Below are 144,179 nucleotides of genomic sequence, written 5' to 3' on the forward strand. Positions count from 1 at the left end.
AGAGGCAGGGGTATCCTGTTTTACTCAACATGCGCCCATTTGGAATTTGCCTGGGACACCAGAATGTATGATAGAACAGGGCCACTGACAAGTGCCGGTATCAGCAGAGTCAGTTGTTTCAAGATGGGGAAATAGCTTCTTGGGAAGCCTTGGTAAGGGAAAAATTATCCTGGAATGAATGTTACTAGTAGAGTAAATGGGTGCAAGGAAAGAAAATGGTGGAATTTACAGACGGTTTTCCAAGTAAACTGGAAGACAAGCTTCAGGACACCTCACCTAGAAAGAAAAAAGTAACTTTTTGGTATGGGATGATAATTGAAATATCAGATGGAAGCTTCAAGCTTCGAGAGGAACTCTGGAGAAAGGAGAAAGGACTTGCCATTGCTGGTTACTCAACATGAGCCCATTTGGAATTTGCCTGGGACACCAGAATGTATGATAGAACAGGGCCACTGACAAGTGCCGGTATCAGCAGAGTCAGTTGTTTCAAGATGGGGAAATAGCTTCCTGGGAAGCCTTGGTAAGGGGAAAATTATCCTGGAATGAATGTTACTAGTAGAGTAAATGGGTGCAAGGAAAGAAAATGGTGGAATTTACAGACGGTTTTCAAAGTAAACTGGAAGACAAGCTTCAGGACACCTCACCTAGAAAGAAAAAAGTCACTTTTTGGTATGGGATGATAATTGACATATCAGATGGAAGCTTCAAGCTTCGAGAGGAACTCTGGAGAAAGGAGAAAGGACTTGCCATTGCTGGATTTGGAGAGCAAGTGGCAAGTATCAATGCATTTTCTACTCTACACAGATTTTATTGAACTCCACTTAAGCTGTTGAAGATAGGGAACTGCCCACCAAAGAGTTGCCATAAATGTGGTTTAGAAGCAGCTGACAATGTACATATATTAGTGTCCCAGGCTACAGGTCTTCTGGCAGAAAAGTGAGTAAAGCAATACCTGAGATAATACATCAAGAAGTCAAGGTAAGTCTTTTGCTTGTGTTTTTTGGAGTCCTGAGGAAAGAGACTTAACAGCAACTCGGTCTAAAAATAAATTTTTATTACAGTTCTATTAGAATTTGTTGGCTACAGGAGAAAGTTGAAAAAAGTGGATTTCACCAATATCGCCAAATTATGTAGACTGGTTAGATTCCATGATAGAAGTTTATGGTATGGAGCAGAAATGTTTGACTAAAAAGAAAGCAAAAATGTTGCAGATGATGGAACAATGGGGAGATGCAGGCTGTATACTACTTTGTCAAATGATTACATCACATCTCAGTAATGTGTGAATGGCTCTATCGAAGGTAGAGGTGGTGAAGTGTGGCCCACTCTCTAAATTGTCGGGTGGACTCAGAATAACCAAACTCTATTTTGAGCATGACATGAACGTAAAGGAGTATTTCACCAAGGTGATAAGAGTACAAAATAAAAATGGGACAAACAAAAAAAATAGACTGCCATGGTTGTGTACTGAAGACTAGAAAATTAATGTACTGGACAACTGATCACAAAGGAATTATAGATTTTGTATACTTGATAGGGCATGTATTTAATGTGACAGGGGAAGGTTGCAGTGTGAATTTGTTCCTGACAAGTCAGATTGGTCCAATTGGGCATCTAAAATATAAATAGAACAGCTGTGCAACTAATGTTGGGAAGAAAATCAAAATTTCATTCCAAGTTAATTGAGGGGATATATATGTTGGAAGAACAAATTCTTTGCATTGGTGGGGCTAAGCAGGAGAAAGCAGAAGGCTATCTGAGAGAAAGTGAATTACTAGTTTGGGGGAGTTGTGAGATATCACCAAGTAATAATGTCACTATTTTGTTATCAGGTCCAATTAGGTTACTTTTATTTAAGCCTTAGCTCAGTCCTGAGTAGCTGTGACACAGAGTAGTGAGGCTTTACACAAAGAAAAATAAATCTAAAACATTTATCTGTCCCAAAACAGTAAATTTATTGACAACAAAACAAAATAAAATTCACACTCTAACTTGCACAATAGTATATGTTTTACTGAGCAGATAGACAACAAAATATCAAAAACCAGATTAGGGGAACCAGATATATGATTTACAGCAGTTTACTAGTGGCAAAAATTGCAAAGTTCCAACTGCAGGCATCTAGTCTACCTATGGTCAAAGCCAGAAGTTAAGACCAACTGCTATGAAATGCACGCCAACTACATGGACCAGGTTCATTTCAGTGAAAAGTCCACCATCTTATTTTGGGCCTCATTACGAGTTTGGTTGGTGGTACTCCACCATGGCTGGGGCAGCAGTCCAACCACCATTGGCTCGGTGGTCGAACCTCCATATTGAAATGCTAGTGGTCCCATAGAGGAAAGGCCGCTATGGTCCCACCGCCACTGCCACTGCCAGGCAGCGCAGACTGCTGTAGTGATCACACCGAAAGACCAAGGCCCGTATTTATACTTTTTTTAGCGCCGCATTTGCGCCGCTTTTTGACGCAAAACGGCGCAAACCTACAAAATACAATGGTATTTTGCAAGTTTGCGCCGTTTTTGCGTCAAAAAACGACGCAAATTCGGCGCAAAAAAAGTATAAATACGGGCTCAAGTGTTTCTGAAAGACACATTATGATGTTGCACACCGCAAAAGTGACCGTGCCTGTCCAACCACCTCGTCCCAGCAGGCGGAAACGGAGAGCATAAAGGAAGCAACTCACCTGTAGGCAACGTTACAAGTCTTGTACCACCGTGGAGCCCATCAGACACGTCCTGCCGCTGCAGATGCTTATTGATGGAGCCCAAAATCCACAGCACAGTGGATGCAACCGATGATAAGATCACGCACCTGCCTGTGTCATTAAGCTCAACAACAGATTGGTGCACCATCATCCACATGATATGGGGCTCACACTACCGGCACCAAGTACACTTGTCATTGTGTCCACAGTTGGAGTCATTCACAAAGAATGACACATTCACAGCTATCAAACGTCCCCTTTGGCAGGTCATTGATACTGCACTGCCACATTCCACAAGAACACATGTCTGCCTATCTCAGGCACAGGGACAGCGAAGTGTACAAAACATCGGATCACGCAACTGCAACATCACATCTACCAATTCTGACACCCTCATATTCCACACATGCCTTGGACTGTCATCAGATGTATGAATGTGACATCGAACACAAATACCCCTTCTATGAAACAGCCCAGTAATGGACCCACACTTCACCCACATCACAACACAATGGAAGGTAAATAGGATGTACAATAGTTTGTGAAACATATATCTAAAGCTCAAAATGCAAACAATACCTGCACAATAAGGATGGTGACGTCCGGAGCACTCATGGAAGGATGCTGCCCTGTGACACATTTCATTTTTCACGTGCCCACAAAGCACAATTTGCACAGGAACTGGCCCTTCATGTATCTCAGGGACAAACAATATTTGCGCCAAGTGACATGTCTATCTGCCAAGTGTGTAAGTGCAAGTCAAGAAAGCACATTAACCCAGCAACAGAATGGGCCATACATCTAAATGAAGTAGCTGCAAGGTACACAAATCAAAATGGACACATGATCAGTCAAATACAAAGGAAGCTAAAAAAATTAAACACTCTTCATGTGTGGGCAAACAAAACTCTAGCTCCCACACTGTCCATATCAGGGACAAATCTAGCACCATAATGCTGACATTGACCAACACAAGAAAAAAAATACTTACCCCAGCAAACATAACACAATGCAATCACACCCAAATTATATTAACATGCACATATCCATACAGGGAACCTTTACTCTTGTCTTGGGTGACACCAGCTCTCCCCACAAAGTCTGATATTGCAAACAACAGCGAATGGATCAGAAATCATGGCTGTCGATCCATTAGGGAAAATTGATAGGGTCATCTGAAGGGGTTAGGGATTTGGAGGTTGAGGGCGTGGTGGGCTTGCCTGTGGGTGTAGCTGCCTTGGGTGTGTGAGGTATGCTTGTGTCTGTCTGTGTGGGCATTTGTGTGTCTGGGGGCTCGGAGGTGGAGGTGCTGGGTAATGTGGGATTGCTGGATGTGTGTGTGTCTGTTGGGGTGGTGTCTGTGGGTATGGTAGATGTTGTAGGTGTGTCTGTGTGTGCTGGGGTGGTGTCTCACGGTATGGTGGATGTGGTGGATGTGCCCGTGTGTGTTGGGGTAGTGTCTGCAGGTATTGGTTGATGTGGTGAATGTGTCTGTGTGTGTTGTGCTGGTGTCTGTGGGTATGGTGGATCTGGTGTGTGGGTAGGTGGGAGTGTCTGTTGAAATGGTGGTTTATATGGTGTCTGTGGGTGAATATTGAGTGCCTGTGTGTTGGTATGTCTTGTGGTATTTGTAATGATGTGTGCTTCCTTTGTGTGTTGAGGTGGGTGAGTGCGGATGTGTCTTTGTGCTTGAGACATGTAGGGGAATAGGGAATTTGGATTGGGAAGAAGGAGGTGGTGGGGAGAGGTTTGTGGGGGGCTGAATGGCTGCCATCAGGAAGGAGGCCAGTGCCTAAAAAGATTTCTGTAGGCCAGACATGTCACTATGGATGCCTTCCAGGAAGTTGGCTTGCCGACCCCTGGATGGCATTCACAATGGCAGTCTGCCCCACAGAGATACTCCTTAGGAGGTCTATAGACTCCTCAGTTAGGGCAGCAGGGGTAACAGGGGCTGGGGGTGAGTTGCCTAGGGCAAAGGAGATGCCCACCCTCTTGGGTGAGCAGGCATGGCCAACTAGGTGGGGAGCAACAGGGAGGGTGGCAATAAAACTGAGGATGACAGACAAGGGTGGTACAGGAGAAGGTTGTGATGGGTCTGCCACTACTAGGGAGTGGCCATTGGAGGTAGAATCCAAATATGACAAGGTTGAGCCTGTATCCTCTGTGGCACTCCCCTCACCCTCATGCCCACTGGGCCCCCCTGTGTCAGCAGTGTCATGACTGGAGGTACCATGGCCAGATGCTTTCCACTTGGTTGTAGCCTGTATCTTTTGCTCACCTGGGATGATGCTGCATATACAAAGGGGGAAAGGGTCATAGTATGTTCCTGATCACACTTGAACAGCTGTGATTAGCAAACTTTGCCATGTCTGCAAGTGGGCCATAGCACAAAACTTCATCAAAGTGCCTCCTATATGTACCATACCATATGCATGAATGCCAGATGCACTGTCAACAGTTGACCACAGGAAAATCAGGATCTCAGACAAATCCAATTGCTTGGGTGAAGTGGTGCAATCACAGTAACAATTGAACAAGTAAGAGACCACATCATCTTCAATGTTTGGCCTCATGTAGCACACCTCAGTCACCTGTTATCATACAATAGTAGGCCAATGCCAAGTTCATTCCCACAGATCCCACAGAAGGTCATGCAGACAGCTATTTGTCTCACAATAAAGCAACAATAAGAAAAGAAGCTTTAAAACCCTGCCACGTTGCTGGCATCAGTACAGTATCCTGAAAGAAGGTGACATGGAAATACCCATGTCACACTGGTAACATATTAATGTACACTTCACCATATGTAAGTAGTCCTAATGGGATCATGGAGGTAGTACTAATGTTGCTCACATATACTACATATTTGGCGTGGAAATGTACACCGTAGATAAAATGTGCAAATTGTCAGGGAGATATCTCACTAAAATCCTCAACACAATGAATCAGCTAGCCCCAGGGAAATCACATCTACTGTATGGCACCACTTACAATGACATACTCTGATTAGCCATTAGTTGTATGTTGGAGAGGTCCAGGGATTTGCAAGTCTTGTAGAAGATCCTCAACATGTTGCCCGAAGGGAAGCTACATCACTGTCTCCATTTTAGTCCTGCAAACTCAGATGTCTGAGGATTAATGATTGTACCCAAACACATGTGATTCCAACATAACTGTAAGTCACTCCATAACACATGCTGAAAGTCAGGTAACAAATCTTTCCCATTTTGCATGTGCAGTGCACTTAGCCATCTGATGCCACATCAATGGCGTGGAAATACACATTGTATATACAACCTCTAGTCCTACCTGTCATGTCCCTCATTGCTACTGCAGATGTACATGCCAAATGACATGCAATGACTGGTGAGGGTATGCTGAGCCACCAGTCAATGGTGACATACTCCTGTCTGTGACACCACTGTGGCCCCATTTCATATGTCCAATTCTAAGCACAGGTTGGCATGCACATATAAATATATGAGAGAATATGGAAATCACCCAGTGAAAACAGGTACACCATGCATGAAACAACAGTGTACACATTTTGTCAAAAGATAAAGGGACACAGGCCAACAAGTTGGCACAAGGAATGTTGGCAACAGTAATGGGTAATAAATTGTGTAAATGGAAATTCCCTACTTACCAAGGGAAGGTTTTGATCTGCACCCAAAGAACAATGTACGCTCTTTCACATGTATGATGGCCACCTTCACATGACAGACAAAAGTTAGCCACCAGCACTTATCACACACTGAAGACAAGTGGCCTCTGGGTGACAGATGGCAATTTATTCATATAAGCAGACACATGGCTGAGGACAGAGATCCATCACTTCTTTTTCTTTGTACTGTAACACTGAAGAGTAGTGGTCTGTTGAGCAGAGTTTAGACGCACTACAACAGAAAAACATCACTTGATTGATCAATGTACACAGCAATGTGTTGTCCCTGTAGAGCAATGTTTTGTGGATTGTACTCAGTTGTATCCTAGGTCCATGGGCTAATAGGCAAGGCACTTCAGTATGCACCAAATTACATATCTACACAGACAGTAACTCAGCTTGTGTGTCACAGAAGACCTATCCCCAATTATCAGGGGGAGATGTCAGAACCTAACACATCAACCTGACTTTGTGACAGGCAGGAATATGTCCTGTACTCACCTTGTGGCTGCTGTGTTCCCCTCAAACACCCATCAAAGTTTGGGTACACCACCTCCATAATGCAAGCCATAGTGGGGTCATATTGTGATGTGCTCCCAACCCACATTGGGAGGACAGCCCCAGCTGGATCCTCTGCGATCTTCCGGGCCCAGCGTCTCAGGTCCTCCAACCTCTATCGGGCGTGGGTGCTCTGCCAGCTATGAGCCATTGCCATACCTTCCAGTCAATGGCTTTCCAAATCTCCTTTTTCTGATGGCTGTTTACCTGAATGGATGCAAGAGACAAATCAAGCAATTACAAAGACAGGTGTTTGCCCAAATGGTTGTGTCACACACATGTTAGAAATATCAAGCACAAAATGGCAATTTGTGTACACACCACAAGTGTAAATCACAAATGCCAATAATTACAGGGATATAACTACACATCTATAGATTTGTCTGCAGACTAACCCACTACCCTGCTCATGCACAATGAATAAGCAGGCCTACTAGCATCAGGTAGCCCATGCTTCAGCAACATTTACTGTGATGTGGGCCACAATGAAACACTACACACCAATGTGGCTTCTGAAAGGTAAACTCCCTAGGTCTGACTGGACAAACACATTTACACTCTGCAAGATTTTCCCAATGCATACAGTCCCAACAGGCAACTACCAGAGTATAGACTTCACCCTTACACTTGAATGACAATGAAAAGGCTAGCAACGAGCCTTCCCTTCGCGTGTGTGGACATGTGGCCTACCAAATGCAGACTCATGCCACTTCAGAGAGGGTTTCTATGGAATGTACCTGTACCACAGAACACATCTTGAACATATGTTTCCAACCTACAGAGATGGCATCCAACATAGAAAGGTATGTATTGTACAATTTCTGCTATGTAACTAAACTACTAAGACCCTCATTATGACATGGGCGGTAAATCCCGCTTACCGCCACAATGATGGCTGCCAACTTACCACGGCGGCGGCTGATATCCGTTCACCATATTATGACACACACACACCAATCCAACAGAATACAGCTACATACACAAATCCGCCAGTCCAAAGGTCAGTGCTAAAGTTTCAGTATCAAAACCCACACCGTTATGCGAACAGAACAATGCCCACCACATTATGACCCACGAATCACCACAGCGGACATTCAACGGCGATAAACCATTGGTGGTACATACCGCAGCGCTCACAATGGACTTCCACAGACAAAATAACTCCACATTGCCCAATTCAAACAACACACACCTGACACCCACACCCACACCCACACCACACCCACACTCCCTCACCAATATAAAACGCACATACATATTACCCACAACCCTTTACGATTACAAATCATTGCCACCAGAGAGAACCAAGACCACTGAGACAACTAGAGCCACACACCACTCAAACCCATACACCACTCACAGACTCCACATCACACCCCCCCAACACATTACCCAACACACCTTCACCGACAAACCTCACATAACACCCATGACACCACAAAGACGCCCCCGTTTCACAGAGGAGGAGCTAATGGCCATGGTGGAGGAAATTGTCAGGGTAGAGCCACAGCTATTTGGAGCACAGGTGCAGCAAATATTTATAACTAGGAAGACTGACCTATGGCAGTAAATCGTGGACAGGGTCAATGCCATGGGACAGCACCCAACAACAAGGGATGACATCAGGAAGAGGTGGAACGACCTACGGAGGAAGGTACATTCTATAGCAGCAAGACACCAGCTCGCTATACAGAGGACTGTTGGTGGACCCCCACCTCTTCCCTCACAACTCACAGCATGGGAGGAGCAAGTCTTGGCAATACTGCATCCTGAGGGCCTGGCTGGAGTCGGAGGAGGACTGGATTCTGGTAAGTCAGCTCTCTACTATTATCACCTCCTACCTGCATGCCATCACATTCCCTCACCCTCACTCCCATCACTCCACTTCATCCCACACACTCCACCATCACATCTCAGTAATCCCAATGCCAAGCCCTGCATGCTGTACCAATGTATGGACACCCCTCACAGCCCTGCATGGACACCCATGACTAAAGCATGCTCAACATAGAGAACTAACAATCCCACCATACACTAACAATCAAAAGTGAAAGCTGGCAGGGCAAAACCAACCATAGAGGGGAAGCCAGGGATGTACAATATGTCATAGACATCAACCATTACACATCATTTACATCCCCACAGGGGCCCCAGCCAATGTCACCGGAGAGGAGGTGCCAGCACTATCCAGTCCCCCAACTGAAGATGCCCACAGCGATGACAGTAACTCTGGACTTCAGGATCTGGATGACCTAACTGGCGCATCAGGGACCACTGAACAGCCGGTTACCCAAGCCAAGTCACTGACCAACACAGAGCCTCCCCTTCAGGAAACACCACCACAGCACCCACCCAGTGTACCCACACCTCTGCCCCAGGACACGTCAATCAGCAGTGTGTCCACCTGTACAGGGACCCCAGGTCACACCTCGCACACAAGACAATCAGGGACCTGGGGTCGGTGACAGTGGGCACATGGTTTAGGGGACAGAGGCACAGGCCAACAGAGAAACTAGAAGGAGTGCTGGGTGCCAGGGGGAGAACAGGCCCAGGGAACTGACTCTCCAGGAGGGCCAGATCCTGGACAATGTGCAGGAGAACAGGTGGCTGCAGGAGGGACAGTACCAGGGGATCAGGGAGGACTTTCAGGCCATCAACAACACCCTGATCTCCTTAGCAGGGGAGCTGGCAGACATGGCCAACATTATGAGGGAGGCAGTCTCACACCAGTGGGCCACTGCCACTAGCCAGTCATCTGAACAGACATCCACTTCTGCTGCGGCTAGTGGCCAGGAGGCCCCGCCACAGGACTCACAGACCCCAAGCACCCCTTACCCTGCAGATGGTGAACCACCCGCAAACATTCCCTGCGATCCAGACAGAAGCCAGAGACACTTGCTAAGACCCCGACAGTAAATGAGACTCTCCCCATTGTCCCCCTTGTGTCCCACTCAGTCACCCTGTCCACCTTGAACTGCCATTGCTCCCCTTCCTATGTCCCCTTGGACAATGCACCTGTGCTACAGACTGGAACTATACCCTAGACTTTCCTCAATCATCACCCCATCCCATTGCACTTTCCCCCTGTATGTTAGCACTTCAATAAACACCTTTTGACAAAAATCAATTTCAAGTATGTCATGTATATCAAATGTGTATTGTTTGAAACAGGTACAGCCATTGCAAATTAACTGTACATAGAATGAGCATAGATTTAATGACCTGTAGCTGGCTGTTGTGATCACACCAGGAGTATTTGTCATATCACCAACATCTGCAAAATGAATATCCAAAGGGAACAGTAAGTGGCCATTGAATTGGGAGTTACCAGCATGCCAATGCCACACAGAATACAACCAAAGTCATTGAAATGTAAAGTTACAATGTCTTACCTGTGTGTCATTTGAAGTACTGACGGATCACAGATGTTCTGTTGTACTCATCCTCATCCTCTGCTTCCTCATCCTCACTGTCCACAGGGTCCACTGCTGCCACAGGGGAAATTCCAGTCTTCTCCTCCTGCAGAAAAGGGACATGTCGTCTGAGGGCCAGGTTGTGCAACATGCAGCATGCCACCACTATCTGGCGGACCTTCTTGGGTGAGTAACACAGGGATCCACCTGTTAGATGGAGGCACTGAAACCTAGCCTTCAGGAGGCCAAAGGTTCTCTCAATTATCCTTCTGGTTCGCCCATGTGCCTCATTATAATGTTCTTCTGCCCTTGTCCTGGCATTCCTCACAGGGGTCAGCAGGCCTGATAGGTTTGGGTAACCAGAGCCATCTGCAATTATTGAGGGACAACATTTAGCCACACACTATCCTATATGGCCCACACCATACCCATACACCAACATATACTGGGTGGGAACCAGGGCTCACCTATAAGCCATACCTGTGCCTCTGTAGTTGGGCCATCACATTTGGGATGCTGCTATTCCTCAGGACAACGGCATCATGCACCAACACAGGATACTTAGCATTGACGTGGGAGATGTACTGTTCCGCCAAGCACACCATCTGCACATTCATGGAGTGGAAACTCTTACGATTCCTAAACACCTGTTCATTCTGGCGAGGGGGGACAAATGCAATATGTGTTCCATCAATCACCCCAATAATATTGGGGATATGTCCCATTGCATAAAACACGGTTTTCACAGTGGCCAAATCTTTAACCTGGGAGACTGCAATGTAGCTGCACATGTGTTTTATCAGAGCAGACAATACTCTTGTCAGCACTATTGAAAACATTGGCTGTGACATTCCTGCTGCCAAGCCCACTGTCACTTGGAAAGAACAAGTTGACAGGAAATAGAGTACTGATAGCACTTGCACAAGAGGGGGGATCCCAGTGGGGTGACAGATAGCAGATATCAGGTCAGGCTCCAATTGGGCACACAGCTCTGTGATTGTGGCCCTGTCCAGTTTATAGCTGAGTATTATGTGCCTGTCCTCCAGTATAGCCAAGTCCACCAGGGTATGTCTCCATCTCCTATTCATCCGCAGCAGTAGAGTGAGTGAGGAGCCTTTCACAAACTGAACACAACAGTAATTTGCATTCTGTGAACATGTAATGGGTCAGTGTGATTCGTCCAGTATGTGCCTATTTCTCCTGTGATACAGCATTATTCCATTGAGCTCACCCCCATGAAATGGTGTCCGCCTGTCCTGTGTGGAGGGACAGGTGGAAGTGAGGAAATTCTGCTGAAGTTGTGCGCCGTGGCGGGAGGTGGTCGGGAACCGCTGTGCAACTCCTCATTGGTTAATATTGGGCCCTATGAGTTACAGTGACCAATGGTGATCTACGCAGGCAGTGACAGTATGCACCGCTGCCGATGTGATCGCCATTTTCTATCATATTCCTCACTTGTTACCTGACCTTCCATAAGAGAGGGCCTACACTGCATGTACTGCTGTGACCTGCGCCTGGAACCTACCATGGCCCGTGAGACAGGGGAAAGGGCCCCAGCCTTCACTTCAGAGGAGTTGGAGCGACTGGTGGATGGGGTTATTCCCCAGTACGGACAGCTGTATGGGCCTCCATGCCAACAGGTGAGTACACTGTGGGCGTGATGCATGTGGCATGGATGCATGGAGATGTGTGTGAAGGCATTGTGTAAGGGGGGATTATCTGTTGGCAGTGTACATGTTGTGAGCTCGGCTATGTATGTGCCAATGGTGATGGAAAGGAATATGGTGGGCCATGTGTGTGACAGGCTGGACTGTTTGTCTAATGGTGTTCTCCTGTCTGTATTGCCTCTGAAGGTCAGAGCCCTTCAAAAGAAGGGTACATGGCGTGTCATCGCCAAGGAGGTGCAGACCCTGGGGGTCTATGGCAAGCGGAGCACACACTGACACAAACGGTGGAGGACCTGAGACACTGGGCACGGAAGACCGTGGAGGCCCAGCTGGGGATGGCCTGCCAACAAGGAAGGGGTGCCCGTTGACCCCTGACCCCTCTGATGGCCAGGATACTGGCAGTGGCCTAGCCAGAGCTGGATATGCACTTGGGGGCAACACAGCAGCCACAAGGGAGTGAGTACAGTGGCTGTCATTACGGCTTACGCCTGGTGGGGTGCGATCCGGATGATGGGTGTGTATCCTTGGGTGCCCCTAGGCCAGGCCAGACATAGCAGCTTAGGTCCTCTGTTGGTTAGGAAAATGATGGCTACCTAGTTTGTTAGCATCCACTACTGGGCAGGGTTGCATGAGTCCCAGGTGTGCTGCGATTGGCTGTGTGTGCTCCTCCTCATCCCATGGTGGCTAGCAATATCACTGGTAGTGCAATGCATAGTGCGTAGGCCTGTTCCCTGTGTGTGTAAGGGTTCTGTGTACACCAACGGTGGTGTTGGTGCAGTCATTGACCCAGTGTATCCTTTGTCTCTTTCCCCACTTTCTTGTTTTGTCATCCTGTCCTTATGTGCATTAGCATCATCTGGCGGAGCAGATGCACCGGTGGCAGAGGGAGCTGCATCCCACAAATCCTAGGAGGCAGAGTCCTCTGACGCTGAGCGCACCAGTGGGATGGAGGATGAGGGAACCACCACGGCGGAGACTGGAGGGGACAAGACAGACTCTGATACCTCCTCTGATGTGAGCTCCCTTGTGGTGATGGACAACTCTGTTAACACCCCAGCTCCAGGTACAGACACCACCCCATACCAGCACCGCCCTCCCAGCAGCCCCTCAGCGAGTTGTCCGTGTCCGCTCACCCAGGAGGGATGGCATCTCCTTCACCCCAGGCACCTCAGGCCCTGCCCCAGTGAGCCCTGCTGCCCTGAGCGAGGAGGCTGTTGACCTCCCGAGATCCACCTCTGTAGGGCAGTCAACCATTGTGAATGCCATCCAGGGGCTGGCAGCCCACATGCAACAATCTAATGCATTCCTGGGGGCATTCACACTGGATTGGCGGCCCAACAGAGATCGATTCAGGCTCTGGCCTCCTCTCTGATGGCAGCCATTGTCCCTCTTTCTACCGTCCCCCCTCCAACTTTCACTTCCCAGTCCCATTCTACTCAGCTCCAACCCATCCCAAGCACACAGCCAGATGAATTTTGCACACAGGACAACACCCAAGAGTGTCACAGGCAAACACAAGCACCTCACTTCATCCCACAGGCACTCACACAAACACCATCCAGTTGCAGAAACAACAACATCCACTATTTCCACTGTCTCCCCCTCTTCCTCCTCTTCCACCTCCCTCCCAGTTACATCCATACTCACACCTGCATGCACTACATCATCATCCACTACCTGCATCATCATCACACCAAGCAGAACACACACCTCCCTAGCAGACACCTCCACAACATCCATGCACATGTCTCCTGTATCCTCTCGCACCGTGCCTGTCCACCCCTCCTAAGGTATACAAACACAATCACTCAGACACCCAACAGCTATCCACCTCACAACAGCATACAGCCCATGAAACTGCACCCAAATCCAGCAGGACAAACACCTCCAACAACCATTCCCTCATCCTCCACTTCCATTACTTCTCCCTCTCCCCGCCCCAATTTCCCTAAAAAGCTTTTCCTTTTCACCATTGACCTCTTCCCTACCCCTCCCCAATGTCCTGCACGTCTGGTCAGGGTATCAAGAAACCAGCCAAGCACCTCAGCCACACAGTCCACGGGCGCACTTCCATCCACACCTATCCGTGGTAGAAAGGATTCCAGGCCACAAATCCTGAAGGGGAAGGAGCCTGCACCAGCCAGCAGAAAGGGGAAGGAGCCTACACCAGCCAGCAGAAAGGAGAAGGAGCCTGCAACAGCCAGCAGAAAGGGGGGGAAGGAGCCTGTATCAGCAAGCAAGAAGGGGAAAGGGCCTACACCAGCAGCTGTCACAGAGCCCCCAACACCAACCGTGGTTGTGCAGCCATCAGTGAGTGCAGGGGCTGCACAGGAGCCTCCCACTCTCTCCTCCATCACCACAGTGCAGCCATTGCCAGGGGCAGGGGCTGAGCAGTAGTCTCCCACTACCTCCTCCACCACCACAGTGCAGGCATGGCAGGGTGCGGGGGCTGAACACGAGCCTCCAACTACCTCCACCACCACCACAGTGCAGGCATTGCAGGGTGCAGGGGCTGAGCAGGATCCTCCCACTACTACCATCACCACAGTGCAGCCGTTACCACCAGCTGACGCAATGTAAACCAGCCTCCTTGGGCTGCTGTGCGGCTGCCTTGAGAAAAGGTGGCCTTGCACTCCCCAGGAAAAAGCACAGGGCATGTTGCCCCCTCCAGAACCAGTGGGCAAGTCACCTACTTGAGAGACTGTGACCTTGCACTCCCTAGGACCAAGCACAGGGCATGTTGCCCCCTCCAGAACCAGTGGGGATGACACCCACCTGAGTGACTGTGGCCTTGCACTCCCTAGGACCAAGCACAGGGCATGTTGCCCCCTCCAGAACCAGTGGGGATGACACCCACCTGAGAGACTGTGGCCTTGCACTCCCTGGGACCAAGCACAGGGCATGTTGTCCCCTTCAGAACCAGTGGTCTTCTTTCCGCATTTGGCTAAGCTGATCCCCCCTCCCCCTGAGGTGCCTGCCTATTTGCCAACTGATGACCCTGCAGTGTTCTCTCCATATTGATGCAGGTAACAAGTGGGGCCTTGGACTTTGCCCTGGGACCATCTGGCCCACATGAACTGAGGACATATCTTTTGAATTGGCAAAATTAATATTTATACTGTGTTGATCTTGTTACAATCACTTCAGTCAATTCCTCTTGTCCTTGCATTATTCAGCTGATTTGTGGGGATTAACTTGTTTTCTTGGGCAGCTGGTTGTGTGTATGGTGTGTGTTTCTGGGGTGTGTATGGTGCGTGTGTGTGTCCCTCTTGTTTTCCTCCCTCCCTCCCATGTGTGCTAGGCGGCTGTACTCACCGTAGTCGTCTTCGCCGGCCCTGGTTTTCGTGGTGGAGCAGGACGTAGAATATCATCAGGAAAACTTGCAGTTCTGGTTCCATGGTGGCGTGGTTTTCCCTGTGTCTCCAATGGTGAGTCCTTTCACTTCAGTGCAGTGTTTCCTGCAGGCTTTTGATGTCGTTGGTACCACCCCTAAAAAGGTGGCGGATTGTCTTGTCATAGTATGGTCGGCAGAACTTTGACTTCCGCCTTGCTGCAGGTGGCTACTGCTGTGGTGCCTGTTGTTTCGGTGTGGTACATTGGCTGTCTTTCGAAGATCTTTCTGCCATGGTCATAACTTGGCAGTAGTTGCCACCAGCCTGTTGGCGGTATTACCTCCACTTTATCACCGACCGCCAGGGTCATAATGAGGGCCTAAGTCTCATGTCATGGCCTCCCAGGAATCTACAAACTGTCTGCACTGTGGGTCTGTCATTTATGCAATAAACCAGTACATGACAAATATGACTTCTGTGAAGGTGACAGCAGAGCTGTGGGAGCAAGGGGCCTGTCATGAGTCAGACGCATATTGACAATGATGCAAAATGCATGTATGGACTAGTTCTGGTATTTACCTCAGTGCCCATTCCTAATCTAGTCAATGGACTGTGGCACTCATGGCACGTTTTGTCATAAGAGGCTCACATTGGCCACCTAACGGGATCTGCAAGTCTACAGAGAGTAGACACATTGGGGGTCATTCTGACCTCGGTGGTAAAAGGCCCTTACCGCCGGTCAGAAGACCGCCATAACACCGCCGCGGCCGCGGTTAACCGCCACGGTCATTCTGACCCACAACGGCCAAACCTCCAAAATTCCGTCCTCCACTGCAGGCCGCCACATCAGCGGGCAGCGATAAACTGGAGATGACCAAACCTCCACCGTCACGGCAACAGAAATACGCCCATGCCATTACGACCCACGAATCCACACGGCGGTCATTCAAACGCGGTATTCCATTGGCGCTACACACCGCCGCGGTCAGAATACACACACATCACCAAAACACAGCCACATTGGACAATTTGAAATACACACACCTGATACACATACACACACCACTCCCACACAATCAACCAACTATAAAACACACACCCACATCACCCACAAACCCCTGCGACCATAATTACTGAGAGAAGGAGAGAGAGACACATCAGACAATCCAAAGCAAGACACACTGAGGCACACTACACCATCACACACACCACATAGTAGCACAAAGCACCACTCACCAACATACTTACCATCACATACACCACCCCACACCTCACCCACACCACCCCATGGCACCCCAAAGGCACCCACGCTTTTCGGACCAAGAACTCCGGGTCATGGTGGAGGAAATCCTAAGAGTGGAACCCCAGCTCTTCGGCTCGCAGGTGCAGCACACCAGTATAGCTAGGAAGGCGGAGCTATGGCAGCGGATCGTGGACAGGGTCAACGAGGTGGGACAGCATCCCAGGAATAGGGAGGACATACGCAAAAGATGGAACGACCTACGGGGGAAGGTCCGATCAATGGTCTCCAGGCACAACATCGCGGTCCAGAAGACTGGCGGCGGACCCCCACCCACCCCTCCCGAATTCACATCGTGGGAGCAAGACGTCTTGAACATCCTGCATCCTCAGGGCCTCGCAGGAGTAGCCGGAGGAATGGACTCTGGTAAGTCCAATCTCAACTACTATATCCCCCCCACCCCACCAGCATGCCAACCCACACCCCCACCCTCACCCCCAACCCCCCAGCACACATCCTCCCTGACAATGTCTCACCAGCACAACCCACCCATCCCAACACCAACTCCTGCATGCCAACACAAATCATGGGCACCCATCACCTAAGCATGACCACTGCACTAACCACCCCCCCCCCTAACTACCCTCACAACACCTCCCTCAAGGGAATGCCTGCACTGGGGGACAAGGGCACCCATAACATGCACGCTATTGCACACACAGAAACAATAACCAAACTCTCTTACCCCATGCAGGACCCGAACGACAACACACCAGCCAGGAGGGTCCAGAAGTGTCCATCCCACCACCGGAACAGGCCCACACTGAGGATAGCAGCTCTGTCGACAGTGAACCTGATGACCAGCCCGGACCATCGGGGACCTCTGGGCAGTCGGTTCCCCTCAGGCAGCCACAGGCCACACCAGACCCGACCCCCTCTGCCAACACCAGCACAGCTCCCACCCAGCGGGCCCATGCCTCTGTCTCTAGGACAGCTCAATCAGCGGTGTGTCTGCCACTACAGGGCACCCAGGCTAACCCAACACCCCAACACCAACAGGGACCTGGGGGCAGTGGTAGCGGGCACACCGTCCAGGGGACAGAGGCCGGGGGAAACCGGGCAGCTCGGAGGGCTGCTGTGCGACAGGGGGGGGAGGAGAGGCCCAGGGAACCCACTCTCCAAGAGGCCCTCACCACCATCATGGGGGCATACCACCACTCCCAAGAAACGATGGCGACGGTACTGGCCAGGTTCACTGAGATCCAGGCACAGCAGGAGGAACGCTACATGGGGCTCAGGGAGGAGCTGAGAATCATCGGGACCGCAATGGGGACCATCGTCCTGGCCCTCAACAGGATAGAGGACGCGTTGCGGGACCATGGTGCACCACACAGGGCCCCTGTCACTAGCCCGGACCAGGAACAGCCTACCACCTCCGCCGGCGCTAGTGGACAGGAGGTCCCAACACCTCGACAGCCCCCCAGAACCCCACCTCCTGCTGAAGAACAACCACCCCGTAAGAGGAGCCTGAGACCAAAAAAAAAGACAGAGTAGGATGTCAAGACCCCGCCAGCAGGACATACCCCCTCAAGTCTTCCCACTGTCCCACATTGCCACCCTGTCCAACCATGAACTGCCTATGCTCTATCCTTCCACAGGCAAAAGGACAATGCACCTGTGAGACTGAGAACTGGACTCTGCCATGGATATTCCTCCACCCCCACCCATCACCCTTAGAATCACATGTACCGATATCTAGCACTGTAAATAAATCACATTTTGCACACAAATCTGTTTTGAGTCATGCTGTATTATTAACAAATGTATTACATATTACTGTTCAATTTCTGTTCTGTCAATTAGTCATGACAACATACCAATGTCAATACGCTGTATTTCATGGGCGAACCAAGCAGAAGTCAGGTACTGAGTCAGACAGCACTGAGAAGGGAAGGGAAAGGCAAAAATTAATGAAAAACATCTGTGGGGAACTACAGAAAGTACAGATGCAGGAGGCTATAAGCAATTGTGAAATGGCGTGGGTGATTCTTACCTCTGTGTTACTGGAAATACTGTTGTATCACTCTGTCCCTATTGTCTGTGTCGTCCTCAGAGTTTTCCTCCTCTTCACTCTCCACAGGCTCCACGGCTTCTACAACACCACCATCTGGACCATCCTCCTGCAGGAAAGGCACCTGGCGTCGCAAAGCCAGGTTGTGGAGCATACAGCACGCCACGATGATATGGCACACCTTCTTTGGTGAGTACATTAGGGATCCACCTGTCATATGCAGGCACCTAAACCTGGCCTTCAGGAGCCCAAAGGTTCGCTCAATCACCCTCCTAGTACGCCCATGGGCCTCATTGTACCGTTCCTCTGCCCTGGTCCTGGGATTCCTCACTGGGGTCAATAGCCACGGCAGGTTGGGGTAACCAGAGTCACCTATTAGCCACACACGTTGTCTCTGTAGCTGTTCCATCACATAGGGAATGCTGCTATTTCGCATAACATACGCGTCATGCACTGACCCTGGGAACTTGGCATTTACATGGGAGATGTACTGGTCAGCCAAACAGACCACCTGGATATTCATTGAATGGTAATTCTTCCTGTTCCTGTACACCTGTTCATCGTCATTTGGGGGGACTAAAGCCACATGGGTCCCATCAATTGCACCAATGATGTTGGGGATGTGTCCAAGGGCATAGAAATCAGCTTTCACTGTAGGCAAATCACCCTCCTCTGGGAAAATGATGTAGCTCCGCATGAGTTTCATCAGGGCAGACAACACTCTGGATAAGATCTTGGAAAACATAGGCTGAGACATCCCAGATGACATGGCCACTGTTGTCTGGAATGAGCCAGTTGCAAAGAAATGGAGGACAGACAGAACCTGCACTAGAGGGGGAATTCCTGTGGGTTGGCGGATGGGGGACATCAGGGCTGGCTCCAGCTGGGCACACAGTTCATGGATGGAGGCTCGGTCAAGTCGGTATCGTAGTATTATGTTGCGTTCTTCCATTGTGGACAGGTCCACCAGCGGCCGGTACACGCGAGGATTCCTCCTTCTCATCGCTAGTCCCAGCGGACGGTGCCTAGGAAGGAGAATATGGAGTACAGAGTCAATCCACTCACAGGTACGTACAACACAGCTTGCACAAGACAGGTAAATGTATGGTTTGATATGTTTCTATGTGTGCCATTGCAAGGCCTAGGCCTGTGTGACGCATTAGAAATTAAGCCATGTGGGCCCTTGAAATGGCCGATGCCTGACCTGTGAAGTGGGACAATGGATTGTGAGGTCACTGCGCTGGCGGGGCACACCGTGGCGGTAGGCGGTCAAAGACCGCTGTGCGAAGACGCATTGGTTAACATTGAAGCCTATGGGTTTCAGGAGCCAATGACGATGTGCGCCGGTGGTCGCGGGACGCACCGCCGCGGTACGCACCGCCGCGGGCGTGACCGCCATTTTCTATCTGCTCAATCATTCGAGACCTGATCATCCACAGGAGAGGACCTATACTGCAAATGCTGCTGTGAACTCGGTCTGGAAGTGACAATGGCTGCTGCTACTGGTGAAAGGGCCCCCGCCTTCAGTTCAGAAGAGTTGGAGAAGCTCGTGGACGGGGTCCTCCCCCAGTATGCGCAACTCTACGGTCCTCCAGACCAACAGGTGAGTACACTCAGTGCACATTGAATGGGTTATGCCTGTGTGGAGTGGGGGGGGATGTAAGTTGGTGGGGTGTGGAGGGAATGGGGAGTGCAACGCACGACAGATGAGAGAATGGGAACCATGACAAGGTTGGGGAGGGGGGGGCATGTACTCCAAACATGCAGATATGTGACGGTTTCTCTTTCCCACCCTGTACATGTCAAACAGGTGAGCGCCCACCAGAAAATCGATATTTGGCGTGCCATCGCCGAGGAAGTCCGGAACTTGGGGGTCCACAACAGACGGGGCACCCACTGCCGCAAGAGGTGGGAGGACATCCGCCGCGGAACGAGGAAGACCGCAGAAACACTGCTGGGGATGGCCTCCCGACCTAGGAGGGGTGCCAGTCGCACCATGACCCCCCTGATGTCCCGGATCCTGGCGGTGGCCTACCCTAATTTGGATGGGCGCTTGAGGACAGCACAGCAGACACAAGGGGGTGAGTATCCGCACATTCTCCTATCTGTATGCGCATTGGAGGCGTCTGGGTGGGGGAGGAGGGCTGTGGGTGACATTAGGCCAGGGCGCTCTCTGTAGTGTAGTCCGCTCCCTTAGGCATGGCCCTGTGCCCCCGCCCCCCACCTCTGTAGGGTGCCAAGTGCAGCTACCCATGCTCCAGCATCACACATGTGCGCGTGTGTTGTCCCTAGACCTGTTTGCCTAGTCAGAAGTACTGGGTAGTGTACCCCAAGTTCGCGACTTAGTGCACGAGGCACCTGTGTCTGTCCTCTCCTCAAAGGGTATTGCTAAGGCATGCACTCAACTTTGTTTAATTTCTCCCCCCACCCTAAATCTTTGTCTTCTTGTGTTTTAGCATCATCAGGCGGAGGAGATTTGGCGTCGGAGCAGGAGGGAGCTGCAGGTCACCAGGCCCCGGTGGGCACTGACACAGACACCGAGGGCACCAGTGATCCGGAGGGCGAGGGGAGCACCACAACGGGGGCCGGTGGAGACACCAGCGACACGGACACGTCCTCGTTTGGGAGCTCCCTAGCGGGGGCGGCACCATCTGTGCCCCCCGCAACAACAGGTACAGCCGCCACCCAGCGCACCAGCACCGCCCTCCCAGCAGCCCCTCAGTCTTCACTCTGTGGCCGCTCGGCCAGGAAGGCGCGCGTCTCCTTCGCCCCAGGCACCTCAGCCCCTGCCTCTGTTACCCCTGCTGCCCTCAGTGCGGAGCTCATTGACCTGGTGAGGACGGTCATTGTTGGGCAGACTACCCTTCTGAATGCCATCCAGGGGGTGGAAAGGGAGGTGCATCGGAGCAATGCCTACCTGGAGGGCATTCATTCGGGTCAGGCTGCCCATCAACGAGCGTTCACTGCTCTGGCCTCAGCACTGACGGCAGCCATTGTCCCTGTCTCCAGTCTCCCTCTTCTATCTGCCTCCACCCTTTCTCTGTCTCCTGTACCTCAACCTATCCCATCCACACCATCAGACCAGCCTGCACACACCTCAACACCCAAGGCCAGCTCATCCAAACATAAGCACCACAGAAAACACAAGCATTCACCCAAGCAACACACAGATGCAGACATATCAACAGTCACTACCACCTCTGTGTCCCCGTCCTCCTCGTCTCCCTCCTCCCTCCCTGTGACGTCTACACTCACACCTGCATGCACCCCAACATCAGCCAGTTCTTCCACCACCAGCAAACCCTCCACTACAGTCCGCACACCTGCAGTCACCACCCCCACTGGCATTTACACGTCCCCTGTGTCCTCTCCCACTGTGTCTGTCACCCCCTCTTCCAAGACACATAAACGCAGGCAGACACCCAAACAACAGCCAACCACCTCCCCACAGCCTACGTCCCAGTCACCTGCACCCAAGGACAGCACACCTGGCTCTCATACAACCACATCCTCTTCCTCCACTTCTCTCACCACTACTCCTACCCCTTACCTTGGTCCCAAGAAAAATTACCTCTCCAGTTTTGACCTCTTTCCCTCCCCCGACCCACCCCCTCCAACTGGGAAAAGTCCCAAGGGCACCTCAGCCACCACCAGCCCAACTACTACAGTGCAAGTGGTGCATGGCATGTGGAGTCCACCCTTTGGCGGCAGTAACACTTCGGTGAGCAGCAAGGGGACAGCCAGCCCCCCCCCCCAGGCAAGAGGACCCGGAAATTGAAGGGCCGCCGTGAGCGGACAGAGATGGCTGCCCCCAACGAGGTGACTCCGGCCACTTCACCGGCCACAGCAGCCAGGGGAGGCAAGGGCCCGAGAGCCCCATCTAAGGAGCGGAAGGACAGCAGGGCGGAGAGGACAACCACCAGGAGTGCGGAGCAGGAGGGCCCCACAAGCCCCATCCCGGCTGCAAGGGACGACACCAAAGGGCCCAGGACTCACTCCCCGAAGGGGCCTGAGACAGCACGGTCGGAGGGCGACTGAGCAGGGTGTCCAGGCCAGGTATGACTCCCTTGACATACTGCAAGAGCACCGCTGAACAGGGCCCCGCCGTGAAGACAGGTACCGCTGAACAGGGCCCCACCGTGCAGAAGAGCACCGCTGAACAGGGCCCCGCCGTGAAGACAGGTACCGCTGAACAGGGCCCCGCCGTACAGAAGAGCACCGCTGAACAGGGCCCCGCCGTGAAGACAGGTACCGATGAAGAGGGCCCCGCCGTGCAGAAGAGCACCGCTGAACAGGGCCCCGCCGTGAAGACAGGTACCGCTGAACAGGGCCCCGCCGTGCAGAAGAGCACCGCTGAACAGGGCCCCGCCGTGCAGAAGAGCACCGCTGAACAGGGCCCCGCCGTGAAGACAGGTACCGCTGAACAGGGCCCCGCCGTGAAGACAGGTACCGCTGAAGAGGGCCCCGCCGTGCAGAAGAGCACCGCTGAACAGGGCCCCGCCGTGAAGACAGGTACCGCTGAACAGGGCCCCGCCGTGAAGACAGGTACCGCTGAACAGGGCCCCGCCATGAAGACAGGTACCGCTGAACAGGGCCCCGCCGTGAAGACAGGTACCGCTGAACAGGGCCCCGCCGTGAAGACAGGTCCAGCTGAACAGGGCCCCGCCGTGAAGACAGGTACCGCTGAACAGGGCCCTGCCGTGAAGACAGGTACCGCTGAAGATGGCCCCGCCGTGCAGAAGAGCACCGCTGAACAGGGCCCCGCCGTGAAGACAGGTACCGCTGAACAGGGCCCCGCCGTGAAGACAGGTACCACTGAACAGGGCCCCGCCGTGAAGACAGGTACCGCTGAACAGGGCCCCGCCGTGAAGACAGGTACCGCTGAACAGGGCCCCGCCGTCTCAAGCACCGCTCCGCTGGGCCCTTCCTGTCAAGCACCGCTCCGCTGGGCCCTTCCTGTCAAGCACCGCTCCGCTGGGCCCTTCCTGTCAAGCACCGCTCCGCTGGGCCCTTCCTGTCAAGCACCGCTCCGCTGGACCCTTCCTGTCAAGCACCGCTCCGCTGGGCCCTTCCTGTCAAGCACCGCTCCGCTGGGCCCTTCCTGTCAAGCACCGCTCCGCTGGACCCTTCCTGTCAAGCACCGCTCCGCTGGGCCCTTCCTGTCAAGCACCGCTCCGCTGGACCCTTCCTGTCAAGCACCGCTCCGCTGGGCCCTTCCTGTCAAGCACCGCTCCGCTGGGCCCTTCCTGTCAAGCACCGCTCCGCTGGGCCCTTCCTGTCAAGCACCGCTCCGCTGGGCCCTTCCTGTCAAGCACCGCTCCGCTGGACCCTTCCTGTCAAGCACCGCTCCGCTGGACATCGCCATGTCATGCACCGCTGCGCTGGGTCCCGCCGTCTCAGGCACTGTTTATGGTTCACTGTGCCCACCATGCCTCCTCCTTGACCAGTGGACTCTGTAATCCACCTGAGAGACTGTGGCTTTGCACTCCCCAGGATGGCACAGTGGGCAATCCACCCACTGTAGAGACATTGAGAGACTGTGGCTTTGCACTCCCCAGGATGGTCCAGTGGGCAACCCACCCACTGCAGAGACTTGAGAGACTGTGGCTTTGCACTCCCCAGGATGGTACAGTGGGCAACCCACCCACTGTAGAGACATTGAGAGACTGTGGCTTTGCACTCCCCAGGATGGTCCAGTGGGCAGCCCACCCACTGTAGGGACATTGAGAGACTGTGGCTTTGCACTCCCCAGGATGGTACAGTGGGCATGGTGGCTCCTCGTGGATCTGGCGTCGTGGACTCATGTGGCTGTGGTGGCCCCCCCTTCCCTTCCCCCTGAGGTGCCTGTAGTTTTGACATCGGATGCCCCTGCAGTGTTCTCTCCAAAGGACTCAGGTCTCGTGTGTGGGCTTTGCCCTTGTTTCGCAGAACCTTGGCCCACGGACATGTTAGATTCGTAGGATGTGCAGGACTTGTTACTTCAGTGATACACTGATGTGTATATCTTTTTGGTTTTTGTAAATATTTTTCACAGTTGCTCAATTATTTCCAGGTGCTTTTTTTGTACATGAAAATTTCTTCCAAATTTGGTTGTGTCATTGTATTTTTAAAGGGTCTTTGTGTGGTGTCACTGTGACTTCCTGCTCTGCATTGGTGTGTACATATTGGGGGGGTCGCATATGTGTATGCCCATAACCTTTCTTCCTCCCCCCTCGCGTGTGTCGTAGGTGCAGTACTCACCGTAGACGTCTGCGCCGGAGTTCGTACTCGTGGTAGATGAGCAGGTAGACGAGAGCAGGTATGATGTTCAATTCGGGTTCCATGCTGTCCGGATTCCACGTGGAGTGTCTCGAGGTGAGCGTTTTCCATTGGAAATGTCTGTTTCCGCTGTGTTTTTATCGGCGGTGCTCCCGCCCCGGAAAAGGTGGCGGATTGGTGGGTCGTGATAGGGTGGGCGGTACATTGTCTGCCACCTGGCTGTTGGCGGTGACCGCCGCGCTGTTTGTTTGTTCCGCCGTGGCGGTCGGAGTGTTAATGCGGCGGGCTATGTTGGCGGTTCCCGCCAGGGTCAGAATTGCATTTTTTTGACCGCCGGCCTGTTGGCGGGTTGGCCGCCGCTTTATCACCGACCGCCAGGGTCAGAATGACCCCCATTGCCACAATTGCCTAACTACAGTGACTCTCACACAGCCTGAGGTACGTCCCATACTGGGAGATACATTTGACATGCCCTGGTCTCTGCAGGCTGATCATACAGAACCTACATGACATTCACATTTCCATCACTTCCATGCATGATAGTATACCATGTGGCCATCAGCAATGTGGCTTGTGTGGCAACCTGAAGGGCACAGTGAATCATGATATGCCTTCCCGAACAACAGTTTGGCAAGGCCAAATGTAGGGTGAAGATCTTTAGAACAATACACATTGCTTACAAGATCCTCAAAAGACTGAGACAAGATGCATACACAACTCATGCAGTCATACACATACATGTTGTCTAATATTTACAACCATCATAAACAAAGAAATGTCATAGGATGGGAGTAAAGTCTCCTTGCCTAGTTATGTGCATCCAACACAAGGAGGATCTGGGACCTCAGAAACATCATACAACACAATGTAAATGAACACAACATATAGTACTGGTCTCCAATACAAGCACCATGTGCATCCCATTGATGCCACACAAAAAGTCTCACTGGCACACAGGGGCACATTGTAGCGTGTGAAGAGGGAAAGTATAGTGTTAAACAGAGTCAATTGTGCCTATGAGTTACTTGCCTGCTCCTTTGGATACCATAAAGCTGACCATTCAGGGGAAGGACCTCACTCACAAGCCTCTCCAGCTCATCTAGATAGAAGGCATGGGCCAGTTCACCTGCTGGAAGGGGCATGATTGCTCCCAGAGGCAGCACACAGCAGTTGAAGTAGTGGAGGTATAGCTGGTAGCACTGTCAGGAGTCAAGTGACTGATTTTGCACAACGCCCATACGCCATGTACCCGGTCTTCACCCCCTATGGACACAGCCATTGGGCAGCGACCACCACAGCCTATGACGAGTCAGCTGTGGTTGGAACCACCTATAGGGAAGACGACTTCCAACAGTGGCCACAGCCGGTTCATGATATCCAGTGGAGTAGGTAAGGCATCCGCCATTTTGGCAGCTTGAAAGACTGTATATAGCCCTGTTATATGCATCACAAAAACAATATAAGTTTAATATCATGACTAACATCCTCAATCTGTATTGTTGGATTGGTCCAACTACCAGTGTAGTATGTTGCTGGGCAGAGATGGCATATGATGGCAGTGCATGTGCTACCACCACTAACAGTATTTTTGGCGGACGGAAAATACAGTCATATTGTGAGGGGCAATTGTGTAGCAGATAGTTGGGTGTCATCCGAATCCATGTTGTGGACACATGTGCTCACAACCATAAGGGTAAAATGTGACCCTTGTGTCGTTGCCAGCTGTGGTGTGTACTGGGTTTCATATAGATCCAGTCAGAAATGCATTGTCACATGATATTGTTGGCATGCATCATGTAGGTTGCTTTGGACACAGTGACTAATTTTCCAAATCATGTCTTCACACACATAGGTACCCTGGGAGAGGGAGGATGCAACAACCTCCTGTCTATCGTCCATTGCCAGACCTTTAGACCATGGAGGAACGCCACGTCATCCAGCTCTGCCATCTGAATAGGTAAACAATAGTGAATGTATGCCATCGGTTGGAGCCAGATTTGCCAACTAACTGTAATCCATACTGCATACCACCCATTGCGCAAGTTATGTCAGTATTGCACTTCCTGGCCACAGGGTCCTTCCAACATACAGTGGCTCTATCTAGTGGTATGTCTTAACCTATGTTCAGTCTGGTGTTGAAAGATTTCCTATTTTCAATGTTTGAACACATTGACAGCTATGTCAAGTTCACCCGGCAAGAGGAATTAGCCAATGTGAAGGCTGACTTCTATGGTTTTGCATGCATCCCACCTATGGTGGTGGTTACTGGTGGCTCACATGTTGGCTTGGTGCCATCACTGGCCACTGAACAAGTCTATCACAACAGAAAAAACTTCCACTCCATCAATGTGAAAGTTGTCTGTTGGGGGATCTCTCTGCAGGATGCGTCGTAGCAATGCCCTGTTTGAGCAGGGGGGTAGAGTAGCAGGTACACTCAGGGACCCTGACTGTTTGTGGCCATGCTGGCAATGTACTGGCTGGGATGCTGGGGGCTGGCATGATGCTCTGCTGTGTCCTGGGTCCAAGGCAGCTGTTTTAGCCTCTTTGTCCTCCAGGAGCAGTAGGAACTAATTTTCTGCCTGAAAGTCCCCAGCCTCTGATGCAACGGACAGGCTGCGATCTCCTACCTTGTTGGTGGTGGTCATAGGGCAGGAGTAGCATCTAGAAAAAGAAGAATAACAAAAGGAAAATTGTAGACAATGCTCTGAACAAAAACTTCTTCAAATAATAGATAGCGGGTGACACAGTGGCATTACATTGCTGATCCCCTAGAGATGTTAGAATTTGAAGTGATTATGATTGGGCGAGGCACAGGGCCAATGTTTTATTTGTTTACCTACACATGCCTCACATAAAAAGCACTGATTGTCTTGTAGAAACGATTTAAGGCAGAATAAGACCAGATTAAAAAACAGTGATTTACTATTTTGTCTTTTAAAGGCTTTCTAGTAATTAAACAGGTACCATTAATGGAAAGAAATGATCTACCTCTCATTATGATGAGTAGGGCATTATACACTACGGAGTACATGTTGCTGTGTTTCATGCCTCCAAATAATTGGAGGCATGCTAGCCTTTGCTTCAAGTATGCTACTACTGTTTGCAGCTCTGTCAGCTGTAGCTAATAATCATCTATCTTTAATTGCAATGGTCCTGCTCTTCCCCACAAGCCTTTCACTTAGTTTAGTGTCTACCCTGACTCCAAAGATGCAGATGAATAAATAAGATACGTCACACATGTTATGTATAAAATGTGGATATATAGTTCCTGTCTGCCGTAAGTAGACGGGGGGAATGATGCATGATGCAATGCACTGCAGGAAATGGAAAGGGCTATTTAGATTGTATTTGGCACATTCAACACAGAATATTCCCTACACCAAACTTAAAATCAAATCAGGTGCTTACTAGTCCCACTTTACTCATTGGTCTTGCCCACCATCATAAATTATTTCCAACAAATTGGTTCACAGGGCACATTTACATCAAGCCATCAATTATAATGTACATCATGTGTGCTTTTGCTGAGTCGCAGATAGAAGAAGCCATTAGTAACGCCAACCACCACTGTAGCTGTAATGCAGGGGGTTCATGGATCCAATTAGGACAACACTCTTGTAGCTAAAGAGCAAGAGTAATAGTCAATAAGCAAGCATTACAACTTGCCATTACCCGACCCTGCCATCATGTGTTCCCCTGCTCCATCTGCTACTGCAAGGGTCAAACTTAAGCCAGCTCCACCGGTTGGTGTGGATATGAAAAAAAATGATACAGTTTTTAGATGCCAGGTACACCTTCCAATCTTAAATATTTAAATTAAAAAAATGCAAGCACAATACATTGTTACAATTTGGTTAGCACTGCAGTATCTTCTGTCAGAAATATCACTCTGGGCATTTTGTTGGAAAGTTAGAAAACCCAGGTAGTCAAGCCAACCAAAAGCTTTGTGTAATAGTGGGGCTGAGCTAATAGCCTATGATTGATGATGACTTAGAATCATCAAAGAGCAATGAAGGGGTGAAACACAAAATGTTCAATGAAAGACAGAAAGAAAGATAATGCAGAGATAACAGGAATTAAACAAAACTTGGAGTTGGAAAAAAGGGAGACAGTATAAAAAGTAAACAAGCGAAAATTTAAAGTAGTAAAAAAGTGGGGAGAGGTAAAATGTAGGGAAATAATAATACTCATTTTATATAATAGAACTTACTGGCTTGAGCAGAGCCAACAGCTTTGGGGCTGGTGTTCGGCTCCTCCCCAGTGCCTGCTGGACCCACAGGTTCAGTGCCCCCCTTCTTGCCCTTGGGTGCTGATGTAAGATTAGAAACAAAGAAGATTAAAATATATACATTATTGGTACTGTTAACCTCCACACAAGTATTATATAACAGGCAAATGTAATAACATTGTACTTAAATCAGATTGCCTATGGTACTATACTAATATGATCAACTATCGTTGAATTGGTTATACTCCTAAAATCTCTATTCCAAATATCCTTATTAAAAACTACATTTGGAACTAATGCATTGCACTGAATGAACGTTTATTCTATTCTCATTACTCAAGCCCTTTGATAGACCAACTCAGTCTCCCTTTTTTGCAATGCATGCATACTCGCATCACTGTGAAATTGCTTGGGACTGTAGGAGCTGCATAAAGTCACAAAGAATGCTAATTCACTGATATCACTAATTCACTATGGAGACAGGAGGACAGAGGACTCTGCTTTGGAATGGCTTCTTAAATAATCAACCAAAGAGAGTGCCTACCTATGAGTACGATGATGTAGCACCGAGCACCTGCCTAGCTCTAACTGCATCTATTAATAGTTTTAATGTAAACAAAACGTAATTTACCTATGAGTTGAAGTCGCATGCTATTTAGAAAAAAGAACACAAACTGAAGGACACAAATACAATAAAAATATAATCACCAAGACTAAAGAGCTTGACGCCTAGCAGGTTGAGTAGGTCGATGATATCAGCCCAGTGGTGCATCAGCTGCTTGGTGGTGTGCTGGACCTGAGTGGGGGCCCTGACCAACCAGCGCACACTAGCCCAGGGTTGTCAACACTCCTGTAAGGGGTAACCGCTCCCAGGCCTGCCACCTGCTGCCAGCATGGAGGGGAGGTGGCCCTCGACATAACAAAACAGAGATGCCACCTTCTCCTCGCTGAAGATCGCCCAAGGGTGCACCCCTTGATCACAATGCTGCCCACAAGGCAGGATGCAGCTGTTGCCCTGCTCTGCCATGGTGCTGGTGAGGTAGTGGGGTATGCTGGGGTATGGTGAGGAAAAGAAGATAAGAAACAAGATGGAAAGTAAGGAAGTAAGGAAGAAATAAGTGAAAAATAAACAAAAATAAAAAAGTCACAAAAAACTGAAAAAATTAAAACAGCATAAACATAATCAGACACAAAAAGACATACTAATGCACAAAATAAAAAAATAGGGGTAGATCAATTTTAAGGGTGGAGGATTGCAAAGATTGGGGTCCGGACTATAACCAGAGTGAAAAACAAGATGGCTGTGCCCATGCGAGCTGCATGGTGTTGTTTGTGCACGATTTTGAACACAAGTAAGTACTTCCCATGGTGTTTGGCATCAAACACAATGCAAGGCAGAGTCTTTTAGCCACTTTGCGGAGTTCCGCATAGTGTGAGTCCACATAGTACATGCCTAGTTAAGTGCGATGCAGGCAAACCTAGGACTTTGTTATCTGTGTGACTGGAGTTATCATGTGCAAAGTGGTATGTTAATGTGTCTACTGACAACACCAATCTGATTATGCAGATTTAGGCCTTAGGAATACTTGTTGTACGAACTGGGTAAGGTGTCATTCTTGTCCCAATAGTTTTATCTTGGGTTAGCAAGTCAAGGTGTAGCCAGATAGAAAGACACGTCTCTTAGTTGCAGGAGGCTGGTCTGATTGTGGTACTTACACCTTGTGCCAGGTCCAGTTATCCCTTATTAGTAGATTAGAGGTATTCTACCAGCTTAGGCTGATAGAGGTAGCTATAGCAGAGCAGCTTAGGCTGAACTAGGAGACATGCAAAGCTCCTACTATACCACTTATATCATATAGCACTATATCCTAAGAAACAAAATACTCAGAGTTCATAAAAATAAAGGTACTTTACATGCCAAAAGTATCTCAGAGGATATACTCCCTTAGAAGGTAAATAAAATACACAAAATATACGCACAAACCAAAATCAGGTAAGTAAACAGTTAGAAAAGTAGTGCAAACACGGTAGAACACAATAGAATGCAGTAGGACACAATAGGCCTAGGGGAAACACAAACCATATACTCCAAAAGTGGAATGTGAACCACAAATGGACCCCAGGCCTAGTGTAGTGTGTAGAGGGTCGCAGGGAGTGTAAGAAAACACTAAGGGTGTCCAAGATACCCTACCCCAAGACCCTGAAAAGTAGAAGTAAAGTTACCCTACTACCCCAGAAAGAGAGTAAAGACGAGATAGGGGATTCTGCAAAGATAACAACTGACTGCAAAGCACTGAAGGCAGATTCCTGGACCTGAGGACCGGCAAAGGAAGGGGACCAAGTCCAAGAGTCATGCAAGTGCCCGGGGGGGCAGGAGGCCACTAAACCCCGGATCAAGGTGCAAAAGGGCTGCCTCTTGGTGGAAGAAGCAAAAGATTCTGCAACAACGGAAGGTGCCAGGAGCTTCTCCTTTGGTCAGAAGATGTACCACGGTGTGCTGGAGGATGCAGAGTTGTTTCCACGCAGAAAGACCACAAACAAGCCTTGCTAGCTGCAAGAGTCATGGTTGAGGATTTTGGGTGCTGCCAGGGCCCAGGAAGGACCAGGAGGTTGCCCCTTGGAGGAGGATACAGAGGGGATGCTCAGCAATACAGAAAGCTCACGTGGAAGCAGGCAACACCTTCAGAAGCACCTGAACAGGTGTTCAGAAGATCTGAGCATGGTGGTCATCTCAGCACAACAAAAGAGGGTCCCACGAAGTTGGAGTCCAACTCAGTGAGTTGGGCAATGCAGGACAGAGTGCTGGGGAACTGGGCTACGCTGTGCACAGAGGAAGTCTTGCAAAAGTGCACAGAAGCCCGAGCAGCTGCAGTTCACGCAGTACACAGGATTACTGTCTGGCGTGGGGAGGCAAAGACTTACCTCCACCAAATTTGGACAGAAGGGCCACTGGACTGTCGGGGACACTTGGACTTAGCTCCTGTGTTCCAGGGACCACGCTCGTCAGGATGTAGGGGACCCAGAGGACCAGTGATGCAGACGTTTGGTGCCTGCATTGGCAGGGGGAAGATTCAGTTGACCCACAGGAGATTTCTTCTTTGCATCCAGTGCAGGGTGAAGGCAGACAGCTCTCAGAGCATGCAACACCAAGAAACAGTCAAGAAAGCCGGCAGGATGAGGCGCTACAATGTTGCTTGTAGTCTTCTTGCTACTTTGTTGCGGCTTTGCAGGCGTCCTGGAGCAGTCAGCGGTCGATTCTTGGCAGATGTTGAAGAGAGAAGTGCAGAGGATCTCTGGTGAGCTCTTGCATTCGTTATCTGATGAGAAACCCACAGGAGAGACCCTAAATAGCCCTCAGAGGAGGATTGGTTACAGTTAGAGGTAAGCACCTATCAGGAGGGGTCTCTGACGTCACCTGCTGGCACTGACCACTCAGAGGTCTCCATTGTGCCCTCACACCTCTGCATTCAAGATGGCAGAGTTCTGGGACACACTGGAGGAGCTCTGGGCACCTCCCCTGGGGAGGTGCTGGTCAGGGGAGTGGTCACTCCCCTTTCCTTTGTCCAGTTTCACGCCAGAGCAGGGCTGGGGGGGTTCCCTGAACCGGTGTAGACTGGTTTATGCAAGCAGGGCACCATCTGTGCCCTTCAAAGCATTTCCAGAGACCAGGAGAGGCTACACCTCTCAGGCCCTTAACATCTATTTTCAAAGGGAGAGGGTGTAGCACCCTCTCTCAGGGGAAATTGTTTGTTCTGCCTTTGTGGGACTGGGCTGCCAAGTCCCCAGGGGGCAGAAACCTGTCTGAGGGTTGGCAGCAGCGGTAGCTGCAGAGAAAACCCCAGAGAGTTGGTTTAGCAGTACCCTGGGCTCTATGCTGGAGCCCCTGGGATGCATGGAATTGTCACCCCAATACCAGAATGGTATTGGGGTGACAATTCCATGATCCTAGACATGTTACATGGCCATGTTCGGAATTACCATTGTGACGCTACATATAGGTATTGACCTATATGGGGTGCACGTGTGTAATGGTGTCCCCGCACTCACAAAGTCCGGGGAATTTGCCCTGAACAATGTGGGGGCACCTTGGCTAGTGCCAGGGTACCTTCACACTAGGTAACTTTGCACCTAACCTTCACTAAGTGAGGGTTAGACATATAGGTGACTTATAAGTTACTTAAGTGCAGTGTAAAATGGCTGTGAAATAACGTGGACGTTATTTCACTCAGGCTGCAGTGGCAGTCCAGTGTAAGAATTGTCTGAGCTCCCTATGGGTGGCAAAATGAATGCTGTAGCACATAGGGATCTCCTGGAACCCCAATACCCTTGGTACCTAGGTACAATATACTAGGGAATTATAAGGGTGTTCCAATGTGCCAATCAGAATTGGTAACATTAGTCAATAGCCTGCAGTGACAATTTTAAAAGCAGAGAGAGCATAAACACTAAGGTTCTAGTTAGCAGAGCCTCAGTGATACAGTTAGGCACCACACAGGGAACACATACAGGGCACACTTTATGAGCATTGGGGTCCTGGCTAGCAGGATCCCAGTGACACAGGCAAAAACAAACATGCGTACAAGTAAAAAATGTGGATAACATGCCAGGCAAGATGGTACTTTCCTACACAACCCCCCAAACGAGAGACAATAAGGCTAAACTTGCCCAGGTGAGTCTTTATTGTCTAAGTAGAAATATCTGGAGAGTCCAGCTTCATTGGAGTGGGTACTCCCAGGTCTATGCTCCACGGCATAGTCCATTCCCTGTAGGGATATGGACCACCTCAACAATCTGGGGTTTTCACCTTTCATTTTGTTTTAGCCAAATTAGAAGTTTGTGGTCTGTCTGAACAATAAGGTGAGTACCAAACAGGTATGATCTCAGCTTTTTCAGTGCCCAGACCACAGCAAATGCCTCCTTCTCTATGGTAGACCAACACTTTTCTCTAAGGTCAACCTCCTGCTGATAAAAGCAACAGGTTGATCCTGGCCCTCATTATTAAGCTGTGATAGGACTACCCCAACCTTCAATTCAGAAGCATCAGTCTGGACTACGAAAATTTTGGAGTCGCAAGGGCTTTTTAGGACAGGTGCAGAGCACATGTCCTGTTTGAGCTCATCAAAAGTTTTTTGACAGTTAGCTGTCCACAATACCTTTTTAGGCATCTTTTTCCTAGTGAGGTCATTAAGAGGAGCTACAATGGAGCCATAATTCTTAATAAACCTCCTATAGTGCCCTGTGAGGCCTAAAAAGGCTCTCACCTGGGTTTGAGTTGTAGGGGGAGCCCATTCCATAATGGTCTGGATCTTCCCCTGCAGTGGTGCACTCTGTTCCCCACCTACCAGGTGGCCCAGATAAACCACTTTCCCCTGCCCTATCTGGCACTTTGAGGCCTGGATAGTGAGGCCTGCCTTTTTCAGGGCCTCCAAAACTTTCCACAGGTGGACCAGGTGATCATCCCAGGTGGAGCTAAAGACAGCTATATCCTCTAGATATGCTGAACTAAAGGCTTCCAACCCTTGCAGGACTGTGTTCACCAACCTTTGAAAAGTGGCAGCTGCATTCTTTAGACCAAAGGGCATCACAGTAAATTGATAGTGCCCGCCAATGGTTGAAAATGCAGTTTTGGGTTTAGCATTTTCTGATAATTTAATCTGCCAATACCCTGCAGTTAAATAAAAAATGCTTAGATACGTGGCAGAAGCCAGTGTATCTATCAGCTCTTAAGCACTGGGTATATAGTGAGCATCTGTCTTGGTTACTTGGTTGAACCCTTTATAGTCAACACAAAACCTCATCTCTCTTTTACCATCCTTACTGTGAGGTTTTGGAACAAGCACCACTGGACTGGCCCATGGGTTTTCTGAAGGCTCAATCACTCCTAAGTCTAACATTTTCTGAACTTCTTGTTGAATGCAGTCCCTGACATGGTCAGGCTGCCTATAAATCTTACTTTTGACAGGTAAACTGCCTCCAGTACTGATTGTATGCTCACACCAAGTAGTGGTGAAAAGTTGGGAAATCTGACTTTGAAGGTTAACACAGTTATCTTTCTGCTCAGCAGTAAGTCAATCTGCCAGTACTACTCCCTTCACTAAGCCATCAGCTTCGGTGGTGGAGAAGAGATCAGGCAGAGGGTCACTCTCTTCTTCCTGCCCTTCATCAGTTGCCATGAGCAGGGTGAGATCAGCCCTGTCATAATAGGGTTTCAGGCGGTTGACATGGAGCACCCTAAGGGGACTCCTGGCAGTGCCCAAGTCTACTAAGTAGGTAACCTCACCCTTTTTCTCAATTTAGATGGGGTCCACTCCATTTGTCCTGGAGTGCTCTTGGGGCCACAGGCACTGGGTTCTGGTCATGCCATTGCTTTTGCAGCTTCTGGCTGGCCTGAAGGTTTTTACTGGTCTTTTTCATGTACTCAGTCATTCTTGATCTTAGGCCGAGTACATAGTCCACAATGTCCTGTTTAGGAGCTTTTAAAGGTTGTTCCCCACCCTCCTTAACAAGTGCAAGGGGACCTCTCACAGGGTGCCCAAAGAGGAGTTCAAAGGGGCTAAAGCCCACTCCTTTTTGGGGTACCTCCCTGTAAGCAAAAAGGAGGCAAGGTAACAGGACATCCCATCTCCTTCTGAGTTTTTCAGGGAGTTTTATGAAACCTCTCAACCAGACCATTTGTTTGTTGATGAAAAGTAGTAGTGAACTTGTATGTTACACCACACCCCTTCCACATTGCTTTGAGGTATGCAGACATAATGTTACTGCCTCTGTCTGACACCACTTCCTTAGGAAAGCCAGAAAAGATTCCCAGGAGGGCCTTTGCCACTGCAGGAGCTGTAGTGGTCCTTAAGGGGATTGCTTCAGGATACTTAGTGGCATGATCCACTACCACAAGGATAAACCTATTGCCTGAAGCTGTTGGAGGGTCAAGGGGGCCAACTATGTCAACGCCTACTCTTTCAAAGGGCACCCCAACCACAGGAATTGGAATGAATTAAGGGGGCCTTTGGTGTGCCACCAGTCTTGCCACTGGCTTGACAGGTCACACAAGAGCGACAAAACTCTTTAGTGTCCTCTGACATATGAGGCCAGTGAAACAGGGGAACAAGCCTGTCCCAAGTTTTACTTTGGCCCAAATGCTCAGCCAAGGGAATGTCATGTGCCAAGGTAAGAAGAAACTCTCTGTATTGCAAAGGGATGACCAATCTCCTGGCAGCTCCAGGTTTAGGGTCCCTTGATTCAGTATACAGGAGGTTGTCTTCTCAATACACCTTATGGCTGTCACTGACATCCCCATTCTGCTGCTTGACAGCTTGCTGTCTCAAACCCTCTAGTGTGGGACAGGTCTGCTGTGCCACACTCAGCTCTTCCCTAGCAGGCCCCCCTGCACCCAAAAGCTCAGCAGTATCTGCTGCCAGCTCATCTGGTGTAGGTTCTGTACAGGGAGAGGATTCCTCTTCCTCAAAAGGGGAATCTTCTGGTGAGGGAGGGGTAATGGGCAAGGATTTACCCTACCTACCCCTTGCTTTTGAGGACACTTGGTCCATTGTTCCAGGATCCATGTTTCCCTGTCCTTCTTGCTTTTTGGCCTGAGGCCTTGTTAAAGCAGAAATATGCCCAGGAGTATCCAGCATTGCTGCATGAGCCTCCAACTCCACTTCAGCCCAAGCTGATGTCTCCAAATCATTGTCTAGTAAGCAATCTACAGGTAATTCAGTGGCTACCACAACTTTCTTTGGACCAGTAACCCCGCCCCTCCCCCCAGTTGAGATTCACAACAGCCATGGGGTGGCTAAGTGTGTTATTGTGAGCATCAGTCACTTGGTACTGCTGACCAAGTAGGTGTTGATCAGGGTGAATCAGTTTCTCTATAACCATAGTTACACTGGCTCCTGTGTCCCTGTATGCCTCAACCTCAACACCATTAACCAGGGGTAGTTGCTTGTACTTACCCATATTAAGGGGACATGCAACCAAGGTGGCAAACAATGCTACCATCAGAGACTAAAACAGCCTTTGTGGTCTCCCTAACAAGACCAACTACACTGCCAATAGTGAGCCCAGCCACAACCTTGGATTGGCTTTTTGTAGTAGACTTCCCACTACCACTGTTATTACTAGGTGCACTAGAGGTTGCAGTTGGGGTTGTGGTAGTGGAAGCCTTGGTGTTTTTCTTTGGACAAGTGGCATCACTTGCCCAATGGCCTTTTACTTTACATAAATAACACCATGGCTTTGTCTCATTGTGAGAGGACGATTTGGACCCACCACCCCCAGAGGATTTTTGTGGGCCTGATGAAGACTCAGGATGTTTTTTATCTTTATCCCCGCCCTTGTCAGAAGACTTACCATCTTTTTTCTTGCCATCCTTGTCACCCCGTATGAACTTTTCTGTTCATTCTTGTTCTGACCCATTTGTCTGCCTTCTTTCCCAATTCTTGGGGAGAGGTCATATCTGAGTCTACCAAGTACTGGTGCAACAAATCAGACATACAATTGTTCAAAATATGCTCTCTCAGGATTATATTATACAGGCTTTCATAGTCAGTCACCCTACTGCCATGTAACCAGCCCTCCAAGGCCTTCACTGAACAGTCTACAAAGTCTGTCCAGTCTTGAGAGGACTCTTTTATGGTGTCTCTGAACTTAATCCTGTATTGTTCAGTGGTCAAGCCAAATCCATCTAAGAGTGCATCCTTCAAAGCTTTGTAGTAATTAGCATCACTTTTTCTGACAGTAAGGAGCCTATCCCTACCCTTACCAGTGAAAGATAGCCACAAGATAGCAGCCCACTGCCTTTGAGGGACCAACTGTACCATACAGGCCCCCTCAAGTGCAGCAAACCACTTGTTAATGCCATCCCCCTCCTTGTAAGGGGGGACTATCTTAGTCAGGTTTCTGGAATCTTGACCTCTAACAGGATTACTATCAAAAACACTGCTGCCACCATGGGGAACTAACCCCAACCTCTGCCTTTCCCTTTCCCTATCCAGAGATTCCCTGTCTAAGGCCAGCTGCTGCTGTTTAAGCTTCAACCTAGCCTCTTCGAACCTCAGCTTTATGAGATCCCTTTCCATTAAGTTATCCTCAGGGTGGGAGGCTTGGGAATTGTGAGACACAGAAGAAATGTGGGAGTTGGCAGAGTTGGACCTGCCCCTAACTGACTGAACTCTAGTAGCCTAGCCTTTAGGAGTGAAAGGTGCCCTACTAGTGAGTGACCCCCTCCCACTACCAGTGTCACTAGGTGGCCTGTTAGCTGACAGGTCCTTGGGAGAACCCTCCCTAGCATCCTCAGGGGACTCCTCTGAGTCTGGCTGGGTACCCACTCCTCTACCCCCTGTTCCTGGGATGGGCCAGACTGGTTGTGGTCACTTTCTAGGAGAAGGCTAAGGAGAAGATCTTTTGTAGGATTCTTACCAATTGCTAAACCTCTTTCAATGCAGAGACCCCTCAAACATTTAAAGTTTAGATTCCCATATGTTGCTTGGACCACTGTTGGAGTAAGCTCTACTGCAGACATGACAGAAAAGGTTTAGTAGAGAGAGAAAAAAAAGTTTTTGTAACTTTAAAAAGAACAGAGAACAACTTTTTCAAACTTTTTTAAACTTTTGAAAGTTTTCAGAAACTTTTCAGAAACGTTTTAGAAAGTTTTAGAGAAGGAAAGTTATACTGTTTAGGTTACTGTGTATATTCTGAAGTATGTGGTATATGTTTTTCTTCTGAAAAGCACCAATGAGAAAGTGGTAAAGTAGTTACAAGTACTTATCCCACCACTGCACCACCAATGTAGGAGGCTGGCCTGGCTTATAGTGGGTACCTTGTGGTACTTACACCTTGTGCCAGGTCCAGTTATCCCTTATTAGTAGATTAGAGGTGTTCTAGCGGCTTAGGCTGAAAGAGGTAGCTATAGCGGAGAAGCTTAGGCTGAACTAGGAGACATGCAAAGCTCCTACTATTCCACTTATATCATATAGCACTATATCATAGGAATACAATACTCAGAGTTACAAAAAATAAAGGTACTTTATTTTAGTGACAACAAGCCAAAAGTATCTCAGAGGATATACTCCCTTAGGAGGTAAGTAAAATACACAAAATATACACACAAACCAAAATCAGGTAAGTAAACAGTTAGAAAAGTAGTGCAAACATTGTAGAACACAATAGAATGCAATAGGAGACAATAGGCCTAGGGGCAACACAAACCATATACTAAGAATGTGTAATGCGAACCACAAATGGACCCCAGGCCTAGTGTAGTGTGTAGAGGGTCGCTGGGAGTGTAAGAAAACACTAAGGGTGTCTAAGATACCCAACCAAGACCCTGAAAAGTAGGAGTAAAGCTACCCTACTACCCCAGAAAGAGAGTAAAGTCGAGATAGGGGATTCTGCAAAGACAACAACTGACTGCAAAGCACTGAAGATGGATTCCTAGACCTGAGGACCTGCAAAGGAAGGGGACCAAGTCCAAGAGTCACGCAAGTGTCCGGGGGGGCAGGAGCCCACTAAACCCTGGATGAAGGTGCAAAAGGGCTGCCTCCGAGTGGAAGAAGCCAAAGATTCTGCAACAACGGAAGGTGCCAGGAACTTCTCCTTTGGTCAGAAGATGTCCCACGGCGTGCTGGAGGATGCAGAGTTGTTTCCACGCAGAAATACCGCAAACAAGCTTTGCAAGCTGCAAGAGTCATGGTTGAGGATTTTGGGTGCTGCCAGGGCCCAGGAAGGATCAGGAGGTCCCCACTTGGAGGAGGAGACCAAGGGGGCACTCTTCAACACAGAGAACCCATGCAGAAGCAGGCAGCACCCGCAGAAGCACCTGAAAAGGCGTTCAGAAGATCTGAGCACGGCGGTCGTCTCAGCACAACAAAAGAGGGTCCCACAAAGTCGTAGTCCAACTCAGCGAGTTGGGCAATGCAGGACAAAGTGCTGGGGACCTGGGCTATGCTGTGCACAGAGGAGGTCTTGCAAAAGTGCACAGAAGCCCTAGCAGCTGCAGTTCATGCAGTACACAGGAATACTGTTTGGCGTGAGGAGGGAAGGACTTACCTCCACCAAATTTGGACAGAAGGGCCACTGGACTGTCGGAGACACTTGGACCCAGGGACCACACTCGTCAGGATGAGAGGGGACCCAGAGTACCGGTGATGCAGAAGTTTGGTGCCTGTGTTGGCAGGGGGAAGATTCTGTTGACCCACAGAAGATTTCTTCTTGGCTTCCAGTGCAGGGTGAAGACAGAGAGCCCTCAGAGCATACACCACCAGGAGACAGTCGAGAAAGCTGGCAGGATGAGGCGCTACAATGTTGCTGGTAGTCTTCTTGCTATTTTGTTGCGGTTTTGCAGGCATCCTGGAGCAGTAAGCGGTCGAGCCTTGGCAGAAGTCAAAGAGAGAAGTGCAGAAGAACTCTGGTGAGCTCTTGCATTCGTTATCTGATGAGAAACCCACAGGAGAGACCCTTAATAGCCCTCAGAGGAGGATTGTTTACAGAGAGAGGTAAGCACCTATCAGGAGGGGTCTCTGACATCACCTGCTGGCACTGGCCACTCAGAGGTCTCCATTATGCCCTCATACCTCTGCATTCAAGATGCCAGAGGTCTGGGACACACTGGAGGAGCTCTGGGCACCTCCCCTGGGGAGGTGCTGGTCAGGGGAGTGGCCTCTCCCCTTTCCTTTGTCCAGTTTCGCGCCAGAGCAGGGCTTGGGGGATACTTGAACCGGTGTAGACTGGCTTATGCAAGGAGGGCACCATCTGTGCCCTTCAAAGCATTTCCAGAGGCCAGGAGAGGCTACTCCTCTCAGGCCCTTAACACCTATTTTCAAAGGGAGAGGGTGTAACAACATCTCTCAGAGGAAATCCTTTGTTCTGCCTTCCTGGGGCTGGGCTGCCCAGGCCCTAGGGGGGCAGAAACCTGTCTGAGGGTTAGCAACAGCAGCAGCTGCAGCGAAAACCCCAAAGAGTTAGTTTGGCAGTACCCTGGCTCTATGCTGGCGCCCCGGGGATGCATGGAATTGTCCCCCCATTATGGTATTGGGGGGACAATTCCATGATCCTAGACATGTTACATGGCCATGTTCGGAGTTAACATTGTGAAGCTACATTTAGGTATTGACCTATATGTAGTGCATGTGTGTAATGGTGTCCCCGCACTGACAAAGTCCGGGGAATTTGCCCTGAACAATGTGGGGGCACCTTGGCTAGTGCCAGGGTGCCCTCACACTAAGTAACTTTGCACCTAACCTTCACTAAGTGAGGGTTAGACATATAGGTGAATTATAAGTTACTTAAGTTCAGTGTAAAATGGCTGTGAAATAACATGGACATTATTTCACTCAGGCTGCAGTGGCAGTCCTGTGTAAGAATTGTCTGAGCTCAATATCGTTGGTAAAAGAAATGCTGTAGCCCATAAGGATCTCCTGGAACCCCAATACCCTGGGTACCTAGGTACAATATACAAGGGAATTATAAGGGTGTTCCAGTGTGCCAATCAGATTTAGTAAAAGTAGTCACTAGTCTGCAGTGGCAATTTTAAAAGCAGAGAGAGCATAAACACTGATGTTCTGGTTAGCAGAACCTCAGTGATACAGTTAGGCACCACACAGGGAACACATACAGGGCACACCTTATGAGCACTGGGGTCCTGGCTAGCAGGACCCCAGTGAAACAGGCAAAAACAAACATAAATACAAGTAAAAATTGGGGGTAAAATGCCAGGCAAGATAGTCATTTTCCTACATTAGTTGATCATGATATGCATCTTGATCACTCCCACATGAGTAATCTTCAACTGAGAGTTCACAACAAGGGTATTTGGACAGGTCATCGCTGGGCTGGCGTTTGAAGTTACTGGAACTGTGCCTCCTGGGAGTTGCAGTCAGGGCACTCCCTCTACTACACACACTTCACAAATGGTATCCCCCAGGTGAGTAAACTTCAATTGAGTGTTCCCAACAGGGTATTTGGAGAAGTGATCACTGGGCTGGTGTTTGGAGTTCCTGGAACAGGACCTATTGTGCTTTGCCATCAGATCACTTGCTACACTACACACACTATACAAATGGTATCCTCCCAGTTGCGTATACTTCCATTGAGAGTTCACAAACAAGGGTATTTGGAAAAGTGAACCCTGGGCTGGTGTTTAAAGTTAGAGAAACAAGGCCTCCTGGGAGTTGCAGTCAGGTTTCTCTCCCTCTACTTCCCAACCTTTGGCAAATGTTTGGTATAACATATCTGTATGCAGCCTGCATTTAGTTTTGAGCCTAAGTTTACCTTTTGGGACATACCATGAATCCTGGAATGTGTCTTTGATACTGTGAGATTTCTAGGAACCATATGGACATATGGCATGTGATGGGCCTTGGTAGCTGTGATGTTGGATCCAATTATACACATTGATAGTGTTAAATCTCAGATACTCTGGGTTTTGAATATTGGTTAGGTACATGCACAATACAGTGGCAAAAGCTGAGCTGTGAGCATGCATGGCATTGATTTTTTGTGACAGTTTTTGTGTTGTAACTTACCAGACTCCACTCCCCCATGTATTCCTGTCAAGCCCTCAGGATGTAAGATTGCCAAGAACTTGTCTCGGGAAAAAAGTCTTAATGGGGCACTTGGAGGGCCACCTTCCGGTCTTCTTGGCCTCCAGCTGCAGCCTAGAGATAAGGTAATGGACCTTGCCTCTGAGGTCGTTCCACTTCTTCCTAATTTCCTCCTTTGTGTGCAGGGTGTGTGCCTACAGCATTCATTCTATCGACTATCCTGTCCCACATTGCTATTTTACTACTGAGAGGAGTGTGCTAGACTTAGGCACCAAACAATTGTGGCTCTACTCTAATGATTTTATCCACCATGACTCTCAACTCAACCTCCAAGAATCATAGTTTTTTAGCCCATCACATGACTGAAAATTAACGGGGCTGACAGTGACTAACTAAACATAGCATATGTGTGTGAAAGTTGTAACATGGGATGTGGAATAAAAGGGCTGCCTTACGAAAGGAAAAGAGACAAAATGATGTGTTGGCTGACTACCATGAGGGGACCACCACATTGACTGTTTGTAATAGGTTCTGTAGTTGGCCACAGCACTGACAGCACTGGACGTCAGACCGCCTAAATCCAAGCTGCCATACTGCTGGTGGTCTGCCTTTTTTGCTTGTTGGATGACAGTCCTGCCTGTATGAATCCCAACATGGCTGTCTGAGGACCGCCAGCACAGCAGTCTTTTTCAGGACTGCTAGGAGGGAGATCAGGTGGTCTGACCGCCAAACTCATAGTCAGTCCCTTAGTCTTCTTCCTGGAGGAATTTTCTTATTTGTGGCATGGATTGCAGGCTGGATCTGATGGGCAGCTCAACAATGGAAGGGTCCTGCTTGGTCCCAGTGAAATCCTCCATGATGGGACTTAGTTACTTTTCTGGAAATCATGCCACTTTTAGTGCAGTAATCCAGCTGTTGAATCTGACTGGCAATGCAACTATAGTAGCTGAGGATCAGCAGCTCTCCTCTGCTAACCTCTGGTTCTTTTCTGAAAAGGTTTTTCAGTGTCCACTACTGCAAACGTGAGAGAGAGAGAGAGAGAGAGAGAGTACACTGTGGGTCCGATTCACAAAGAGCCTCCACAGTCGCAGCAGAGGCCCTGCAGTTGTGGTGGAGGCCCTGCACTTGTGACAGAACCTCCACAAAGGGTAACTGCAGTGTGGTAGTCTCACCATGTTTGGGGCCCTCTGTCACAGGAGCGGGCTCCCCACCATGAGTCTGTCCCCCTGTCACTAGCATGGGCACCCTACCACGACTGCCGTGAGTGGAGAGTCCCTTTGTGAATCAGGCCCTTGGCAACAGCCAAAAATGCAGGATCTTTTGGGTAGAACTTGCTTGGTTAGGATTCAGGCTCTTAGATGCCATCAACAGGGTTCAGGGCAAATGTAGTTTGAACTGATCCGTTGGGATTTATTTTGTTGCAGGCTTCTTACATATTTTGTGTTCCTGGAGCTTAACTAGAAGCTAGCGAAGTAGCCCTTGGAGACCATTCTTCTCTTCTGAGTTCAAGTGAGATCAGGTCCAACCCATGCTCAGTCCTTCTTCTGATTTCCAGTCCTTTGATTCAGCAGGTTCAGTCTTCCTATTTTCCACAGGTCCATCAGTGTTCTGAAGAAAGTAGCCAGGGTTGTCACTTTTATCCCTGGCACCAGCTCGTGTGTGGGGAAACTTCCTGACTAATATGACTAAAATTCTCACAAGCAACTATATCCTCTTGAGCATGTGTTCCTGGGTTTTTGGCACCATACAATTCCTCAGAACATCTCTCCACAAAAATTCAAGGTGTCAGAATACTGCTTTCCTGGGTGAGAGCTATGGGCACACCCTTAAGGTGTGTCTAACCAATTGATGAGCTCCCCCTGCAAAATCAATTCTGCAAAAGGGTTTCCCCCACTGACTCATCTCTGAAATGGATACTACAGGCGTTAGCCAGTGAGATGGCAACATTGTAAAAGCTGTGTTTTCAAAATATTAAGTTTGTATCTGATTTTACCATCAGTTTGAGTTTTAAATGACTTTTAATTTGAGCCCTTGAAGCAAGGTTTTAGCTATTTCTAAATGGATGTTATACATTTTAAAAGTGTTAGAAGGTAATCCAGTGGTTTCTATAGGAGATTCAGCCGTGGCACAGTGAAAATAGACTTTGGAGATTTTTCATTTCCAGGACAGTTACAACTTAATACACTTCTTCTACTTGTTAAATATCATGCACCCCACCCATGTAGGCTTACCGTAGGGGAGACTTGTACATACTAAGAAGACATGACAAAAGGTTTATTTTGTCAGGTATAGTTTGCAGTGTTAAAACTGCCCTTGCTGGCTGCAGGAGCAGACCTTCACTTTGAGTTTAGTGGTGGCACAATACATTTGGCAGTTCACTAGTTACATGGGTATTGTATACTGGTGATTTGTAGGTAACTTAAATATGAAAATCAGGGATTAGCCAATTGCATGTGTAACTTTAGGGATCAGAGTACAAACTTTGGGCTCTGGACATCAGAGCTCCAGGTTTCACAGTCAACAAACAGGCACTAAATCTAACAAAAAGTGGGGAGGGGGGAATGAAAGTAATCCTGCAAAAAGGGCCCTTTCTCACACTATCTATTTGAATATAAACATGCTCAAAATCGACAGTGCAATAAGGAGCCAACAGCTTACCTTTCCCTTTTGTAAGTCCTGTTTGGAACAAATGCACTGTTGCTGCATGTGCTGTGCTAGCAGCATGGTTGTATAGCAGATATTTGTGAACAACAACACTAGAATATAAAATATTTAATCCCCAAGAATATAGAAGGTACATACTTTGCAAATTACCAATTTTTTGTCCAAAAATGCAAGTCTATTGAATACTCAGTATATATACATATTACATATATATATATATATATATATATATATATATATATATATTATATACATTTACATTGCATGTAAATTATATATATATAAATATGATATATATATATATATATATATATATATATATATATATATATATAATAAAAACAATAGTTAGACAACTTTTTAAATGTGTTAAATTAAAGATAATAACAATCATTGAAAGGTTGGGAGGTGCCAAGCCTTTTTTGGGTTATTTGGGGCAGTTCACGATTAGGCCCTTATTCCTTTTTGTCCACATAAGCTATCCATGCCAAATTTGTGTCCTTTTTTCCAACATCCAAGGGATTCCAAAAGTACCCAGAGTCTGTGGGTTCCTCTGGAGGAGAACAAGAAATTAGCCAAATACAGCAAAAAAGTAGTTTTTTTTTGATAAATTGGAAAAAAGTGCTGCAGAAGAAAACATGGGTTTTTCCCCTGAAATTGGCATCAACAAAGGGTTTGTGGTGCTAAAATAACCATCTTACCAGCTTTCAGGAACAGGTAGACTTGAATCAGAAAACCGCATTTTTCAACACAATTTTTACTATTTTTTGTGCTTTTAGCCTCCTTCCAGTTATTGACAGAAATGGGTGTGAAACCAATGCTGGATCACGGACAACTAAACATTTCTGAAATGTTGGTGACATTCTAAATTCAGCAAGGGGTAATTTGGGTAGATCCTACAAGGTTTTCCTACAGAAAAAATAACAGCTGAAACTAAATATTTGAAATTGAGCTGAAAAAACCCAGCTATTTCTGTCTACGTTTTCTTCTGTAACTTTTTCCTGCTATGGCAGATTTTTTAAAACAATATACTGTTACGTCTGCTGGACTCTTCTGGTTGCGGGATATATAGGGCTTGTAGGTTCATCAAGAACCCTAGGCACCCAGAGCCAATAAATGAATTGCACCTTGCAATGGGTTTTCATTTTATACTTGGTATACAATAATTCATTTGGTAAAATATAAAGAGTGAAAAATAGGTATTATGGAAACTTTTGTATTTCCAAAATGGGCACAAGATAAGTTGCTGAAAAGCAGTGGTTATTTGCACATCTCTGAATTTGGGGTGCCCATACTACTTGTGAATTACAGGGAATTTCTCAAATACACTTCTTTCCTACACACTGCCTTACATTTGGAAACAAAAATGTAGAGAAAGACAATGGGCAATAACACTTCTTCTTCTATTCTGTATTCCCCTAAGTCTCCTGATAAAAATGGTACCTCACTTGTGTGGGTAGGCCTAGTGGCCGCGAAAGAGAACGGTCAAGAATACAACATGGACACATCAAATTTGTCTTATGAAAACAGCCCTGTTTTTTGCAAAGTGCCTAGCTGTGGATTTTGGCCTCTATCTCATCCAGCACCTAGGTAAACCTAGCAAACTTGTGGCGCTTCCACCAGGTTCTGTTACCCAGAATCCTTTGCAAACCACAAAATTTGGCCAAAAAAAAAAAAAATCCTCACATTTCGGTGCTGCAAGTTCTGGGATCTGAAGGGAGCCACAAACTTTCTTCTACCCAGCATTCCCCCACATTTCCCAATAAAAATTGTACCTCACTTGTGTGGGTAGGCCTAGTGCCTACTACAGGAAATGCTCCAAACTACTGCATGGACACATCAAAATTATCAATTACAAAACTACCCGTTTTTGCAGGGGATGCACCTGCATCTAGGGAAACCTACCAAACCCAGACATGTCTGAAAACTAGACACCCGAGGGAGTCCAAGAAGGTGTTATTTGTGTGAATCCCCCAGTGTTTTCTAACCCATAATCCTCAGCAAACCTAAAATTTAGCTAAAAAAAATAAAATTTACCCACATTTCTGTGTGGTATTACAGCACCGGCATACATTTCCTTCCACACAATGTTCCCCTCAACCTCCTGATAAAAAGTGATACCTCACTTGTGTAGGTGGGTAGAGTGCCTGTGACAGGGAAGAGCCAAAAACCTGAGGGAGAAGCAAAGCAAGTCCAAAAGGGCAGTTTGAAAACAAATGTTTAGGCTGACAAGTGGGGCAGAATTATTATCGTTATAAATGCAACAATGCTGGGTGGTAGGAATTTTGTGGGTGCCTACAGTTTCTAGAATGTTCTGTCACAAAAATGTGGGGAAAATGTGTGATTTCAAGAAAAGTTAGAGGTTTGCAGGGCATTGTGGGTAGGAAAATGGTGCAGGTCTATAAGAAGCACAGCACCCTGCTCTCATCCAGATGTTTAGTTTCAGATGTGTCTAGGTTTTGTGGATTTTTCTAGATGGAAGGGTTCCAAAGTCCAAAAAGTGCCACCCTCACCATTCCAAGTGGGATGATTTTGAGAGTTAGCCAAGCTCTAATGGCCCAAAAGTAAAATCAAAACCCAAAATAATCAAATGTCCGCTTGCTTTGCATTGGGATTAGATCTTTTAGTGTGCCGTGAGAAGAGCTGAAAGACTGGCACCCCCTTTAGTTTGGGTGGGGGCATAACCATGCCCATACTGGTTGGTAGCCACTATTTTTTATTTTTTTTAAATTCCCTGATAGGCTTTCTGTCCGTCTGAGGAGTGGATGGGGGGTAATTGCCCCATCTGCACACCGGTGAGCAGAACAGCTTTGTTTCCAGTTATTTGGTATGGGGTAATGGTCATATCACCACCCTCTTTTAAAAAATAAATAATCTTATCTTATCTTATCTAGTGGGCTTTCTGTCCCCCTTGGGGGCAGATGAGCCTTACAAAAATAGGCAGATCTTACTCCTTGGGAGCAGAAATGGGCAACATTATTGTGCCCCCATGGGGAGTGACCCTTGCCCACTGTGCTCTCCCCACAAACAAAACACACACACACCAATCCTTGGTGCCTAAGTGGTTTCTGCCCCCTTGGGGGTAGATCGTCCTAATAGAAATAGGCCGATCTGCCCCCAGGGGGGCTGAAATGGCCTAAAATAATTTGCCTCCATGGGGAACGGCCCTCCCCTTATATAAAATATGAAAGAAAAAAATCCTTGGTGTCTAGTGGTTTCTGCCCCTTTGGGGGAAGACTGGCCTAATAAAATTGGTTTACGTCCTCGGCACAGCAGCGCCAGGGCAGCCAAGTGGTTACTATTTCCCTCAAATGTAAACGAAAGTAACAAAGTGTTGGATTTACTATTCCCACTCCAACATACACAAAATCAAGGAAAGTGTTGGACTTTGAAATGGCTAGATTTACTATTCCTAGTCCAATGTCAGCAACAGTAGGGAACGTGCTGGACTTTTGAGGGGTTGAATTTCTATTCCCCCTCCAAGATGAGCAACAGTAGAGAAAGTGGTGTACATTGGAGGAGTAACATTTATTATTCTCACTCCAACATTAACAGAATCATGGATAGTGTTGTACTCATGACAGTTTACATAGAGGCCTGGGCAGAATTTAAAATATGCTGGAGTAATTTTGTTAATTATGCATTACTTTTTGACGTACAGTTATTGATAAATATGCAATTACTCCTCCTCGTGTAATTAAGAATAATTCGGGGAAACAAAGCAGACACTCGCTTTTTGTGTTCTGCTGCATTTTGGCCCCCATTGCAACCCTGGCGGTCGGTGTTAAAGCAGCGGTAATACCGCCAACAGGCCGGCAGAAATAAAATGGAATCACGACCAAGGTGGAAACCGCCAACATCGACAGCCACTTTAACACTCCGACCGCCATGGCGGTAGAAACAAACACCGCAACAGTAACTGCCAACAGACAGGAGGGAGACAAGGTTCCACCCACTCTATTACAACACGCCTATCAGCCACCTTCTCCGGGGCAGTACCAAAGACATCAAAAGCACAGCGGAAACAAGACTTGGAATGGAAACCACTCACCTCTCGACACCCAACGAGGAACCAGGACACCGTGGAGCCCGAACCAAAGGTCCTGCCCATGCTGGTCTACCTCCTCTTGTATCAGGAGCAGCAAACGCCGGCGACGACCACGGTGAGTACTGCACCTTGCACACAGGGGAGGGGGGAGGGAAAAGAGAGTGACACACACATGCAACATGCAACACCCCCACCCTCACCCACAATACCAGACACACAAATACATGCAGCAACATTACATATACACCCATCACCCCCTGGAAGTACGGAAGGACAAAAGGAAATGATTGTAACAAGTGTAATCAATTAAATATCAGATAGACCAACTCCAAATAGCAGTATATATACAAATATGTACACCAACTACACAAGTCTGGATATTAATGAACTCATTGTCCATGGATCAGTGTCCCAAAATGCACGGGTGAAGCCCACACAAGATACCTGACTCGAAACGGAGAGAACAATGCAGGGACATCAGATGGAAAATAAACAGGCACCTCGGGGGGCACCTCAGCTGGATGAACGGATGACACCACTGCTTCAAAAGGGTGCTCCATGCCCACTGGGGAGTGCAAAGACACAGGGGGTCATTCTAACACTGGCGGTAAAAACCGCCAGGGCGAATGACCGCGGTAGCACCGCCAACAGGCTGGCGGTGCACCGCTGGGCATTCTGACCGCGGCGGTTCAGCCGCGGCCAGAAACAGAAAGTCGGCGGTGTACCGCCGACTTTCCGCTGCCCTTGAGAATCCTCCATGGCGGTGGAGCGCGCTCCGCCGCCATGGGGATTCTGACACCCCCTACCGCCATCCTGTTCCGGGAGACAGGATGGTGGTAGGGGGTGCCGTGGGGCCCCTGGGGGCCCCTGCAGTGCCCATGCCAACAGCATGGGCACTGCAGGGGCCCCCGTAAGAGGGCCCCAAAAAGAATTTCAGTGTCTGCGTAGCAGACACTGAAATTCGCGCCGGGTGCTACTGCACCCGTCGCACTCCAGCAACTCCGCCGGCTCCATTCGGAGCCGGCTTCATCGTTGCTGGGTCTTTCCCGCTGTGCTGGCGGGCGGCCGCGGTTAGAATCACCGCCACAGTCTCTCAAGTCTCTCCAGTGGGTGGTTTGCCCACTGCTTTATCCTGCGGAGTGCAAAGCCACAGTCTCTCAAGTGGATAACAGTCTCCACTGGTTCTGGAGGGGGCTGTGTGCCCAGAGTACTTAATCCTGCCAAGGACTGAGGTAGTGGATGCTTTTCTCCACTGGTTTTGGAGGGGGCTTTGTGCCCAGAGTGCTTCATCCTGCCAAAGACTGAGGAAGTGGATGCAATGCTTTTCTCTACTGGTTCTGGAGGGGGCTTTGTGCCCAGAGTGCTTCTTCCTGACAAGGGCTGAGGTAGTCGATGCTTTACTCCACTGGTTCTGGAGGGGACTTTGTGCCCAGAGTGCTTCATCCTGCAAAGGACTAAGGTAGTGGATGTTTTTCTCCACTGGTTCTGGAGGGGGCTTTGTGCCCAGAGTGCTTCATCCTGCCAAGGACTAAGGTAGTGGATGTTTTTCTCCACTGGTTCTGGAGGGGGCTTTGTGCCCAGAGTGCTTCATCCTGCCAAGGTCCGAGGTAGTGGATGTGAATCTCCACTGGTTCTGGAGGCTATTTTGTGCCTAGAGTGCCTCATCGTGCCAAGGACTGAGGTAGTGGATGCTTTACTCCACTGGTTCTGCAGGGGGCTTTGTGCCCAGAGTGTTTCATCCTGCCAAGGACTGAGGTAGTGGATGTGAATCTCCACTGGTTCTGGAGGGGGTTTTGTGCCCAGAGTGCTTCACATGCAATGTGGCAGGTCCCATTCCCTCATCTGGGTGTGTGTGCCACAAGATTGCCTGGGAACAGGTAGCATGATACTCCATGGGGGCAGAGACACACTCCACCCTGCTGCGACTTCGCCTGCCACCTGCTGGTACAAACTTTGCTGGGAGTCATGCCTCATGTACGCTGGGCAGGGTCCAGGACATCTCCTGCAGCCTCAGATGGCTGGCCACTGGGGATGATTGCCATGTCAGCTATGGTGGCACTGTCTGAGCACGTCGCAGGGCTGGTGGCGGTGGTTGCGGCGGTGTCTGTGGCGGAGGTGCTGACAGTGATGCATGTTTCTGCACCTGTTGAGGGACACGGCAAGATGTCTCCTGCAGCCTTGGACGGCTGCCCACTGGGGATGATGCTGGCGAGTGTTGGTGAGTCAGCAGACATGCAGGTGGCTGTGCTAGTGGTGGTGCTGGTGGCGGTGCAGGTGGCGGTGTACACCGCCGTACAGGTTGGTGTTGTGGTTGACAGAAAGGGTGACTCTGGTCCCTCAGCTAGAGCTACCGTTCCATGTCCTGACCTGCTCTTCGGCTTGTGTCCCTTCCCCACCTTTGATGTCGCTCCTGGTTCCTTGCCACTGTCCCCTTTTGGCTTGGAGGAGCCCTTGCTTTCTGGTAGGTGCAGCTTCTCCCTCCGGCATGTGGGCACCTTCTTCACCTTGGCAGGTGGTGGAATGGCCTGCTCCTTGGCCTCGCTAGGTGGCACACTGGGAGCCCTGATGGGTGCCGCCTGCGATGTGACTGGACTTGCTGAGACCACTGTGCTAGAGAATTTGGTGGCTGAGGTGCTGGGCTGGGACCTGGACAGCCTGGCCCTAAGGGAAGGATGGGGGGAGGTGTAGGGAAGAGGTCAATGTTAGCCAGGAAAAGTTTCTTAGACACACTGGGACTGGAAGATGGAGGGGGTTTGGGAGTGGAGGAAGAGGTAGTGTTTTTGAACTTGGGTAAAGGTGCATGGGCCGGAAGCTGTTGTGAGGTGGATGGCTGTTGGGTGGGTGTGTGACTGCATTTGTGTAGTTTGGGAGGAGGGCTCACAGACACACTGGGAGAGGACACAGGGGATGTGTGAATGGTAGTGGGGGTGGTGAGTGCACGTGAGCAGTGTGTGGTGATGGGCGTGCTGGTGATGGAGGTAGTGGCTGAGGATGTAGTGCATGCAGGTGTGAGTGGAGATGAGACAGGGAGGGAGGAGGAGGATGTGGAGGAGGGGGACACAGTGGAGGCAGTGGATGCTGTTGTGTCTGCATGGGGATGGTGCTTGTGTGAGTGCCGGTGGGATGTGTGGTGCTAATGTTTGCCATGTCCACTCTTGTGTGTAGATGAGTGTGCATGCTGGTCTGATGGTGTGCTTGGGATAGGCTGAGATACAGGGGATTGGGTCTGAGTGGAGGAAGTTGGAGGGGGAGGCTGGACACAGGGACAATGGCTGCCATCAGTGCTGAGGCCAGAGCCTGAAATGCTTTCTCTTGGGCTGCCTGGCCAGAATGAATGCCCTCCAGGTATGCATTTGTTTGCTGCAAATGCCTCTCAACACCCTTGATGGCATTCAAAATGGTAGATTGCCCAACAGTGAGGGATCTCAGGAGGTCAATAGCCTCCTCACTGAAGGCAGCAGGGCTGACTGGGGCAGGGCCTGAGGTGCCTGGGGTGAAGGAGATGCCCACCCTCCTGGATAAGCGGGCACGGGAAACTCGCTGAGGGGCTGCTGGGAGGGTGGTGCTGGTAGGGGGCGGGGCGGCTGTACCTGTTGATGAGGTGGGCACAGAGGTGCTCACCACCACAATGGAGCTCCCATCAGAGGAGAAGTTACGGTCGCTGGTGTATGCTCCTGTCCCCGTCGTGGAGCTCCCCTCGCCCTCCATCCCACTGGTGCCTTCAGACTCCTTTACTTCACCCTCCAGGGCCATGTGGGATACAGCTCCCTGCTGCTCCTCTGCCAGATGATGCTAATGCACACAAGGACAGGGTGACAAAACAAAAGAGGGGGGAAGACAGAGGAAACACATGGTCAATGCCTGCAAAACCACAGGGAACAGCCCTATGCACTAAGCCATGCACTAACAGTGCAGGGGAAAAGCACATGCACAAGGGGGACTCTGTCTAGACCTATTTCATGCACAGCTGGAACCCATGGGAGCCTGACTAGGTGTAGAAGGCAAATACCACCTTTGGGGTTGGAGTGAGAATGAGCCTGCAAATCAAAGGATCTACCTTTGCGCGTCTGCCCCGGCCTAGGGGAACCCACAGCCCACCACCCCTACCCAGAAACCTCGTCAAGCACGCAGAGTCAGCTGAATGAGAGTGTACTAACCCACTTGTGGCTGCTGTGATGCCCTCAAGCGCCCATCCAACTCAGGATATGCCACCGCCAGGATACGGTACATCAGGGGGGTCATGGTGCGACAGGCACCCCTTCCAGGTTGGGAGGCCATCCCCAGCTGGGCCTCCGCCGTCTTCTTGCTCCATTGGCGCAGGTCTTCCCATCTTTTCCGGCAGTGGGTGTTCCATCTATGGTAGACCCCCAGGGTCCGCACTCCCTTGCGATGGCATGCCAAATACCCTTCTTCTGGTGGGCGCTGACCTAGAGGAAAAGTGGAGTTAGAATGGATGTTACTCTCCCGTACAGTTCTTCTCACACATTGCACACAAACCTCCCACCCTGGCCCAGACATACACACACACACCATCCTCACATGTACACCTGTCCCCCCTTCCATCCACGACACTCCATACAATCCTGTGCCATCCACCATGCACACAGTTGACACCTGTTTGTCTGGAAGACCGTACAGTTGCGTGTACTGGGGAGGACCCCATCCACCAGTTTCTCCAACTCCTCTGAAGTGAAGGCAGAGGCCCTTTCCCCAGACACTGTAGCCATTGTCGCTTCCAGACACAGGTCACAGCAGCACTTGCAGTGTAGGTCCTCTCCTGTAGAAGGTCAGGCATCAAGTGAGGGAACTGATAAAAAATGGCAGTCCCGTCCGCAGCGGTGCGTACCGTCACCGCCGGCGTATATCCCATAGGGCCCATTGATAACCAATGCTGAATTGCACCGCGGTCTTTGACCGCCTGCCGCAACGGTGTACAAAGCCAGAGCAGTTACCTCATTTCCCCTTGTCCCACCTTACAGGTGAGGCAGCCGCCATTTCAGGAGGCAACATGGCGGGCCAAATAATGGCGTCCTACCTATTTAGGCCAGGAATACGGACAGACAAAGGCACATAGAGAAAATTTAACGTTTTTGCTAAACAGCCTTGTGATACATAAGTGTTGTATGACCCTCTGATCACCGTTCTCCTCCATGGGGGACGTCCGCTGGGGCAGTTGATGAGATGGCGGCATCCTCCGGTATACAGACCCCTGGTGGACCTGTTGACAATGGAAGACAGACACATAATTATCACTTACAGAGTTGATCGTGCAATAAATCAGGAACTGTGTGCCCAGCTGGAGCCTGACCTGATGTCAGCTATCTGCCATCCCACCGCAATCCCCCCTCTAGTGCAGGTCCTGTCTGTACTCCATTTCCTGGACAGTGGGTCTATTCAAACAACAGTAGCCATGGCATCAGGGATGTCCCAGCCAATGTTCACTAACGTGTTGTCCAGTGTGTTGTCGGCCCTGCTGAAACACATGAGCAGCTACATCGTTTTCCCTGAGGTGGATGATTTGCCCACAGTGAAAAGTGACTTTTATGCCCTGGGACATATCCCCAACATCACTGGTGCCATTGATGATACACATGTGGCATTTGTCCCCCCCCGCAGGAATGAACAGGTGTACAGAACCCGGAAAAGCTACCATTCTGTGAATGTGCCGATGGTGTGTTTGGCAGACCAGTACATCTCCCATGTGAATGCCAAGTATCCTGGCTCAGTGCATGACACTTACATTTTGAGGAATAGCAGCATCCCTTATGTGATGGGGCAACTCCAGAGGCACAGTGTGTGGCTAAAAGGTGAGCCTAAAATCCCCACACAGTTTCATTTGATGTCTGGGCGATGTTTGGAGTAGGTCTAACAGTTGTCTCTCGATATTTGCAGGTGACTCTGGTTACCCCAACCTGTCATGGCTACTGACCCCATTGAGGAATCCCAGGACAAGGGCAGAGGAACGCTACAATGAGGCACATGGGCGAACTAGGAGGATAATAGAGCGCACCTTCGGCCTCCTGAAGGCCAGATTCCGGTGCCTCAATCTGACAGGTGGATCCCTATACTACTCACTGAAGAAGGTGTGCCAGATAATCGTGGCATGCTGTATGTTGCACAGCCTGGCTTTGCGACACCAGGTGCCTTTTCTGCAAGCGGATGGGCCTGATGTTGGTCTTGTGGCAGCTGTGGAGCCTGTGGACAGTGAAGAAGAGGAGGCAGAAGAAGAAGATGTAGACAACCGAAACAACATAATCATGCAATACTTCCAGTGAGACACAGGTAAGAGGATGGAACTGCTTCCCACATTTCATACTATTGTAGGACCTAGCATAAGTCTGCCTTTTTACCTCTGTGTATGGACCCTGACTTGTCACTTTGACTTTCCATTTCACAGATCTGGGTCCCAATTTTTGCCCTCTGCTATGTTTACTCTTGCCTACAGCTGTGTAACATTGGTATGTGAACAAGTACATTGACATTGCTATATTCCAGAGATTTTGCAATTACACATTTGTGAAAGCACAGACTGACTCCAGTATTTTTGGTGATTCAAGGGTGTTTATTTCTATTCTAATAAGGGTGAGGGGGTGTGAAATGGGCTGGGATGATGGTGGAGGAACGTCCATGGCAGAGTCCAGTCTCTTGGTCTCACAGATGGATAGTCCAGTGGGGCAAAAGAGGGGATCAATGGCAGTTTAAGGTGGACCGGGTGACAAAGTGGGACAGAAGGGTGACATTCAGGAGGTCTTATTTTATGGCGGGGTCTTGGCAATGTTCTGTTGCGCAGCGTGCCGCTCCGCAAGCCGAATGTTCGGCTCGGGATGCGGCATGCAGCAGCAGGACGCGCCGCGACCCGAGTCTTTCTTACATTTGTCGAGGCCCCAAATTGGGCATGGGGCCTCGTTTTTTCTTTGGTGCGGCGCTCCCCCATTAGATCCTGCTCCCCCACTCACCTCTTTTATTCTTCTCTTCTTTTCTGTCATTCTTGTTTCTGCTACTTTTATACTTACTTTTTTACTCATGTTTCTTCCTCTTTTCCTAGCATGCTTTCCTTTTTCCCTGCAAGCACTGGTTCCCTATTCACTATGGTGTTTTTTCTATAGCATTCTAACACTTGATCCCAATTCAGGATGGCACCTTTTACTTCCTGTCGGTCATTTCCTGTTCCTGGGGTATATAAGGTGTGTGTTTCTTTTCTCTTTGTGCTGCAACACTTCCTGTTTGGTGGTGGTCTTCGCTCCTGATCCTCTGAGTCAGATATTGATACTCTGATTTTGTTCCAGCTTTTTCCTGGTCATTTGTTTTCCTTTTGTTTTGATTTTCTTTTACTTTTGTTTTTGTTTCAGGAGTTCCCTTTTATTGGGGTTTTTTCCCCTTTGGGGTTTTCTCCCTCTGGGACTCCTTCTGGAGGGCAAGGACTGCCTTTGGCGTTCCCTCCATCAGCAGCACCGTGGCTACCAGAAAGGGTCACCCCTTTCTGGGCCAAGGCAGAACTTACAAGAACAAGAATCCCGCCAAACTTCTTGTGGGTCACAGACACAGACTGCGAGTAGGTTGTGACATGTTCTCTGTCTTGTTCCTGGATCTCAGGGACCATTTGCAGGGTGGTTCTCCTTCTGCAGGGGATGGAGTGCTGGTGGCCTGTTGGTCCTATGGCGGTGCCTCCGGTCCACAAGCGCCGGCGGAGGTGGAGGGCTGTTCATCGTCCAGGCTAGTGTAGGGGCCCGTTGGTGTGCCACTGTGTCCCTCATGGTGTTGACAAGGTCTGCCAGCACCCCTGCAATAGTGACCAGGGTGGTGTTAATGGACTTCAAGTCCTCCCTGATCCCCAGGTACTGTTCCTCCTGCAGCCGCTGGGTCTCCTGAAACTTGGCCAGTAACGTGCCCATGGTCTCCTGGGAATGGAGGTAAGCTCCCATGATGTGTGTGAGTGCCTCGTGGAGTGTCGGTTCCCTGGGCCTGTCCTCCCCCTGTCACACTGCAGTCCTCCCAGCTTCGCTGTTATCCTGTGCCTCTGTCCCCTGAACCGTGTGCCCACTGCCACTGACAACAGGTCCTTGATTTTCTTGGGTTGGTGGGTTTGCCTGGGTTCCTTGTAGTGGTGGACACACTGCTGATTGCTGTGTCCTGGGGACAGAGGTATGGGCCCGCTGGGTGGGTGCTGTGGTGGTGTTTCCTGAGGGGGGAGGTTCTGGGGTGGGTTGGGACTGTGTCAGGGGAACCGACTGTCCCAAGGTCCCTGATGGGCCGGGCTGGTCATCTTGATCCAGGCTTGCAGAGCTGCTGACATCACTGTGGGTCTCTTCTGTGGGGGGACTGGATATGTCTGGCACCTCCTGTCCAGTGACGTTGGGTATGGGTCCTGTTGGGGTGTAAATGCATAGTTTTAGTATCTGTGTGTGCCATCTTGTGCATTGGGTGAGGTATCCTCCACTCCTGTGCTTGCATCATTGTGTTTGCCCTTTTGTGGTAGTTGGTTTGGGGTCTGTGTGTGTATCTGTACTGGACATGCTTTGGTGACGGTGGTCCATGCATAGGTGTTGCATGCAGGGCCTTGGTATTGAGATGTGTGGTTTGTGATAGTGGGACATATGTGAGATGATGGAGTGATGGGAGTGAGGGTAAGGGTGGGGGTATGTGATGGCATGCAGGTGGGGTGTGGGGGATATGGTAGTAAAGATTTGACTTACCAGAGTTCAGTCCTTCTGCTACTCCTGCGAGGCCCTCAGGATGCAGTATTGCCAAGACTTGCTCCTCCCATGTTGTTAGTTGTGAGGGAGGAGGTGGGGGTCCACCACCAGTCCTCTGTACAACAATCTGGTGTCTTGAAACCACAAAATGCACCTTCCCCCGTAGTACGTTCCACCTCTTCATGATGTCATCCTGTGTTCTTGGATGCTGTCCCACTGCGTTGACCCTGTCGACGATTCTCCGTCACAGCTCCATCTTCCTCGCAATGGAGGTGTGCTGCACCTGTGATCCGAAAAGCTGTGGCTCTACCCGGATGATTTCCTCCACCATGACCCTGAGCTCCTTCTCTGAAAACCTGGGGTGTCTTTGAGGTGCCATGATGTGGTGTGGGTGATGTGTGAGGTGCTGTCTGTTGTGATGTGTAGTGGGATGTGTTGGTGTTAGTTGTTTGAGGTGCGTGGATATTGTATAAGTGATGGTGTTGTGTGTCTGTGGATGCTGGTGTTGTGTTTGCTAATCTCTCTCCCTGGCCTTCTTCCAAAATTTACATTGTAAGGGTTTGTTAGTAATGTGGGTGTATGTTTGATAGTGGTGTGATTGTGTGGGTGTGGTGCATGTATGTGTAACAGGTGTGCGTATTTCGAATTGTCCAATGTAGTTGTGTTTTGTAAGTGTGTGTGCACAGTGGTGTGTACCACCAATGGATTACCGCAGTTGAAAGACCGCCGCGTTGATTCGTGGGTCGTGATAGTGTGGGCGTATTCTTGTTGGCGTGCCGGTGTAGGTTTTGATATCGCCAGTTTATCACTGACCTTTGGTGTGGCGTTCTTGTGTGGGTGTCTGTATTGTGGAGGATTCCAAGATGTGGGTCGTAATACCTGTAGCGGAAGTCCGCCGACGCAACGGTATGTTGCCAGTGTTCTGCATGGCAGAAAGCAGGATTTACCGCCAGGGTTGTAATGAGGGCCTTAGTGTGCTTTGTAGAGCAAAATTCATCCTTTTGTCCTTTTTAAATGCAAAGGTTCATTTGGCATTAGGAAATAGCATTAAATGTCGGAAGTAAGTTGGGGAAAATTCCACCCCAAGAGCACACATAGGGGGTTATTCTAACTTTGGAGGAGGTGTTAATCCGTCCCAAAAGTGACGGAAAAGTGACGGATTTACCACCAGCCGTATTACGAGTCCATTATATCCTATGGAACTCGTAATACGGCTGGTGGTATATCCGTCACTTTACCGTCACTTTTGGGACGGATTAACACTCATCCAAAGTTAGAATAACCCCCATAGTGAGCCCTAGCAGCCACCTCCTTGCTCTTTGTGTTCTGTTGCATTTAGTATGTAGCATCTGTGCATCCATTTTGAACATGAGGGGCATTTTGTGCTAAGAAATAGCACTGAATACAAAATTAGTCTTCTCACGTAATTCAAGCATTCTCTTGTGCAATTTTTAAGTAATTATGGGCCACATGTAGGAAGCCGTTTGCATGGTGCAAACTGCGAAAATCGGAGTTTGCGCCATGCAAACAGCCTAACGCGATGCTCATTCACAAATTGCGATTTGGTACCGACTCGCAATTTGTGAATGCGACTTGCAAATAGGAAGGGGTGTTCCCTTCCTATTTGCGACTCGCATCGCAATGCAGAATTGCTTTGTGACCGCGAATGCGGTCGCAAAGCAACTCGCAGTTACCACCAGTGTCACACTGGTGGTAACTCATTCGCAAAAGGGAAGGGGTCCCCATGGGACCCCTTCCCCTTTGTGAATGTAGGCATAAAGGTTTTTTCAGAGCAGGCAGTGGTCCAATGGACCACTGCCTATACTGAAAAAACAAAACCAAATTGTTTTTAAGGAAAACGGGCTGCCAAATGAAAAAAAAAAAATGCTTTATTGCAAAAGCAGTCACAGACATGGAGGTCTGCTGACTTCAGCAGGCCACCATCCCTGTGAGTGCAGGGACTCGCTATGGGGTCGTAAAATGCGACCCACCTCATTAATATTGATGAGGTGGGTATTTGCGACCCCATAGCGAGTCGCAGACGGTGTCTGAGACACCGTTCTGCATCCAAATTTGTGATTCGGAAATTGCGAGTCGCACCGACTCGCAATTTCTGAATCGCAAATTCAGACCTTCCTACATCTGGCCCTATGTGTCATTACGCTACACTGAATTATGCTAGTTACTCCCTCACCTAGGTACATATATCAGTCTTAATCTTTAAAAAAAGTATGAAGTACCTAACAAAATAAAATTATTCAAATATAATCATATAAAACATTTTCTACTCTATAAATAACTTACTAAATAAATAAAATTACATGTAATAGATACAAAAGCAATGTAACAACTACAGTCAAAATAACTAAACTGAAATGAACTTAAAAAAACTTACAATCCTCTCCCTTCAACCCCAAAAAAGCCACAACTCCAAAAAACTTAAAATAATTCAAAAGTAAAACTATAACATTTGATACTAAATAAATGAAATAAATAACATCTACATAATAATCTACATAAGAATTAGTTATATAATTTATATATTATGATTTATTAAATACATATTTAAGTAACCATTTTATAACACATTAACAATTACAAACTACACTAACAATGAAAACAAAGATATGAACACATTACATTATTTGGATCGGTGTGAACAATTGGGTGGTCGGCTGGCTGAGATGTGAGCACTGGTCAAGCAACAGCCACAGTGCCTTGGAGGATGAACCACAAAAAGTCATTGAATTAACCTGTATTTAACCCTGGGTAGCTTGACACAAAAAGCAGTCAGGATTAACTTAGAGGAAATGTGTAAAGTATGTATGCATCACACAAACATTAATAAAGTGAAATCAAAAAAACAAGAAAAATCCCAAACAAATTTAGAAAAATAGAACCAATAGAATACATTTTATTAAAATATTTGCCACCAAACAGCAAAATTCCAATCAATAGAACCGGAGTTATGATATTTTAAAGTTATTAATAAAAACTAGCTCCCAAAAGTTCAGTTATAAGTACAAATTAGCGAATAAAAGTTCAAAGCCCCAACCATGGACATCTAGTTGCACAAGAGTGTGTTTGGACACAAGAATTGAATTGGGCCTGGTTAGCACTTACCTTCAGACTTGGAAACATTTCTGAGAAAAATATTCTGAGAAGGTCAGCTGGACAAGGCTGCATGAGGTGTCCAAAGAGGGAGTGTCATCATCAAATTGCCTTGTGTCAGAGCCCTGGGGAGGATTTCTATGTTTGGACCTAGTTGCTGATATGGAAGTCAGAGGGACGAGACAGAGGGCTGTAGCTGAAGAGAGTTTCATGAGGTCAGATACTCCTTTGGAGGGACAGCTGAAAAGTATCTGTTGCTGTGTAGAAGAACGTAGTGGGAGAAGCAGCAAAGCAAAGCTGGTGATGCACCTCTGGTGCATATATGTGAGCAGGTTGATTCCATTCTCACCCTGCGTTATCAGACCAATTTTTAGCTAATAACTTTCTAAGTTCCACTTCTGCCTTTTTGCTACCTGGGTACCTTTAGTGCCACTTCCAAGAGTCCAGGACTAAATGGGCACCACTTGGAGGGTCAGGACTGAATCAGGCTAGGCTCAGGTGTGGGTACATGATGGAGGAAGCTTTATGTTTCCATGTGGCTTTGAACAGTAGGCCATCAAACTAGCCTTGTGCAGGTCCTGGGGCAGATGAAGATCCAATCCTTGTAGCCGGGCAGAAGGTTGCAGAGCAGCAGAACAACAGGGCAGCCATCCTTCAGAGCAGCAGTCCATCAGAGTCCTTCCAGCAGCACAACAGTCCATCTTCCTGGCAGATTATCCACAAGACCAGACATGTAGTAATGAGTTGGTGTCCAAGGTCCCCTGAGGTCCCCATTTTTACACCCTGGTGGTCTTGTTCTGGAGGCTGGATGAAGCTTCCATACAGTGGAATTGAAGTCCATGAAACTTCCTGCCACCCATACCCTGGTGTCAACCAGATTATGTGAGAGTGGCTCCATAGGCTTAATGTGCCACAGTCACACAATCCATTGCACAATGGTGGGTGCTGTTGTGTGTTACCATGTTAGTGCTATCAGCTGTATCGCAGCATGGAGCATGGAGCTAATAAGGTTCCAATCAGATTGAGTTATTGTCTTATGATTCAGATGGTGTATTCCTAAGATCACTTTGTGGTAGGAGGTGATAATGGCAAAGCCTGCTGTGGCTTTAATGTGACTTAGGACCTCCTTTCAGAAGGTGGTAATGGTGGTACAAGACCACCAAATGTGGTACTGTGACAGCACCAACAAATATTTGAGACTCCTGGGTAAATGGTAGTAAGACGAGCTGGAGTAAGAAACCACTGGAACATGAGCTTGTATGCCAATATAAGTATGGCAAGACAGCAATATTTTTGGGGAAAGTCACGCCAAAGAGTGTCCAACTATTTACGTGTTTTGCCCTCTGTGTTATCCACATCCCAGTGCAAGTGATAAGGATGTTGGTGGTTGGGTTTAGAGTGTTGAATAGTGTTATAAGTCATAGAGATGAGTCGTTTGGAATCGGCATGGAAGAGCACTAGCTTTTCAAACGGGATGTATGGTTGAATGACTGTGGGGTATATTGATGGCTAGAATGCCCAATGTCACAGCTGTAGGTATTGCAACTCTAGTAGATTGCATTTAGTTTTACATTGGTCAAAGCTTTTCATAGTAGGTCCTATGAAGAGGTCGCAAAGCTTTCAGCAATCATTATCTGTCCAGTGTTTGAAGGTGTTGGGGGCAAGGCAGGTGTAAATAAGGGGTTGTGTGATATCGAAACATTGGGGGAGGGTACAGTAGTGAGCCTCTTTTTAACTGTTTTAGTCGGTGTGGCTATGTATGTGCTGCTAGGGCAGGCTTGACTGGTAAACCAGGCTAGATCCCAAAGTGGTCAGCACGCAACAGTCCTAATCATGTAAAACCAGTGGCAGTCACTCTCCTGGGCTACCCAGGTGGAGATGTAGTGAAGATGAGCTGCTCCATAATACTCTAGCAAATCATGGCAGGCAAGGCCCCATTCTATCTCAAGGTTCCAACATTAGGATAAGATATCCTAGGTCAGTTCCCATTCCATATAAATGTGAATATCATGTTGCAAGATGTTTTCCTGTAAGATTGGAGTGGGGAAGTTCTGGGTTAAGTATGAGGCTTGAGAAAGAATGTTCATTTTAATCATGTTCACTCTTCCCAACCATGATCTAGGGAGCGACTTCCTTCTCCTGAGATCCTCAAGAATGACACGCCATCAAGGAAGCCAGTTGGCTCTCATCCAGGTAGAGAGGTTGGAACTAAGATTTAGGCACAGGAGAAAAATCTTAGTCGAGATCCATTGGAAAGGTGCCAGTCCCTGTAGCTGCAGCAGTGCATGTTCTGGGACTGTGAAGTTGAGTATACTTGTTTCAACAAGTTGATTTTTAATCCTGAGATATCCTCAAAGTCTGCAAGGCTAGATTCCACAGCAGGAATGGATGTGGTCAGTTTGCCAGGGTGAGAAGCAAATCAACTGCAAACAGGGAGATCATGTGTGCATGGCCACCAAATGGGATGTCCTCAATATTGTCAAAATGTCGGTCTATAATCTCCAGTGGTTCCACCACTAAGGTGAAAAATAGCAGTAATAAAAGGCAGCCCTGACATGCTCCTCTGCGGATGTTTATGGGGTCAGTGGGCTGCCCGCTGATGCAGATGGTTGCCACCGGGAAAACATAAGATGCCATAATTTTGGAAATAATTTTGGGACCCATCCCCACTTTAACCAGGACGTTTGTAGAAAATACCTATCGACCCACTCAAATGGCTTCTCTGTGTCAAGCAGTAGGAGGCATGCCATGATATGATAGTGGTGTGCTTTCTCCACCAGGTGTGCAGCCTGCCATAAACGGTAAGCTCCGTGCCCATTGCGAATAAAGCCCACCTTGTCTGGATCTATAAGGAATGGGAGATAATGTTCAAATCTAGTGGCCAATATTTTGGTGAAAAGTTTCACATCTGCATTTCATAAGGCAATAGGGCAGTATGTAGAACAGATGGTTGGGTTTTTCCCCAGTATTGTAATAAGTGAGATTTCTGCAGTGGCCATAGAGGGGGTAATACCAGTCTCTTGCATAAAGGTGTTAAATAGATTACGAGGTGCTCCTCTAGTTCAGGGAAGAACAACCTGTAGAATCTTACTGGCAGACCATCAGGTCCAGGCGATTTGCTCAATGGCACTGCTTGGAGCACAAAGTGGGCTTCCTCTAGGGAGATTGGGGCTTTCAGCAGTTCTTTGTGCTGAGGGAGTAAGGGCTGCCATTCACATGTCACCAGATATTTAGCTATATATGAGGGGGAAACATTTTCGTTATCATACAGAGTTTAGAAATACTTAAAAAACTCAAGTTGTTTCACCTGTTCTGCTATTACCCAACCCCCATTCGATGTTCAGAGTCTTGCTGTTAGAAATGGGGTCTCTGTTTGGCAGTCAATTTGCAATCTGTCCAAGCAGGGACCCTTACTCTAGTCAGGACAATGGAGAAAAACACCTAGATAACTGCTGCTTCCCCCCTTGGTAGCTTGGCACAAGCAGTCAGGTTTATCTCATAAGCAATGTTTAAAGTATGTGTACCAACACACACAGAAATACAGTGCTAAGACTACAAAATTGACACCACAGCAGTTTAGAAGTTTAGAAAAATATGTAATATTTATCTAAATTAAACAAGACCAAAACGACAAAAATCAAACATACACAAGTCAAGATATGATTTTTCAAAAGAATAAAAGTCTTACTCCATAGAAAACAATGGAAATGTTGATTTTACACAAAGTACCTGGTTTGCCTCAAAAATCAAGCCGCATGGGCGACCATGTGTTGGAAAAGTCAGCAATGCCTTGATTCCTTACTCACAAGGGAGGCCATGTGTCGTTTTCTTCTCTGGTCGGGTCAGCGATGTGTCATTTCTCTCCCTCGCAAGAGATCGATGTGTCAATTTCTGGACAGGGCACCTCATGTTACCAGCCATCCCAGTCGCCCCCTACCACCTTCTCATGCCGGATCTAGCCATTTGTCAGCTATGCGTAGCGTCGGAGGAGACAAGTCCTGGTGTTGTTGTGTTGCCCTCCATCAGAGAGAGCCTGCATCAGAGGGTGCCAGATAGGTGTCTTTGGAGAGGTTCTGCCGGATTTGTATGATGTCTTTCTTTCTTTCCCATGTGGCTACTTCTGCTTGGTCTTTATTGAGTTGTCGGGTGCCCACGGCAGTCCACATAGGCTTCAGACTAACCCTGTGGGGGTCGTTTTTTTCGACGCAAATTCGACGCAAAACTAACTCCATATTTATACTTTGGCGTTAGACGCATCTAGCGCCAAAGTTCATGGAATTAGCGTCATTTTTTTGCGTGAACACCTTCCTTGCATTAATGATATGCAAGGTAGGCGTTCCCGTCTTAAAAAATGACTGCGATGCATATGCGTCGTATTTATACTCCCGGGCAAAAATGACGCCCGGGAGTGGGCGGGACTAAAAAACCCGCATTTGCGCCGGATTTTAGCGCCTGGGTGAGGGCAGGCGTTAAGGGACCTGTGGGCTCAGAATGAGCCCAGAGGTGCCCTCCCAAGCCCCCAGGGACACCCCCTGCCACCCTTGCCCACCCCAGGAGGACACCCAAGGATGGAGGGACCCATCCCAGGGAAGAAAAGGTAAGTTGTGGTAAGTATTTTTTTAATTTTTTTTTTGTGGCATAGGGGGGCCTCATTTGTGCCCCCCTACTTGCTACTATGCCCAATGACCATGCCCAGGGGACAGAAGTCCCCTGGGCATGGCCATTGGGCAAGGGGGCATGACTCCTGTCTTTGCTAAGACAGGAGTCATGTTAATGGCGTCTGGGCGGCAAAAAAAAATGGCGCAAATCGGGTTCAGACGATTTTATTTGCCTCAGCCTGACTTGCCCCATTTTTGGACGCCCAAACGCCATTTTTCCCTACGCCGGCGCTGCCTGGTGTACGTGTTTTTTTTTCACGCACACCAGGCAGCGCCGGTCGGCTAACGCCGGCTAACGCCATTCAATAAATACAGGGCCCGCATGGCGCTTCAGAATGGCGTTAGCCGGCGCTAATTCTTTTGGCGCAAAACTGCGTTAGCGTAGTTTTGCGTCAAAAAGTATAAATATGGCCCTTTATTACTAATCAACAGTGGGAAAGTGCAGAGTCCTAAAGCCAATAGAATTGTTTTCAGAAACAATGAAGGAGGAGAGGCAAAATGTTTGAGGCAAGACCACCCTAAGATTCACAGGTATAAAACATGGTGAAGACCACCCTAAGTCTGACATGTCTTACAATGGCATACCTTGGTCCACTGGAAAGCAAAATCAGTTAAATTCTTTATGCCATTGGGGGCTGTTTTATCCATAATGCCCTTGGGACTCAAGGGGGTTGGGTGCTCGCTGTCAGGGACACTATGATATTACAAAAGGGGCTTCAGAAGCTTGTGTGTCCCCTTCTCTACTAATGATAACACTGGCACACATGTTGCACTACCTCCATTCTCAAAAGGTGTTTACTCATTTGAATGGGGGAATGGACGCATGCAAATAAGGAATTCACTGTGACTCTGTACGTGCACCATATTACAGATGAATGTGCATGCACTACATGAGGACGGGGCTCTGGAGTAGAGAAATTAGGTTCAATGGACTCCCCTCGGACATCCCGCCGCAGGTGAGTACAATCACCCACTGTACCCACCTGCAGGTGGATCTCTGACCCCTCTTCAAAGTGCAGCCTTTTTGCTGCCTGCCTAGAGAAACAACTCTGTATTTCAATGAATACAATGCTTCTTGGGCAGCCCAAGCTCACTGCTGCACTGGGGGAAGCAAATACATTGCAATGGAGGCCCTATCCAGGTTTGCACTAAATGTACCTATTGAAAAATCCACTATGAAGCAAGCAGGGAAAGTGTGCCTTTTGTAGAATGTGGGATCAGATGGGCAAATGGAGATCTTGTAATAAAAAGCATTTTAAATATCTCTAATTTCAGCCATAAGATCACATATGTGCAATATGGGAAAACCGTGCAATTCTTTTGAGAATTACTTATTTTAAATAATGTAGAAGTGGCCAGTAGGAGATCGGTCACATAATCAATAATAGGTTGCATGAGAGCAAATGCTACTATTTAAATGCCTGAATGTGTGAGAAAAGTCAGGTTGTTTCAAAGAATAAGGAGGTGCCAAATATTCTAATCTGAAACAGAGGGTGTCCAAGATGATCCTGTGCAATGTAATACCCTAGAAGGCGACCTGAAAGATTCAAGAATCCCAAAAATTAGAATAAAGTGTTTAAGGTGGGTTCACAAAAGCGTTTAAACATTCCTTTAACTGGTTGTGTGTCATGGATGTAACAGTTACGTCCTGCTGCACAGTGCTCCTGTGCTGAGGATGTAACCTTTACGTCCTGGCACAGGAGCATGGAGGGAGCGCTAGTGCTCCCCCCGGGCCTCCCCCCAACCCCTAGGGCAGGGATGGAAGGGGAGTCGCTTCCCCTTCCACCCCTGACCAGCCCTCTCCCCATCTAAAAACAGCAGCGTGCGATCGCACGTCATCAGAGGGTGCTAGTTGCGCTGGAAGCCCCAGCACATCTAAGGAGAAACAGGTACGTTTCTCCACTGGCCTGGGGGGGGGGCATTCCTAACAAAGAGGCATTGGGGGAAAGGAAAGGGTTTTCCTTTCCCTCAATGTCTTTTTTAGCATTCCTGTTGCCCGATCGCACCGCGATCGGGCATCAGGAATGCCCACTAGACACCAGGGATTTTCTTTTTTGATTTCTATTACTATAGGGGAGAGGCCCCTTAGGCAGGGGCTTGCTCCCTTAGGGGGCACATTATTTATGTGCAGATCGGCCTATGATTTTTAGGCTTATCTGCCGCCAAGGAGGGCAATAGCCACTTAGGCACCAGAGATAGTGTTTGTGTGTTTTGTTTGGGAGTGGCCCATTTGGCAAGGGTTACTCCCCATGGGGGCACATTACTAAAGGCCATTTCTGCCCCCCCTGGGGGCAGATCAGCCTATTTATTTTAGGTCCAAATGCCCCCAAGGGGGGCAGAAGGCACAAAGACACCATTGATTGCTTTAGATTATATATTTTTTTTGTTGGGGGCTGACCCTTGGGCAAGGGTTGCCCCGCAAATGGGGCACAGAACTGTTGGCCATTTCTGCCCCCCTAGGGGGCAGATTGGCCTATTTTTTTTAGTCCCATCTGCCTCAAGGGGAGCAGAAGCTACTTAGGCACCAGGGACAATTTCTAAGTGTTTGGTGGCAGGGTCTTTGTCAACAGGCAAAGTATATACTTTTGTGATTAAAATGGTTTATTTCTCATTTTTGTTCTAGTTCAAAGCTTTAGCTTCCTTTGCTGTGACTCCTTGTCGTTTTGGCAGTGGTTAACCTGCAGTTTGCGTAGGTGCATCTTTTAGGAAAGAAAAAAACAATTTACTCCAAACGATTATTGTTGCTATGAATGGATAACATTTTTGTAAGTGGTGTACTAAATTAAGGATTGAGTGTGAAATTGTCCTTAGATTTGTGCACAATGATATTTGTGTTGTCTTATGTCTAATATTCTTTTCTTTTTTTCTTTTTAGTCAGATATCATTGGTTATTGCTGTGTCTGTGCAGAGTAGTTGCAGGTGAGTCTAGCTTTTTCAGGCAAGTGAGTGGTATAGTTTTTGAGTACATAATGTTTTGTGATAAAGCCACACTTTGTTTATGACTTATTTTACACAGTGCTGGGTGTTGGTGGTGCATTTGTCCAGTTACTTTTCATAGGAAGGATCATGGCTAGCCGCAGGATGACTGCCCAGCAGGTTGTTGGTATGCTTTTTGAGTTGTCTTCTGATCATGATTATGAGACTGGCTCTTCATCTGAGGCAGAGGAGGACGTGAGAGATTCTGGCAGTGAAATTTCTCTCCAAGAGGAATCTTCTGATGATGAAGCCACTCTCAGTGCAGATGAAGGGCCTATTTAGAGGAGGCCAGTGATGTGCCAGTTGTGCAACAGCCTGGGCTGAAAGGTTTCCCATTGGAAGACCTAAACTTTGTGTTGCCCCAAACATGGAGCAGCCTGAGTTACCTGCCTTTACTGGTCTCCGGGGTGTAGAGTCAATACAGAAAACTTTTTGCTTGTCAATGTCTTTCAGTTGTTTATGGAAGATGTATTTTTGGAAGATATTGTTGAGCAGACTAATTTGTATGCGAAGCAGTATTTGAGGGACAACCATGCCAGACTTAGGCCACACTCTAGAGCTACCCAGTGAATTCCCACAAATTTGGAAGAGATGAAAAAGTTCATGGGTTTGTCTTTTTTGATGGGGTAGATAAGCAAGACATCACTGGCTTCTTTTTGGTCTACTAGTCCCTTGATGGCAACGGCTATATTTCCTGCAACCATGAGTCGTAATTGGTATTTGCTTCTTCTTTGGATGCAAAGAAATAGCTGTGGGCAAGTCTTTGGTCCTGTTTAAGGGTCGTTTGGTTTTTAGGCAGTATATTCCTAGCAAAGGGGTATGAAATTAAAATGTATGTGCTGTCTGAAAGTAGTACAGGATATATGTATAATTTCCTGGTCTACACTGGTAGGGATTCCAGTATTGACCCCCCGGGTGTCCGCCCACTTTTGGACTTAGTGAGAAAATTGTGTGGGAACTTGGTTGAAGACTGTTTAACAAAGGCCATTTGTATGTAGATAACTTCTACACTAGAGTGCAGTTGTTCAAGGAACTGTTTAGAGTGGACACTGTTGCTTGTGGCACAATCCGTTCTAACCAGAAAGACTATCCAAGGGAGCTTGTCTGTAAACAACTTGAGAAGGGACATTGCAGTGCCTTGCGAAATGATGAGCTGCTAGCTCTGAAATTTAGAGACAGGAGGGGTGTCTACATGCTAACTACCATCCATGATGAGAGTACTTCCCTTGTGACTGTTTGGGGTCAGGTTGCCAAAGTCCGCAAACCTGTATGCATTTTAGATTATAATAAGCACATGGGAGGTGTAGATAGAGTTAATCAGTGGCTGGAACCTTATACTGTTGTTCATAAGTCTTCTGTTTGGTATCTGAAGTTAGCAATTCACCATTTCCACTTGGCAACTTTTAATGCTTTTATTGTGTTCAAGAATAGTTCTCCAGAGTCAAAGATGACACTTGTGAAATTTCAGTAGTCAGTGATAGAGAGCCTATTGTGTGGTGGAACAAGCAAGAGTTCCTAGAGAAGCAGTGGTGGAGGATGTGGCTAGATAGAAAGATCACCACTTTGCTGAGCACATTCCTCCCACACCCAAAAAAGACTTTCCCGCTAAGAAATGTAGAGTCTGTGCTCGAAGAGGTATCCAGAGGGAGGCTCGTATGTACTGCCCAGATTGCCCTTCAAAGCCTGGGCTGTGTGTGGGTGGCTGTTTCAGGAGTTACCACATTCCCAAAAATTATTGGGAACTACAGTGAGTGTAAACTGCCTATTTTATATTTTCATATGTTCAGTTTCACGGTTGGCATTACTGTCATGTATTCAGTTTGAGTTTTTGTCTTTATAGTTTTGTACTTATTTTTTATTAGTTAGTGTTTTTTTTGTTGTTTAAAAAACAAAAAAGTGATGGTGGTGTGTATGGAGTGGCGCTTGGCTGGTGGTGTGCGTGGAGTGGAGCATGGAGGGCAGTGTATGTGGAGTGGGACTTGGCTGGCTGGGTGCGTGGAGTGGCACCTAGCTGGCAGTGTGCGTGGGGAGGGGAATGATTGGTGGTGTAAATAGTGAATTGCTGTTGGCCACTGCAACACACTGCCAGCCAAACGCCAGTTAGCACACTCCCATTGCTGGGGTGATTGCTGTATCAGGCATGTTGGCATATGAAAGTGATTGGCCCTTGGATGGTGCTGATGGCGAGTGTTTTAATGTGTTGGGCCCGCGGCTGGCAGCGTGAATGGTCTTGTGCATGTCATGTATGAAAGGTGTGTAAATGGACTGTAAAGCGGTTGGTGCCTTGAAGCGGCTTTAGAGGTTACGAGCTGTGAGTCATTGGTTCCATTTTTTGGGCATTCAGTTATTAACAATGCATTTCATTTTTGTGAAATCTCTTGTTAATAAAATTTGATCTACTTAACCACCACTCACCCTTGTGCCAAATCCAACCAGTATGTGTGGGAAAAATGACAAAACCTGCTCCGCTGTACTCAGGCATCGCAGCACACCTGTGACTTGGTAGGTGTCTCAGGTGGGACCCCGATGATGAAGTATGCCACAAACATGAACTAAGTGCATTTCGTTTCACAATTTTAGTGTTTGGATCATAATGGAAGGAAGTGGATACATCAAAATGATCTGTTACAAAACGTCTTGTTTTTGCAGGGGGGGCACATGTGTTTTTTGTCCAGGGTGCAATGGTCATCTAGGGAAACCTACCAAACCCTGAAATTTTTGAAAGCTAGACACCCAGTGGAGTCCAGGGAGATGTGGCTTATGTGGATCCCCCTTGACTCTGAGCACTTCGACTAGGCCAAATCATTACACACTCAGGTAGAGATGCTTTGGGGACTAATTTCATTTCAAATTCATGTTGATAGAGTCCCCCTAAATTGCCACATAAATCTTCCCCTTCTCCTTATGCCTTCAAATTACAAATACAACCAAAAATACCCTTCTAATTCACATCTGTGAAACTCACTGTGGCAGGCGGGGAACCATTTGAAACACTCACGCACAACATTGGGTGCAGGCGAGTGTGTCTTCATGGGCCCCATCTCTGAAACTAAGCAGCAGGACACAGGAGAAGGTGAAGGGAATGCCCCCTTCCCCCAGACTATGCTGTAGGAACAGGATGCTCCTTTTTAACCAGGCACAGTTGATCGAAAACGGGAGAAGGGAGACCTCGACGGACGCCCCCTTCCTCTAGTCCCCATAACTGCTTGTTGGGCCTTGCCTGGCCCCCACCCCATGAAGAGGGGCATGCAGAGGCCAAGGGAGGCCCCTACCGAAATCGCAGGTCCCAGGAGGGGCTTGTTTGTCACATTGGAGAGGGTGCAGACCGCGACTCTCCCCCAAGAGCACCGTGTGGCCCCTGTTGTGCGCATTGGAGCACCAGGGGCCCCCATGCTCCTCTTCTAGGTACTGCGAGTGTCTCTTCCTCAGGACTTCAGGAAAACAGGTACTTTCTAGGAAATATTGGCTCAGTGAACCTAGTACGGACCTTGTTTTTTTTTTTTTAATGTTCCTACCTGCTTTCCTGTCATTACATGTATGTGCTGATGTTCCTTTTAAGGGCATGACATGCTGATGGGTATTTTTATGACTTATGATATATCCAAATGTTCCTTTTATGGGTATTTACGAGGTATTCAGGACAAGTCCATAGAATGTTTACTGTAATTCCTGATTACTGCTTAAGTTGCAGAATCCTGAGTACTTACGTGTTCTAATGTGACAACTGCGTATTCTTGCAGAGTATTAGTAACTTGTATAACATTCTGACAACTGCTAAGGTAGCAGGGTATTACTAATGTGTAATGTTGGTATAATTATGTTTTGTGCAATACAGTTTATTTTTACGTAGCTCAGTGTAGTGTTTACTTTGTGGTGTACATTTTGTGTCATGTGTGTTGGGTGTGTTGTGTAAACACTTTACAAATTGCCTCCGGGTTAGGCCAGACTGCTCGTGGCAAGCTACCAAAGGGGTGAGCAGGGGTTATCTTGGATGTGTAACTCCCTTGCCCTGACTAGAGTGGCTAGTGCATAGTGCTTAGGTGCATACCCTAGCCAACCAGAAACCCCATTTCTAACACCTGTTATTTACTGGGACAGGTAGATTTTGGTGTATTAAGTTCAAAAAGGTGGAGCACCAAGTCCACATATTATTCCCCAAAACTTGAATTAAGCACTTAGATAAATTCTTCGCATTTTAGTGTTAAACTTCATCATTTATGATATGGGATACTCACTCAGCAGACCTTTAAACACAATAGTCCACAGACAGGGACCTAAAGAGAAGAAAACAAGCATGTTACTGCTTTAGTTCCTGGTGCACCAACTGGCTTTCACTAAACATATTGATAGATTTTAAGAAAATAAAACTTATCAAGAAACATACTTGGAACTGGCTTCTTCACATTGGACGTGTGGTAAAAAGAATCCACATAGATATTTCATTATATAAAATGAGAACATCTTAACACCAACCAACTCCATAGTAAGCAACACAACCAGTCTCTTCCTGTATTCAACCATTTTTGATGATGATGATAGGGATATGGAGCGGTCCCTGTCAGAGTCCAGGAGATGCCAGGAGAGGCAAAGGAAAAGAAAAGTTATAGAAGCTTTAGAACCAGGGAAAAGGATGATGGTGAAGACAATGATGATGGTGAGCCAGTCATTGTGGAAGCTGGCACAGAGGATTCTGACATTACTATTCAACCTGTGGTACAGGCAGCACCACCAGCTCCCATATTTGAAAGGCCCCAGCAGAGACCGGCACCAACCTGTACCCTAGTAGAAGTACACACTACAGAGAGGCAACTGACACACCCACCTACCTCCAGTTCTTCTTCAGGCATTGGCAGTGGCCCAGTAAGAAATGACCCACATATGCCTCACATAAAAAGGTACTGACTGTCTGGTAGAAATGGATTAAGGCAGAATAACACCAGATTAAAAAACAGTGATTTGTTTTTTTTGTTCTTTTAAAGGCTTTTCTGGTGACTAAACAGACACATATAAAATGTGGATATAGTATTCTGTTTGCTGTAAGTAGACAGTGGGGAAAATGCTACACACTACAGAGAAAGGGATGGGCTATATAGACTATATTTGGTACGTTCGTCACTGAGTATCCCTTACTCCAAACTTGAAATCAAATCAGGCACTTACTAGTCCCACTTTACTCACTAGCATCGCCCACCACAAAAAATTATTTCCAACAACTCAATTTTCTGGCCAGTAAGGACAGGAAATCTGACTTACTCTACTGCAAGGTAAGGCTGAGGCATTAAGTGGGTTGGAAGAACTTTTGCTACAGAATAGGGGGGTATCACTGATAATCAATGTATCATGTGCCTAAGCTTTGGGTTATTCAGTCACCGTATAAACAAAGGTCAAAAGAGAAAAATCTGAACAGGTGTAAAAATAAATCTGATATGGGAAACTATGAAATATATTTTGGAAACACTTCACATGGCCATACAACTGGAAATACACCTTGTGTGTTCGGTTTGCAATGCACTAAATTCTTTGTAAATGTTGCATTAACTGAAGGAGATGCACATTGCACAGCCAACACTGCAGTCATGAATTGGACCATACTGCACTTCTTCGGTCATGGGTGGTGAAATGCCATGGGCAGGGAGGGGGTTGATGAATGATGATGGGTAGGATGCATATCTGCCTTGCTTAGCAAATACAGTGAATCAAGGGATTGGAACACAAATTAAAATACCCCCCACTTTTGAACAATAGCTTTGATAACCATAGATAACCATAAAACAAAGTAAGCGAGGTAGGTGAGTATCATGCCCCTCTCCGAAAAAGCTCGCTTGTTTACTCATTCAAGCAATTATTTGATCATTCTTTCATTATTCCTACTATATTCACCCACAGCCATCCTGATGTAAGCTTTACTTTCTCTCATCCAGTCTTTCACCAAAATTTACAATCCATTATCCATCTATTTAGTATCCACTATCTACCCTTTATTTCAATCATGCTTTCACCCCTCATCAATTTCACCAGCACCTACCTAGCTCTAACTGGATCACAAAATAATATTCTTAACTAAATTAAACATAACTTACCTCTGAGTGAGAGCAGCATGCTATTCACATAAAACAATATCATGGTAGAACACAAACACAGTAATATAGTTAATACTCTCTGAGCCCCGGAATCTCTATACCTACCACGTCAAGCAGGTCCTGCTCGTGGTCGATATCTGTGCAGCAGTGCATCAGCTACTGGGTGGTGCTCTGTACCTGGTTGGTTTGCCGTACACACTGGTGCACCCTCGCCCAAAACAGAAGATGCTCCCACATGGGGTACCAGCTGGCATGTCTGCAGCCTGCTGCAAGCATAGAGGAGAGGTGGCACTGAACATAAAAAATTAGTGCTGTCACCTCCACCTTGCAAAAGATGGGCCGGGGCTGTACTACTTGGAGACATTGAAGCCCATAAAGTAGGGGAGGGCCTGAAACCGCCGCTTCCCTGCTCTTCAAAGCCACTGGACTGGGTGGGGTAAAGAAAACAGAAAGAAACAGACAAAGGAAGGAAGGAAGCAAGAAAGGAAGGAAGGCCAGATGGAAGTAAGGGAGGAAGGTAGGAAGGAGGGAAGGAAGAAAGGAAGGAAATGAAATAAGGAAGTAAAGGGGAAAATAATAAACAAAATTCAAAAGGTTCCTAAAATACGAAATAAAATAATAAAAGCACACAGAGACAATAATACATACTAATACAATAATAAAAATGAGGTGTAGATTCATTAAGGGGGTGGAGGACTGAAAAGATAATAGATGGATTCAAAATAGGCCCACCAGCATGAACAGAGTAAGAAAAACTAGATGGCTGCACCCATGCAAACCGCATGATGCCATTTGCTCATGATTTTGAATGCAAGCACGTACTTCGAGTTGCGTTTGACACTAAATACAACACGAACAGGCATGACAGGGAACTCTGCCTGCCTGTGGAACTCCACGTCTTGCAGCAGAGGTTTTGGGGTACTTCACAGAGTTCTGTGTAGCTTGACTCTGGGAACTTCGACTAGGCCAAATCATTACACACTCAGGTGGAGATGCTTTGGGGTCTAATTTCATTTCAAATTCATGTTGATAGAGTCCCCCTAAATTGCCATATAAATCTTCCCCTCCTCCTTATGCCTTCAAATTAAAAATACAACCAAAAATACCCTTCTAATTCACATTTGTGACCAGAATACCCTCCAGGTTATACATCAGAGCACATCAATTATCTGTCTCCTCACAGCTCATAAAATAATGCCTTATCAATATTGTAATGCGTAATAATCTAGCACTATGGTAACTGGTTTCCCATCTATCATAAAAAAAACATTTTTGAAACCCTTTATATAGCTTGTCTGTACACACAAAATAGAATTAGAATTTATAATATCTACCTCAGGTCCATCACCAATAACATAGTTGATCTTGTTGCCCGTGCAAGCCTTACGTACTCTGCCAAAATGTCCCTTTTTTGCATCTAACACACACTTTGTCCACCTCAAGACAACTTTTTAAATGTCCTACATGGTATAAAATTCCACATCTGAAACATACAGGGCTACCTTTTCTTTCAAAAGTGTTGTTTTCAAAATATTTTCTAGTTTGGGCACTAGAAATGTTCTTTATTACACAAACTTCATTGCTTAATTCAACAGTCCTAGTGTTTTGACCCCTAATTTTATTCACAAATGTCTAAGCCTGTCCAATATCTTTAGCAGTGCTTCTAATGGCACTCACAATAGTTTCTCTACATACCTAGAACCTTTCCTGTATTTTTTTGCTGTTAGTCTTCATCATTATCTGATCATGCAGTGCTTGTTCATATGTAATAGTCTCAAATTTGCAAAACCTAGATACACTTCATAGAGCAGAAACAAAGTCTTCAATCGATCCATCATTTCTTGTGTACAAGAAAATAATGTAAATCTTTCCATTACTGTATTTATTTTTTTCCAAATCAGATGCTCGTCCTCTTTATTAGTTATCAAATACATCCATTTCATCAATAGTCTCCAAAGATGAAACGTTTTTGAACTCATTTTCCCCCTAACCAATGTTTCAATAAAGACAATCTCCTCTGTGTAAAACAGTCTGCATATCCTATCACCTAAACATACACCATGAATATTGGGCACCATAGTTCCCATTCCAATGGGGGTTTTCTAGCCATTTGTATAAAAGGAAGTGGAGCAGCAAAATTGTGGCATTGAAATAATACACAGTACAAAAAATGTAATAGTGTAAAAAAAAAATATTTTCAATAGGAAAATTCACAGATGGCCACCCACGCGTGATGCCACATGCAGCCTCATGGAATTGTGGAATGCGCACATTTCCTTTAGAAAGTATGTTGCAGCTTGAACAGACAGAGTAAGTGCTTTTACTGAACAAAGTGATGCCATGCAGATGCAAGCTCTCAAAGTGCATGAATAGTCCTCTAATTTGAAATATGTCACCTTTATTTGGGATGTATAATTTTCAGAAATGTGATGTCAAGAAATGGACGCAAAACACGGCAACAAGAAAAACAACAGCAAGAAAAACAGGATCAACAAGAAAACAGGTGTACACAAACCAGCACATGCACAGGACATACATTTTTAAATAAATAAAATCAAGGGTACAGTAAAATACAAGAGAAAAAGAAAAAAATAAGAAACCCTACGTACATTAATCACTGTTAAAGCCATGGAGGTTTCTATCTGTAGTTCCTATTTTAATATATGAAAAGGTCCACTCTTATAGCAACTGTGAGAAAGTTCACAAGGTATCTTCAACTGTTAAGAATTCCAGGGGCATATTTACAAGGAGCTTGCGTTGCCATTACATCATCTTTTTACCCATTGGTGCTGCTTTCTTTGCTCCATATTTACAAATTGATGCATCTGGGCATATGCATCACTTTTCGTTGGCCTGCGTCGGTTTTTACCTTCGCTGAGAACTAGGCTGATGCGCTTGCAATGTGGCACTATTCCTATGCCTCTAAAACGCAGGCGTAGGAAAGATGCATTTGCTGTGGCATAGGAATCTGACCAGCTGAAAGTCATTTCCAACAATGTGATTTGCAAGAAAATCACATACTCTCAACAGGTAAGTGCACACACAAGGCAGGTCATACAGTTAATGTCACATTGCACAACATTAATGACTTATCCACACACCTGGGCCTTCATTATGATCTCGGCAGTCCAAACAGTGGACTGGCGAGATCATTGTGATGGCAGGAAGGCATAATGACACCTTGTGGCACACCGCCATTGATGGGGGTGCGAACCGGCAGACTATACTTGCGGTCGGTGGTGGAGATGGATGCTGCACCACCCTCACCGCCACGTCAGCCAGACACCGCCACACCTATATTGATGCAATAATAAACAGGCAGTTTACTGCTTGCATCAATACATGGCTGTGCTCGACTGCCAGGATCATAATGAGGGCCATGGTAGTCTCACACAATGGGGGTCATTATGAGTGTGGTGGTCTATAGATCGCCAAACTCACGGCAGTGGTCTGGACCGCCGCCAATGTGACGGTCTGACCACCACATTAAAACCCTGGTGGTCCCAACAGCTCTGCCAGGATCTTGGAACCCGGCAGTCTGGAGGTGGCAGAGATCCTAATTCACCACGGCAGCACTGCAAGAAGCGCTGCCCTGGGGTTGACAACCTTGTTCTCCGCCAGCCTTTTCATGGTGATAACACCGCTGTGAGAAGGCTGACGAAGAACAAGTGCAGGGGGTCACAGGGGGACCTGCACTGCCCATGCAGTTGGCATGGGCAGTGCAAGTACCTCCCTGGCCACCACCATCTCAATGTTCACTGTCTGCTGTTTGACAGTGAACATTGCAAGGGTACTGATGCACCCTGCGGGCTCCAGCATTGGCGTCAGCTCGATTACGTGTTATGTGGCCGGAAATGAAAGACAACAAAAGGCAAATAGGTGAGTCAATAAAAGTTGGTTAAGGGGGAAAAAAATGTATTGCATGAGTTAGATCGCCTAACCATAGCGGTCATATAAAAATTGACAGAATTAAGTCTTCCCCATCAAAGAAAAATAGACTTGATGGCATAACGTCAGCTAGTGAGCTTAAAAAACTTAGTAAAACGATCATGTCTAATGGTGATTTTAGATTTAAAAATTAGCAACTAACAGCTACTCTGTCACCCACTGGCGGCCATATTGAAAGTAAAAGAAAAACAATGACCAAAAATGTGGAATAAAAAAAGTTTAAAAAATTGTCAGTTATGCAACAACAATAGGATAAATAATTTTGTTGGGGAAACATGAGTAGATAGCCAATTAATTAATAATCCTTGAATAATTTTTGAAGAAAAATAGAAAGACAGTACTGACACAATATTCTTTAAAAACACATAAATGAATCGCAAAAGGATCTTGAGAGTGTTACTTTAGGGTAATTGGATAGCAAACATAGTAACACCACATTAATATTGCAAAGTCCAAGTGATGATTACATGATTAGAAAGTCAGCAACTAAGACCTGGACCATCAGCCAGTGGTAGCCAAGATGAAAGTAGAAAGTTGGAACAAAGAAAACTCAATGACCAAAAGAAGAAGGTTAATTTAAGTAAGACAATTATGCAACAACAATCGAGGGAATCATTTTGTTAGGGGAAACATGAATAAATAGCCTATTATTTTATAATAATTGAATCATTTTGGGCTTAATAAAAGAAGCACAGCGAGACTATGGACATTTACTCGTGCATGCAGGCAGGATGTTTTATGTTCACAGATGACACAAATGAGGAGACATGGGTACTCATCATTGTAGAATACAATTTGTGTTGGTCCCTGACTCGAGAAAATGAGACTTCAAGGACTCTGACTTGACAAATTTCTACATAGATATTTACACAGAAGACTCAGTGAACCCTGCTCTCACACCCATCCTTATCACCAAATTATGTGATAAACATAACAACAGTATGAATCCAAGAAGTTTTAGTAAATAAAATAAGAACAGTTTAACAACCACCAACTCCATAGAAAAGCAACCCAACCTCTACATGCATTCCTTCCCAAGCAACACTGTACATTCGACATTCTTAGCGTATTATATTCCATCTCTTGAGGTCCCCAAGGAACCCCTTCTCATTTGCCAATGGGTTACTACCCCCTTGTAGCTCATAATCTTTAAAACAATACTAAAAATACATCCAAACAACAAATATATCTAATAATAATAATACCCATAATAATTTTCCTCTAAAATATACTGCAATCCTTCAGTGCATTGTTATGCTTAATAACATAATACTAAAACGTTAAAACATCATCACATTATACTAAAACACAATCTTCTAATACTTTAAAATCAAAATAGATAAAACATCTTTAAAAGTTCTGTTTACCGCAAAAAAATAATCTTCCAACTGCGTCTCATCCTAATATTTTATTCCCATTAAAAAAGCAGCTGCTTGCTTTTTTTTGGAAAATCCGTATTGAAAAAATATCGGGTTTAGAAGCATTTTAAGTGGCAATAGAAACCTTTGACAGTCCAATAAAACACGTAAACAGTCACACTTTATATACAACCCCGATATGCATTTTCCCTTGTCATCCATTGCATTTAAATATTTTCATTGTAGAGGTTTAATCTGGATCTCAATTTGAGTACAGCATGTCTAAGAGAGGGATGAGGCAATACATTAACTTATGAGAACCCATCATCCCTTTCATATGACTTTCTCAAAAACTGTATAGATGTCTTCTTACTTAGATACCATATATCCTGTTGCCTAGTGCAATTCTTGGACACCACACGCAGCTCGGCCCTAAAGATATATATAGATTTCTAGGTTACCTATCTGTCTATTGCTAGCCGCCTGCATATTTCACCAGCGACTTCGTAACCTCTTGTGTTCAATTCAATTGACTGCAATTTCACTTTTTTAGTGGATGTCAATTTTATGACATCATTCCCTTCCCAGACTGAACCCGAATCTTACCACCCCATTATTTGCTACATAACTTTAGGCAGAGTGCTGTGTTTTCATTCTTATGGTCTGTAACATAGTTGGCGCCAGCTCGATTACGAATCGGTGGCAGTGCTGTAGCCTGTTTCCTGCTAGGCTGGCAGGCAGAAACCTAGGTTTCCGCCCACCAGCCTGTGGGAAACTCTTAATGGAGCTGAAAGGGAGGTAGCATGAGTGGTGGGAACCTCCCCATTGGAAATTCGATGGATGGTGAAAAATGTCCACCAAACACATAATGACCAGTAATATGTCACACATGTGTTGGCATAGTGATATACAGAAGTACACTATGCCCAATTGTATGCAAGACATCAGGACCAATGTAGTAGAGTCCAAGGTGAGTTTTTAAACTTTTCACACTCTATTACATTGGTTCCCATACAGTAGGCTGCTTGCGTCAGTCAATACTGATGATCGTCTCTGTTTTTTGATTCTCTGCTGTAGTCGCGTCTGTCTTATGACCAGCTACAGCAATGTGCCACTTTTGGGCATGATGCCTTGCAGCAACCTTCTCACTGATAAATCAGTATGTTTGATGCATCCATGGGTTCTTGCGCCATGGATGCCCCTAATTGTAAATAAAGTGCATCCATGGCGCTGTAAGAATTTTTGCTGCAGGCGCAAGTAATTTTGATGAATCAGTACGTTACCGCAGCCATGCGTCATTTCCTGTAAATGCAGCCCTTAGTCTGTTGCAGTTGAGTAGTGAAGCAGCATTGATGCCTCAGTCTCATATGTCGTAGGTATGCAAGACAGTCCTCAGACCAAGGAAGTTTATAGGGATAAGAAGGAACCATTAAGAAAAATTACTAGGATAATTAGAATAAAGAAAAAAGAAAAAAAAATGATTACATTGAATTAATAAAATGAAAGTATCCCTACTTCTAATTGAAGGTGACTCAGTAGTCAAGTGAGGTACACAGATGAAACTATGCATAAACAATGGGTAAAATGTGTTACTTGTGCTCACAAGGGACTGCTTGATCATATAACAGCACTTGAATTGCCTAGAAAAGACAATATTTCATAAACAAACATTACTTACACCAAGCAGTTATGAGTCAATCTTGTTAGTGAATTGAAGAGATGCTGAAGGCAAAAATGAATACAATTTTAATCAAGGAACACAATGATTTTGACAAGTAGTATGACAAATTTACGCGTGTAAAAATCACCACGTAAAATGGGTTCAGTAAAGGTCTTATTCGAAAAAAGTCTTTGAAAGTAAATTTGAAACACTGAAATAAAAAAAAGAAATTACTATTTGCAATTTTTCGCAATTAAGGTAGTTGAAGCTGTCCAAATGAGGGCACTTGGGTATCCATTTGAAAAAGCTTCAAAAAGGAGTCAAGACGAAGGGGCAAAAATGACTAGCCTGCCTCACAGCGGCATCCATTTTAAAAGATGGGTCGCGGCAGAAATAACAAGAATTATAGCCCTTAAAAATAGAAAATATGGAATTATATGGCCGGAAATGAAAGACAACAAAATGCAAATAGAATAGTCAATAAAAGTTGGTTAAAGGGGAAAAACAAATATTGCATGAGTTAGATCATCTAACCCTAGAGGTCAGATGCAAATTGACAGAATTAAGGCCCTTATTACAACATTGGCGGTAAATCCCGCTTACTGCCGTGCAGAAGACCACCAACACACCTCTGGGGCGGCAGAATTCCGCTCCAGCTATTACAACCCACAGGCTGGAATCCACCAAAATCCAGTCACCCCCACAAGTCCGCCACACCAAAGGTCAGTGATAAACTGGCGATAACAAAACCTCCACCGGCCAACAGGAATACGCCCACACTATCACGACCCACGAATCCACGCGGCGGTCTTTCAACCGCGGTATTCCATTGGCGGTACACACCACCACGCTCAAAATACACACACATTTACAGAACACAACCACATTGGACAAATCGAAAAACACACGCATGATACACATACACACACCACTCCCACACACCCAATACAATATAAAATACACACCCACATCACCCACAAACCCCTACGACAAAAATAGAGAAAGAAGCACAGAGAGAGACACCACTATCAACAATACTAGCATCCATAGGCACACACTATAATCACTCAAACAACATCCACGCACCACAGACACCACACACAAACACATCCCCTCACACATCACAACATGCACCATCCTACACATCACCCACACCACATCATGGCACCGCAAAGACACCCCATGTTCTCTGAGGAGGAGCTCTGGGTCATGGTGGAGGAAATCGTCCGGGCAGAGCCATAGCAATTCGGATCACAGGTGCAGCACACCTCCATAGCTAGGAAGATGGAGCTATGGCGCAGAATCGTAGACAGGGTCAACGCAGTGGGACAGCACCCAAGAACCCGGGATGACATCAGGAAGAGGTGGAATGACCTACGGGGGAAGTTGTGTTCCGTGGTCTCATGACACCAGATTGCAGTTCAGAGGACTGGCGGCGGACCCACACCTGCTCCCCCACAACTAGCAACATGGGAGGAGCAGGTCTTGGCTATACTGCATCTTGAAGGCCTCGCATGAGTAGCAGGGGGAATGGACTCTGGTAAGTCAAATCTTAAACTATTACATCCCCCACCCTACGTGCATGCTATCACATACCCAACCCTCACCCTCAACCCCATCACTCCAACACCTCACATATGCCCCACTATCACAACCCACACATCCCAATACCAAGCCCGACATGCTGCAACAAAGCATGGACACCCATCACTATAGCATGTCCACTACAGATACCCACACAAACCCCACACCAACTATCACACAAGGTCCTAGACAAGAATGCAAGCACTGGAGTACAGGGTCACCCACCCATTGCACACAATGGCACACACAGATGCAATAATCATGCCTTTACACCCCTGCAGGACCCCTTACCCAACATCACCGGACAGGAGATTCCAGACATGTCCACTCCCCCCACAGAAGAGGCCCACAGTGATGACAGCAGCTCTGTCCAACTGGATCAAGATGACCAGCCCGGCCCATCTGGGACCTCAGGACAGTCGGTTCCCCTCACACTGGCACATGCCACCACAGAGCCTCGCCCCTCACGAAACACCAGCACAGCACCCTCCCAGCGGGCCCATCCCTCTGTCCCCAGGACATGTCAAGCAGCAGTGTGTCCACCACTACAGGGAACCCAGGCAAACCCACCAATCCAAGAAAATCAGGGACCTGGGGGCAGTGGCAGTGGGCACATGGTTCAAGGGACACAGGCACAGGATAACAGGGGAACTGGGAGGACAGCTGTGTGACAGGGGGAGGACAGGCCCAGGGAACCTACTCTCCATGAGGCCCTCTCCAACATCATGGGAGCGTACCATCACTCCCAGGAGATGATGGCAACGGTACTGGCCAAGTTTCAGGAGACCCAGCGGCTGCAAGAGGAACAGTATCTGGGCATCAGGGAGGAACTTAAGTCCATCAACACCACCCTGGTAACCATTGTAGGGGTGCTGAAGGACTTTGTGGACACCAGGAGGGACACTGTGCCACAACAAGGGGCCCCTGACACTAGCCTGGATGATGAACAGCCCACCACCTCCGCTGACGCTAGTGGACAGGAGGTACCCCCACAGGACCACGACACCAGTACCCCACCCCCTGCAGATGGAGAACCACCCCGCAAACGGTCCCTGAGATCCAGGACAAAGACAGAGAACAATGTCAAGACCCACGCCAGGAAATGAGACCACCCTGAATGTCATCCTTCTATCCCATTTTGTCACCCTGTCCATCCATCAGCTGCCCTAGCTCCACTTCCTATGCCACTTTGGACAATGCACCTGTGAAACAAATAGACAGAACTCTGCCATGGACAATCCCCCACCATCACCCCTGCCCATTTTACAACACCCTCCACTAATTTGCACTGAAATAAACACCCTTGAATCACAAAACAATCTGGAGTCAGTATGTGCTTTCACAAATGTGTATTTGCAATAACTAAGGAAAATAGCAATGTCGATTGTATTGTCAACATAACTATGTCACACAGCTCTAGTCCATGAGGTAATATAGCAGAGGTCACACAGTGGGACCCACATCTGTGAAATGCAAAGGCAAAGTGACAAGTCAGGGTCCATACACTGGGTGAAAGTGACAGACTTATGATAGGTCTAACAATTGTATAAGATGTGTGAGCCAGTGACATCTTCTTACTTATGTCTCGCTGGAAGTATTGCTGGATAACGTTGTTTCTGTTGTCGATATCCTCTTCTTCTGCCTCCTCTTCTTCACTGTCCACAGGCTCCACAGCTGCCACAAGACCTCCTTCTGGGCCATCCTCTTGCAGAAAAGGCACCTGTCATCGCAAAGCCAGGTTGTGCAGCATACAGCAGGTCACGATGATCTGGCACACCTTCTTTGGTGAGTAATAGAGTGAACCACATGTCATATGGAGGCACCGGAACCTGGCCTTCAGGAGGCCGAAGGTCCTTTCTATCACTCTCCTAGTTCGCCCATGTGCCTCATTGTAGCGATCCTCTGCCCTTGTCCTGGGATTTCTCACTGGCGTCAGTAGCCATGACAGGTTGGGGTAACCAGAGTCACCTGAAAAAATTGAGGGACATCTGTTAGACACACACTAACCCTTAGGGACAACCCCAGACCCATTCAACTATTCACAGGGTATAGAGTCCTTGTCCTCACCTATTAGCCATACACAGTGCCTCTGGAGTTGCCCCATCACATAAGGGATGCTGCTATTCCTCAAAATGTAAGCGTCATGCACTGAACCTGGAAACGTGGCATTCACATGTACTGGTCGGCCAAACACACCATCTGCACATTCATTGAATGGTAGCACTTCCGGTTTCTGTACACCTGTTCACTTCTGCGGGGGGTACCAAGGCCACATGTGTCCCATCAATGGCACCTATGATGTTGGGGATATGTCCCAGGGTATAGAAGTCACCTTTCACTGTGGGCAAATCCTCCACCTGAGGGAAAACAACGTAGCTGCGCATGTGTTTCAGCAGGGCAGACAATACTCTGGACAACACGTTTGAGAACATAGGCTGGGACATCCCTGATGCAATGGCCACTGTAGTTTGAAAAGACCCACTTGCCAGGAAATGGAGTACTGACAGGACCTGCACTAGAGGTGGGATTACTGTGGGATGGCGAATAGCTGACATTAGGTCTGGCTCCAACTGGGCACAAAGTTCATGGATTGTTGCATGATCAAGTCTGTAGGTGACTATTACGTGTCTCTCTTCCATTGTCAACAGGTCCATCAGCGGTCTGTACACTGGAGGATGCCGCAAACTCCTCACCTGCCCTAGCGGATGTGTCCTATGGACGAGAACAGCGAGCAGAGAGTCAGCCAACACTGAGGTATTAAATAAATGTTTATTGCACACATTTGTCAATCTACAATGTGCGTGTCACTGTGTGTATGCAAGGCCTAGATAGGTGTGACGCATTTAAAATTAATGCCATGTGGCCCCCTGAAATGGCGGCTACCTGACCTGGTGGGACAAGGGTGGGACAAGGGGATATGAGGTAACTGCGCTGGCGTTGTACACCGTCGCGGTAGGCGGTCGAAGACCGCGGCGCAATCCTGCATTGGTTAACATTGGACCCTATGGGTCCCAGGAGCCAATGACGATGTACACCGGCGGTGACGGTACGCTCCGCCACGGACGTGACCGCCATTTTCTGTCTGTTCACTCACTTGATACCTGACCTTCGACAGGAGAGGATCTACACTGCAGGTGCTGCTGTGACCTCAGTCTGGAAGCGAGGATGGCTCATGTGTCTCGGGAAAGGGCCCTGGCCTTCACTTCGGAGGAGTTGGAGAAGTTAGTGGATGGGGTCCTCCCCCAATACACACTACTCTACGGTCCTCCAGACAAACAGGTGAGCACACTGTGAGCATGCTGTATTGGCAATGCCTGTTTGGCGTGGTTTGGATGGAAGATACCGGAGGGGGGGGGCTGAGGCCTGCATGAACGGACGGTGAGTGTATGTGCGTCAGGGCAAGGGTGGGAATGTGGGTCAATGACTGTGGCGGTCCGGGCGGTTAAAGATTTTCCTTTTTCCCCTGTACTATTCCTGTAGGTCAGTGCCCATCAGCAGAAGGGTATTTGGCGTGCCACCACAGACGGAGCACCCACTGCTGTAAAAGATGGGAGGACATTCGTCGCTGGAGCAAGAAGATGGCGGAGGCCAAGCTGGGGGTGGCCTGCCAACGTGAGAGGGGTGCCTGTCGCACCATGACCCCCCTGATGTACCGGATCCTGGTGGTGGCCTATCCGGAGTTGGATGGGCGCTTGAGGGCATCACAGCAGCCACAAGGAGGTGAGTACATTCACATCCATCTGACTCTGCGTGCATTAAGAGGTGTCTGGGTGGGTGAGGTGGGCTGTGGGCTCCCCTAGGCCAGGGCGAGTTTTGTAGGCAAAGTCCCTTCATGAGGAAGGCTATGTGGTACCCCAACCCCACCAGCGGTAAGAGCCAACTACACCTAGTCAGGCTCCTGTGACTTCCATGTGTGCAGCAATCGGACATAGGCCTTGTACCCCATGTCCCTGTGATCAATTAGGGAACTCTAAGTGCATGGCATAGTGCAGAGGGTTGCTGTGTCTGTAGTGTCCGCCAACGGTAGTGGTATTGCATGCACTGAACATGTCTTTCTTCTGTCTGTCCCCCACCCTTTTTGTGGTCTCCCTGTTTTTGTGTGCATTAGCATCATCAGGCGGAGGAACAGTGGCACCAGAGCAGGAGGGAGCTGCATCCCACATGGCCCTGGAGGGCGAGACAACGGAGTCTGAAGCCACCAGTGGGATGGAGGGCGAAGGGAGCTCCACGGCGGGGACCAGAGGTGACATCAGCGACAGCGACTCTTCCTCTGATGGAGCTCCCTTGTTGAGGCGGGCCCCTCTGTGTCCCCGCATCAACAGGTACTGCCGCCACCCCGCCTACCAGCACCGCCCTCCCAGCAGCCCCTCAGCGTGTGTCCCATGGCCGCTCACCCAGGAGGGTGGGCATCTCTTTTGCCCCAGGCACCTCAGTCCCTGTCCCAGTCAGCCCTGCTGCCCTCAGTGAGGAGGCTATTGACCTCCTGAGATCCCTCACTGTTGGGCAGTCTACCATTCTGAATGCCATCCAGGGTGTAGAGAGGCATTTCCAACAAACAAATGCATACCTGGAGGGCATTCATTCTGGCCAGGCAGCCCAACAGAGAGCATTTCAGGCTCTGGCCTCAGCACTGATGGCAGCCATTGTCCCTGTGTCCAGCCTCCCACCTCCAACCTCCTCCACCCAGACCCAATCCCCTGTACCTCATCCTATCCCAAGCACAACATCAGACCAGCATGCACACACCTGAACACACAAGAGTGGGTCAGGCAAAAATAAGCACCACACATCCCACAGGCACTCACACAAGCATCATACCCATGCAGACATACCAACATCCACTGCCTCACTGTGTCCCCCTCCTCCACGTCTCCATCCTCTCTCCCTGTCTCGTCTCCACTCACACCTGCATGCACTACATCTTCAGCCACTACCTCCATCACCAGCACACCCATCACCACACATCGCTCACGTGCACTCACCACCCCCACTATCATTCACACATCCCCTGTGTCCTCTACCAGTGTGTCTGTGAGCCCTCCTCCCAAACTACACAAATGCAGCCACACACCCACCCAACAGCCATCCACCTCACAACAGCCTCCAGCCCATGCACCTTCACCCCAAGTCTGCAAAGGTACACCTCCTACAACCACTACCTCTTCCTCCACTCCCAAACCCACTCCATCTACCCATCTCAGTGTGTCTAAAAAGCTTTTCCTGTCTACTATTGACCTCTTCCCTACACCTCACTCCCTGTCCGTACCCCAGGGCACCCCTTTCCAGGTCCCAACCCTGCACCTCAGCTACCACATCACCGGGTACAGTGCTGTCAGCAACTGTGAACTTTTGGAGTGTGCCAAGCAACAGGGCTGCCAGTGTTCCACAGAGCGAGGGCAAGGACATTCCTCCACCTCCAAAGTAAAAAAGTTGCCCACATCCCGGAGGGAGAAGGCGAAAACACCTGCCACCAAGGGCTCAGACAAAACAAAAGTGGATAGTGGAAAGACAGCTGCGCCACCATCCAAGCTGGGGAAGGGCCAGAAAATCAAGGGCAGGTCCACGTCGACGCCAACATGCATGGCGGACAAGACCGCCACCAGCACCGTCACCTGCACCAGCACCGCAGTCACTGAGCCCGCCAACAGCACCGAAGTCGATGAGCCCGCCACCAGCACCGCAGTCACTTAGCCCACTACCAGCACCGCAGTCACTGAGCCCACCACCAGCACCAGCGCCACAAAGACCGGCACCAGCACTGCCGCCACAAAGACCGCCGCCAGCACCAATGCCCCAGAGCCTGCTGCCAGCACCGATGCCACCAAGACCGCTTCCAGCACCGATCCTACAGAGCCCGCCACCAGCACCGATGCCACCAAAACCGCCACCAGCACCGATGCCACTGAGACCGCCGCCAGCACTGATGCCATTGACACCGCCGCCAGCACCGCCAGCGGCCCGTGACATCCTGAGCCAGTGGCACCAACGCAGACATGGCTGCCATCCCCAGTGGTCAGTCGTACGAGGCTGGTGGTAAGTTCCAGGAGTCTGGGCAGCTTGCATGTTGCACCACCGTCAGTGTAGTATCATATCCACTACCTCAGTCCTTGGCAGGATAAAACACTCTGGGCACAAAGCCCCCTCCAGAACCAGTGGAGAAAGGCATCCACTCACCCTATCCTTGGCAGGATGAAGCACTCTCGGCACAAAGCCCCCTCCAGAACCAGTGGAGAAAGGCATCCACTCACCCTATCCTTGGCAGGATGAAGCACTCTGGGCACAAAGCCCCCTCCAGAACCAGTGGAGAAAGGCATCCACTACCTCAGTCCTTGGCAGGATGAAGCACTCTGGGCACAAAGCCCCCTCCAGAACCAGTGGAGAGATACATCACTACCTTAGTCCTTGGCAGGATGAAGCACTCTGGGCACAAAGCCCCCAACAGAACCAGTGGAGTATCACATCCACTACCTCTGTCCTTGGCAGGATGAAGCACTCTTGGCACAAAGCCCCCTCTAGAACCAGTGGAGTATCACATCCACTACCTGAGTCCTTGGCAGAATGAAGCACTGTGGGCAAAAAGCCCCCTCCCGAACCAGTGGAGAAAGGCATCCACTACCTCAGTCCTCGGCTGGCAGGATGAAGCACTCTGGGCACAAAGCCCCCTCCAGAACCAGTGGAGAAAGGCATCCACTCACCCTATGCTTGGCAGGATGAAGCACTCTGAGCACAAAGCCCCCTCCAGAACCAGTGGAAAAAGGCATCCACTACCTCAGTCCTTGGCAGGATGAAGCACTCTGGGCACCATGCCCCCTCCAGAACAGGTGGAGAAAGGCATCCACTACCTCAGTCCTTGGCAGGAAGAAGCTCTCTGGGCACCAAGCCGCCTCCAGAACCAGTGGAGAGATAAATCCACTACCTCAGTCCTTGGCAGGATGAAGCACTCTGGGCACAAAGCCCCCTACAGAACCAGTGGAGAAAGGCATCCACTACCTCAGTCCTTGGCAGGATGAAGCACTCTGGGCACAAAGCCCCCTCCAGAACCAGTGGAGAAAGGCATCCACTTGAGAGACTGTGACTTTGCACTCCCCAGGATAGAGCAGTGGGCAAACCACCCACTGTAAAGACTTGTGAGACTGTGGCTTTGCACTCCCCACAATACAGCAGTGGGAAAACCACCCACTGTAAAGACTTGTGAGACTGTGGCTTTGCACGCCCCAGGATAGAGCAGTGGGCAAACCACACACTGTAAAGACTTGTGAGACTGTGGCTTTGCACTCCCCAGGTCAAAGCAGTGGGCATGGAGCCCCCTCGTGGAGCTGGCGTCGTGCACTCATCTGGCTGAGGTGCCCCCCTTCCACTCCCCCTGAGGTGCCTGTTTCATTTCGATCTGATGCCCCTGCAGTGTTCTCTCCATTTGAAGTCTGGTATCGAGTGTGGGCCACGCCCATGCTTTTTGGGCCCAGTGGTCCACGGACTATGAATGGTGCACTATCCGGACATGTGTAGTTGGTGTACATAATTGTATATACTGTATTTAAAGTTTTGACTAATGGATTTTTATTTATTACACTCGTTCAACTAATTTCCTTTTGTCCTTGCGTTCTTCCCAGGAGGGTGGGGGTGGGGGTTTTGCGTGTGTGTGTCACTCTCTTTTCCCTCCCCACTCTTCTGTGTTGTAGGTGTAGTACTCACCGTGGTCGTCGCCGCCATCTTTCGTGCTCCTGGTAGAGGAGCAGGAATACCATTGCAGGGAGTATTTGGAGTTCCGGTTCCATGGCGTCCTGGTTCCTCGTGGGGTATGGAGAGGTGAGTGCTTTCCCTTCCAAGTCCTGCTTCCGCCGTGTTTTTGTTTGTATTGGTTACGCCCCAGAAAAGGTGGCGGATTGGCCTCTCATAATAGTGTGGGCGGTACATTGTCTTCCGCCTGACCGTTGGCGGCGACCGCCATCCTGTTTGTTTCTACCACCGTGGTGGTCGAAGTGTTAAAGTGGCTGTCTATGTTGGCGGTTTCCGCCATGGTCGTGATTCCATTTTTTTTACCGCCGGCCTGTTGGCGGTCTTACCGCCACTTTAACACCGACCGCCAGGATTGTAATGAGGGCCTAAGTCTTCAACATTAAAGAAAAATAGACTTGGTGGTCAGCTAGTAAGCTTAAAAAAATTAGTAAAACAATCATGTCTAATGGTGATTTTAGATTTAACAATTGGTAACTAACAGCTAGACTGTCACCCCCTGGTGGCCATATTGAAAGTAAAAGAAAAACAGTGACCTAAAATAGGGAATAAAACAAGTTAAAAAAATTGCCAGTCATGCAACAACAATTGGATAAATCATTTTGTTGGGGAAACATTGATAGATAGCCAATTATTTAATAATCCTTGAATAATTATTGAAGAAAAATAGAAAGACAGTACTGTTGCACTATTCTTTAAAAACACATAAATGAATCTCAAAAGGATCATGAGAGTGTTACTTTAGGGTAATTGTATAGCAAACATAGTAACACCATGTAAATATTGCAAAGTCCAAGTGATGATTAAATGATTAGAAAATCAGCAACTAAGACCTGGACCATCAGCCAGTGGCAGCCAAGATGAAAGTAGAAAGTTGGAACAAAGAAAACTCAATGACCAAAAGAAGAAGGTTAATTTAAGTAAGACAATTATGCAACAACAATCGAGGGAATCATTTTGTTAGGGGAAACATGAATAAATAGCCTACTATTTTATAATAATTTAATCATTATTGGGCTTAATAAAAGAAGCACAGCGAGACTATAGACATGTACTCGTGTATGCAGGCAGGATGTTTTAGGTTCACAGGTGACACAAATGAGGAGACATGGGTACTCATCATTGTAGAATACAAATTTTGTTGGTCCATGACTCGAGAAACTGTGACTTCAAGGACATGACAAACTTCTACATAGATATTTACACAGAAGACTCAGTGAACCCTGCTCTCACACCCATCCTTATCACCAAATTATGGGATAAAAATAACAATAGTATGAATCCAAGACGTTTTAAAAAATAAAATAAGAACAGCTGAACAACCACCAACTCCATAGAAAGCAACCCAACCTCTCCATGCATTCCTTTCCAAGCAACACTGTACATTCACATTCTTAGCGTATTACATTCCATCTCTTAAGGTCCCCAAGGAACCCCTTCTCATTTGCCAATGGGTTACCACCTCCTTCTAGCTCATAATCTTTAAAACAATACTAAAAATACATCCAAACAACAAATATAACTAATAATAATAATACCAATAATAATTTTCCTCTAAAATATACTGTAATCCTTCATTGCATTGTTATGCTTAATAACATAATTCTAAAACGTTAAAACAGCATCACGTTATACTAAACACAACCTTCTAATAACTTTAAAATAAAAATAGATAAAACTTCTTTAAAAGTTCTGTTTACAGCAAAAAAAAATCTTCCAATTGTTTCTCATCCCAATATTTTATTCCCTTTGAAAAAAGCAGCTGCTTGCTTATGTTTGGAAACCCCATATTGAAAAAGGATTGGGTATAGAAGCATTTTAAGTGCCAATAGAAACCTTTGACAGTCCAATAAAACATGTAAACAGTCACACTTTATATTCAACCCACATGTGCATTTTCCCTTGTCATCCATGGCAACTAAATGTATGGCCTTATTTTCATTGTAGGGGTTTAATCTGGATCTGAATTTGAGGACAGCAGGTCTAAGAGATGGATTAGGCAATAAATTATTATAAGAACCCATCATCCCTTTCACATGACTTTCTCAAAAACTGTATAGATGTCTTCTCACTTAGAAACCATATATCCTGTTGCCTAGTGCAATTCTTAGACAACACACGCAGCTCGGCCCTACAGATATATATTGATTTCTAGGTTACCGTATCTGTCTATTGCTAGCCGCTTGCATATTTTACCCAGCGACTTCGTAACCTCTTGTGTTCAATTCAATTGACTGCAATTTCAGAGAGCTGTGTTTTCATTCTTATGGTCTGTAAAATGGTTGTCAGGAGTAAGGGTAGCAAACTCTTTACACATGTCCCTTCCTCACAATTCCAGTCTGATTTGCGGCTTAAATGCCATGATTTTGCTCTCTACTGTAATTATGGATGGATCATAGTGAGGTTAACTGATAAAAATTAGATGCAAAGAGGAGTCAACAATCTCTTCTTACCCACAGATGGAGGACAAAAGTGTTGTTTTAAATGATTCAATATGATCCTTCCAATTCATTTACTCATTAAACCACATTGTTAAATATTTATACTTTTTAGCCACATCTACTTTACTTCCTCTAGGAGGCCATCTATAATTTGTATTAACCTTTCCCAAGTGCAAGGACATTTGCCTTGTCTATATTAACTCTCAGTTTCTTCCTAATACAGAATTCATGAAATACCTTTTATTTTCTTTGGGGGCATATCTCTGTCATGTCCCATTATAAACAAGCACTCAGCATATAAAAGGCATGGGGCATGAGAGCCATTCATTTTTGGGTTGAGGCCTCTTGCACCTTTTATGGCAGCAGGTAAATCTTCTAGGAATATAGAAAATAACAGCAGGGCCAAAACACAACCTTAGCTAAGACCATTTATAATTTTTATTTAACTTCATTATCCTTCAGTATCCACAATCACCCATGCCCACTTCTGCCTATTTAGCTCTTGGAGTATCAAAAGTAAGCCTTTTTGGGATTTCAAAGTTAATTAGGGTCTCTCACAGGAAAGAATGGTGTACCAAATCGAAGGTGACATGGAAGTCTACAAAGAAATAGATAATTTTGCCTGTTTGGTCTTTAGACTTTCTAGCCAGTGTTCATAAACAAAAACAGTGGTCTAACGTTAAATGACCCTCTTTAAAACCACCTTTTTCTCGACAGATTAAATTATTTGTTTCTACCCAGTCTCTCAACAGTGGCAGCAATATTTTAGAAAAATACTTAACCACTACATTCAATAACTAATCAAATTATAGTTTTTGGCTATTATTGCATACTTTTTTATGAATGGGTCTTATAATTGGCAAACTTCCAACTCTCTGGGAAAATGCCAGACCAAAAGGACCTCATTTACAAGCCCCTAAAGCTGCTGCTGTGCCATTTTTTTTTTACGAAGTGGCAGCGCTAGCAGTGCACTACACTACTCCATATGTACTAACGGATGTATTGGGCCCAATGAGTCAGTCTGTAGAGCCCTGAGTCACATTAAACCTGCACAAGGTATAATGTCTGGGAGGTAGGCGTTCCCATGGAAAAAGCTACATAGAACTTACTCCGTGACATTTATAACTTTTCATTGAATCCCTCTACAACTTCACTGCATCAAATGTTTACCACCTGCTCAGACAAGGCATAAAATTGATGCAGGACATTTTCCAATAGGACTCTCTTTGAACTGCTGGAGTTGTGTCAGTTTAACAACACAACTCCAGCAATGCATCACATTAGTAGCAACAGATGTGGCTATAAAAAGGGGCGCATTGGAGCTCAGTATTATAAATACATCACATCCATGGCGTGTTAGGGGATGTGCAGCAGGCACAATAAATTTGAAGCAACAATGATGATGAGTCAGTTTGTTGTTAAAAAGGCACTAAGATTCTTTGGTATGTCAAGTAGTAGAATTGTGCCCACCAATCTACGTTTCTTTTGATTATGACTGCTGGTAGATTATCTGGGCCAGCTGTTTAAAAAACAAAATGTAGGACTTTATAGTTTGCTTGATCTTCTTGATGGAAAATTGCAATAGAAGCACTTTGCTCACTAAAAAACTTTCCTCTTTGGTTGCCTCCTCACATTCACAGCCATTCATTTCTTCTAGAAAAGAGACTTGCGTCTTTGACAAATGTGCATTTTAATTTCCTTACTTCCTTTGCTGTTCCATTCTGTACCAGTTGCAAGAAGTTCTTTATATTTTTTGTTTCAATCACTTCTGACATATTTTCCAACAACTCCCCAAATATTTTTTTTTCTTCTCATTCAGTTTGTTCCTATACTCTCTTTTGGCCCTATGTATAGTGTTTTCTAACACCTGGTTGTATTTTTTCCTAAAGATTCACTCTTCTTTCTGTATCTGTTTTTTCAATCTTCTACATTCCCTATCAAACAAAACAAAACACTTTTCGTCCTAGGGCCCATTTACTAATTTTTCTCCTTTTGCAAATGTTCTTTTACTCCAACCTGTAATCATTCTACAACCTGATTTATTATTTCATTTTGATAGTTTAAAAAGTTGTTAAGTACCTCATTCCATTGTATTACTTCTTGTTGCTGCTGAGAACTGCTTAACAAACTTGGGTGTTTGCCTGAAATTCTTGTGGTAAATCACCTTGGGTATTAGGAATATTATTTTCCCTGTGCACACTTACCCCCATATTTAGTACTAACTGCAGTGGCTCATGATCATTTACTTCTATTTTCAGAAGTAACTGTGCATAATTAAAAAGATAACATATGGGGAACCGATGATTTCTTTATCTAAAGGTTTGTCTTGCTACGCGGTTAGCACTAAGGTGTCCATTTACAGTGTTTAACCAAAATGATGCTAAAAACTCTTGTAGTGCAGCATTCCAGGAGGTATGTACATTATTTGGAAAACAAGCAAGATTAATTTAGTAAGCAGTTAACATATCTTAATATACCAAATCACTGTTTTGTGACTCTAACTTGTGATTAAAATTCCCTAGTAGTAATACCATATCTGATGTATATTTTTTTATCTAGTCTTTCAAGGTCTTCTTTCATAGGCATTATTTGGGCCCCATAATAGTGTGTATACAATGTCTGATAAACACGTTGATGACAATTATGAAGGCTGTTTGTATATCTTTTGTATGCAGTTGGACTAAGCACAGCATGATCCATTTACTATGTACCTACAAAACAGTCACTGTCATCAGCCCTCCTCCCCACCGAAGGACGGTCATGGCCCTGTTCTCCTGCTTTTTCAGAAATCAGAAATCCGTATGGCTCTTCGCACATACATTTCCAGAAATTCATTTAATATTTCCAAGGTTGCTAAATTTCTAAATCCACCTGTATTTCAAGATTGAACCAACAGGTTGAGTGAAGTACCTTCCTCCTAGTCAAGGTAGTGATTTACAACTCAAATGCCATCTCCTAAGGGAATTGCATCCCTTTTCTGATTAACTAAAGGGAGGGTCACCCAAATGCTTCTTTATTGTTTTCTTTAACAATCTTCTTCCTTGTCTTTCTTGAGTGTACAATTGAACTTGTTCAAGGCTCAACTCGGCATGACATTTGAAAAACAATTTCACAAAATGGATCTGTCTTTTCTATTTCATATGCTTGACCTAGTTAGATACCTTATTTCAAAATATCATCCTCTGCTTTTACCAGAGCAGTCTTTAAAATAAAAAAAATAGGAAATGTAGTCACCTATTTGTCATCTAGACATGTAACTAATACTATCTGTTTTATATCATTCACGGATATTCTACTGAATCGTAATCTGGTCATGGTACATATCAAAAAGCTTCTTAGTGGTTGCAAACAGCCCAATTCTACAAATCGCACTGTTTGTGATCTCTAATAATCTTTGTACAATTGGCACCAAAATACTCAAACTTTTTCCATTCCTAATTCACCACAGATAACTTTTTCACTGAAAACCGGATTTTTTACCATTTATTGTCCTCATACCCCTTTCTTCTCACCTTTGTATTAAGGGCTCCTTCTTCCCACAAATGTGACCTATTCTTGTGTCCCCTCTCACTCTCTTCGAATCAAAAACTCCTTGTACTCTTACCATGTTTTGGGGCTCCTGCTTATTTACCCCTAACTTCTTTTTAGACTATTCCTTATATGTTTACATGTCCCCTCTCACTCATTAAAAGTTCAAAGTCCTCCTCATTAATATTCAATCTATCTTTGTTAATCTGTTTAAGTTTCCTAATTTGGGGTTTTCTTCCCACCTTTAATCTCCTCTTTACATTTTTTATTGCTTTTGGTAACTTTCCTTTAACTTTCATATATTCTTACTATATGGGGAATATAGCTCTGGTACTCTATATGACATCCCTATTTTTTAATTAACATTGATTGCTTTGTGATATAAACTTATGGGACCCTCTCGACTTTTGGGGAAACATTCTCTTCCACCTTAAAAATCTTGATATGCTGTTGTATTCTTATGAACTGCTACTAGCCTAATCCATGTCAGCATATTGCTATTTATCTCCTTTAATTCTGCTGCAATTTCCTGCAAATACACTTTCTGACACTTTACCAGGACATTATTCGCCAATATTACTTCCAAAATGTTATGCAATGTTTTTGCATTAATAGCTTCATGACCTACATTGAAGCTGAATGGGAGGCCAACATTTCCAAACTCAGTGAGTTATGTAAGGTGGAGTTTGTAGCTCCCTTGCTATCCATGATCTCCCAAAGTTCTCACTTTGCAAGCATAATTGATAATCTCAAATTATAGATTGTTACTCTAGGGATTTAAGTGATTCTATGTTCAGCTCCATATTTAAATATTCATTTGATGGACCATCTATTCCAGATAGGGTGAGCTGAGGTGAGGACAACGGTCTTGGTTCAAGAAGTGTCTTATTTTTCCCTTCTGAATCTAGTTGTTCATGAAAAACTGAACAACCACCACAAGAATGTAATGCGCACGGATTCTAGTCTTCCCACCTGTGACGCCACCTCATAGCCTGCACAGGCATTCCACACAATTGCTAAATTTTAATTCTTGCTATCATGCCTGAGACTTGCTGGACTACAACCATGTCAGTAGTCCCAGCAGCCATGCGTGGCAGCCTCATTGCAAATTCAAATTCAGCATCAAATCATTGCATTACAACGGCAAGGAGACATGCACTCCACCAAAGAATACCAATATGCTCCCAGCTTCCAAAGGCATGTTAAAGTTTTAACATGACAGTGTGTCTCGCGTGCACCATCAACTCAAATTTTGCTGCGGCTTACCAGTCTTATGTATACAATGCCTGCCACACAGTGCCTCTGTGAATTTCAGGGTGGCTCACCCTTCGATGCACCCATATGATACTCTTCTTACTATGGATAAAATCTTATAAGGGTCCATTTCACCATTAACCCGTTTCATATTTCCAGTTGATATCAATTACATGTTGCCAATTAACTCCAATTAAATGCTGCCAGTTCACCTAAATGCTGCCATGTCCACTTAAATAACAAATTAAACACCCAAATCCTCTGTTGGTTATGGGCTACCCAACTGCAAAGACACTAATGGGGCTTCCAGAGTGTTTCTCTTTCCATCAAGCTTCCATTTCTTTTTCACTTAATTTTCCTTAGTTCCATCAGTAGATTCAGTTTGTCTTTAATTTACTCCTGCGCGTAGACTCTTTCTCCAAACATTGTCAGTGTTGTAAATAATGATTGATCCTTTGAAGGTTATAAGATACTGGTTTACTCAGTTTGGCTACAAGTAATGCCACACCAGGAACAGCATCCATGCTGCAGACAGCCCTCAGAGCATGCACCACCAGGAAACAGTCGAGAAAGCCAGCAGGACGAGGTCCTACAATGTTGCTGGTAGTCTTCTTGCTACTTTGTTGCAGTTTTGCAGGCGTCCTGGAGCAGTCAGCGGTCGATCCTTGGCAGAAGTCGAAGAGGGAAGTGCAGAGGAACTCTGGTGAGCTCTTACATTCGTTATCTGAAGAGAAACCCACAGGAGAGACCCTAAATAGCCCTCAGAGGAGGATTGCCTACAAAGAAAGGTAAGCACCCATCAGGAGGGGTCTCTGACATCACCTGCTGGCACTGGACACTCAGAGATGTCCATTCTGCCCTCACAGCTCTGCATCCAAGATGGCAGAGGTCTGGGACACACTGGAGGAGCTCTGGGCACCTCCCCTTGGGAGGTGCTGGTCAGGGGAGTGGTCACTCCCCTTTCCTTTGTCCAGTTTCACGCCAGAGCAGGGCTGTGGGGATCCCTGAACTGGTGTAGACTGGCTTATGCAAGGAGGGCACAATCTGTGCCCTTCAAAGCATTTCCAGAGGCCAGGAGATGTTACTCCTCACAGGCCCTTCACACCTATTTCAAAAGGGAGAGGGTGTAACAACCTGTCTCAGAGGAAACCTTTGTTCTGCTTTCCTGGGACTGGGCTGCCCAGGCCCCAGGGGGGCAGAAATCTGTCTGAGGGTTGGCAGCAGTGGTAGCTGCAGAGAAAACCCCAGAGAGTTAGTTTGGCAGTACCCGGTCTCTATGCTAGAGCCCTGGGGATGCATGGAATTGTCCCCCCAATACCAGAATGGTTATGGGGTGACAAATCCATGATCCTAAACATGTTACATGGCCATGTTCGGAGTTACCATGGTGAAGCTACATATAGGTATTGACCTATGTGTAGTGCACACATGTAGTGGTGTCCCCCCACTCACAAAGTCCGGGGAAATTGCCTTGAACAATGTTGGGTCACCTTGGCTAGTGCCAGGGTGCCCTCACACTAAGTTACTTTGCACCTAACCTTCACTAAGTGAGGGTTTTACATATAGGTGACTTATAAGTTACTTAAGTGCAGTGTAAAATGGCTGGGAAATAATGTGGACGTTATTTCACTCAGGCTGCAGTGGCAGTCCTGTGTAAGAATTGTCTGAGCTCCCTATGGGTGGTAAAAGAAATGCTGCAGCCCATAGGGATCTCCTGGAACACCAAATACCCTGGGTAACTAGGTACCATATACTAGGGAATTATAAGGGTGTTCCAGTGTGCCAATCAGAATTTGCAAAATTAGTCACTAGCTTGCAGTGACAATTTTAAAAGCAGATAGAGCATAAACACTGAGGTTCTGGTTAGCAGAGCCTCAGTGATACAGTTAGGCACCACACAGGGAACACATACAGGGCATACTTTATGAGCACTGGGGTCCTGGCTAGCAGGATCCCAGTGACACAGGCAAAAACAAACATACATAGAGTAAAAATGGGGGTAACATGCCAGGCAAGATGGTACTTTCCTACAGTATGTAACTGTGCCCTTTCCTCCCTTGTTTCATAGGTTGCGGTACTTACCATTGTTGTGTTCGTCAGCGGTCTCGTTCATGGAGGTATATGGCAAGGAGCAGGGCTAGCATGATCTGGATCTCTCTATCCATGTCTGCTTCAGCGCGTTGTGTGGACCTCCGGTGAGTGTTTCATTGGATTTGGTTAATTTCCGTCTGGCTTTGCATGGCGTTGGTTCCTGCCCCGGAACTGGCGGTGGACTGGTGGTTCATTATTTGGGCCTTTCCGTCGGCCTGTGGACGGACTCTGCCGTCGTCATCGGCACTCCTCTACTGAGAGTGGGTGGTTTTCTGGATTCCTGTGTTTCGTTTGGTTCCTTATTTGGCGGTCCAGACCGCTCCTCTGTTGGCGGTTTTTACCGCCACCGCCGGTGGTGCTGTAGGGACCGACGTGTTCATAATGAGGGCCATAGTGAGTAGACTATTAACATCACATTGTAAATAGCACAAATAAAAAAACTTTGCACCTGATTCTCCTTGGTCTACTCATTCTTCACTACATATAACATTGGAATGTGACTCAAACCTCTGGGAGCAGGTAAGAAATACAATAGCTACAAGTATCGTAGCAACATCATTTGTGATGTCAGAGGGTCTGCTGCCTCCATCTCACATATCAGTGACATGTAATTCACAGGCATATGACTCCTGAAGGCCTAGATCAATGCACCACTACATATATTGTGCCGTCAAGTGGGCAATGTGCTAATTCCTAGCCCATTCCCTACATCAACAGCACGCCTACCAGGATGTTTGCAAGAGGGGCACACATAAGGTAGGGGCTGTGATCAAATGGTGTTTAAGTAATGCTGGAACCGAACGCTGTCACTTCTCAGGGTGATTTCTGCTTTGCCTGCAAGGTGCATGTGTGACGGGGGCATCAGTGGTAACTATGGATTTTCAGTAATTGTACAGGGATTGTAACCAATGTTAGAGGCAGAGCCTGCACGGTGTATCCATGGGTTTATGTCCTGGCACTGCCATTGGGTACAACTCTGACACTTGGCGGACTGTACCTCACTTATGTACACACACGTTGGCTGTGGAGTGCGCTATTGGTTGCCAGACAAATTAAGCAGCTATGGGTGCAGAATCATTATCCAAACACATGGCCCATTGTCAGGATCTAAGAATTAAATGGGACTATGCACCACCAAACAATCGTCTGGGTGGAATGTAGGCAGAGTGTGTTACACTCCCTATGTACATAAGGTGCACACTTTTCAGAAAGATCTGCTGTCTTGACACATGCCTACAGCAAATTCATATAAACATGTGAAGACTGATGTACGGGTGTATGTCTTAGGTAGCAAAGGGTTTGCTAGTACCAACAATGATTGACACGTGTCAGCATGTTTACCTAGTATGCTCTGTATAAAAACATTACACAGCACATAGCAATACACACCACTCATTGTCACTCACATGACAGAGCTAGAGCAGGGTAGCAACAGTAACAAATTATCCCAAACATGTTTTGGGCTCCAACATCCCAATCAGGTGTGGGATGTACAACTATGTCCGGCAATGTTAAAAAATGTTGGAGACCCATCACAAAAATGAACTGGACTAGAACTAGCCATATTTGCTGCCTTTGGTTAATGAAAACAACAGCACTGAAATTACTTCCCACCTCAAGATCATTCAGTAATAGTAAGAGTTGCCTAGGTTGGTGCATGCTGGAAGAAATGCATACCTATGTTCAACGGAGGATGTGGATGCACCGCTGAGAGATACCCACAGATACTTGCAAATACTACATGGGAGGTCACCTGGAGACAACACAAGTGCTGTGGCAGGTGTAATGTCATGTGTGTGTGATACTCATTGCATCTCACAAATCCAGTCAATGGGACGGTAACTAACATGTAGTCTGTAGAAGATGTGTACATCTACAAATTACACATGACACATGTTTCGTCCTGTCCATGTCTGACCAGACTATGTTTTTTTTAGAAGATGTGTACAAAGTGCAAGCAGCCTAAAGAATGGGAGCAATGAGGAGACAGAACACACCTTACCAGTAATGCAGGAAAGCATGGAGAAGGAACACACATAGACTAATAGTCACTGTGAAACACATCAATGTCTAAGGGCCAGATGTAGGTAGGTAGGAAATTGCGACTTGCAATTTGCGAGTCCGTGCGACTCGCAAATTGCAAGTCGCAATTTGGTATGCAGAAAGGTGTCTCAGACACATTCTGCAACTCGCAATGGGGTCCCAAAGACCCACCTCATTAATATTAACGAGGTGGGTCGCAGTTTGCGACCCCATTGCGAGTATGGGCACTCACGGGGATGGTGGCCTGCTGGAGACAGCAGACCACCATGTCCGTGACTGCTTTTTAATAAAGAAGTTTTTTTTTTTTCTATCTGCAGCCCGTTTTCCTTAAAGGAAAACAAGCTGCACTTAGAAAAAAACCTGAAACCTATTGTTTTGGTATTTTTCAGAGCAGGCAGTGGTCCCTTGGACCACTACCTGCTCTGAAAAATTATTTTTATTTCCATTCACAAAGGGGAAGGGGTCCCATGGGGACCCCTTCCCGTTTGTGAATGGGTTACCATCCACTTAAGTAAATGGTGACTGCGATTTCATTTGCGACCGCTTTCACGGTCGCAAATGAAATTGAATTGCATTGCGAGTCGCAAATCGGAAGGGAACTCCCCTTCCTATTTGCGAGTCGGAAATGCACTTTGCGAGTGGGATCCGACTCGCAAAATGCATTTCTGCATAGCAGAGGCTTTTGCGCCTCGCAAATGGCGTTTTTCGCTGTTTGCGAGGCGCAAACACTTTGCTACATCTGGCCCTAAGTGTCAACATTCAACATATCTACAGAGTGGATGGCCAGGTCAGTACATAATCCAGTCATGTTTGCTACTACCATAACCTAGTATTTGCCAATCACATGTCAACATGACAGGAGGCAGTGACAGACAATTGTACCCTGGCACGTTCCCAAAATAGAAGTCACAACAGATATACAGCCCCTAAACAAACTGCCCATGAAAATATCTAAGGACTTCAAATGATGAGACATACACATACAAGTACCCTTTCCTCTGTACATGAGCGGGAAGGCTGACATTGAGTACCGCAGAGGAAATTGTGATATCCCTGTCTTTTCTTATCACAATTGTGCATGTATCTGTCTGCAGGGGAGTGTGCATTGTTCTGCTGAGTAGCAGTCATGAAGAGGCTAGATCCCCACTCACAAAACCCTAACACCAATGCTCTTGCTACATAAATGTATGACATTGTTAGGGGCCTGATGCATGTGCACAGGGGGCTAAGTAAACTGGAGCTCTATAAAGCTCACCTTAACATGCAACCATGGCTTTGTGTGCCATACAAACTCACACAGTAGATGAGCAGACTGCCATCTATGCCAGACTGCAACACTGCTACACAGTGGTATGCCATTGTATTTGACAGTCATAACAAACATGATGTGTACAAATGTGAATGCTTAGTTTGTGGCATGCACACATATACCACATATCTCAGCACACATATACTACTGTAATGGCTCAGGCATTGTAACATGCATGGATTCCGAACAAAAGGTAACCTAACACAAAAGTAAAGATATAGGTATCACAATATCAGTGACTTGAAATGACCTTCTCATGTGTTCCGACATGCGGAAACATAGGTGGCACGGATGTGATTACACATGCATTTGTCAAATGCCAACATGTGTTTATGCAGGAAGATAGTAATTTGAGGTTTCACATCCCATGAACATACCACTGTGGTCATATATTAGAGAAATGACATTACACATGTCTTACACACACGGCATATACCAACCTTCAGTAACACATGTGAACATACCATCTTCTACAACTAAGTCACACATGTAGCAAAGTATCATAAAGTAAAAACCAACAACACACCACAGAGTGGACACACATGCCACATGATGTCAACCCAGTCCTAGTCCGCTGAGTATGAATTGTCATGGTTGTCACATACCTTACCATATGTTGGACATAGGCCATCATACATATTGTGTTGTTAGTATGTGTGCATTTGTACATCAGACATAACAATGTAGTACTCCCACATATTAATAATCAAACACACTAATAGTACACATGTGCCAGCATGTATGTGGACACAGTGTAGCTACACATGCACATATTCACAAGATAAAAGTAATCGCATACAGCAGACTCATAAACAAACCTATATATTCAACATACCAAAATAATGATTATGACACGACAGGATACTTACACACATGTAGCCATACCATACAAGCAACATTGACTCATAGCCCATGTGACATGGTAAGTGAATCCGGGTGCACTTAACACCTACATTGCAAAATTCCACACATTCCCGTCATGGGTAAAAAAAAATGATGCAAACCACCTCAAATCTACACTCTGCAACCTCAGAAAAAGGAGGCCTGGCCCATGAGCGACTATCACACATCTAAAGACCTTTTCACGCACCATTTGAAAAAATCGATGCATGACCGTCATGCGTCACAAATATAGATGCAAACACCTAAACCTCATACGTTTCTCCACAGGTAAAAGATGACTGGACCCTGAGTGTATATCACACGTTCACAGGCCTTTTCACGCACAATGTGGAAAAAATCAACACATGACAGTCATACATCAAAAAAATGAACGCACGACTGGAAACATAATGCACAGGCCCAGGAAATGATGAAATATGACATCCTGCCTGCAAACATGGTAAAGAGAGTCCACTTTCACTTTCACTCACAGTCTTTTTGTCTGTGGCTGTGTGAGGGTGTGTGGAGCTGGTACTGCTGGGGTTCTGGAGTGTTTGGCATGTTTATTGTGTTGTCTCCTGTAGCTGCTGTGTTTTATTTATTATTTAAATTTTCTTTTTTTATTAAGAGTGTTCTGGTTCTGTCTCTGTATAGGTGGGTGTTTCTCTGGGGTAGTATAGCTGTTTGGGTATTTGGGGTAGTTGGGGTAGTCATAGGGAAATCTATTTTTTTTGTTTTGGGTAAACTGCATTGCAGTCCATTATGTCAGGAAAAGGTAGGATGGCCAGGATGTGGGTCGATGAGCTGGTGGATTTTATATGGCCTGTACAGCACTACCTCCCCATGATGCTGGTAGAGGGTGGCCGTGTCACACAAGGCTACCCTACAGAGGCCAGAAAGCTGCGGTGGGGCAAGGTTCTCCACCACCTGACAAGAGTGAAGCCACAGGAAGAAATGACCACCAATTGAAGCACCGCTGGGCAGACTTCATAACAAGAGAGCTAGATCTGCTGGATCACCTGGGCATCGAGATTGGTGGAACAGTTGGTAAGTATCCCATTTCCATACAAAGTACATTTTTTGCATGTGCATGCCAGTTGCAGATACGGTTGAGTGCTGCTGCATGTCATGGTTATAGATCTGGACATGTCATATTCCGTCTGTATGAAGAGCCCCAGCACCACCTTAGGCCTGCCATTCCAATATACAATAATGAAGCTGAGGCAGGGCAGATGTACCATTTTCCCTGCACAACCATTACAATGTGTTGTGATGCATGCATAGGGCAACTCGGTTTTGAGCAGCACAATATGTGGCCTGTGCCATGCATCATGTGTGGGAGAGGGTCCCAAAACCTGTTTGGGGGCAAATGTATAAGCCTCTGGGAAAAATGAGAAATACCTAATTTCCGTATTTTATGCATTCTGAACAGATGCTGAAAGCAGGTGTTATATGGGGGCATATACTTGTATGTGATGGCCCCCCATTTACTCAGCAGAAGTCATGATAATCTGTTGTGTTGCAACTCCTGCTGAGTACATCATTTTCCCACACATAAATAGATGCAGTTGGACCCTACCTGCATCAAGCTGTGCGCACACATGATGGAGGTAAGGGATGCAGTGAGGACCACAAGGACTGTAGTGATCCACTTGGTTCTGCACCACTGTCATTCAATCTGCCCCTTTTTGTCATTGACCAAGGCCATGTAAGGGAGATTTTACTTTGCGCTCGGTCCAGACGACTAGCACTTTCCTCTTCTTGTACATTGTGTGTCACATACACCCTAAACTATGTCTATTACGACACACATGTGGTGATTTAGTTCCACAGGCCTGCCGCATATTACTGTCCGTATGGGGCTGGCTGGCATCTGCTCCATCACTGGCACATTACTCAGAAACCTGCACCAACAAATTCATCCTTGGACCACAGAGCAAGTGAGTCTGTGTTGTGGCATATGTCTATGCCCATGTTCTTATCCCTCCCGGGACAAATAATGGACTACCATGCCAACAATGACTGGCCACACACTATTAGCAATACATCCATGATTTCAATCACTCAATTTGAAGGTAAAAAAAACTTCCTTATTGCTTGTGTGTGTGCCTTGTGATGGCACACACATATAACTTACTTCACAAAAGGATGTATCACAGCATTCCTCAACACTTTGGAATACACACAAAAACCCTGGGCAGCTGTTTGTCAGTTTGGTGTGACAATGAGGTAGATGTCTACAACAGCTGGGGCAGGCACAAATGCTATGGGTGTCACAATGGGATAGCCACTGCAACAACCATTGCATGACCCTCCGATGCAGTATACAGTGTCATGCAGTCCCATATGGTCATGGAGCTGTAGAGCTAACAAACACCTGCATGGCAATGTCATGTATAAATTGTGCAGTGAAAAGCACCACAAGAGTGTCAGGGACAGTGATGGCTTGTAGGTGCGTGGGTCTATGTTATCTGAGACTATGGGGGTCATTACAAACCTGGCGGATGGCGGAGAACCGGCGGTAAGACCGCCATGGTCATCCGCCAGTTCTCCGTCCCGCCCGCCAGGGTGGAAACGACCGCCGGGCTGGAGACCTGGGTCTCCAGCCCTGCGGCCGTCAGTATACCGCTGGCGGTTATTGGACCCGGCTTACCGCCGTGGATTTCCAACGGTTTGAACCGCCATGAAATCCATGGCGGTAAGCACTATCAGTGCCAGGGAATTCCTTCCCTGGCACTGATAAGGGTCTCCCCCACCCCCAACCCCACCCCGACTCCCTTACCTACACCCCCCACCACCCCTGCCACCCCCCAAAGGTGGCAGGGCACCCCCCCCACCCCGACCCCCAACATAACATTAGTCACACACACCTGACACGCATGCAGGCACCACCAACACACACACGCACACACCCGATATACATGCCCACAGCCACACACACAGTCAGGCACGCACACCCACATTCAAACATACACGCACACATCCATACAGACATACCCACAGCCATACACGCACTCATTCCCATACACCCAACACCCCCGCAAGCATACACGCACTCACACACCCCCTCTACATACACACACGCACACCCCCATGCACCCACACAACACACAACACCCCCCACCCCCCTCCCCTAATGGACGATCCACTTACCTGTTCCGTCGATCCTCCGGGAGGGGACGGGAGCCATGGGGGCAGCTCCGTCGACACCGCCACGCCAACAGAACACCGCCACGGCGAATCACAGGACGTGATTCGCTGGGCGGTGTTCTGTTGGCGTGGAGGTGGAGCAACCTCCACTTCCCCGCCGCCCACAAGTATGGCTGTTGGCGGCTCTCCGTCAGAATAACGACGGAGAGCAGCCAACAGTCATAATACGCCGAGCGGCAAACCGCCTGCACAGGCGGTCTTCCGCACGGCGGTCTTGCAAAAAGACCGCTGAGGTCGTAATGACCCCCTATGTGTGATTGACTGATCGCAGATATTTGGCAGTGGCTGCAATCTACCACTAGGATGGCTTGCTCACTCAGCCTAACAAGCTGATAGTGGATGTTAACTGATATGTACAAATTACACTAAGCAATGTTTTCAATTCATGTCTTGAGGGTGGACCTCTGCCCTACACCGTTGGTGAGGAGGCCCGATTTGAAGACCCCAATGCAGCCAGTAAGTGTCACCTTGTGCATCATGTTTGTCAATCCAGGGTTTGGTGTGAGTCAGTCTGAAGTGTGGAATGCTATGAATAACAGGTTTGCCTGACCAATGATATGATATCATTGGAGTATGGATGGTGACATCATGTCTATTGGAATGTTGTGCAATGAGAATGGCTTGCTTATAGCACAAGGGGCATGTACATAGCATTCCTGTTGACGACCACTTTGTCACAGCACTATTGACAGCACTGTGTGCCACATATAACTTACACTTACTCACAAGATGGTACAGATGTGGGTTATATCTTCAGACGTCTCTAGGTGGTTTATGTAGGAGACACATTCACCACGGGTGCATCACTGACCTTCAGATATAAATATTGAGGCTGTAGTACTGCAAGGACCAATATTGTGCTGGACAACAGTCAGTATTGTACACAGTGAGTAGACATCTCAGCTCCAGATGGTTGTGGGAAAAGTCTGTGTTTTTTCTCAAGCCAGATCTCTGGAGTTTTCACAAACATGGTCCTGCCATTATGATATTTGTGAGTGATGTAGGTTACATCACATATGCATATGATGTGAATGCTGTGTGCGTACATGATACTTTGATGATGTCTGACATGAATAAGGGCACCCATACAGCCACTGTGTGTGTGACGTTTAGCACATGTAGCACAACATAGAACAAGGTAGGGGGCTTTAGTTCTGTAATGTGTAGACAACCTTGATGTGCAGGTCAGGCTTTGGCCAAACGTTCTGGGGACATTGCATCAGTTGGTCATGTGGGCACATCATGGGGAATGGTGTCTCCCCTTGTACTGTATGCTCAGCCGAGGTCTTACACCAGGACACATGAATGAAGATTTACCAAACCTTAGAATAGCCGGTGGGAAGTTTCCATACCCCCTATCGTATGGCCCCCACTTTGCATCCACGATAGCTGGGCAAGCTTTGATGTTTCACCAGGGGTGTTGAGGTAGTGGATTGCATGCACAGCCCCCCCTTATGCACAGGGACACATGAAACCCAGACTTGTTGGGGCACTTGATCCTCACAAGTTTGATGATACAAATGTTGATCATGTTACAACTTAGACCACTCACCTCTGGGCCCTGATGGTTCACAATGGATAGCTGTGATCCCAGTGAAATATACATGATACTGCAGATGGCTTGTAGGAAATAGTCATAGATGAGGAGTAAGTCATTGTTGAGGAATGTGTGGTGGACTATATGTGTGATCTGTAGTTGCAGTGTACATAATATGTCTGTTCAACCTCCACCCAATGCTGAATCTGATGCTTTATCCCCCTCATTTTTCATCTGCTAATATGACACCAGACCAAAGGCATGCATTCCACAAGAGGGCAGAATGCTACCGGCACATTATGGACGTGGATGCAGGATACCGCAGAATGGGAAGGAGGTTCCACAGGGAAAAGGCAACTGGGGAATGGCGCGCGTTTGCATATGGGGGACCTCCACAGCAGCAACAGCCACACAAGGGCAGTGTTGGGAAGAAATCAGAGGTGCAGGGGGCCTCTGCAGGTCCAAGCCCCTCCATGTCAGCTGCATCTGTCAGGAGTCAGGCACCTGTTCAGCCACCTGCTGCAGTAGTAAGCAGCCAATTTGAACAAGAAATGAAACAGGGCGTGTCCAAGATTTTAGCCAGACTGGACAAATTGGAGGAGGAGAGTGTAGACAACAGGGGGATGTTGTGGTACATCAAGACAGTCTCCCAGTTCCTTCCCCTTCATTTTACTGTTGTGCAAATTTTAGATTGTGTTTTTGATGGATGTTATTATGTTAGTGAAGGATAGGCATAGATTAGTTTAAGTATAGTGGGGGGTGGGTTTAAAAAAAAAATGTATTGGTGGCGGGTTGGGCGGGGCTCATGTTGGGATATTTGTGTATAAAGAAATTTAACAAAAATAAAAAAGAATAGAAAAATAAAAAGTACCAAAAAATTATATATATTTGTTTAGGCCATCGGTGAGGTTGGTGGATGTGTAGCCATAGTTTATGTTGTCCTACTTGTATCTTGTTTCTTAAGGGTGCTGGGCGGACAATGTTTAGAGTGTGGTGTTACATGTGTAACATAAGTTTAGAATAGGTTAGATATATGAAGTTGTCATTTAAGTTAAGTTAGTATAGGTTAGTTTAGCGTATTGTAATTTTTAGGTTAGTTGATGGTATATGGTTTTAAAATAAATCCTGTTTTTCTTAATCATTTTTTATAAGTTGATTGAGAGTCTGGGATTTCTCATGAGTGCTTTGGCAATGCTGGAGGAATGGCCTAGGGTATTCTTGCTGTCCTGATTTACAACAATTAAAATGTGCATCCCCTATGACCAAGGAGCTGTCAGGGTGGCTGCTACATAATGTCATCTAGTTCATACATTTGCCATCCAGTGTTCCAGCCATTCACAATGTGTATGTATACTTTATCTTGGACAGGTAAGTATGGTACTTCACCTGTCATTGGTGGGGTCATGCAATTTAATTGTTAGCAAGTGTGGCACATCTGACAACAGGCAAAATTGGAACTGTATCCTGCAACATTGACAGCTACCCATCACTGATAAGGTTAGCTTCTTCTATACCACACAAATAAGTTGTACTGGTACTCCCATCTTGGTAAACCACCATTGAGTTTGTTCAGAGCCATAAATGCCGTGCGTCAACTTCAAAGGCTATCTGTTCAATATTTACATTGAATACTCAGTAAGTTGTTTGTAGCTGACAAACCCATCATTCACCTTTCTCATGTTAGGATCCTAGTGTGTTGCTTTGTGTCTGACAGTCATGTGTCATGTACTGATAATCTGTACACATTGACATGAATTGACACATTCCAATATTTTAGCTGAGTAGATGGATCACAGTAAATGTAGATATGCTACATGTGTACAAGGTGCTTTATTTACAAGTGCCAGTGCATTTGTGAATTCAATACAATGTCCAGTTCACAGACCCAATGAGTGGACGTTACCAATATGTAGCATAATCAGAATCCAGGGCTGAGGCTCACATCATGAGACATGGTTAGGAGTAATGTGCATGAGTGAGGAGTTAAAAAATTAAATTGCCAATTGTTATGAGAGAGGACAATGACAGTATATAGCAGAAGTTATTGAATGAAGAGGGTACATTTCCTACTGTCACAACACTGGCATGATCTTAAGCCCATAACTAAGGAGAAACTGTCCAAGTGGCACAGACTGCTGCTACCGGGTGTTTTTCCTTGTGAAGGTTATTCCTTCCACATCTTCACCCTCTGATGAGTGTGGTGTCTCCAGTGCCATGGATGATACTGTTGTAGAGGTGGAGGGGGCCACACACACAGGGGATAGAGATGTGGAGTCAAAGCTGCCATTTGTAGGAACACATAAGGCATCACTGCAGCAAGGAGGAACTGCTGAGTTTTCAACACTGCAGCAACATCACGGCGGTAGGCAGCTATGTTTTCCCTGAAAGAGGTAAGTTCCTGCTGTATGGACACCAGGGTACTCTGCATAGCCCCCAGCCTGTTGTTTGTTATGCTGCTGCCAGTTTGGGAGGGCAATTGTTGTAGCCTCTGCTTCATGACAGCAGCTCTGTCGGCCAGAGACTGCTGTAGCAGGGAGTGGGTGCCTCTGATGGCAGCTGAGTTGTCCTTATTTGGACTGAGGTGTGTCTGCACTCCCTCTAGGCTGCCTGCCATGGGCTCCATCCCCACCCACACCGGCTTGGCCAGCTCTCGCTGGACTCCTACCAATGCCCTCTGAAAGCTGATCTCTGGGTCCTCGGAGTCCAGGGCTGTGTGAGTACTGGCTGGTGGTATGTGTTGGTAGCTGAGTGGTTCATGTGGAGACCTCACAACACTGTGGGGGTCATTCCAACCCTGGCGGTCGGTGTTAAAGCAGCAGCCAACCCGCCAACAGGCAGGCGGTAAAAAAAATGGAATTCTGACCCTGGTGGGAACCGCCAAAACAGACCGCCACTTTAACACTCCGACCGCCACGGCGGGACAAACAAACAGCGCGGCGGTCACTGCCAACAGACAGGCGGCAGACAATGTACCGCCCACCCTATCACAACTCACCAATCTGCCACCTTTTCTGGGGCGGGAGCCCCGCCGATAAAAACACAGCGGAAACAGACTATGAATGGGAAAATGCTCACCCTAAACACTCCACGAGGAATCTGGACAGCATGGAACCAGAACTACACATCCTACCAGCAATTGTCTACCTGCTCCTCTACCAGGAGCACGAACGCCGGCGCAGAAGACAACGGTGAGTACTGCACCTACGACACAGGGGAGGGGGGAGGATGAAAAGAATACAGGCACACACATACGCGACACCCCCCCCCCACCCACCCAACTACCTACACACCAATGCAGAGCAACAACTCAGAGTGACACCCCCCAAAACCCCCGGAAGAATGCAAAGACAAAATAATATGTTATTGGAATTCAAATATATTGTAAGGCTAAGTAAATAAGTAAGTCGAACATCCCATAACTATATACATATATGTAAATTGTTCCGTCAAAATTGGCTTTCTGTCATTGTACGTGGGCCAATGGTCCTCAACACATGGGCAAAGCCCACACATGAGACCCAAATCCATTGGAGAGAACACTGCAGGGGCATCAGATAGGAAAACTACAGGCACCTCAGGGGGAAGGGAAGGGGGGGCACCTCAGCCACATGAGTCCACGACGCCAGATCCACGAGGGGCCTCCATGGCCACTGTTCAATCCTGGGGAGTGCAAAGCCAAAGTCTCTCAAGTCCAGACAGTGGGTGGCTTGCCCACTGTTCAATCCTGGGGAGTGCAAAGCCACAGTCTCACAAGTCCCTACAGTGGGTGGCTTGCCCACTGTGCCATCCTGGGGAGTGCAAAGCCACAGTCCCACAAGTCCCTACAGTGGGTGGCTTGCCCACTGTGCCATCCTGGGGAGTGCAAAGCCACAGTCTCTCAAGTCCCTACAGTGGGTGGCCTGCCCACTGTGCCATCCTGGGGAGTGCAAAGCCACAGTCTCACAAGTCCCTACAGTGGGTGGCCTGCCCACTGTGCCATCCTGGGGAGTGCAAAGCCACAGTCTCACAAGTCCCTACAGTGGGTGGCTTGCCCACTGTGCCATCCTGGGGAGTGCAAAGCCACAGTCTCTCAAGTCCCTACAGTGGGTGGCCTGCCCACTGTGCCATCCTGGGGAGTGCAAAGCCAGTGCAAAGCCACAGTCTCACAAGTCCCTACAGTGGGTGGCTTGCCCACTGTGCCATCCTGGGGAGTGCAAAGCCACAGTCTCACAAGTCCCTACAGTGGGTGGCTTGCCCACTGTGCCATCCTGGGGAGTGCAAAGCCACTGTCTCACAAATCCCTACAGTGGGTGGCTTGCCCACTGTGCCATCCTGGGGAGTGCAAAGCCACAGTCTCACAAGTGGATGACAGACTCCAGCGGTACTGGAGGAGTCTTGGTGCCCAGAGTGTATCGTATAGCCCTGTCCGACACTGATCCGGGCCTGCCCCTTCTGCCAATGTGTCAGCGGTGCTTGAGTTGAAGGGCCCAGCGGAGCGGTGCAGAGACGGCGGTGCCCAGCGGAGCATGCATGAGTTGAAGGGCCCAGCGGAGCGGTGCTTGAGTTGAAGGGCCCAGCGGAGCGGTGCAGAGACGGCGGTGCCCAGCAGAGCGGTGCATGAGTTGAAGTGCCCAGCGGAGCGGTGCTTGAGTTGAAGGGCCCAGCGGAGCGGTGCTTGAGAGGAAGGGCCCAGCGGAGCGGTGCTTGAGAGGAAGGGCCCAGAGGAGCGGTGCTTGAGAGGAAGTGCCCAGCGGAGCGGTGCTTGAGAGGAAGTGCCCAGCGGAGCGGTGCTTGAGTTGAAGGGCCCAGCGGAGCGGTGCAGAGACGGCGGTGCCCAGCGGAGCGGTGCATGAGTTGAAGTGCCCAGCGGAGCGGTGCTTGAGTTGAAGGGCCCAGCGGAGCGGTGCTTGAGAGGAAGGGCCCAGCGGAGCGGTGCTTGAGAGGAAGGGCCCAGCGGAGCGGTGCTTGAGAGGAAGGGCCCAGCGGAGCGGTGCTTGAGAGGAAGTGCCCAGCGGAGCGGTGCAGAGACGGCAGTGCCTAGCGGAGCGGTGCTTGAGAGGAAGTGCCCAGCGGAGCGGTGCTTGAGAGGAAGTGCCCAGCGGAGCGGTGCTTGAGAGGAAGTGCCCAGCGGAGCGGTGCTTGAGTTGAAGGGCCCAGCGGAGCGGTGCAGAGACGGCGGTGCCCAGCGGAGCGGTGCATGAGTTGAAGGGCCCAGCAGAGCGGTGCTTGAGTTGAAGGGCCCAGCGGAGCAGTGCAGAGACGGCGGTGCCCAGCAGAGCGGTGCATGAGTTGAAGTGCTCAGCGGAGCGGTGCTTGAGTTGAAGGGACCAGCGGAGCGTGCTTGAGAGGAAGGGCCCAGCGGAGCGGTGCTTGAGAGGAAGGGCCCAGCGGAGCGGTGCTTGAGAGGAAGTGCCCAGCGGAGCGGTGCTTGAGAGGAAGTGCCCAGCGGAGCGGTGCTTGAGTTGAAGGGCCCAGCGGAGCGGTGCAGAGACGGCGGTGCCCTGTTCAGCGGTGCTTGTCTTGAAGGGCCCTGTTCAGTGGTGCTTGTCTTGAAGGCCCCTGTTCAGCGGTTCTTGAGACGGTGGTGTCCTGTTCAGCGGTGCTTGTCTTGAAGGGCCCTGTTCAGCGGTTCTTGACACGGCGGTGCCCTGTTCAGCGGGGCTTGTCTTGAAGGGCCCTGTTCAGCGGTTCTTGAGACGGCGGTGCCCTGTTCAGCGGTGCTTGTCTTGAAGGGCCCTGTTCAGCGGTTCTTGACACGGCGGTGCCCTGTTCAGCGGTGCTTGTCTTGAAGGGCCCTGTTCAGCGGTTCTTGTCTTGAAGGGCCCTGTTCAGCGGTTCTTGAGACAGCGGTTTCCTGTTCAGCGGTGCTTGTCTTGAGGGGCCCTGTTCAGCGGTGCTTGTCTTGAAGGGCCCTGTTCAGCGGTTCTTGAGACAGCGGGGCCCTGTTCAGCGGTGCTTGTCTTGAAGGGCCCTGTTCAGCAGTTCTTGAGACGGCGGGGCCCTGTTCAGCGGTTCTTCACATGTGTCTCCAGGGCACCAGATCTGTCCAATATCTGGTGTTCACTCGCCATCCGACTTCTCGCTTGCGGGGCCCTCCTGTGCTGGTGTCCCGTGCCCGTGGGTGTACTCCTTCACCCCCGGAATGGGTCTGGTGGGGCCCTCCTGGGCAGCTCGCCTGCTGCCGGACTTGTCGGCCGTGCTGCCCTTGCCATCCTTGCCTGATCCTCTGTGTCCCTTGCCTCCCATTGGAGATGTGCCAGGTGGCACCCCACTTCCTGACGGTGCCAGGGTGGTGCCTGTGGAGGCTGCCGTCTCTGTCCTCTTGCGCCGGTCCTTGCCTTTTTGGATTTTTTCCCAGGGGGTGGGCTGGCTGTCCCTTTGCTGCTGGCCGATGTAGCTGCCCTCGAAGGTGGTAGACTCCAATATCCCTGGACTATGGTCCTTGTAGGTCCAGGGCTTGTGGTGGCTGAGGTGCTGATTGGACTTTTACGAGATGGAGGGGGTGGGTCAGGTGATGGAAAGAGGTTAAGTTTGGAGAGGAAAAACTTTTTAGGAGCAATGGGAAGGGTAGGTGCAGTGGGTATGGGAGTGGAGGAAGAGGATGTGGTTGTAAGAGAGTCAAGTGTGCTGTCGTTGGGTGCAGGTGCTTGTGACGGAGGCTGTCGTGAGGTGGATGGCTGTTGGGTGAGTGTCTGCCTGCGTTTGTGTGGTTTGGAAGAGGGGGTGACAGACACACTGGGAGAGGACACAGGGGACGTGTAAATGGCAGTGGGGGTGGTGACTGCACGTGTGCGGAGTGTTCTGGTGGGTGTGCTGGTGATGGACGTAGTGGCTGATGAAGTGGTGCATGCAAGTGTGAGTGGAGACGTCACAGGGAGGGAGGAGGGAGACGAGGAGAAGGGGGACAGAGGAGGCAGTGGCTGTTGGCATGTCTGCATGTAGATGTTGCTTGTGTGAATGCTTGTGGGATGTGTGGTGCTTATGTTTGGATGAGCTGACCTTGGGTGTTGAGGTGTGTGCAGGCTGGTCTGTAGGTGTGTCTGGGATAGGCAGAGGAACAGGGGAGTGGGACTGGGTGGAGGGAGTTGGAGGAGGGAGGCAGGAGACAGAGACAATGGCTGCCATCAGTGCTGAGGCCAGAGCGTTGAACGATCGCTGATGGGCAGCCTGACCCGAATGAATGCCCTCCAGGTATGCATTGCTCCGATGCACCTCCCTTTCCACTCCCTGGATGGCATTCAAAAGGGTAGACTGCCCAACAATGAGCGTCCGGAGGAGGTCAATGTCCTCCTCACTGAGGGCAGCAGGGGTAACTGGGGCAGGGCCTGAGGTGCCTGGGGGGAAGGAGATGCCCGCCTTGGTGTGCGAGCGGGCACGGGGCGAACGCTGAGGGGCTGCTTGGAGGGCAGAGCTGTCCTCACGCGCCCATCCAAATCTGGGTAGGCCACCGCCAGGATCCGAGACATCAGGGGGGTCAATTGACGAGTGGCACCCCTCCTACGTTGGGAGGCCATCCCCAGCAGAGCCTCCGCGGTCTTTGAGTGGGTGCCCGTCTGTTGTGGACCCCCAGGCTCCGGACGTCCTTGGCGATGGCACGCCAAATGTCGACTTTCTGATGGGCGCTGACCTATGTGACACGTACAGGGAGAGAAAATAAAATATCAACATTTTCTGCATGCTCGATGTGAGTGTCCCCCCATCCCCACCCTTGCCATGTGGCACATGCTCTCATCTGTCGTTTGATGCATGTCTCATACGCTCCCATCCGCACCTTCGTTCATTCACCCCACTCAACCCAGGCATTGCCCACAAAGCACGGTCCCAGTTTACTAACCTGTTGGTCTGGAGGACCGTAGAGTAGCGCAAACTGGGGGAGGACCCCATCCACGAGTGTCTCCAATTCTTCACAGAAGTGAAGGCAGGGGCCCTTTCCCCAGTCGCAGCAGCCATTGTCTCTTCCAGACCGAGGTCACAGCAGCACTTGCAGTATATCCTCTCCTGTGGATGATCAGGTCTCGAGTGATTAAGCTGATAGAAAATGGCGGTCACGCCCGCGGCGGTGCGTACCGCGCCCGCCGGCGCACTTCGTCATTGGCTCCTGAAACCCATAGGGTTCTATGTTAACCAATGCAGCTTTGCACCGCGGTCTTCAACCGCCTACCGCCACGGTGTGCCACGCCAGCGCATTGACCTCACATCCCATTGTCACACTTCACAGGTCAGGCAGCCGCCATTTCAAGGGCCCACATGGCTTAATTTCTACTGCGTCACACAGGCCTAGGCCTTGCATTGCCACTCATACAAGCCATTGAAAGCATAGCGAATCGTGTACTGTGCAAGCTATGGGAACGTACCTGGGGTTTGCTTGACTCTGTGCTCCATGTTGTCCTTCCTAGGCACCGTCCGCTGGGACTTGCGAGGAGATGGAGGAATGTTCCCGTGTACAGACCGCTGGTGGACCTGTCGACAATGGAAGAAAGACATGTCATACTGACATACAGACTTGACCGAGCCACTTTACAGGAACTGTGTGCCCAGCTGGAGCCAGACCTGATGTCACCCATTCGCCAACCCACAGGGATTCCCCCTCTGGTGGAGGTTCTGTCAGTACTCCATTTTTTGGCAAGTGGTTCATTTCAAACAACAGTGGCCATTTCATCAGGGATGTCTCAGCCTATGTTTTCTAAGGTTTTGTCCAGAGTGTTGTCTGCCCTGATGAAATACATGCGGAGCTACATTGTTTTCCCTGTGGTGGGCGAATTGGCTACAGTGAAGGGTGATTTCTATGCCCTTGGACATATTCCCAACATCATTGGTGCCATTGATGGGACCCATGTGGCTTTGGTTCCCCCCAGTGAAAGTGAACAGGTGTACAGGAACAGAAAAAGTTATCATTCTATGAATGTCCAGGTGGTCTGTTTGGCTGACCAGTACATCTCCCATGTAAATTCCAAGTTCCCTGGGTCAGTGCATGACACGTACATCATGCGAAATAGCAGCATCCCTTATGTGATGGAACAGCTACAGAGACACCGTGTGTGGCTAATTGGTGACTCTGGTTACCCCAACCTGTCGTGGCTACTGACCCCAGTGAGGAATCCCCGGACCAGGGCAGAGGAACGGTACAATGAGGCCCATGGGCGGACTAGGAGGGTGATCGAGCGGACCTTCGGCCTCCTGAAGGCCAGGTTTAGGTGCATGCATGACAGGTGGATCCCTAATGTACTCACAGAAGAAGGTGTGCCAGATCATCGTGGCCTGCTGTATGCTTCACAACCTGGCTTTGCGACGCCAGGTGCCTTTCCTGCAGGAGGATGGTCCAGAGGGTGGTGTTGTGGCAGCTGTGGAGCCTGTGGAGAGTGAAGAGGAGGAAGACGACGGGGACGACACAGACAACAGGGACACAGTGATACAACAGTATTTTCAATAACACACAGGTACGAATCAACACCGCCATTTTACATGTACTTACAGTCTCCTGCCTCTCTACTGTCTGAGTGTCCCCCCAGGTTATGTTAACTGAGTTGTGACTTTCCCTTCCGTTTTCAGAGATGTGGGCCCCACTGCGTGACCTCTACTTTGTTTGCCCATGGACTACAGCTGTGTGACAGTGGTATGTTGTCATCACAATGTAACTGAACATTTTGGCACCGTTATGTCTAATACATTTGTTCAAAATACAAGCAGACTCCAGATAATTTTAGTGCAATAAGTGATTTTATTTAAGTGCTAAATTTAGGGACATGCTTGAAAATCGGTGATGGGTGATGGTGGAGTAATATCCATGGCAGAGTCCAGATTTTCAGTCTCACAGGTGCATTGTCCATATGCCTGTGGAAGGATGGAGCAGGGGCAGTTCAAGGTTGGACAGGGTGACAATGTGGGACAGTGGGATGACATCAGGGGGTATCCTTTGCTGGCGGGGGTCTTGGCATCCTACTCTGTCTTCTTCCTAGATCTCAGGTACCGCTTGCGGGGTGGTTCTTCTTCTGCAGGAGGTGGGGTTCTGGTGGCCTGTTGTTGTGTGGGTGCCTCCTGTCCACTAGCGCCGGCGGAGGTGGTAGGCTGTTCCTGGTCCATGCTAGTGACAGGGGCCCTTTGTGGTGCCACATGGTCCCGCAATGTGGTGACAATCTGGGTAAGAGCCACGACGATGGTCCCCATTGCGGAACTAATGGCTCGGAGTTCTTCCCTGAACCCCATGTACTGTTCCTCCTGCAGTACCTGGATCTCCTGGAACCTGGCCAGTACCGTAGCCATCGTCTCCTGGGAGTGGTGGTATGCTCCCATGATGGAGGAGAGGGCCTTGTGGAGAGTGGGTTCCCTGGGCCTGTCCCCCCCCTGTCGCACAGCAGCCCTCCCAGTTCCCCTGTTTCCCTGGGCCTCTGTCCCCTGGACCGTGTGCCCACTACCACTGCCCCCAGGTCCCTGCTGTTATTGGGGTGGTGGGTCAACCTGGGTGCCCTGTAGTGGTGGACACACCGCTGATTGACGTGTCCTGGAGACAGAGGCATGGGCCCGCTGGGTGGGAGCTGTGCTGGTGTTCCCAGAGGGGGGTAGGTCTGCTGTGGCCTGTGGCTGTGTGAGGGGAACCGACTGTCCCGAGGTCCCCGATGGGCCGGGCTGGTCATCTGGGTCCAGGGAGACAGAGCTGCTGTCATCACTGGGGGCCTCTTCTGGGGGTGGGATGGACATTTCTGGACCCTCCTGGGCGGTGTGGTGGCGTTCGGGTCCTGCAGGGGTATAAGAGTATGGTTATTGCTTCTGTGTGTGCCATAGTGTGCAATGGGTGGGTGGCCGTGTAACCCAGTGCTGGCATTCCCTTGTGGGGGCTGTTGTGATGGTGGCTTGTGGGGGAGATGGGTATTTGCAGTGGGCATGCTTTGGTGATGGGTGTCCATGCTTTGTGGACGCATGCAGGGCTAGGTGTTGGGATGGGTGGGTTGTGATGGTGAGCCATTTGCAAGGAGTTGGTGTGATGGGGGTGGGGGTGAGGGTGAGGGTATGATTTGGCATGCAGGTGGGGTGGGGGGAATGAAGTAGTGAAGATTTGACTTACCAGAGTCCATTCCTCCAGCTACTCCTGCGAGGCCCTCAGGATGCAGGATGTGCAAGACTTGCTCCTCCCATGCTGTAAATTCAGGGGGAGTAGGTGGGGGTCCGCCGCCAGTCTTCTGCACCGCAATGTTGTGCCTTGATACCATGGAACGCACCTTCCCCCGTAGGTCGTTCCACCGCTTCCTGATATCGTCCCAATTTCGTGGATGCTGTCCCACAGCGTTGACCCTGTCCACTATTCTTTGCCATAGCTCCATCTTCCTGGCAATGGTGGTGTGCTGCACCTGTGTCCCGAAGAGCTGGGGCTCTACCCGAACTATTTCCTCCACCATGACCCTGAGTTCTGCGTCAGAAAACCTGGGGTGTCTTTGGGGTGCCATGGGGTGGTGTGGATGAGGTGTGGGGTGGTGTATGTGTTGTAGAGTGTGGTGAGTGTGGTGGTGTGGAGTATGGTGGTGTATGGTGTTTTGTGCGTGGATATTGTGTGGGTGATGTTGTGATTTGCCTCTGTGTGATGGTGTACTCTATTCTGTGCTGTCTCTCTCTGGCCTTCAGTCACAATTGTGGTCGTAAGGGTTTGTGGGTGATTTAGGTGTGTGTTTTATATTGTAATGGGTGTGTGGGAGTGGTGTGTGTATGTGTCTCAGGTGTGTGTATTTTGAATTGACCAATGTGGCTGTGTTTTGTAAAGGTGTGTGTATGGAATACCGCGGTTGAAAGACCGCTGCGGGGATTTGTGGGTCGGAATAGCATGGGCGTATTTCTGTTGGCGTGACTGTGGAGGTTTGGTCATCGCCAGTTTTTCGCTGGTGGTTTGCCAGTTGCGGGTCAGAATGACCGTGGCGGTTTACCGCGACCGCGGCGGTGTTATGGCGGTCTTCTGACCGGCGGTAAGCGCCTTTTACCGCTGAGGTCAGAATGACCCCCTGTGTGTCTTCCCTGTGTCTGGAGGTGGTACATCGAGTGATCCTAACACATCCTGGAGAGTCTGTTCATTGATGGTTGGCAGCTGGTCATCCATGACATCTGCCAAACCCAGGACAGGCAGGTTGGCAGGAGGTAATCCATCATCATCTACAATGAGAGAGTGTAAAATCAATTTTAGATTGTTGTTGATGGGGGATATCATTTATGTGCCACTGGAGGATAAGTGACATTTACTGACCCAAATTTGTAGTAGAACTTACGTGTAGCATTGTGCATCACACATGTGTCAAGCTCACTAGGTATTTTGGGGCATATGTAAGTGCACCAATTTCCACCTGAATGTCACTTTTGGTGAGGTTCAGGTGGCACAATGCCCTGCGCCATATTTAAAAGGTAGCATGAAGCCACTTTCTGTGCCTTAACTCTACCTGGTAAATATGGCTCCTTCACATGCAGCACATTGTGTGGAAGGTGTGTGCAATGGGTGTTGCTGTGGGTGGGCACAGCAACACCCATTGCATTTTGACACTGCCTCAGATTTAGGACTTTTTGTAAACAGGAATCTGTGACATATTCTAGTGACAGCCCAGGGATGGGGTTAGCATAGCAAAACTCGGTGTAATTCTTACATTTCTACTGGAGATTTAGATTTTTCTATGTGTGTTGCATTCCACATCACACATAGTAAGAGCAAATCACGCTTTAAGCTTGTTGTTGTGCAGGAAGGTGTTCCTTCCTGCACAAAAACAATCTCCCCTTCAAAGCAGCAATCCTTGTACTATGGTGCAATGGTTGCCTTGTTGGCGCACAACAGCTAATTTACTGCTTGCGCAGGGGAGCACAAAGGGATGCACAGTATTCTTATCCCTGCGTTTTCAAAATTACAGTGCATGATGCTGCCTAATTTGGCACAGCAGCACGCAGCATCAATTTCAGTTTAATATTGCCCTCTATCTTGTCAGATGGTGAGATAACATCTACTTGTACAGCTGCACACATGATGTTCACAGACATACTCCATGTGTTGTATGTGTTTTATTTTGTAGTGATTCCCATACGCCGCATATGGTTGTGTCTGAGATGTTGTGGGTTCACCCTATATGGGTTGTGTTCCAAAGGTTGCAAGCTTTAGGGCAGATTTTCCTCATGTGACAAGGCTCAGGGCAGTTGCAATATGTGTTGCACTACACTGCATCATCTGAGATACGCAAGGATGTGCCATGTTTCCTTGTGCATGGTACAGCCCTTCAATTCCCCCGTGCCTGCACATATTTGCTCTCCCTGCACCCACATAGGCATTGCTGCAGCATGATGAAGTGGTCCCTGCCATGAAAGGATGATGTGTTCATGTGCAGGGACGTGTCCCTTCCTGCACATGTACAAGCATTTTTTGCTAAAATGGCATTTAAATGTGTGCTGCAAGATGTGACATGGGGGAAGGGAAGCATTTTGGACAGAGACACCACCCTGACACAACCCTTTTGGTGTAGTCTTTGATGTCTTCATTGCGTTGGTACACAGGCTTTGACAATATGCAATGGGGGTGTAATGGCACAGCCACACTATTTGCATGTGCATTCCAGGCAATGTGCTGCATATTTACATAGTGGAGTATAGCCATAGTGAGTGGCCTATGTGTATGCTGGAGTGCATAGCACAACCAAAGCATCAGTACTTGTGTTACTTGGGTAGGTACGCCATGCCTTGATTCAGGGCCTATGTGTCCCAACCCTTTAGCATGCATTGAGTGTGTCCTATGTGCCTCCCCTTCTGCCATTTGTGAAATTCCAGATATCCACCCTGCAACTTACCCTGACTTTGTGGTGGTTCTTGGTAGTCTGCGCTGTCCTATCCTGTGATTCCAGTGACCAGTTCATCCGGGATGATTGCTGCAACCTTCTCCTCCAGCTCCTCCAGCTCATCCAGGTCCTCCTGTGGTGCGGGACTTCCACCTCCAGTCTGCAGTGCTGCCTTTTGGTTCCTGACGAGTTTCTCCTTAGTCCGGCGCTTGCAATCATGCCAGTGCTTCTTTCACTTGTTGACAGTCCTCCTCATCTCTGCAAAGCTATTGACATTGTCTACTATTTGCTGCCATATTGTGTCTCTCTTACCAACTTGCAATTTGGAGATGACAAAGAGCTGGTATTGGTGTTCCGACACCTCTCTGACGAGGATGTCATGCTCCTCCTCTCTAAAGCAACACTTGTGCTTTCTCTTCTCCTTCTCCTGGGACTTTTCTGGACCCTCCTGGCTGGTACATGGGTGATTGGAGGATCCCTGGGGTCTCTTCTGGCATGAAAAATCCATCTTCTCTTGAAATTGCACTTTTTCCTGTGTTAGCGCAGTTGTGCATCATTTTTTATAAATATGAGCCTATGTCTTTATTTTGGAAGTCGAAAATCTCTAGTGGGATGAAGCTGGAACTCTCAATGAGAGTTCCATGAGGCCAAACCCCTTTTGCTTCTGCAGATAAGAATGTAGCAGGAAATGCCACAAAGTGAGGCCAACCGGTGTTGTAATTTGGGTGGATAGATGAGCAGGTTGGTCTCAGTCTCCCCTCCGTCCTTATAGCAGTTTTTAGCCAAAATTATTCTAACTGCCAAGTTTAGGATTTTGGCTATCTGGCCACATTTAGCACCACCACCAAGGGTCCAGAAATGGAGGGGCAACACTTGGCTGGTTAGGACTTACTCAGGCTGGGTGCAAGTACAGAATGGTTGGAGTCTTTTCTGTCCCTGAGGCTCTAATCAGGAGGCCAGCCAAGTAGTCCTTAAAATCACACTGGTAGCCCTACATTCAAGATATGGAATGGGCTAAAGTACCAGGGCAGGTTTCTGAGGGGTCAATACAAGATTTAGGCAGCAAAGCAGTCCTTCCAGTTGAAGAAAAGCAGTTCTCGGGACAGGCCTCTGCAGCAGGCAGTCCTCTGAGAGTTCTTTCACAGGTCCAGAAAGTAAACTGAATGGTGGTTCTGAAGGTTCTATTTGTATACCTGGTGCCTTCCTTGAAGTAGTCAATGTTTATAGAGCACTCCCCTTGAAGTTTTCTGCTTTCCCTGCTTTCCCTGATCTGACTTTAAGCTAACTGCATGTAAAATGCAGGAGTGACATTTTCTTTGTGTAAAGGCAGAGCACAGCCTATTTAGTGGCAAGTGGGGCTGTTGCCAGCTCCGTCCCCCTATCCTGCCAGTGATAACTCATACAGGCACACTAAATCCTTCTAATGTGTGTTTGTGTGAAAGCAGTAAATAAAGTCCATCTAGCAACTACACCCAGTCAAATTACCAAGAAACAGGCTATAGCACCAAATACCTAAAGTGGGAAAATGCCATCTTTCTTAAAGTAGCATTTTGAAAATTGTAGTTCAAAATCTGACTTTTTCATTAAAGAGGATTTTTAATTAACATTTCTCAGACACCAAACATGAAATGTGTTCCTCTTGCTCATAAAAAGTTATCACTTATTAAATGTAAAAGTATAACCCAATGTCATCCTATGGTATAGGTAGGTCTTTTTCACTACCAGGACATGTACAACGTAAAGGTACATGAGCCTTTTAATTACAATGCACCCTGCCCTATGGGTATCAATGGCCTAACTTAGGAGTGATTTATATGCAATAAAGATGGAGTTTAGGGCTTGACAAGGAGGTATTGTTGCCAAGTCAACTTTTAAAACCACACCAGTCTGCAATTACAGACATGGGAGATGTTTTAATGGGCTACTTCACTAAGGGGGTGATTATAACCCTGGCGGTCGGTGTTAAAGCGGCGGCCAACCCGCCAACAGGCTGGCGGTAAAAAATATGGAAATCTGACCCTGGCGGGAACCGCCAACACAGACAGCCACTTTAACACTCCGCCCGCCACGGCGGTACAAACAAACAGTGCGGCGGTCACCGCCAACAGCCAGGCGGCAGACAATGTACCGCCCACCCTATCACAACTCACCAATCCGCCACCTTTTCCGGGGCGGGAGCACCGCCGATAAAAACACGGCGGAAACAGACTACGAACGGGAAAACGCTCACCACTACGCACTCCAGGAGGAAGGAGGACAGCATGGAACCCGAATTAAACATCCTACCTGCTCTCGTCTACCTTCTCATCTACCACGAGTACGAAGTCCGGCGCAGACGACAGCGGTGAGTACTGCACCTACGACACACGGGAGGGGGGAGGACGAAAGGTTACGGGCACACACATATGCGACCCCCCCCCCCAACTATGTACACACCAATGCAGAGCAACAAGTCACAGTGACACCACCCAAACACCCCTGAAAAATGCTAGGACATAATCAAATTTGGAATAAATATTTATGTACCAAAAAGCTCCTGAAAAATATCGTACAACCATGAAAGATATTCACAAGAAAACAAATGACATACACATCAGTGTATAACTGAAGTAACAAGTCCTGCACATCCTACGAATTCATCATGTCCGTGGGCCAAAGTTTTGAGAAACAAGGGCAAAGCCCACACAGGAGACCTGAGTCCTTTGGAGAGAACACTGCAGGGGCATCAGATGTAAAAACTACAGGCACCTCAGGGGGAAGGGAAGGGGGGGCACCACAGCCACATGAGTCCACGACGCCAGATCCACGAGGAGCCACCATGCCCAGTCTCTCAATGTCTCTACAGTGGGTGGGCTGCCCACTGTACCATCCTGGGGAGTGCAAAGCCACAGTCTCTCAATGTCTCTACAGTGGGTGGGCTGCCCACTGTACCATCCTGGGGAGTGCAAAGCCACAGTCTCTCAATGTCTCTACAGTGGGTGGGCTGCCCACTGGACCATCCTGGGGAGTGCAAAGCCACAGTCTCTCAATGTCTCTACAGTGGGTGGGCTGCCCACTGTACCATCCTGGGGAGTGCAAAGCCACAGTCTCTCAATGTCTCTACAGTGGGTGGGCTGCCCACTGTACCATCCTGGGGAGTGCAAAGCCACAGTCTCTCAATGTCTCTACAGTGGGTGGGCTGCCCACTGTACCATCCTGGGGAGTGCAAAGCCACAGTCCATCAGGTGGATGACAGTCTCCACTGGTCAAGGAGGAGGCATGGTGGGCACAGTGAACCATAAACAGTGATTGAGACGGCGGTGCCCAGCGGAGCGGTGCTTGAGAAGAAGGGCCCAGCGGAGCGGTGCTTGAGAAGAAGGGCCCAGCGGAGCGGTGCTTGAGACGGCGGGCCCAGCGGAGCGGTGCTTGAGAAGAAGGGCCCAGCGGAGCGGTGCTTGAGAAGAAGGGCCCAGCGGAGCGGTGCTTGAGATGAAGGGCCCAGCGGAGCGGTGCTTGAGAAGAAGGGCCCAGCGGAGCGGTGCTTGAGAAAAAGGGCCCAGCGGAGCGGTGCTTGAGATGAAGGGCCCAGCGGAGCGGTGCTTGAGACGGCGGGGCCCAGCGGAGCGGTGCTTGAGAAGAAGGGCCCAGCGGAGCGGTGCTTGAGAAGAAGGGCCCAGCGGAGCGGTGCTTGAGATGAAGGGCCCAGCGGTGCTTGAGACGGCGGGGCCCAGCGGAGCGGTGCTTGAGAAGAAGGGCCCAGCGGAGCGGTGCTTGAGATGAAGGACCCAGCGGAGCGGTGCTTGAGACGGCGGGGCCCAGCGGAGCGGTGCTTGAGAAGAAGGGCCCAGCGGAGCGGTGCTTGAGAAGAAGGGCCCAGCGGAGCGGTGCTTGAGACGGCGGGGCCCAGCAGAGCGGTGCTTGAGAAGAAGGGCCCAGCGGAGCGGTGCTTGAGAAGAAGGGCCCAGCGGAGCGGTGCTTGAGAGGAAGTGCCCAGCGGAGCGGTGCAGAGACGGCAGTGCCCAGCGGAGCGGTGCTTGAGATGAAGGGCCCAGCGGAGCGGTGCTTGAGACGGCGGGGCCCAGCGGAGCGGTGCTTGAGAAGAAGGGCCCAGCGGAGCGGTGCTTGAGAGGAAGTGCCCAGCGGAGCGGTGCAGAGACGGCAGTGCCCAGCGGAGCGGTGCTTGAGATGAAGGGCCCAGCGGAGCGGTGCTTGAGACGGCGGGGCTCAGCGGAGCGGTGCTTGAGAAGAAGGGCCCAGCGGAGCGGTGCTTGAGAAGAAGGGCCCAGCGGAGCGGTGCTTGAGATGAAGGGCCCAGCGGAGCGGTGCTTGAGACGGCGGGGCCCTCTTCAGCGGTGCCTATCTTCACGGCGGGGCCCTGTTCAGCGGTGCTCTTCTCCACGGCGGGCCCTCTTCAGCGGTGCTCTTCTGCACGGCTGGGCCCTGTTCAGCGGTGCTCTTCTCCACGGCGGGGCCCTGTTCAGCGGTGCACTTCTCCACGGCGGGCCCTGTTCAGCGGTGCTCTTCTCCACGGCGGGCCCTGTTCAGCGGTGCTCTTCTCCACGGCGGGCCCTCTTCAGCGGTGCACTTCTCCACGGCGGGCCCTGTTCAGCGGTGCTCTTCTCCATGGCGGGCCCTGTTCAGCGGTGCTCTTCTCCACGGCGGGCCCTCTTCAGCGGTGCTCTTCTGCACGGCGGGGCCCTGTTCAGCGGTGCTCTTCTCCACGGCGGGCCCTGTTCAGTGGTGCTCTTCTCCACGGCGGGCCCTCTTCAGCGGTGCTCTTCTCCACGGTGGGCCCTCTTCATCGGTGCTCTTCTGCACGGCGGGGCCCTGTTCAGCGGTGCTCTTCTCCACGGCGGGCCCTGTTCAGCGGTGCTCTTCTCCACGGCGGGCCCTGTTCAGCGGTGCTCTTCTCCACGGCGGGCCCTCTTCAGCGGTGCTCTTCTGCACCGCGGGCCCTGTTCAGCGGTGCTCTTCTCCACGGCGGGCCCTGTTCAGCGGTGCTCTTCTGCCCCGCGGGCCCTGTTCAGCAGTGCTCTTCTCCACGGCGGGCCCTGTTCAGCGGTGCTCTTCTGCCCCGCTGGCCCTGTTCAGCGGTGCTCATCCAGCAGGTCAAGGGAGCCAGACCTGGCCTGGACTCCCTGCTCAGTCGCCCTCGGACCGTGACGTTTCTGGACCCTTCGGGGACGGACTCCTGGCGTCCTTAGTGTCCTCCTTCCCAGCTGGGATGTGACATGTGGGGTCCACCTTCTCCGCGCTCCTGCTGCCCTTCCGCTCCTTTGATGGGGCTCTCGGGCCCTTGCCTCCCCTAGATGGTGTGGGTGGTGAAGTGGCCGCACATTGCTCCTTGGGGGCAGCCCTGTCGGTCCTCGCACGGCGGCCCTTGTTTTTGTCGGTCCTCTTGCCGGGGGGGGGGGGCTGGACGTGCCCTTGCTGCTGATCGATGTGTCACTGCTGGCAAAGGGTGGGCTCCAGAACCCATGCACAACAGTGACACCCGAAGCTGGGCTGGTGGTGGCTGCGGTGCTCTTGGGACTCTTTGAAGATGGAGGGGGGAGCTCATCGGAGGGAAAGAGGTCAAGGTTAGCCAGGAAAAGTTTTTTAGGGCCAAGGTAAAGGGTAGGAGAAGTGGAGATGGAAGTGGAGGAAGAGGAGGTGGTTGTAGGAGAGTCAGGTGTGCTGTCATTGGGTGAAGGTGCTGGTGCTGTAGGCTGTCGTGAGGTGGATGGCTGTTGGGTGGGTGGCTGCCTGCGTTTGTGTGTCTTGGAAGAGGGGGTGACAGACACAGTGGGAGAGGACACAGGGGACGTGTAAATGGCAGTGGGGGTGGTGACTGCACAAGTGTGGACTGTACTGGAGGGTGAGGTGGTGATGGAAGCACTGGCTGATGTTGGGGTGCATGCAGGTGTGAGTGTAGACGTCACAGGGAGGGAGGAGGGAGACGAGGAGGAGGGGGACACAGGGGTGGCAGTGGCTGTTGGCATGTCTGCATCTGTGTGTTGCTTGGGTGAGTGTTTGTGGGATCTGTGGTGCTTGTGTCTGGATGAGCTGCTCTTGGGTGTTGAGGTGTGTGCAGGCTGGTCTGATGGTGTGGATGGGATAGGCTGAGGAACAGGAGACAGAGAAAGGCTGGAGGCAGTAAGAAGAGGGAGGCTGGAAACAGGGACAATGGCTGCCGTCAGTGCTGAGGCCAGAGCAGTGAACGCTCGTTGATGGGCAGCCTGACTCGAATGAATGCCCTCCAGGTACTCATTGCTCTGTTGCACCTCCCTTTGCACACCCTGGATGGCATTCAAAAGGGTCGTCTGCCCAACAATGAGCGTCCTTACCAGGTCAATGAGCTCCGCACTGAGGGCAGCAGGGGCAACAGGGGCAGGGGCTGAGGTGCCTGGGGCGAAGGAGACGCGCGCCTTCCTGGGCGAACGGGCACGGAGCGAAGACTGAGGGGCTGCTGGGAGGGCGGGGCTGGTGCGCTGGGTGGCGGCTGTACCTGTAGAGGCGGGGGGCACGGATGTTGCCGCCACTGCTAGGGAGCTCCAATTCGAGGACGTGTCGCTGTCGCTGCTCTCACCAGCGGTCCCCGTCGTGGTGCTCCCCTCGCCCTCCGGATCACTGGTGCCCTCGGTGTCTGTTCCTGGGCCCACCGGGGCCTTGTGTCCTGCAGCTCCCTCGTGCTCCGATGCCAAATCTCCTCCGCCTGATGATGCTAATGCACACATGCACAAGAAGATGAAGAGAAAGGGTGGGGGGAGAAAAAAGAAGACCAGGTTGAGTGCATGCAATGTCAACACCGTTGGCGGAGAGGACAGACACAGGAGCCTATGGCACTAAGCCGCGCATTCGGGGTACACTACTCAGTACTACTGACTAGGACAACAGGCCAAGAGACGTCAAACGCGCACATGGGAGATGCTGGACCTTCAATGGCTGTACTTGTCACCCTACAGAGGTGGGGGCCAGGGCCACAGGGCCATGCCTAAGGGAGAGGACTACACTACAGAAAGCGCCCTGGCCTAATGGACTCGTGTATTCACGAGACTATCGTAAACGATAATCCTTTGAAGTTTGAAGCTAGACTAGTGAGCGAAGATGCCTGGTCTTAGCAGACTTGGAAATTTGTTTTGTCTTGGTTGTAAAAGGGACTCCCGGTTGGAGGACTCATGTCCGGTTCCTCCGATTGGAACTCCAACCTATGAACTATATGTGAAGCACGGAGTAGGCCCCATCACGTTTAATAAAGTATGGGTCCGCTATTCTTGGAAATAATTGAGAAAAGTTTTTTTTTTTCTTGTAAATATGACTTACAACTAGGATCTGCAAACGGTTCTGTAAGTAAATTGCGACGGCGCTATTTATGAAAAATGGCTAAAGCGCGCTGTATTGTGTGTACTGAGTGTTTTCTGTTTATATCTGAAATGAGCTCAATGTGTGTTTGTGGGTCTTCTTGATGTTTACAGTTTGTTAAGTAAAATGTTGGTTAATTAATATTAAGTAGAAACTTAGAAAAAATCCAGAAATGAACCATGTGATGTGCTAACATAGCTATATGTTGCTCTTTAATTTATAGAATGAGCAATTGGGCACATATACAAAACTGCCGTTAAATGCTTAATAAATTAGAAAACACATTCAATAGATATAAATAGGGCCCCCCAAAAAAAAAAAAACGAAATTATCTATTTTCAATTCAGCCAGCACTTTCCCAGTTAAACATGGGTGGAATTTTGCATAACCTTCCTTTTAAATGAAAGTGGCGCAAAAATGTGACGCATTTCAAGTTAGGCTTATGCGCTTAGGCTTGTGAGTTAATGTATCCCAAATAATAGGCAAGGGATGCAGCTTGCTTTTATATGTGGAATTATCACAAAAAAAAGAATAATTGGGTTTTTATTTTTTTTAAAAGAAAATTATTAATTATGGAAAAATTATTTAAAAAAATAAGTGCCTTTCAAAATCGTTTTTTAATATTTATAAAGCTTAATACCTATACTATGACCTCCTAACATAAAAATTTAATTTAAATTATGTTGCACCGCTAAAATGACATTTGTATGTGCAATTTTCCCTTGGCGCAGGAGCAAACAAGCTCATTTCTATAAAGTATAAGTTAATATTTTCAATGGCTGACTCATGGCTTGTGTAATAGACATTCTGGTAATGCATATTATGCAAGAAAATCGTAGGATATTGATTTTTTAATGCCTAAAATATCAAAGTCGATTTTGGGCAAAAGCACTGTTTAAACTGCATTTTCTTTCATTCAGAGTACTTTTTAAAGTGTCTCAGGCTTCAGTAAATGCATACATTTAGGTTTGATATATATTTGCAGGTTGTGCCTTCTTATGATTCAATGAGTCAATGTGCCAGTACAAAGGCTTGTTTTAATATCAAGGTTGAAGGTTCTAACTTCAGCTGGGCCTACTGAGACGTTCATTCATTCGAGGTTGATGAAATATGTACCATTGCATGGGATTGCAACAAGCATTTATTCTAACAACTGGTATGTGTGTTATTAAGGTTTGTGAATTATTCACAGTAAATGTAGTTTAATAATCTGGAAATAGAGATAAAAATTTTTAGCGCCTAAAAAGGAAAATTTTTTTTTTTTTAAATAGAGTAAATTATTGCAGGTTAGAAGGAAAATAGAAAGGCCTACTGTCTTTGACAGATTCAGAGTGGCAGAAGCTAGGAGAGCTACAGAGGCTGGCTCAAGTCATGCTGCTGAGATGCTATCTTTAGTTTTCCCATAAACAATGGAGGAGGCTGTCGTGTTGACACTTGTGACCTTTTAAATTAGGGCCTTGTCTCTGTAAAATGCAGAATGACCCTACGGGCCTCTAAAAGTGGGATTTCTGATTTCTCCAGAAGAACATCAATACAATTAAAGAACTTAATTCCAAAGGGAAAATATAAAAAAAAAGGGGTTTCTTCGAAAGTCCCAACATCATGTTAAATGCTCTGCAGAACTGATACATTTGTGTCTCCGCTCTAAAAAAATAAAGTGATGCCTGCTAGTTGCTTTTATTTGACAGAAAACGAAGTGTTGCATTAAGTCTTAGACAGAAAATAAGATGCAGCCCCTTTTCTCAAATTTTGAAGGCTACATGCCTTAATGAGAACGATTTGCTAATTAAGACTTATTTTTCACAGTGGAAATTGTAGGTGCCAAATTAATATGGAGTGTCAGTGTAACAATTTTTACTTTTAGAAAGGTAAAACTAAGGTGGCTTGATGTTGCGAAGTAACTGACAAGAGGGTAACAGTTAAGTAATGGAAATTTATTTTCATGTATTTGGTCCTATCATGAATTGTTCTTGCTGGACCTGTATGTTAGAAGAGAAACAGTAAAGTTATATTTGACAGCAGATTTCCATTGCCTGGTGATCTACTGTCAAAAGGAGGGTAAGGATTTTAAACCTGACAAATTAAACAGGCCCAAATATTGGGTTTTGGGCTGCAGGTTTACAGTGCATAAAGTACATGACATGGTGTTGTGTGTCACCGCTTATTCACACATGCTATTGTTTTGTCTATGCTTTTTGTGCTTGATACACAGCAAGTATATCTGATGGCTTGACGTTTTGTGCGTTTTTATTATTTTTTATTTGTTTTTTGCATGTTTGTTGCTGCTTTTGATACTATTACAAGCTCCCCTGTGTTGTGAGGGGATGGTCATGACGATGCCCATCGCTACGCAACAGTTGGTTGAACTTGTTCTGGTTACTAAATTCCACAGATAATGATATTTCATGCTGTGAACATAAAAGACAACACTTCACCAGTGAATGTCTATTTGGCTATAATGGTATTGAAGGAAAATAAAAAGAGATATACAGGATCAAAGTGTGTCACCTGCAGTTAGTCACGTTACTGCCCCTTCCCTTAAAGGAACAGGCAGCCCTACATTTATGTATCCTTGATTGGACCTAAGGATGAAATTATAGATCTGTGACTCAAGGTGGCCTAATTTCTATATTACATTAGTTAATGATGTTCTGTTTCCTAAGTAGCATATGGCTTTCGTTCCTTAAAAGAAAACCAGGTTTTCATTTTTTCCTGAAGAAGGAACTGAAACATTAGCTAGGAGTACCGTATATGTTGTAGTCGCCAACGGTAGAGTTAAAATTTGTGTAACTTTGGCCTTTGTGTATCACCCGTACTCTCGGTGTTGTGTCACATGCCTGACTATCACCCAAATAATTTTTTTTGTTCTTCCTATAGATTTTTTCTTTTGTTACTTCCCCTGACCAATGTCGCATCATGCTTAGTTATTGAGATTTTAGCTATGTCCTAGTCCCATTTCTCTTTTTCGAATTCCTTTCACCAGTCAGCCCTTTTATTATTATTGATGTATTGTTCAGGTTCACATTTCCAGACTGCAGTGATGTACCAGGGACCCCCATGTTATGTATAATTCCCTTTGGTATGACCAGACTGGTTTTCAAGAATTTGCCTTAGGCCTGCTTCAATGTTTTCCAGCCTGACTGTCAGGGTAGCGATAGACTGGTTAACTGACTCAATATTATAGTAAGACAAGTTTTCCATCTCAATAGGAGATATCTTATGTTTACCTTTTTGAACATGACGAATTTTCAATGTCTATTTTAATTTGGTTTTCGGTTCCCTTCTGTTCCTGCTACTTTAATTTTTGGTGGGATCAGATGTGTCCTAATCATGCAAATATCAGGACCCTCTAGTTCTTGTCTTTTTGTTTGCACATTTGACTATTAGCCTGTGTATTGCATAGTGCACCTGATGCACAGTTTTTAAAGGAAGGTTTCTACATGTCCCTGATAATCGGTATCATGTGATTTCTCTATTGAGATGTTCTAAGGTAAGGAGGAACACCTAGACTTAATCATTGAGGCAAATATGTGTTTACCCCATTAGACAATGCCACTGTGTGAGGAAATCCATTCAGATAGAATTCTCATGTAGCTATAGATGGCAGAGAATAATGGAGAGAACCCAATTAAAGATGCTAGAGACCCTGTTTTGCCCTTCTGCCTTTGTCTTTGTATTTTATGCCCATGGTGTATGGCTACTCCTTTGAAGATTGCAGACCACCTGCTTGCAGTCCCCTTGTTAAAAACCATGAACTGTTTTTTTTACTAAATTGAAGGAAACTAACAACTGTGGCACATTTCCTACGTCACTAGATTCTGCGGGTATCAAGTCATAATAACCTGCAGGACATTGATTTAAGCCTAATTCCCATCAGTGACAGCTACAGATGAAAGACGGACGTCTTGGCCCTACAGTCTCAGCACCCAGAAAGTAGCAAAGCTGGACAGCGATCGCCAGCGCATGGTATCGTACTTGCTCCATCAGACGGCGTTGGACATCACAAAACCAAAGTTTCAGTGTAAAAGAGCTAAAGAGAAGGATTCCTGTTGTTGATGGCAGAGCTGTTTTGAGGTTTCATTTCTCTACCTGTCATGTGCTGGTAACCTCTGACAGTGTGCAATCCCTTGAGCCCCTTGGCCTGAGTTTTGGCCACACACCCCCTTTTCTTTGCTCCAACGGAAGAAGGGCAGTGCACCGGAGATTTCAAGTTTGGAAAAAGGCACTATATTGTGGTGCCCATGAAAGAGCAGCTTGAGCGTCCTCTGACACTAAATAATGAGTGTTGGAGTCTGAAAGTGCTGCTGAGCTTGAGCTATTTCCCAATTAATGGTGCTTGCGTCTGCACGAGATGATTTGTGCCCTTGATCAATGAAGAGCACATTGTTTGTAGTGTCTGCCACAGAGGAGAGACACTGGTGCATTGCTTTAAGACATTGAGACTTTCGAGTGAGCTGTGGGTGTTTGCCAGGAGGGCACTCCAACTAAGCAGTATTTTCTCACGAAGAGGCCTGAATTGAGAGGCCCATGCGAAAGAAAACAACAAAAGAAAATTTGATGGACAATAGAAGCCTGCCAGAGAGGCTTTTTGAACGGACTCTGGGCATAGTTGGTTTCACAAGAGGTTTCCGTGTGATTGTATAGACTAGGTGTTAGGAGACTGATTGTTTTGCTGGCATTGTTTTAAAGTACTATTCTGTTTAGTAAAAGCAGAATAAAGTCCATTTTCTGTGGAAAGAGTACCCCCTTTCACCTTAGAGCATTGATGAGAGTCACCACTGTTCCACCTGAACATACAAAAATTACTGAAATGCAGAGGAGCCCTAAAAATGTTACTAGATAATTTTAGGATTTGCTTTTTGGTTGGGGTTGTGAAAAATTATTATTTCATAGTGGTCACTACTTTCTCCCGTTGTCTATATGTTCTTAATAACGTGTTTTCTAGTGTCTTTTAAACATGACGTTGTCATTTATGGGGAGGATTGTTTTTCTCTACTCAATTGACTTCTGCACCCACTTCCCAACCTATGTCTTTTCCTACTATTGTTTCTTTGCACTCTTTTCACCCTTTTCCTGAACATGAGCAGGTTAGAAGATCAGAATTCGTAAGCAATTCTTTTGTACAGCTTCTGCATCAACACTAGTTAGTAGTGAACATCACTAATTGTTGGGTGTGTGATCTTATGCCACCTACTGCAGATAGAGGTATTCCTTATTTTGTCCTGCCATATGTGGCCTTTTTGTGCTACTTCATGTTCGAGGAGACCTGTCCAGAGAGAGTTACCAAGTACTAGAATTTTGCTCCAGCAACATCTCCATGGCCTTATAAACATAGACCTGGACTCAGATTAGCATGAGAATAGGTTTATTGCCTATGTAAGGGCAAAAGGAGGGTTTGTGGTTCTAAAAATTCTGGACCCATGTAATTTACTTTGCCACAGCAGTACGATTTTAGTATCAAAAGACCGATAATGACTAGTACACTAAGCATGAGCATTTTCGCTCAATTCCAGCAGTGTTTTCACCTCGAAATCGCCATTTTCGTCCTGCACTCGTGGCTCCCATTTTATACACAGCAGCCATTTTTAAAAGTTGCCCTCACATAGGCTTATAATACAGTCAGATTTGATTCCAAGGACACGTACACCTTGATTAACTTCTCTCTGGCCTGGGCAAGCTGGAACCATTGCCTCAGGCCAAACCTGTTTGGTCAGTCTCTCTCCCAGTGGCCGAATCAGATAGCATCAAGGCACACCATGCCATAAAACCCTTATTATCGCTCACACACCCTGCCTAATCTTGCTCACACCTGCACCTGCTCTTTTCTTCTTCTTACTTTACGAGGGGGAGGTGCCCGTTTTTATTGGGGGTCCACACTTATCTGATGGGAAATTCTAGGCCTTGCCGGGTAATTTATTATGGGTTGGATGACATGAAATATGAGGTTTCATCATGACACAGTTTTTTCCTTTGTAGTGAAAACATGTGAATGACCAACCAAAATGTCAAGAATGTTTCCCTGAAGCTTAAAAAACTGTATATAAGGAAACCTGATTTTGCATTGACACACAGTCTCCTGAGAACATACAAGTCGTGCTGTTGTACTTCTAGGACGCTTGTCAATTGGTTGCAGCCAATAAATTCGATCTTTGACTTCACCTAGAAGGTAGTCTGAATCAGGAAAGTACCCGAGGTCTTTGGGTGTACCCTGGCACCGCTGGGTTACCGGATCAGTACCGGTTCTGAAAAACCCAGTACCTCACCCACCCAGACGCCTCCACTGCGCAGAAAGATAGGAGAATGTGCTGATACTCACCCCCTTGTGTCTGCTGTGATGTCTTAAAGCGCCCATCCAATTCAGGGTAGGCCACCGCCAGGATCCGGGACATCAGGGGGGTCATGGTGCGACTGGCACCCCTCCTAGGTTGGGAGGCCATCCCCAGCAGTGTTTCTGCGGTCTTCCTTGTTCCGCGGCGGATGTCCTCCCACCTCTTGCGGCAGTGGGTGCCCCGTCTGTTGTGGACCCCCAAGTTCCGGACTTCCTTGGCGATGGCACGCCAAATCTCGATCTTCTGATGGGCGCTGACCTATTTGACATGTACAGGGTGGAAAGGAGGAAATCATCAATGACCTGCATGTTAGATGTAATTGGCCCCCCCACCAACTTTGCCATATGGCACATGCTCTCATCTGACGGGCGTTGCACTGCTCATTCGCCCCCCACCCCACCAACTTACATCCACCCCAATCCACACAGGCATAGCCCATTCCATGTGCACCCGGTGTACTCACTTGTTGGTCTGGAGGACCGTAGAGTAGCGCATACTGTGGGAGGACCCCATCCACGAGCTTCTCCAACTCTTCAGACATGAAGGCAGGGGCCCTTTCCTCAGTCGCAGCAGCCATTGTATCTTCCAGACCGAGGTCACAGCAGCACTTGCAGTATAGGTCCTCTCCTGTGGATGATCAGATCTCGAGTGATTAATCAGATAGAAAATGGCGGTCACGCCCGCGGCGGTGCGTACCGCGTCGGTGCGTACCGGGACCGCCGGCGCACATCGTCATTGGCTCCTGAAACCCATAGGCTTCAATGTTAACCAATGCGGCTTTGCGCCGCGGTCTTCGACCGCCTACCGCCACGGTGTGCCCCGCCAGCGCATTGACCTCACATCCCATTGTCCCACTTCACAGGTCAGGCAGCCGCCATTTCAAGGGCCTACATGGCTTAATTTTGACTGCGACACACAGGCCTAGGCTTTGCATTGCCACACATACACGCCTTTCAACCCATTGCCATTCTTTAACTGTGCAAGCTGTCTGTACGTACCTGTGGTTTGCCTGACTCTGTGCTCCATGTTGTCCTTCCTAGGCACCGTCCGCTGGGACTTGCGATGAGAAGGAGGAATCCTCGCGTGTACCGACCGCTGGTGGACCTGTCGACAATGGAAGAACGCCATATAATACTTCGATACAGACTTGACCGTGCCACTATCCATGAACTGTGTGCCCAGCTGGAGCCAGCCCTGATGTCCCCCATCCGCCAACCCACAGGGATTCCCCCTCTGGTGCAGGTTTTGTCAGTCCTCCATTTTTTGGCAAGTGGGTCATTCCAGACCACAGTGGCCATGTCATCTGGAATGTCTCAGCCTATGTTTTCTAAGATTTTGAGCAGAGTGTTGTCTGCCCTGATGAAACTCATGCGGAGCTACATCATTTTCCCAGAGGAGGGTGACTTGCCTGCAGTGAAGGGTGATTTCTATGCCCTTGGACATATCCCCAACATCATTGGTGCCATTGATGGGACCCATGTGGCTTTGGTACCCCCAAAAGACGATGAGCAGGTGTACAGAAACAGAAAGAGTTATCATTCGATGAATGTCCAGGTGGTCTGTTTGGCTGACCAGTACATCTCCCATGTAAATGCCAAGTTCCCAGGGTCAGTGCATGACGCGTATGTGATGCGAAATAGCAGCATCCCCTATGTGATGGAGCAGCTACAGAGACAACGTGTGTGGCTAATAGGTGACTCTGGTTACCCCAACCTGCCTTGGCTACTGACCCCAGTAAGGAATCCCCGGACCAGGGCAGAGGAACGGTACAATGAGGCCCATGGGCGAACTAGGAGGATCATCGAAAGGACCTTTGGCCTCCTGAAGGCCAGGTTTAGGTGCCTGCATATGACTGGGGGATCCCTGATGTACTCACCAAAGAAGGTGTGCCACATCATCGTGGCCTGCTGTATGCTTCACAATCTGGCATTGCGACGTCAGGTTCCTTTCCTGCAGGAGGATGGTGCAGATGGTGGTGTTGAAGCAGCTGTGGAGCCTGTGGAGAGTGAAGAGGAGGAAGACTCAGAGGACGACACAGACAACAGGGACAGAGTAATAGAACAGTATTTCCAGTAGCACACAGGTAATAATCACCCATGCCATTTTACATTTCCTGAAAGCCTCCTGCATCTCAACTTTGTCGATTTCCCCCCAGACCTATAAACATGATGTTTGATTTTCCCTTCCCTTTTCTGTGCTGTATGAGCCACTGCGTGACCTCGGCTTGGTTGGCCCATGGACTAATGCTAAGTTACCTCGGTATGTGTAATTCACAATGTTAATTATACGTAATTGATATGTAATGTGTCATACATTTGTAAATAAGACAGGCTGAGTCCTGATTGATTTCAGTGCAATGTGTGATTTATTATTAGTGCATAGATATTGGTACATGATAGTGAAACAGTGATGGGTGTGGGTGGAGTAATGTCCATGGCGGAGTCCAGTTCTCAGTCTCACAGGTGCATTGTCCATATGCCTGTGGCAGGATGGAGCAGGGGCAGTTCAAGGTTGGACAGGGTGGCAATGTGGAACAGTGGGAGGACTTCAGGGGGTATGTGATGCTGGCGGGGGACTTGACATCCTACTCTGTCGTTTTTTTTTTATCTCAGGCTCCTTTTGCGGGGCGGTTGTTGTTCAGCAGGAGGTGGGGTTCTGGTGGGCTGTCGTTGTGGTGGGGCCTCCTGTCCACTAGCGCCGGCGGAGGTGGTAGGCTGTTCCTGTTCCTGGCTAGTGACAGGGGCCCTGTGTGATGCCACATGGTCCCGAAACGTGTCCTCTATACGGTTCAGGGCCTGGACTATGCTCCCCATAGCGGTTGAGATGTTGCTGAGTTGGTCGCTGAACCCCATGTAGCGTTGCTCCTGCTGTGCCTGGATCTCCTGGAACCTGGCCAGTACCGTCGCCATCGTCTCTTGTGAGCGGTGGTAGGCTGCCATGATGGTGGTGAGGGCCTCTTGGAGAGTGGGTTCCCTGGGCCTCTCCTCCCCCCCCTGTCGCACAGCAGCCCTCCGAGTTGCCCTGTTTCCCTGGGCCTCTGTCCCCTGGACGGTGTGCCCACTCCCACTGCCCCCAGGTCCCTGTTGTTGTTGGGTTGGTGGGTTACCCTGGGGGCCCTGTAGTGGTAGACACACCGCTGCTTGACCTGTCCTAGAGACAGAGGCATGGGCCCGCTGGGTGGGAGCTGTGCTGTTGTTCCCAGAGGGGGTTGGGTCTGCAGTGGCCTGTGTCTGGGTGAGGGGAACCGACTGCCCAGAGGTCCCCGATGGTCCGGCCTGGTCGTCAGGTTCCAGGTTGACAGAGCTGCTGTCATCACTAGGGGCCTGTTCCGGGGGTGGGATGGACATTTCTGGTCCCTCCTGACCGGTGTGTTGTCGTTCGGGTCCTGCATGGGGTAAGAGGGTATGGTTATTGTTTCTGTGTGTGCATTAGCTTGCATTTTATGGGTGCCCTTGTCCCCCAGTGCTGGCATTCCCTTGGGGGAGGTGTTGTGAGGGTGTTTTGTGTGGGGGGGGTGATAGGTATGTGCAGTGGTCATGCTTAGGTGATGGGTGTCCATAGTTTGGGGGTGGCATGCAGGGGTTGGTGTTGGGTGGGTTGTGCTGGGGAGACATTCTCAGGGAGGATGTGTGCTGGGGGGTTGGGGGTGAGGGTGGGGGTTAGCATGCTGGGGGGGGGGTGGTGAAGTGGTTGGCCTTGTACTTACCAGAGTCCATTCCTCCGTGTACTCCAGCGAGGCCATCGGGATGCAGGATGTTGAGTACCTCTTCCTCCCATGTTGTGAATTCGGGTGGAGTGGGTGGGGGTCCCCCGCCAGTCTTCTGCACTGCGATGTTGTGTTGCGAGACCATCGAGCGCACCTTCCCCCGTAGGTCGTTCCATCGTTTGCGGATGTCCTCTCGATTTCTGGGATGCTGTCCCACCGCGTTGACCCTGTCCACGATCCGCTGCCAGAGCTCCGCCTTCCTTGCTATGGTGGTGTGCTGGACCTGTGAGCCGAAGAGCTGGGGTTCCACTCTTATGATCTCCTCCACCATGACCCGGAGTTCTTGGTCCGAAAAGCGTGGGTGCCTTTGTGGTGCCATGGGGTGGTGTGTATGAGGTGTGGGTTGGTGTATGTGATGATGTGTGTGTTGGTGTGTGGTCCTTTGTGCTTCTATGTGGTGTGTGTGATGTTGCGGTGTGCCTCTGTGTGTCTGGCTCTCTATTCTCTGATGTGTCTCTCTCTCTCCTTCGTCTCTGGTTTTTGTTGGTAGGGGTTTGTGGGTGATGTGGGTGTGTGTTTTATATGGTATTGGATGTGTGGGAGTGGTGTGTGTATGTGTTTCAGGTGTGTGCCTTTCAAATTGTCCAATGTGGTAGGGGTTTGTAAAGGTGTGTGTATTTTGACCGCGGCGGTGTGTACCGCCAATGGAATACCGCGGTTGAATGACCGCCGCGTCGATTTGCGGGTCATAATGGGATGGGCGTATTTCTGTTGGCGTGGCGGTAGAGGTTTGGTCTTCTCCAGTTTACCGCTGGCCGCTGATGTGGCGGACTGCAGTGGAGGGCAGATTTTCGGAGGTTTTGCAGTTGTGGGTCAGAATGTCCGTGGCGGCTGACCGCGGCCGCGGCGGTATTGTGGCGGCCTTCTGACCGGCGGTAAGCAGCTTTTACCGCCGAGGTCAGAATGACCCCCTAAGTGTCAGAATAAGTAGCATTTAATTTACAGGTTCTGGGTATATAGTATAGCACTGTACAAGGGGCTTAAAAGTAAATTAAATATGTCATTCAGGTGTAAGCCTATTTTATCATGTTTTAGGGCATGAACAAGGGGGTATGTATGTACGTATGTGTGTTGTTATTGTATAGACCAAACCTTGCCAAAAACAGAGTGCTAGCAAGTTTATAGGAAATCAGTGATAGGCAAAAAAGCTAGTTATTGAATTGTTACTGCACTGTAATGTAGTGTTCTTTAAAAAGATATCTCTTGAACTCTGATGATGCTCTTGGAGCAGTATTGTGATTGTGCTTATGAATATAGAGGGTCTGTACCAGATTTTTGGAACATAGATAGAAAAGGTCTGCTTGTTTTTTTCTTCTTTTATACCCCTTAGTATCTGGTCTGATTGCGGCCTTACTGTTGGTGTAGTGAGAGACACCAGACCTGATGACCTTGTCTGCAAGCTAGGGGTTATATAGTCTTTGTAAATAATTCAATTCGTTTTTGAAGAACAAGTGGGCTGACAAGAGGAGCCATTAAAGTTGAGAATGAGAGGTGATGTAATTATATTTCATTTGACCCTGGAAGAGACATGCTGCAGAGTGTAGGATGCCTTTATGTGTGGTCAGTGTAGAGTATGGGAGGCCATGGCACAGGACCCATGGCCTTCCATACTCCATACACCATCCAGATGCAAGATCATGAGTGCTTGAACAGCAGTTTTAAAGTCATTTTTGTAAGAAACTGTTCCATTTTCTTTCAAAGAGAGAGCTGAGACCATGAAGTTTCTGGTCGTTGTCAGTGTGTTCCTTGGGGTTGATATTCAAGGTAAATCTAAGCAACTTGGCATACTGTGAAAGTTGGGGTACAAAGACATGAAAGTTCATGCCATTGAGCCAGGTTTGTACTATTTGGTGCTGTTTCTTCTTGCCAAATTATAGGAATTCTTTCTTGGCTAGGCTGAGTTTAAGGTAGTCATTGGATATCAAGGTCTGGATGAAGTATAGACAGTGTTTGAGATGTTGGAGACCTGGGACGGAGAACACTTTCAGACAGAATTGTGCATTTTTAGCATATTGATGAACCTTGATGCTGTAGCTGTGAGTAGAGTTCCAAGGAGCACCATGAAGAAGTTGAAAATAAAAGGACATGTAGGAGAGTATGCAACCCTTGGGGTATGGATCATTTGGAACGTGAAGGTGTTGATGTGAACACACTGTTGTTAAATGAAAGATGGAAGGAGAACCAGTGAAGGCAGTGCTTAGTTTGTAAAAAGAAGAGTGCCAATGCCTGAAACTCTGTACAGAAGCCTGTGACATGGTGTAATTAAAGATCGGAATGCAAAATACTAAGGTCCAGGTTAATGAAAAGTGGTGCTGCATGTAGTGCAGCACCACTTTTCTTGCACCCCTTAGTGCCCCCCTAATGCCACCATGTGTGCACCGTATTTAAAATAGGGCACACCATAACTGTAGTCAGGTGGACTAGCGTGATAGTTTTTGATGGTAGTTCAGCACTTTGCAGGACTAGGGTGACTAGGGTAAAAAATTATGATACTAATCCTGCGAAGCACCCAGAGGCCATTAAACACAAGGGAAGCCTCTTTTTAATGCCTGCACAAAAAATGTAGATAAAAATGACACAAAGGAATCTTATAGATTCCTTTGTGCCATTTTTACAGCCCCCAAGCACCAGAATGTCTCCCTTGCATAAAATATGCCTGGTTCAGGTGGGGTTGCAAAGTGGTGCAATGAAAGCATTGCTCCACTTTGTAAAATTGGCGCAGCGTTTTTGCCCTTCCAGTCCCACCGTAGCATCAAACAAATTATGTTAATGTGGTGTTGGAATGGAGCTTGGCCACTATAAATCTGGGCCCAAGTCTGGTAGTTTTAAATCCATCTCATACCAGACATTCCCTGTCCCATTATTTTACTCTTCTGTCTTTCCGATTTCTTCCTTTGTGATATTCCTTATGTCTTTATCTTTCTCTGTTTTTCCAGTTTTTGTGGTGTTCCCTCTCTTGCTCTCGGTAAATATCTGATAAAAACAAATAAGCCATGTTCCTCAAAAACAAATGCCTGTGTCTCTCACCACTGGCTCAAAATAAGCATTGAATGAAAGACACTAGAGGGTGGATGAGGGTTGGTTGATCTAATGTATCAAAGGCAGCTGAGGAATTATTACAACATCAGGAAGCAAAGGTCGTCTTCAGTTGTGGTCAGGAGAGCTTTGTCTACCTCACATCAGGTATGGGTCTCCATGCTGCAGCATGATCTGAAGCCTGTTTGGTTAGCACTAGATGGTTAACAGTGATGTGATCTTGGAGATGGGAGTAGGCTTATTTTTAAGTAATGTTACTAATGAAGGGTAGATGAGTGATGGACCTGTAGTTCGAAGGATTATCAAGGTTTAATTTATGCCTCTTTAGGAGAGAGAGTACCAGGCCTATCTTGAGAGCTTCCAGGAAAAGGCATAGACAATGGTGAGTAGGTATGAGAGGATGTCCTTGAGGAAAGCTTTAATGAAGGGCAAGAGTAAGATATCATGTTCATAGGCGGTGCCTTTGAGGAAGTTTAGCATGTC

This window comes from Pleurodeles waltl, chromosome 1_1, assembly GCF_031143425.1.
Source record: "Pleurodeles waltl isolate 20211129_DDA chromosome 1_1, aPleWal1.hap1.20221129, whole genome shotgun sequence".
Taxonomy (NCBI): domain Eukaryota; kingdom Metazoa; phylum Chordata; class Amphibia; order Caudata; family Salamandridae; genus Pleurodeles; species Pleurodeles waltl.